Source organism: Arachis stenosperma, chromosome 2 (genome assembly GCF_014773155.1).
Source record: "Arachis stenosperma cultivar V10309 chromosome 2, arast.V10309.gnm1.PFL2, whole genome shotgun sequence".
Classification (NCBI taxonomy): Eukaryota; Viridiplantae; Streptophyta; class Magnoliopsida; order Fabales; family Fabaceae; genus Arachis; species Arachis stenosperma.
This window is the reverse complement of record NC_080378.1, coordinates 103,769,219-103,880,550: the sequence shown is the minus strand read 5'-3', so window position 1 is coordinate 103,880,550 and position 111,332 is coordinate 103,769,219. Positions and strand designations below refer to the sequence as shown.

General features: G+C 34.5%; 6 protein-coding genes, 1 long non-coding RNA gene and 1 other non-coding gene across 9 annotated transcripts; 5 read left to right on the top strand and 3 right to left on the bottom strand.

Moving 5' to 3' along the window:
- Window positions 1–27,212: 27,212 nt before the first annotated feature.
- On the bottom strand, window positions 27,213–27,955 carry LOC130963347 (uncharacterized). Its single transcript, XM_057889473.1, has 2 exons — window positions 27,638–27,955; window positions 27,213–27,524 (listed from the first exon to the last, which is right to left on the bottom strand). The coding sequence occupies exons 1-2, from the start codon at window positions 27,953–27,955 to the stop codon at window positions 27,213–27,215; spliced, it is 630 nt and encodes a 209-aa protein (XP_057745456.1).
- Window positions 27,956–50,008: 22,053 nt separating this feature from the next.
- Window positions 50,009–50,116, bottom strand: LOC130963989 (small nucleolar RNA R71). The gene has a single exon (XR_009080104.1). It is a non-coding gene; the product is annotated as a small nucleolar RNA R71 (small nucleolar RNA).
- Window positions 50,117–57,628: 7,512 nt separating this feature from the next.
- LOC130963346 (eukaryotic translation initiation factor 5-like) lies at window positions 57,629–58,303 on the top strand (the record flags this gene model as incomplete). The annotated part of the gene is made up of 1 exon (XM_057889472.1): window positions 57,629–58,303. A coding segment is annotated over one exon (675 nt), but the record flags the coding sequence as incomplete, so codon positions are not given.
- A 14,090-nt stretch (window positions 58,304–72,393) lies between these two features.
- Window positions 72,394–72,960, bottom strand: LOC130963345 (dirigent protein 22-like). The gene has a single exon (XM_057889471.1). It carries the CDS (start codon window positions 72,958–72,960, stop codon window positions 72,394–72,396), a length of 567 nt encoding a protein of 188 aa, XP_057745454.1.
- A 2,877-nt stretch (window positions 72,961–75,837) lies between these two features.
- On the top strand, window positions 75,838–78,716 carry LOC130962229 (GTP-binding protein At2g22870-like). Of its 2 annotated transcripts, none has more exons than XM_057888383.1 (5): window positions 75,838–75,938; window positions 76,447–77,052; window positions 77,143–77,212; window positions 77,769–77,931; window positions 78,039–78,716. In XM_057888383.1, exons 2-5 carry the CDS (start codon window positions 76,785–76,787, stop codon window positions 78,069–78,071), a joined length of 534 nt encoding a protein of 177 aa, XP_057744366.1. In that variant the 5' UTR covers window positions 75,838–75,938; window positions 76,447–76,784; the 3' UTR covers window positions 78,072–78,716. The 2 variants fall into 2 exon arrangements, with proteins under 2 accessions (XP_057744366.1, XP_057744367.1); XM_057888384.1 differs by lacking the exon at window positions 75,838–75,938 and adding an exon at window positions 76,157–76,289.
- Window positions 78,717–80,215: 1,499 nt separating this feature from the next.
- On the top strand, window positions 80,216–84,076 carry LOC130963344 (uncharacterized). Its single transcript, XM_057889470.1, has 11 exons — window positions 80,216–80,420; window positions 80,827–81,008; window positions 81,147–81,761; window positions 81,845–81,922; window positions 82,035–82,359; window positions 82,450–82,649; window positions 82,894–82,970; window positions 83,070–83,171; window positions 83,311–83,497; window positions 83,593–83,709; window positions 83,965–84,076. Exons 1-10 carry the CDS (start codon window positions 80,216–80,218, stop codon window positions 83,680–83,682), a joined length of 2,061 nt encoding a protein of 686 aa, XP_057745453.1. The 3' UTR covers window positions 83,683–83,709; window positions 83,965–84,076.
- Window positions 84,077–86,071: 1,995 nt separating this feature from the next.
- LOC130960708 (uncharacterized) lies at window positions 86,072–92,845 on the top strand. Its single transcript, XM_057886155.1, has 2 exons — window positions 86,072–86,326; window positions 92,285–92,845. Exons 1-2 carry the CDS (start codon window positions 86,216–86,218, stop codon window positions 92,510–92,512), a joined length of 339 nt encoding a protein of 112 aa, XP_057742138.1. The 5' UTR covers window positions 86,072–86,215; the 3' UTR covers window positions 92,513–92,845.
- A 3,527-nt stretch (window positions 92,846–96,372) lies between these two features.
- Window positions 96,373–98,678, top strand: LOC130962077 (uncharacterized). Its single transcript, XR_009079706.1, has 4 exons — window positions 96,373–96,538; window positions 96,631–96,685; window positions 96,774–96,901; window positions 98,411–98,678. It is a non-coding gene; the product is annotated as an uncharacterized LOC130962077 (long non-coding RNA).
- The last annotated feature ends 12,654 nt before the right edge of the window (window positions 98,679–111,332 follow it).

Here is a 111,332-nt window from a genome sequence, read left to right as displayed (position 1 = left end):
CAAGCCCTAACCGCAATCGTGGCACAACACAGTAGGGTGCTGGAGCTTCTCGCATCTCTAAATGTACCTCCTACTGGTGACAACAAACCGATCATGGACCTGAACCTAAACTTGCATCCTTCTGGAGAAGTGCACATTTACCCAAGCGATGGACCACTTCAGGAAACGGTGAAAGCGGTAGCTAACACCGGGACGCTCCCGAGTGAACCTCCGACATGCCAACAGTGTTCTCCACCAAAACCAGAGGATGTTATACGAGGTATATCGGCCCCACCGCCTAGAAGGATGGTTAGGGTCAATAAGGAAGCAGCCGGGACTCCTCCACCAGCACCACAAGTCAACTTACAGGTTTGTAGTCTTCCAACCGGATTTTATTTTCAGGTTATTGTTGCCTTATTTTTTTAAATAAATTCTTCGTGGTTTTAATATACATATATGCACGTATATATTTTCTTGATATCAGAGAAAGCTGTCCTTTAAAGATGAAGGAGAAACCTCAGACGAACTCATTAGAAACATAAGGTCCACTGGTCCTGGCTCTCCGTGGACATTTTACACGCACAGGAGTGCAAACATTAGGTCGGAGGAGACTCCGAAGGTACATAAAAAACTGGATGAAAACCCTGAATAGCCATTCTATTGTATTTTTGGGGTCAACTTTTTTTTCTTATTGGTCCGGACGACAAATGTTTGGGTTCATTACCTTTTCATGGGCCGGCATACAGGACAACTCGGAATTCATTTTTTTTTGTATGTAGCCCAATATTTGTATGCTAAATTTGGTAAACATAATGTGTCATGGCCCAATACTGTTCATAATTGGGAGGTTTTCTATTTTACCGCGAACTATTTTTCTTTTGTTATGCAAATATGATCACCTTCGAACCGTTAGGTCTTCTTAAGGTTTTAATCGTGTTAGGCCTGGGCCCTAAGAATTTTAAGAAATTTTAATTTCTTCGATTCTAACAACTTCATGGATAAGCAGTGCTTGGACCTATCATTCTGGCCCCCGCCAGGGATGCAGTTCGTTGGCCACGAACTGGCTGTTGCGGCCTACATCTTTGCCAATAGCCTACAACCGAGGTGAGCAGTTACCTTTTCAGGTTCTCTTGTTTAGTAGTGTAGAATTATTTTTTTGGTTGGAAACTATCCTCATCACTGACGGCTGCTCGTTTATTAATTTACAACGACCTGGCAGCGAAATCTTGGTGGAGGATGAACATTGCACTAGGAATCGAGAGGCCCTTTGGACATTACGCCCTGGAGAGGAGGTTGTCGACGACGTAAGTGCGTTGATTTTTTGTTTTCATCGCAGCGTTGCTATATTCCTTCTCAATATATCCTTCAATTGTTTGCGCTTAAATTTTCCAACAACTAGGTTATCAACCTTGTCGTGACAATGGTTTCGTCGAATAAGGCTGACAAACAAAGGTGGTGGCTTCCTACCACGTTTGCGGTGAGTTTGTTACCCGGTTAAGTTTTGTTTGGGCGAAAGGTTGACTCATCTCCATTGGATATTAAACTGCTTCATGATGTTGTTGTTGCAAATGATGTTTTTCGCAGTAAATAGCCATGAGCCCAGCCCACCACTACAAGTCAACCCTGGATTACATCGTTGCTAAGTACATGGGTTTTGCCGACAATATACTGAAGGTGAGCCTTCTCACACCATAAACATTTACTTACCGTTTAAACGGTCATCATATTTACAATCTCAGTTGCTAGTGTCCGTGTTGGTGTAGATTTATGTTCCTCTCCACATGGGACGCCACTGGTATTTGATGATTGTTGACATGTTGGATCAAAATTTGATTTATCTGGATTCATTAAAGTCCAGTGACGAGCGACAGGCTCGAATAGACCAAATGCTTGAAGTTGTGCGTTCCTCTCACCAATGATTGTCGTCAAATCATGCAATGGTTTTGTTGAAATGTTTAATATTTTTAAATCTTCTTTGCTTCTACGTCTTGTACATATCTTACAATGACCTGATTGGCAGAACAACAACAAACTAAACTTGTTCCCCAGGGCTGCATAATTTTTAAGATTCATCCCGTACATGGTGCTAACAATATGAATCTCACTTATCATGGTAGGCTCATTTACTTGATGTATTGTTATCTGACATGTTGGCATACGAGTGTAAGACGACTGTCCCAAAGTGTATATCAAAATTTAGGATCCATGAGCCACACATTTCTCAACAGGCTACGGACTCGTATGTTATGAACTCTTTGAACCATTCCTTTCTGTCGTGATCACTATTTTGATTATAAAGTACCTTTTTGTGTATGCAGCATGGACTGCGGAGTTTGGGTTGTAGAGTGGATGATCCAATACGATTTGTGGGCATCGTATGACTTTCAGGTAAGATAATTAAATGGTTTAGGGAATGGTGTAACTCATGTACATGATTTATGTTGCAGTTCATATGCTTGTGATGAATATATATCTGTTACCATTGTGCCTTGTCGTTTCAGGAGGTCAACGACTCCACTAGAATGACCATCGCTGTTGATCTAGTTATGGGTAACCACAACCCTATCTCCGAAGAAGTTCAACAAAAGTCCGTAAAATTATGGGACAGGAATATGATTTGTTCTTACAAGAAAGGAGCCGGACCAAGAAAGAGGACCCGTAGCCCTTTGGGGCCACTAAGTCCCTAAGTTTCATGTGACTCGAACAAGAGTATTTTTTTGGGTTGTTGAACGCTCAATTAAATGCTTTAATGTATCTCTGTCAGGAGAATTGCCCTGCGTTCATGACTTCATCCGTGGTCCCTTTTTTTCCTCAATATGAATGAAGCACAATATGGGCACGCCTAACATTCGGGTTCCTTTACTTGTTGGGTGAACATTTTTTGGGGTTAAATACATCAACCGAGATATGATTTGGTATAGATTTTTTGTGTCCATAGTTGACAGGGATGAATTTTTTGATTCAGAATTAGTGGTCTCTATTGTATTCAGAAAACAATATTATTGTATGGCAAGTTATGAATGTTCCTCAGTATATATAAATTGTAAATGAAATTTTATCCCATATCTCATTCAATACACTTGTCCATGCCAAATACACGACTCGACGTGATTGTACCAAGGACCGCATGAATGAGTAGTTTTAATTTTGTTTATACTAAAAATCCTGAGACACGGAAAACATGACCCCATGCTATATATAATCTGTGGTTTCATGGACTCATTTGCAAACCACTAATAAAGCCCGTTACGAGAAGTGGCTAAACAACAATATCTACCATTAGTGCTTCATAAACCTTGAACCAGTTTAATTCATCACCGCTTGCCCCAAAAGGCGAATACAACACGCATGTTTAAAAACACGAGTCTAATTTATGATCATGCTCTATTGAAAGATGATAAGGATAGCATACTGAATGGAAGTGGTGCTGTGACTATGTGAAAGACTTTTAATTATTTTAATCCTAAATATTACTAGTCCTAGTATTGGTTTTATTAATGTCATGTTAGTCTTCAATGGTTGCGCAGAAGATAATTGTAGCTTACGACCACGAATACAAGTTTAATAAGCACACGTCATCTAATAAATGTACTCCAATAGCAAATACCTGGCAGCAATAATGTTCCTTATAAAAGATAAAAATTTTCATCCAATTTTCCTTAATCGGTGGCACAATTGACACTTCATTGGTACTGATTTAGGCAGTCTGTTTACCCATCCAATAGTATACTAAAGCAAACGCAGAAACTAACACTTTAGAAAACAAAGAGCATAAAGCACAACTATTATATCAAGAAACTGAATTCTCTAATAAACACCATCATGGACTACTAATTATGCAGGGAACCTCGAACCCAGTTGATGAGCGGATAATTTGTACCTTTTTTGGCATTGTTTTTAGTATGTTTTTAGTATCTTTTAGTTAGTTTTTAGTATATTTTTAGTAGTTTTTAGTTAAAATTCACTTTTCTGGACTTTACTATGAGTTTGTGTGTTTTTCTGTGATTTCAGGTATTTTCTGGCTGAAATTGAGGGATCTGAGCAAAAATCTGATTCAGAGACTGAAAAGGACTGCAGATGCTGTTGGATTCTAACCTCCCTGCACTCGAAGTGGATTTTCTGGAGCTACAGAAGCCCAATTGGCGCTATCTCAACGGCATTGGAAAGTAGACATCCTGGGCTTTCCAGCAATGTATAATAATCCATACTTTGCCCGAGATTTGATGGCCTAAACCGGCGTGGCAAATCACCCTCAGAAATTCCAGCGTTTAACGCTGGAACTGGCATAAAACTTGGAGTTAAACGCCCAAACTGGCATGAAAGCTGGCGTTTAACTCCAGAAAAGGTCTCTACACGAAAATGCTTCATTGCTCAGCCCAAGCACACATCAAGTGGGCCCTGAAGTGGATTTTTCTGTCATTTACTCAATTCTGTAAAACCTTAGGTTACTAGTCTACTATTAATAGGATCTTTTGACATTGTAACTGTACCTCATGACACTTTACACGTTTCTTTGTGTACCTTCCACGGCATGAGTCTCTAAACCCCATGGTTGGGGGTGAGGAGCTCTGCTATGTCTTGATGGATTAATGCAATTACTACTGTTTCTTATTCAATCATGCTTGCTTTCATTCCAAGATATCACTTGCTCTTAACCCGGATGAATGTGATGATCCGTGACACTCATCATGTTCTCAACTATGAACATGTGCCTGACAACCACCTCCGTTCTATTTTAGATTAAGTAGATATCTCTTGGATTCTTTAACCGGAATCTTCGTGGTATAAGCTAGAACTGATGGCGGCATTCAAGAGAATCCGGAAGGTCTAAACCTTGTCTGTGGTATTCTGAGTAGGATTCAATGATTGAATGACTGTGACGTGCTTCAAACTCCTAGCAGGCGGGGCGTTAATGACAGACGCAAAAGAATCAATGGATTCTATTCCGGCCTGACCGAGAACCGACAGATGATTAGCCATGCTGTGACAGAGCATAGGAACATTTTCACTGAGAGGATGGGAGGTAGCCACTGACAACGGTGAAACCCTACATACAGCTTGCCATGGAAGGAGCCTTGCGTGTTTGAGAAAGAAGACAGTAGGAAAGCAGAGATTCAGAAGATGGAGCATCTCCAAAACCTCAACCTATTCTCCATTACTGCATAACAAGTACTTATTTCATGTTCTTTTGCTTTTCACAATCAATCCTGATAATTTCTGATATCCTGACTAAGATTTACAAGATAACCATAGCTTGCTTCAAGCCGACAATCTCCGTGGGATCGACCCTTGCTCACGCAAGGTATTACTTGGACGACCCAGTGCACTTGCTGGTTAGTTGTGCGGGATTGCAAAAGTGTGATTGCAATTTCGTGCACCAAGTTTTTGGCGCCGTTGCCGGGGATTGTTCGAGTTTGGACAACTGACGGCTTATCTTGTTGCTTAGATTAGGACTGTTTTATTTTTGTTGGTTTAGAGTCTTTTAGTTGAGTCTAGTTTCATATTTTAAGTTTGGTGTCAATTGCATGCTTTTGTTTTTCTTCTAATTTTCGAATTTGCATGTCTTTAGTCCCTTTTTGATCCGTAAAAATTCTAAGTTTGGTGTCCTCTTTGTGTTTTTCCTTTAAAATTTTCGAAAAATTGTGTTTGATTTTCTAAAAATTTTAAGTTTGGTGTCATTTTGTTGTTTTTCCCTTTCCTCATTTCAAAAATCAAATCTCTTTCATAAAAAATTTTTCAATCATATCTTTCTAATTGCTAATCTCAAAATCTTTTTAATTAACTAATTGATTCAGTTTTCAATTTGCTTTGATCTTATTTTCTTTTAATTTTCGAATCTTTATTTTATTTTCCTTTTGTTTTATTTTATTTTATTTTTTTTCGGCTAATTCAAAAAAAAAAAAAAACAAAATTTATCTATTTGCAATCATTATCATTTCCCTTTTGTCCATTATGGACCTAAGAGGGATTGATCAGTCCAAAAGGACTCTGGGGTCATATGCTAATCCCATTACAGCTGCATATGGGAGTAGCATCTGTACACCTCCCATCAAAGCAAGCAGCTTTGAGCTAAACCCTCAACTCATTATCATAGTGCAGCAAAATTGCCGGTATTCCGGTCTTCCACAGGAAGAACCTACTGAGTTTCTGGCACAGTTCTTACAAATTGCTGACACAGTACATGATAAAGAGGTGGATCAGGATGTCTACAGACTATTACTGTTTCCATTTGCTGTAAAAGATCAAGCTAAAAGGTGATTGAATAACCAACCTACAGCAAGCATAAAGACATGGAAACAGTTATCAGACAAATTTCTGAGTCATTTTTACCCTCCAAAGAGGATGACACAGCTAAGGCTGGACATCCAAGGTTTTAAACAAGAGGATAATGAATCCCTTTACAATGCCTGGGAGAGGTATAGAGGTATGCTTAGAAAATGCCCCTCTGAAATATTTTCAGAGTGGGTACAATTAGACATCTTCTACTATGGGCTTACAGAAAAAGCTCAGATGTCTTTAGACCACTCAGCTAGTGGATCTATACACATGAGGAAGACAATTGAAGAAGCTCAAGAGCTTATAGACACTGTTGCTAGAAACCAATACTTATATTCTAGCAATGAGTTCTCTCCAAAAGAGGAAGTCATGGCACTAGCCACTGATCCTAATCCTCAAGAACAGATGATTGAGCTTAATCAACAATTGCTCCTGATGACAGAACAGTTAGCAGAATTTAAAGAGATGCTCCATGAAACTAAAGTTGCTAACAAGAACATAGAACTGCAGTTGAATCAAGCAAAACAGCAAATATCTAAACAGATAACAGAGGAATGTCAAGCAGTTCAACTGAGGAGTGGGAAGATACTGGATAACACTGCTCAAAAGAGCAAGAGGCCAAATAAGGAACAATTGACAGAGGATAACCAACCCACTGTTCAAAATCCCTCTGAGGACAGTAAGAGCCCAGAGAGGAAAGTTATTGGCGTTCAAACGCCAGAAAGGGAAGGAAAGCTGGCGTTAAACGCCCATTCCTTGCCCAGTTCTGGCGTTCAAACGCCAGAAAAGGGGGAAAAGTTGGCGTTAAACGCCCATTTTCCACCCAATCCTAGCGTTCAAACGCCAAGGGAGGATCAGACACCTGAGAGTGCTGATGATAATCCCTCCAACAAGGCTTCTTCAACCACTTCTGTAAGGAATAAACCTGCAGCATCAAAGGTTGAAGAATATCAAGCCAAGATGCCTTATCCTCAGAAACTCCGCAAGGCGGAACAGGATAAGCAATTTGCCCGCTTTGCAGACTATCTAAGGACTCTTGAAATAAAGATTCCGTTTGCAGAGGCACTTGAGCAAATACCTTCTTATGCTAAATTCATGAAAGAGATCTTAAGTCATAAGAAGGATTGGAGAGAAACTGAAAAAGTGTTTCTCACTGAAGAATGCAGTGCAGTCATTCTGAAAAGCTTACCAGAAAAGCTTCAAGATCCTGGAAGCTTTATGATACCATGCACATTAGAAGGCGCTTGCACCAAGACAGCCCTATGTGACCTTGGAGCAAGCATCAATCTAATACCTGCATCCACTATCAGAAAGCTTGGGTTGGCTGGAGAAGTCAAACCAACCAGGATATGCCTCCAACTTGCTGATGGCTCCATTAAACACCCATCAGGCATAATAGAGGATATGATTGTCAAGGTTGGGCCATTTGCCTTTCCAACTGACTTTGTGGTGCTGGAAATGGAGGAGCACAAGAGTGCAACTCTCATTCTAGGAAGACCTTTCCTAGCAACTGGACGAACTCTCATTGATGTACAAAAAGGGGAAGTAACCCTGAGAGTCAATGAGGATGAGTTCAAGTTGAATGCTGTAAAAGCTATGCAGCATCCAGACACACCAAATGACTGCATGGGCGCTGACATTATTGACTCTCTGGTAGAAGAGATCAATATGACTGAAAGCCTAGAGTCAGAGCTTGAAGACATCTTCAAAGATGCTCATCCTGATCAAGAAGAACCAGAGGAGACAAAGGAATTTTCGAAAATTCCTCAGGAGGAGGATAAACCTCCCAAACCTGAACTCAAACTTCTACCTCCATCCCTGAAATATGCATTTCTGGGAGAGGGTGACACTTTTCCAGTGATTATAAGCTCTGCTTTGAATCCACAGGAAGAGGAAGCACTGATTCAAGTGCTAAGGACACACAAGATAGCTCTTGGGTGGTCTATAAGTGATCTTAAGGGTATCAGCCCAGCTAGATGCATGCACAAGATCCTGTTAGAGGATAATGCCAAACCAGTGGTCCAACCACAGAGGAGGCTAAATCCAGCCATGAAGGAGGTGGTGCAGAAAGAGGTCACTAAATTACTGGAGGCTGGGATCATTTATCCTATTTCTGATAGCCCCTGGGTGAGCCCTGTCCAAGTTGTCCCCAAAAAGGGAGGCATGACAGTGGTTCATAATGAAAAAAATGAACTGGTTCCTACAAGAACAGTCACAGGGTGGCGCATGTGTATTGACTACAGAAGGCTCAATACAGCCACCAGAAAGGATCATTTTCCTTTACCATTCATAGACCAAATGCTAGAGAGACTAGCTGGTCATGATTATTACTGCTTTTTGGATGGCTATTCAGGCTACAACCAAATTGCAGTAGATCCTCAGGACCAAGAGAAAACAGCATTTACATGCCCTTCTGGCGTGTTTGCCTACAGAAGGATGCCTTTTGGTCTGTGCAATGCACCTGCAACCTTTCAGAGGTGCATGCTCTCTATCTTCTCAGATATGGTAGAGAAATTTCTGGAAGTCTTCATGGATGACTTCTCAGTATATGGAGACTCATTCAACTCCTGCCTTAACCACCTATCACTTGTCCTGAAAAGGTGCCAAGAGACTAACCTGGTTTTAAACTGGGAGAAATGTCACTTCATGGTGACTGAAGGAATTGTCCTTGGACACAAAATTTCAAGCAGGGGAATAGAGGTGGATAAGGCAAAGGTAGAGGTAATTGAAAAATTACCACCACCTGCCAATGTTAAGGCAATCAGAAGCTTTCTGGGGCATGCAGGATTCTATAGAAGGTTTATAAAGGATTTTTCGAAAATTGCAAAACCTTTGAGTAACCTGCTAGCTGCTGACACACCATTTGTGTTTGACACACAGTGTCTGCAGGCATTTGAGACCCTGAAAGCTAAGCTGGTCACAGCACCAGTCATCTCTGCACCAGATTGGACATTGCCATTTGAATTAATGTGTGATGCCAGTGACCATGCCATTGGTGCAGTGTTGGGACAGAGGCATAACAAGCTTCTGCACGTCATTTATTATGCCAGCCGTGTTCTAAATGACGCACAGAAGAACTACACAACCACAGAAAAAGAATTACTTGCAGTGGTCTATGCCATTGACAAGTTTAGATCCTATCTAGTGGGATCCAAAGTGGTTGTGTACACTGACCATGCTGCTCTTAAATACTTACTCACAAAGCAGGATTCAAAACCCAGGCTTATCAGATGGGTGTTGCTTCTGCAAGAGTTTGATATAGAAATAAGAGACAGAAAAGGGACAGAGAACCAAGTAGCTGATCATCTGTCCCGAATAGAACCAGTAGCTGGGGCGTCCCTCCCTTCTACTGAGATCTCTGAGACTTTCCCAGATGAGCAACTCTTTGCCATTCAGGAAGCTCCATGGTTTGCAGATATTGTAAATTATAAAGCTGTGAGGTTCATACCCAAGGAGTACAGCAGTGTGCAAAGAAAGAAATTAATTTCAGATGCCAAGTACTACCTCTGGGATGAACCATATCTCTTTAAGAGATGTGCTGATGGAGTGATCCGCAGATGTGTACCCAGAGAAGAAGCACAAAGGATCCTATGGCATTGCCATGGATCACAGTATGGAGGACATTTTGGAAGTGAGCGAACAGCCACTAAAGTCCTCCAGTGTGGCTTCTACTGGCCTACTCTCTATAAAGATTCCCGAGAGTTTGTGCGTAACTGTGACAGTTGCCAAAGAGCTGGTAACTTGCCTCACGGATATGCCATGCCTCAACAAGGGATATTAGAGATAGAATTGTTTGATGTATGGGGAATTGACTTCATGGGTCCATTCCCACCATCATACTCAAACACTTACATTCTGGTGGCAGTGGACTATGTATCTAAGTGGGTAGAAGCAATTGCTACACCCACTAATGATACCAAGACCGTGCTAAAATTCCTCCAGAAACACATCTTCAGTAGGTTTGGTGTTCCCAGAGTACTAATCAGTGACGGGGGCACTCATTTCTGCAATAGACAGCTATACTCTGCTATGGTTAGATATGGAATTAGCCATAAAGTGGCAACTCCGTATCATCCACAGACAAATGGGCAAGCTGAAGTCTCTAACAGAGAGCTAAAAAGAATCCTAGAACGGACTGTGATAGCCCGAAGAAAGGATTGGGCAAAGAGTTTGGATGATGCTCTGTGGGCATACAGAACAGCATTCAAGACTCCTATAGGAACCTCTCCGTACCAACTAGTATATGGGAAGGCCTGTCATTTGCCCGTGGAACTGGAACATAAAGCCTACTGGGCAACCAGATTCCTAAACATGGATGCTCAGCTAGCTGGTGAAAAAAGATTGCTCCAGTTAAATGAGCTAGAGGAGTTCAGACTCAATGCCTTTGAAAATGCAAAAATTTATAAGGAAAAGGCAAAGAAGTGGCATGACAAGAAGTTGTCAACCAGAGTCTTTGAGCCAGGACAAAAAGTTCTGCTCTTCAACTCTAGGCTCAAATTGTTTCCAGGAAAACTCAAATCCCGGTGGAGGGGTCCGTATGTGATTACAGGAGTGTCACCATATGGATATGTTGAGCTTCAGGATAGTGATTCTGACAAAAAGTTCATTGTTAATGGACAGAGAATCAAGCATTATCTTGAAAGTAATTTTGAGCAGGAATGCTCAAAACTGAGGCTTGAGTAAGTCTCAGCAAAGGTCCAGCTAAAGACAGTAAAGAAGCGCTTGCTGGGAGGCAACCCAGTCATTAGGAGGTTGTATGATTTGTTCTTACAGAGGCAAGTATCAAAAATGAAGGAATTCACAGAGTTACAGAAAGATTCAGCTCAAAAAGCAGAGAAAAAGAGCTTGCTGGCGCAAAAACGCCAGTAAGGGGCATTTTGGGCGTTAAACGCCAGAATGGGTACCATTCTGGGCGTTTAACGCTAGGAATGGTGCCATTTTGGGCGTTAAACGCCAGAATGGGCAGCATTCTGGGCGTTTAACGCCAGGTGTGCAGGATCCTGGGCGTTTAGAAAAATGCCCAGTGACAAAGGAATTCTGGCGTTTAACGCCAGCCAGGGCACCTGGCTGGGCGTTAAACGCCCAAAAGGGGCAACAAATGGGCGTTAAACGCCAGAATGGGTGCCATTCTGGGCGTTTAACGCCAGAAAGGTGGGGGGACCACAATTTTGTTTTCAAATCAATTTTTTTTCAAACTTTCCTTTTCTTACCCATACTCTTCTACATAAATACACTTCAACCTTTCATCATTCACTTTCAAATTTTCAAAATCCAAAACCATTCTTCAAATCTATCTCAAATCAATTCCAAATCTCATTCAAAAACTCACTTTTTTTTCAAATTCTCTCCATATCTTCTCAAATCTCTTCTTATTTTTTCGAAATCTCCTTCCCCCTTATAAGAACATGTTCGGCCTCACCATTCCCCCACACCATTCGAATTTGCTCTTCTCCTCTCTCTTCTCCTTCCTTTCTTTTGCTTGAGGACAAGCAAACCTCTAAGTTTGGTGTGCTTTTCCGTGATCACTAAGCCAAGATTCTTCAAGATCATGGCTCCTAAGGGAAAACAAACCAATTTAAGAGGAAAGAAAGAGAACAATCCAAAGAATCTTTGGAACCAAGAGAAGTTCTTAACCAAAGAACATGAAGACCATTATCACAAAAATGGGTCTGAGGTCAGTGATCCCGGAAGTAAAATTTGATCTGAAAGAAGATGAATATCCAGGGATCCAAGAGCAAATTCGAAACAGAGGATGGGAAGTTCTAACCAATCCTGAGACAAAGGTTGGAAGGAACATGGTTCAGGATTCTACTCAAATCTGTGGCTAACAGATAGCAGAGAATGACTGGAACCGCTTACCATACCTACAGAACCATGGTCAGAGGGAAAGTTATGTACTTCCATCTGGACAAAATAAGAGAAATCTTCAAGTTGCCTCAACTGCAAGATGATCCTGACTCCTTTAATAGGAGAATGGTGAGAGCAGACAAAGGGTTGGATCAAGTTCTAGAGGACATATGCCTCCCTGGAACTAAGTGGATAACCAATTCTAAGGGTGTCCCAAACCAACTCAAGAGGGAGACCTCAAACCAATTGCAAGAGGTTGGCTAGACTTTATTGGGCATTCCATATTGCCCACTAGCAACCGTTCTGAGGTCACTATCAAGAGAGCAGTGATGATTCATTGCATTATGCTTGGAAAAGAAGTGGAGGTGCATCATGTGATTGCTTGTGAGATCTACACAATTGCAAATAAGAATTCCACTGAAGCCAAACTGGCTTACCCAAGCTTGATCTCCTTGCTCTGTAAAGAGGCTGGGGTAAAGATGGGAGTAGATGAATTCATACCCATTGAACACCCAATCACCAAGAAGTCAATGGAAGGACAAGTGCAAGACAACTTTATCAAAAGGAGGGCGCAGGAGTTCCTCCCTGAATTCCCTGAAATTGGCTACTGGGCTGGCCTAGAAGCATCTATCAACAAGTTGCAAGAGACTATGGAGCAACTTAAGGAAGAACAGCAGAATCAGAACTGCATGCTCTGCAAATTACTGAAGGAACAAGAGAAGCAGGGGCGTGAACTCCAAGAGTGGAAACGCCAAAAGCTCTCCTCTCAAGCTGAGGGAGCATCCACTTCTCAAAATCAAGGTTGTTGAGTCCTAACTCTGTGAAAACCTCTATCATTAGGAGCCTAGTTTAAATTTTTTGTTTTCTATTTTTTTTCTTTTTAGTTTCATTTTATATCTATTTTTGAGTCTTGTTCTTAATTCATAATTAATAAAATTTAAAGATTATGCCTTAAAGTTATGAATGTCCTATGAATCCATCACCTCTCTTAAATGAAAAATGCTTTAATCACAAAAGAACAAGAAGTACAGGATTTCGAATTTATCTCTGAAACTAGTTGAATTAGTTTGATGTGGTGACAATACTTTTTGTTTTCTGAATGAATGCTTGAACAGTGCATATGTCTTTTGAATTTGTTGTTTTGAGAATGTTAAAATTGTTGGCTCTTGAAAGAATGAGGAGAAAGAGAACTGTTATTGAGGATCTGAAAAATCATCAAATTGATTCTTGAAGCAAGAAAAAGCAGTGAAAAAAAATTTTCAAAAAAAAAAAAAGAAAAAGAAAGGAATAAAAGTTGTGAACCAAGGCAAAAAGAGTGTGCTTAAGAACCCTGGACACCTCTAATTGGGAACTCTAGCAAAGCTGAGTCACAATCTAAAAAGGTTCACCCAATTATGTGTCTGTGGCATGTATGTATCCGGTGGTAATACTGGAAGACAGAGTGCTTTGGGCCACAGCCAAGACTCATACACTAGCTATGTTCAAGAATCATTATACTTAACTAGGAGAATCAATAACACTATCTGAGTTCTGAGTTCTCATAGATGCCAATCATTCTTAACTTCAAAGGATAGAGTGAGATGCCAAAACTGTTCGGAGGCAAAAAGCTACTAGTCCCGCTCATCTAATTGGAACTATGTTTCTTTGCTATTTTGGAGTCTATAGTATATTCTCTTCTTTTTATTCTATTTTGATTTTCAGTTGCTTGGGGACAAGCAACAATTTAAGTTTGGTGTTGTGATGAGCGGATAATTTGTACCTTTTTTGGCATTGTTTTTAGTATGTTTTTAGTATCTTTTAGTTAGTTTTTAGTATATTTTTAGTAGTTTTTAGTTAAAATTCACTTTTCTGGACTTTACTATGAGTTTGTGTATTTTTCTGTGATTTCAGGTATTTTCTGGCTGAAATTGAGGGATCTGAGCAAAAATCTGATTCAGAGACTGAAAAGGACTGCAGATGCTGTTGGATTCTGACCTCCCTGCACTCGAAGTGGATTTTCTGGAGCTACAAAAGCCCAATTGGCGCGCTCTCAACGGCATTGGAAGTAGACATCCTGGGCTTTCCAGCAATGTATAATAGTCCATACTTTGCTCGAGATTTGATGGCCCAAACCGGCGTGGCAAATCACCCTCAGAAATTCCAGCGTTTAACGCTGGAACTGGCATAAAACTTGGAGTTAAACGCCCAAACTGGCATGAAAGCTGGCGTTTAACTCCAGAAAAGGTCTCTACACGAAAATGCTTCATTGCTCAGCCCAAGCACACACCAAGTGGGCCCTGAAGTGGATTTTTCTGTCATTTACTCAATTCTGTAAAACCTTAGGTTACTAGTCTACTATTAATAGGATCTTTTGACATTGTAACTGTACCTCATGACACTTTACACGTTTCTTTGTGTACCTTCCACGGCATGAGTCTCTAAACCCCATGGTTGGGGGTGAGGAGCTCTGCTGTGTCTTGATGGATTAATGCAATTACTACTGTTTCTTATTCAATCATGCTTGCTTTCATTCCAAGATATCACTTGCTCTTAACCCGGATGAATGTGATGATCCGTGACACTCATCATGTTCTCAACTATGAACGTGTGCCTGACAACCACTTCCGTTCTATTTTAGATTAAGTAGATATCTCTTGGATTCTTTAACCGGAATCTTCGTGGTATAAGCTAGAACTGATGGCGGCATTCAAGAGAATCCGGAAGGTCTAAACCTTGTCTGTGATATTCTGAGTAGGATTCAATGATTGAATGACTGTGACGTGCTTCAAACTCCTAGCAGGCGGGGCGTTAGTGACAGACGCAAAAGAATCAATGGATTCTATTCCGGCCTGACCGAGAACCGACAGATGATTAGCCATGCTGTGACAGAGCATAGGAACATTTTCACTGAGAGGATGGGAGGTAGCCACTGACAACGGTGAAACCCTACATACAGCTTGCCATGGAAGGAGCCTTGCGTGTTTGAGAAAGAAGACAGTAGGAAAGCAGAGATTCAGAAGATGGAGCATCTCCAAAACCTCAACCTATTCTCCATTACTGCATAACAAGTACTTATTTCATGTTCTTTTGCTTTTCACAATCAATCCTGATAATTTCTGATATCCTGACTAAGATTTACAAGATAACCATAGCTTGCTTCAAGCCGACAATCTCCGTGGGATCGACCCTTGCTCACGCAAGGTATTACTTGGACGACCCAGTGCACTTGCTGGTTAGTTGTGCGGGATTGCAAAAGTGTGATTGCAATTTCGTGCACCAAGTTTTTGGCGCCGTTGCCGGGGATTGTTCGAGTTTGGACAACTGACGGCTTATCTTGTTGCTTAGATTAGGACTGTTTTATTTTTGTTGGTTTAGAGTCTTTTAGTTGAGTCTAGTTTCATATTTTAAGTTTGGTGTCAATTGCATGCTTTTGTTTTTCTTCTAATTTTTGAATTTGCATGTCTTTAGTCCCTTTTTGATCCGTAAAAATTCTAAGTTTGGTGTCCTCTTTGTGTTTTTCCTTTAAAATTTTCGAAAAATTGTGTTTGATTTTCTAAAAATTTTAAGTTTGGTGTCATTTTGTTGTTTTTCCCTTTCCTCATTTCAAAAATCAAATCTCTTTCATAAAAAAAATTTTTCAATCATATCTTTCTAATTGCTAATCTCAAAATCTTTTTAATTAACTAATTGATTCAGTTTTCAATTTGCTTTGATCTTATTTTCTTTTAATTTTCGAATCTTTATTTTATTTTCCTTTTGTTTTATTTTATTTTATTTTTTTTCGGCTAATTCAAAAAAAAAAAACAAAATTTATCTATTTGCAATCATTATCATTTCCCTTTTGTCCATTATGGACCTAAGAGGGATTGATCAGTCCAAAAGGACTCTGGGGTCATATGCTAACCCCATTACAGCTGCATATGGGAGTAGCATCTGTACACCTCCCATCAAAGCAAGCAGCTTTGAGCTAAACCCTCAACTCATTATCATAGTGCAGCAAAATTGCCAGTATTCCGGTCTTCCACAGGAAGAACCTACTGAGTTTCTGGCACAGTTCTTACAAATTGCTGACACAGTACATGATAAAGAGGTGGATCAGGATGTCTACAGACTATTACTGTTTCCATTTGCTGTAAAAGATCAAGCTAAAAGGTGGTTGAATAACCAACCTACAGCAAGCATAAAGACATGGAAACAGTTATCAGACAAATTCCTGAGTCATTTTTACCCTCCAAAGAGGATGACACAGCTAAGGCTGGACATCCAAGGTTTTAAACAAGAGGATAATGAATCCCTTTACAATGCCTGGGAGAGGTATAGAGGTATGCTTAGAAAATGCCCCTCTGAAATGTTTTCAGAGTGGGTACAATTAGACATCTTCTACTATGGGCTTACAGAAAAAGCTCAGATGTCTTTAGACCACTCAGCTGGTGGATCTATACACATGAGGAAGACAATTGAAGAAGCTCAAGAGCTTATAGACACTGTTGCTAGAAACCAATACTTATATTCTAGCAATGAGTTCTCTCCAAAAGAGGAAGTCATGGCACTAGCCACTGATCCTAATCCTCAAGAACAGATGATTGAGCTTAATCAACAATTGCTCCTGATGACAGAACAGTTAGCAGAATTTAAAGAGATGCTCCATGAAACTAAAGTTGCTAACAAGAACATAGAACTGCAGTTGAATCAAGCAAAATAGCAAATATCTAAACAGATAACAGAGGAATGTCAAGCAGTTCAACTGAGGAGTGGGAAGATACTGGATAACACTGCTCAAAAGAGCAAGAGGCCAAATAAGGAACAATTGACAGAGGATAACCAACCCACTGTTCAAAATCCCTCTGAGGACAGTAAGAGCCCAGAGAGGAAAGTTATTGGCGTTCAAACGCCAGAAAGGGAAGGAAAGCTGGCATTAAACGCCTATTCCTTACCCAGTTCTGGCGTTCAAACGCCAGAAAAGGGGGAAAAGTTGGCGTTAAACGCCCATTTTCCACCCAATCCTAGCGTTCAAACGCCAAGGGAGGATCAGACACCTGAGAGTGCTGATGATAATCCCTCCAACAAGGCTTCTTCAACCACTTCTGTAAGGAATAAACCTGCAGCATCAAAGGTTGAAGAATATCAAGCCAAGATGCCTTATCCTCAGAAACTCCGCAAGGCGGAACAGGATAAGCAATTTGCCCGCTTTGCAGACTATCTAAGGACTCTTGAAATAAAGATTCCGTTTGCAGAGGCACTTGAGCAAATACCTTCTTATGCTAAATTCATGAAAGAGATCTTAAGTCATAAGAAGGATTGGAGAGAAACTGAAAAAGTGTTTCTCACTGAAGAATGCAGTGCAGTCATTCTGAAAAGCTTACCAGAAAAGCTTCAAGATCCTGGAAGCTTTATGATACCATGCACATTAGAAGGCGCTTGCACCAAGACAGCCCTATGTGACCTTGGAGCAAGCATCAATCTAATACCTGCATCCACTATCAGAAAGCTTGGGTTGGCTGGAGAAGTCAAACCAACCAGGATATGCCTCCAACTTGCTGATGGCTCCATTAAACACCCATCAGGCATAATAGAGGATATGATTGTCAAGGTTGGGCCATTTGCCTTTCCAACTGACTTTGTGGTGCTGGAAATGGAGGAGCACAAGAGTGCAACTCTCATTCTAGGAAGACCTTTCCTAGCAACTGGACGAACTCTCATTGATGTACAAAAAGGGGAAGTAACCCTGAGAGTCAATGAGGATGAGTTCAAGTTGAATGCTGTAAAAGCTATGCAGCATCCAGACACACCAAATGACTGCATGGGCGCTGACATTATTGACTCTCTGGTAGAAGAGATCAATATGACTGAAAGCCTAGAGTCAGAGCTTGAAGACATCTTCAAAGATGCTCATCCTGATCAAGAAGAACCAGAGGAGACAAAGAAATTTTCGAAAATTCCTCAGGAGGAGGATAAACCTCCCAAACCTGAACTCAAACTTCTACCACCATCCCTGAAATATGCATTTCTGGGAGAGGGTGACACTTTTCCAGTGATTATAAGCTCTGCTTTGAATCCACAGGAAGAGGAAGCACTGATTCAAGTGCTAAGGACACACAAGACAGCTCTTGGGTGGTCCATAAGTGATCTTAAGGGTATCAGCCCAGCTAGATGCATGCACAAGATCCTGTTGGAGGATAATGCCAAACCAGTGGTCCAACCACAGAGGAGGCTAAATCCAGCCATGAAGGAGGTGGTGCAGAAAGAGGTCACTAAATTACTGGAGGCTGGGATCATTTATCCTATTTCTGATAGCCCCTGGGTGAGCCCTGTCCAAGTTGTCCCCAAAAAGGGAGGCATGACAGTGGTTCATAATGAAAAAAATGAACTGGTTCCTACAAGAACAGTCACAGGGTGGCGCATGTGTATTGACTACAGAAGGCTCAATACAGCCACCAGAAAGGATCATTTTCCTTTACCATTCATAGACCAAATGCTAGAGAGACTAGCTGGTCATGATTATTACTGCTTTTTGGATGGCTATTCAGGCTACAACCAAATTGCAGTAGATCCTCAGGACCAAGAGAAAACAGCATTTACATGCCCTTCTGGCGTGTTTGCCTACAGAAGGATGCCTTTTGGTCTGTGCAATGCACCTGCAACCTTTCAGAGGTGCATGCTCTCTATCTTCTCAGATATGGTAGAAAAATTTCTGGAAGTCTTCATGGATGACTTCTCAGTATATGGAGACTCATTCAACTCCTGCCTTAACCACCTATCACTTGTCCTGAAAAGGTGCCAAGAGACTAACCTGGTTTTAAACTGGGAGAAATGTCACTTCATGGTGACTGAAGGAATTGTCCTTGGACACAAATTTCAAGCAGGGGAATAGAGGTGGATAAGGCAAAGGTAGAGGTAATTGAAAAATTACCACCACCTGCCAATGTTAAGGCAATCAGAAGCTTTCTGGGGCATGCAGGATTCTATAGAAGGTTTATAAAGGATTTTTCGAAAATTGCAAAACCTTTGAGTAACCTGCTAGCTGCTGACACACCATCTGTCTGCAGGCATTTGAGACCCTGAAAGCTAAGCTGGTCACAGCACCAGTCATCTCTGCACCAGATTGGACATTGCCATTCGAATTAATGTGTGATGCCAGTGACCATGCCATTGGTGCAGTGTTGGGACAGAGGCATAACAAGCTTCTGCACGTCATTTATTATGCCAGCCGTGTTCTAAATGACGCACAGAAGAACTACACAACCACAGAAAAAGAATTACTTGCAGTGGTCTATGCCATTGACAAGTTTAGATCCTATCTAGTGGGATCCAAAGTGGTTGTGTACACTGACCATGCTGCTCTTAAATACTTACTCACAAAGCAGGATTCAAAACCCAGGCTTATCAGATGGGTGTTGCTTCTGCAAGAGTTTGATATAGAAATAAGAGACAGAAAAGGGACAGAGAACCAAGTAGCTGATCATCTGTCCCGAATAGAACCAGTAGCTGGGGCGTCCCTCCCTTCTACTGAGATCTCTGAGACTTTCCCAGATGAGCAACTCTTTGCCATTCAGGAAGCTCCATGGTTTGCAGATATTGCAAATTATAAAGCTGTGAGGTTCATACCCAAGGAGTACAGCAGTGTGCAAAGAAAGAAATTAATTTCAGATGCCAAGTACTACCTCTGGGATGAACCATATCTCTTTAAGAGATGTGCTGATGGAGTGATCCGCAGATGTGTACCCAGAGAAGAAGCACAAAGGATCCTATGGCATTGCCATGGATCACAGTATGGAGGACATTTTGGAAGTGAGCGAACAGCCACTAAAGTCCTCCAGTGTGGCTTCTACTGGCCTACTCTCTATAAAGATTCCCGAGAGTTTGTGCGTAACTGTGACAGTTGCCAAAGAGCTGGTAACTTGCCTCACGGATATGCCATGCCTCAACAAGGGATATTAGAGATAGAATTGTTTGATGTATGGGGAATTGACTTCATGGGTCCATTCCCACCATCATACTCAAACACTTACATTCTGGTGGCAGTGGACTATGTATCTAAGTGGGTAAGCAATTGCTACACCCACTAATGATACCAAGACCGTGCTAAATTCCTCCAGAAACACATCTTCAGCAGGTTTGGTGTTCCCAGAGTACTAATCAGTGACGGGGGCACTCATTTCTGCAATAGACAGCTATACTCTGCTATGGTTAGATATGGAATTAGCCATAAAGTGGTAACTCCGTATCATCCACAGACAAATGGGCAAGCTGAAGTCTCTAACAGAGAGCTAAAAAGAATCCTAGAACGGACTGTGATAGCCCGAAGAAAGGATTGGGCAAAGAGCTTGGATGATGCTCTGTGGGCATACAGAACAGCATTCAAGACTCCTATAGGAACCTCTCCGTACCAACTAGTATATGGGAAGGCCTGTCATTTGCCCGTGGAACTGGAACATAAAGCCTACTGGGCAACCAGATTCCTAAACATGGATGCTCAGCTAGCTGGTGAAAAAAGATTGCTCCAGTTAAATGAGCTAGAGGAGTTCAGACTCAATGCCTTTGAAAATGCAAAAATTTATAAGGAAAAGGCAAAGAAGTGGCATGACAAGAAGTTGTCAACCAGAGTCTTTGAGCCAGGACAAAAGTTCTGCTCTTCAACTCTAGGCTCAAATTGTTTCCAGGAAAACTCAAATCCCGGTGGGGGTCCGTATGTGATTACAGGAGTGTCACCATATGATATGTTGAGCTTCAGGATAGTGATTCTGACAAAAAGTTCATTGTTAATGGACAGAGAATCAAGCATTATCTTGAAAGTAATTTTGAGCAGGAATGCTCAAAACTGAGGCTTGAGTAAGTCTCAGCAAAGGTCCAGCTAAAGACAGTAAAGAAGCGCTTGCTGGGAGGCAACCCAGTCATTAGGAGGTTGTATGATTTGTTCTTACAGAGGCAAGTATCAAAAATGAAGGAATTCACAGAGTTACAGAAAGATTCAGCTCAAAAAGCAGAGAAAAAGAGCTTGCTGGCGCAAAAACGCCAGTAAGGGGCATTTTGGGCGTTAAACGCCAGAATGGGTACCATTCTGGGCGTTTAACGCCAGGAATGGTGCCATTTTGGGCGTTAAACGCCAGAATGGGCAGCATTCTGGGCGTTTAACGCCAGGTGTGCAGGATCCTGGGCGTTTAGAAAAACGCCCAGTGACAAAGGAATTCTGGCGTTTAACGCCAGCCAGGGCACCTGGCTGGGCGTTAAACGCCCAAAAGGGGCAACAAATGGGCGTTAAACGCCAGAATGGGTGCCATTCTGGGCGTTTAACGCCAGAAAGGTGGGGGGACCACAATTTTGTTTTCAAATCAATTTTTTTTCAAACTTTCCTTTTCTTACCCATACTCTTCTACATAAATACACTTCAACCTTTCATCATTCACTTTCAAATTTTCAAAATCCAAAACCATTCTTCAAATCTATCTCAAATCAATTCCAAATCTCATTCAAAAACTCACTTTTTTTTTCAAATTCTCTCCATATCTTCTCAAATCTCTTCTTATTTTTTCGAAATCTCCTTCCCCCCTTATAAGAACATGTTCGGCCTCACCATTCCCCCACACCATTCGAATTTGCTCTTCTCCTCTCTCTTCTCCTTCCTTTCTTTTGCTTGAGGACAAGCAAACCTCTAAGTTTGGTGTGCTTTTCCGTGATCACTAAGCCAAGATTCTTCAAGATCATGGCTCCTAAGGGAAAACAAACCAATTTAAGAGGAAAGAAAGAGAACAATCCAAAGAATCTTTGGAACCAAGAGAAGTTCTTAACCAAAGAACATGAAGACCATTATCACAAAACAATGGGTCTGAGGTCAGTGATCCCGGAAGTAAAATTTGATCTGAAAGAAGATGAATATCCAGGGATCCAAGAGCAAATTCGAAACAGAGGATGGGAAGTTCTAACCAATCCTGAGACAAAGGTTGGAAGGAACATGGTTCAGGAATTCTACTCAAATCTGTGGCTAACAGATAAGCAGAGAATGACTGGAACCGCTTACCATACCTACAGAACCATGGTCAGAGGGAAAGTTATGTACTTCCATCTGGACAAAATAAGAGAAATCTTCAAGTTGCCTCAACTGCAAGATGATCCTGACTCCTTTAATAGGAGAATGGTGAGAGCAGACAAAGGGTTGGATCAAGTTCTAGAGGACATATGCCTCCCTGGAACTAAGTGGATAACCAATTCTAAGGGTGTCCCAAACCAACTCAAGAGGGGAGACCTCAAACCAATTGCAAGAGGTTGGCTAGACTTTATTGGGCATTCCATATTGCCCACTAGCAACCGTTCTGAGGTCACTATCAAGAGAGCAGTGATGATTCATTGCATTATGCTTGGAAAAGAAGTGGAGGTGCATCATGTGATTGCTTGTGAGATCTACACAATTGCAAATAAGAATTCCACTGAAGCCAAACTGGCTTACCCAAGCTTGATCTCCTTGCTCTGTAAAGAGGCTGGGGTAAAGATGGGAGTAGATGAATTCATACCCATTGAACACCCAATCACCAAGAAGTCAATGGAAGGACAAGTGCAAGACAACTCTATCAAAAGGAGGGCGCAGGAGTTCCTCCCTGAATTCCCTGAAATTGGCTACTGGGCTGGCCTAGAAGCATCTATCAACAAGTTGCAAGAGACTATGGAGCAACTTAAGGAAGAACAGCAGAATCAGAACTGCATGCTCTGCAAATTACTGAAGGAACAAGAGAAGCAGGGGCGTGAACTCCAAGAGTGGAAACGCCAAAAGCTCTCCTCTCAAGCTGAGGGAGCATCCACTTCTCAAAATCAAGGTTGTTGAGTCCTAACTCTGTGAAAACCTCTATCATTAGGAGCCTAGTTTAAATTTTTTGTTTTCTATTTTTTTTTCTTTTTAGTTTCATTTTATATCTATTTTTGAGTCTTGTTCTTAATTCATAATTAATAAAATTTAAAGATTATGCCTTAAAGTTATGAATGTCCTATGAATCCATCACCTCTTAAATGAAAAATGCTTTAATCACAAAAGAACAAGAAGTACAGGATTTCGAATTTATCTCTGAAACTAGTTGAATTAGTTTGATGTGGTGACAATACTTTTTGTTTTCTGAATGAATGCTTGAACAGTGCATATGTCTTTTGAATTTTTTGTTTTGAGAATGTTAAAATTGTTGGCTCTTGAAAGAATGAGGAGAAAGAGAACTGTTATTGAGGATCTGAAAAATCATCAAATTGATTCTTGAAGCAAGAAAAAACAGTGAAAAAAAAAATTTCGAAAAAAAAAATAAAAAGAAAAAGAAAGGAATAAAAGTTGTGAACCAAGGCAAAAAGAGTGTGCTTAAGAACCTTGGACACCTCTAATTGGGGACTCTAGCAAAGCTGAGTCACAATCTAAAAAGGTTCACCCAATTATGTGTCTGTGGCATGTATGTATCCGGTGGTAATACTGGAAGACATAGTGCTTTGGGCCACAGCCAAGACTCATACACTAGCTATGTTCAAGAATCATTATACTTAACTAGGAGAATCAATAACACTATCTGAGTTCTGAGTTCTCATAGATGCCAATCATTCTGAACTTCAAAGGATTGAGTGAGATGCCAAAACTGTTCGGAGGCAAAAAGCTACTAGTCCCGCTCATCTAATTGGAACTATGTTTCTTTGATATTTTGGAGTCTATAGTATATTCTCTTCTTTTTATTCTATTTTGATTTTCAGTTGCTTGGGGACAAGCAACAATTTAAGTTTGGTGTTGTGATGAGCGGATAATTTGTACCTTTTTTGGCATTATTTTTAGTATATTTTTAGTATCTTTTAGTTAGTTTTTAGTATATTTTTAGTAGTTTTTAGTTAAAATTCACTTTTCTGGACTTTACTATGAGTTTGTGTGTTTTTCTGTGATTTCAGGTATTTTCTGGCTAAAATTGAGGGATCTGAGCAAAAATCTGATTTAGAGACTGAAAAGGACTGCAGATGCTATTGGATTCTGACCTCCCTGCACTCGAAGTGGATTTTCTGGAGCTACAAAAGCCCAATTGGCGCGCTCTCAATGGCATTGGAAAGTAGACATCCTGGGCTTTCCAGCAATGTATAATAGTCCATACTTTGCCCGAGATTTGATGGCCCAAACTGGCGTGGCAAATCACCCTCAGAAATTCTAGCGTTTAACGCTGGAACTGGCATAAAACTTGGAGTTAAACGCCCAAACTGGCATGAAAGCTGGCGTTTAACTCCAGAAAAGGTCTCTACACGAAAATGCTTCTTTGCTCAGCCCAAGCACACACCAAGTGGGCCCTGAAGTGGATTTTTCTGTCATTTACTCAATTCTGTAAAACCTTAGGTTACTAGTCTACTATTAATAGGATCTTTTGACATTGTAACTGTACCTCATGACACTTTACACGTTTCTTTGTGTACCTTCCACGGCATGAGTCTCTAAACCCCATGGTTGGGGGTGAGGAGCTCTGCTGTGTCTTGATGGATTAATGCAATTACTACTGTTTCTTATTCAATCATGCTTGCTTTCATTCCAAGATATCACTTGCTCTTAACCCGGATGAATGTGATGATCCGTGACACTCATCATGTTCTCAACTATGAACGTGTGCCTGACAACCACCTCCGTTCTATTTAGATTAAGTAGATATCTCTTGGATTCTTTAACCGGAATCTTCGTGGTATAAGCTAGAACTGATGGCGGCATTCAAGAGAATCCGGAAGGTCTAAACCTTGTCTGTGGTATTCTGAGTAGGATTCAATGATTGAATGACTGTGACGTGCTTCAAACTCCTAGCAGGTGGGGCGTTAGTGACAGACGCAAAAGAATCAATGGATTCTATTCCGGCCTGACCGAGAACCGACAGATGATTAGCCATGCTGTGACAGAGCATAGGAACATTTTCACTGAGAGGATGGGAGGTAGCCACTGACAACGGTGAAACCCTACATACAGCTTGCCATGGAAGGAGCCTTGCGTGTTTGAGAAAGAAGACAGTAGGAAAGTAGAGATTCAGAAGATGCAGCATCTCCAAAACCTCAACCTATTCTCCATTACTGCATAACAAGTACTTATTTCATGTTCTTTTGCTTTTCACAATCAATCCTGATAATTTCGGATATCCTGACTAAGATTTACAAAATAACCATAGCTTGCTTCAAGCCGACAATCTCCGTGGGATCGACCCTTGCTCATGCAAGGTATTACTTGGACGACCCAGTGCACTTGCTGGTTAGTTGTGCGGGATTGCAAAAGTGTGATTGCAATTTCGTGCACCACCAGTCTTGAACAGATATCAGTTATTTGAGTCAGCAGCTGCACAGTGTAAAGTAAATATAATCACCACATTTAGTTTGAGAATTTCTTAGTACGTGTCACCAGAAAATGAGTGCAAAAGTCAGATATTTAACTATGACAAGCTTACCAATACCACGTACCTGTTTTAGTAAATCATCGGTGTTACTTATCACGTTCCTCTCGCATTCCATAGTCTCACTACGTCCACTTGCAGCAGGAATTTCATCTTGTAATCAAATCTTCGAACCTGATGACTCTAAGCAAACCTGCGTAGCCAAATTGTTGGGTCTAAGATCACCCGTTTTGCCCTGTTCTAATCGGACCTGCACGCCAAACAGAGGAATGAAGCCATCAAAAGGAAATAAAAACACAGAATCTTTGAAACACATAAAAGTAGTTGCTACAATGAGAAAAGATATGCGGTGTGCTTACCCCTTCCGTTGGCGATGACCCCTCCGACCCTAAATTTGTTGCCTCAAAATCTTTGTTGTCTTTAGCTTTTGATACAAAGGCACCCTTGGCATTGCAATGTCGTTTTGTGTGCCCCAGTTTGCGGCAACGGGTGCAGCGCCTTGTCCGTCCGCCTTGCCTCCTCACACGAGGGGCACCCTTGGTCTTCACCACAGCAGGGTCATGCATTTCAACCGTGTCATGTGCTTTGTTCTGACGGACATTTTCATGGCCTCTATCCAGTTCCTGACACAGCGTGTGGAGACCATTAAGCGCCTGTGTGAAAGAGGATGGGCTCCTAGGTCCGACATATAGCATCCACTGTGCAGCTGCATGAAGTGCACCATGGCGCAACAAGAAACACCTTTCACTACCAACTTCCGCTATCTCGGCATATTTATCCAACGACTTTGCATCCTTGCGCCACCTCTTCAGAACCAGCCTTTCAGGATTTCGAGTCAAATGCTCATGCTTCATTACAAAAAACATGTGACGACAAGGAATTCCCTTTTGGCTCCAAAAATTGCATCGACACTCCATTTTCCTTGAAACCCTATCGTACAACACAATCACCTCTCTACCTAGGTCGCCGTATTCCTCCAATGTGTACACCATTGTAGTTGAACATCTAATCTTGGCTACAAAATTAACTGCACTGACACCCACTATTTCCTTCTTCGCATCAACAAATATCTCCCGCGTGTATGCATCTGCAGTATACTTTTCAAGAGGATCCAAACAAGTTGTCATAACCGGCATCCCATGGAGTGATCTAACTTGTGCAAGCAATTCGTTATTGCGGTACTCTCGCACAACCAACTCCAAATTTTGAACCATATCAAGGAGACTGTGCCTAGACTTAAGGAAATTCTTCACATACGCGTTAATGCCTTCGCACCGGGATATTGTCTGAAAGCCTGCACAGAACTTGTCTTGTAGATAGCATTAGCCCACATCATCCTTTTCTGAAAAGTTTCTTTGGCCCAAAAACTATTTTGCAACCCATACTCTTCAACTGTATCATCCCACTCAGTCTCAAATTCATCTATTTCCATCTCCGAGTACAGCCACCGGGTGAAACATTGCCGCATTCCCTCTTCCTTCACATTAGCGGTTACGTTCGTCTCCATATGCCAAGCACACAATCGATGCGTTGCCTCCGGAAAAATAGACTTGACTGCAGCTTTCATTGAATCACAGCCATCCGTGACGACAACTGACGGCTTCTTGTTACACATGACTTCCAACAAATTTTCCAGCAACCACTTATAAGACCCAACGCTTTCATCTAACACCAACCCAAACCCAAATATTGTCGTCTGCTTGTGATTATTCACACCAGAAAATATCACCAGCGGCCTTTGATATTTATTTTTCTTGTAGGTCGAATCAAAGGCTAGAACATCCCCAAGTATTGGTAATCAACTCTACTGCCACCATCCGCCCAAAACATATTGGCCAGCATATTATCCTTAGTAAGATTATACCTAGCCATCGACATCGGATCTGCCCCCGCTTTTCCCTCCAAGTATATAACAGCCGCATTGGCGTCCCCATCAATAATCTTTGCACGCTTAGCCTTGTTAATATAATTGTAAGCATCCTTCTTAGTGAAGCCCATTAGAGAATAGCCACCAGCCTGTCCAGCCATATACCCCAGAATCTTGGACGTCAGAACACCATGAGCTTGCATACCAGATATTTGTGCCTTGGAAGAACAACTTATTTCTCTAAAATTCGTCATCATATGAACCATATATGCCGGAGTTAAATCATGGTTATGATCCAATACTATTTTCTCACCCTCCATATACCACTGACCATATCAAGGTTGACTAACAGCTTCACCTCACAATTTGTGTGCATTTTCGGTCTATGACCTCTTTGCCTATCTAGCCTATCATAGTGATGACGTTGTCGCAGGCCGGCTCTATTACAAAAAAATCTACGACGAATAACTTTTCCCGAGTCACCCTCTCGAATACCAAAACCAAAACATTTGCCGAACCTCCTGTAAAATTCATATGCTGCTTCATCGCTTCGGAAAGCCTTATTCATTATCTCTTCCTTACTCAACTGCAACACATATCCATAGTCACCGGCTTCTTCATCCAACATTTCATATCCAGTCTCAGCCATTAAAATTTTCAGTGAATTTGGGAGTTCAATAAATTCAACAACCAATACCCTGGAAAAAAATTTGCATCAAAATAAATAATAAAATTAACTGCTCAGTAACACACTAACAAAATATCTCCTCACCACTATGACTGATTCATTCCAAAAATAAAAAACTTGAGTAGCAGAACATAATATTTCCACAATAACATCACACTATACTCACTAATCCCGACCTTTGCGGTACTTACCAACCACAATACAAGATATCCCTTCATCTCTACGGATCAACCCCACTTATCCTAAATATCACTTCATTTTTAGACATGAAGAAAGCACGCTACACTTACTCATCAACTTAGGCTAAAGAATTTTACAATCAATCATGCAGCAACAACAACAAGCTCTATTTATTTCTAAAAATCATTCTCAACCATCATTACGTCAGAAAAATATCTTACATCACAAATTATACCTAGCCTTACCAACAAATCCCCAATAACACTTTTAACATAAAGAAAAATTGGTATCAATTTCATTTGCTTATTTTTCATCACATCCTCTATTGTGAGCAAAAAACCTACGACGCTAATTTTAACTTGTCTACCGCTAGAAACTCAAACACACCCTTGCAACAACGTACAACCAAGAATAATCTTCAATGTTCAAAATTAAAGTGTTCTGTTGAAAAAACTTACCGGCTTAAATGGTATGGACACAAATCAATCCCGCTCCCGTTCCTTTCCCTTCGTACCCTTAAATTTTTCCGGCCTTTTACCGTATACTGTCGTCAACCTTCCCCCTCCTAACACCGATACAGCGTCTGGATTACCCTAGTTCTTTCAACACTTGCTTCACATAGTTATTATTATTATTATTATTATTATTATTATTATTAATAGATTGGGACTAAGTCCAGACAGGGATAACGCAACACCCGAATCTATTCTTGTTGAATGAATAACCCAGCTTTAGAAAAATTTTATTGGGCTTGAAATAAAAAAGCCCAAACATTTAATCACAGTAATTAACATAAAATATTACTTATTTCATTAATCAGTTTCACATACGAAAACCTGCTGTTTCTGCTTTTGCTCAGAATTGCTGTTTCCTAGGGAACAACTCTCCACACGTCAACCAATCTTCTATTCCACATTACTTCAACATGAAAAGAAATTTTTTCTTTCATCACGGTAGCACCCCCTTTTCTTAAACCAAAGGGTTCATGCTACTTTAAGACAGTGATATACTCCCCACACTTCTGCCCTGAAGGTTGTGTAGTTGCCTAAGTTGTTCATAAACCCCGCGATCCATCAACCTTGTTCATTACGTATGATTCCTCCACATTCTGCTTCACCTGAATTGCCTATTGTCGCGCCATCTATGACGATCTTGACCCATTCATTTGGAGGTGGGGTCCAACATAGATTCACTTCCTTCCTTTTGCTGCTTGAAGGCTTTAGCAAGTTTTCTTTGTTGAAAGTTTTATTTATAGATTCTTCAAATTCTTTCATCACGTCAATAGCATTGTTCAGTTTTCTGAAAGGAGGAAAAAAAATTTCTTTGCATCTCCATTTTCATATGCACCAACATGCAATCATGAATTGAAAGATCCATGATTCTTTGGTGTTGGATCCAATACTATCTATAAGGTTCCATCAGATCCAAGCTTAGCTTTGAATGGAGCTTTAAAAGAGGAGAGAATGTAAATTTAATTTAATTTTAATTTAATTCTTACTGGCATGGAATCTAGCTTAACTTTGGTGTTGTATCATTCTTAAATTTTATTTTAATTTATGTTATGTTATAATTATAGTTATATAAATTTTAAAATTTAATTTTGATTGTTAAATTTTAATAATTAATGGAGATAAATAAAAATAGAATAAATACCAACAAAAATAAATAAGCGTATAATTTTTTACTACTTTATGAATAAATTGAGATAAATTCTATATAAATTATTGTAAAATAGGATGAGATGGGATATGACAAAAATCTGTTTTTATTCTCCCTTTGTCAACCTCTATGTGCATAAAATTAAAATTGAATACTATTATAATAAGTTAAGATTGAAATTTTTATTTTTATATATTGAATTATGAGTGGTGAAGTCTTTAAAGATGATCTAAACTAAGTGTTAAACATTACTATAGATGTTTACAAAACGTCAGTGATGTTTTCTCTTTATATAATTAAAATCATATTTTTTTACAAAATGTCAATGATGCTTTCTCATTTTATAACTAAAATAATATTTTTTTTACAAAACGTCAATTTTATAATTAAAAAATATATTTTTTTACAAAATATTAATCACGTTTTGTCTTTTTATATTTAAAAAAATATTTTTTTATAAAATATCAATAACGTTTTATATTATTATCATAACAATATAAAATATCAAAATAAACAAATATTATTATATTTTACATTAAAATTATCTATATCTAAAAATTTTAGTCTTAAGATTGACGTACTAACAACAAACACTACGCTAACAATAAGGGTCGCACCACGATACAGAGCTAATATACAAATATGTTTTTTGGTATACTAATTTTGAGACACGTGTTTCTGCTATCTTTTTATAACAATTAAAGTTGTTAACCCATAATTTGTTAAAAGATTGGCTTGGCTTGACTGGCCAGTTATATAAGGATTTTATATTTTGAATTATCTATCATTGTATTACTTTTTTGAGCTGTTAAATTCAGGATCTAAATATTGAATAAAATACTTATTTTTCTTAAATTATAAAATCTTAAATAGTCATGGTCATACCATATATTATCTGAAATAATAATAATAATAATAAACCATTTTTATGTGATTTTATATTAATTATGATATTATATATTTAACACTTCTTATAAGTGTAAGTTGTTTTCAGTTAAAATTCAATTAATTCTATTTATAAGAATTATTCATATACTCAATTACAGCTAATAAGTAATAATAAATGATTATTATTTTTAGGCTAGATTGTCACTTTTAGAGTTGCTTACCTTGAGTATATAATTTAGATATACAATATTAAAAGAGTTTATATATATATATATATATATATATATATATATATATATATATGTCGATCACAGTTAAAAGAAAAAATTATTTATTTTCTTAGGGTTAAATTGGCTTCTTATACAGCGTGATGCTATTTAATAAATCCATTTCTATTTACCTTTAACAAAAGTAATTTGTTTTATAGTTAAAAAAATTTGTACATTGAACTATTTTTTTGAATTGAAAATGTATCAAAAATTAAATCTATAGATATGTAATTTAGGGATAAATTTTTATGTTTTAAAATTTATAATTTATAGGTTTAGGATAAAATTTAAAGTTTGATTTTTTATTTTTATTATACAAATTAAGGTTTTAGTAATAGAAAAAGTTTTTACTATGAAAAAAAAATAAACAATGTATATAAAAGATAGATTTATATGAGGACAAGAGCAAATTGCGACGTTGGAAGGGTGAGGGCGATGTGTGTGCGCAAGGCGCAGCAAGGGCGAGTGCGAGATTCGGCAAGGGCGAGGTTTCCTTTTCTCCTTCTCTTTGAGTCTCTGTTTCTTTCTCTTTCTGAAGGTGTGGGTGAGAGGCTCTCTCTCTCTCTCTCTCTCTCTCTCTCTCTCTCTCTCTCTCTCTCTCTCTCTCTCTCTCTCTCTCTCTCTCTCTCTCTCTCTCTCTCTCTCTCTCTCTCCTGAAAGAGATGTAAGTGAGAAGAAGAAGAATAGAGTTGCAATGAAGATCTAACGGTATATTTGCCCGAATGACGATTTTAATACCAAACAAAACGTTAGAGACGATTTTAAATTAAAAAAAATAAGGTTAAGGATAATTTTGATTTTATTCCTAAATTTTAGGGACTAAAACAGTACTTATTTTCATGTTAAACTTAAAGTAAGAGCTTGAAATTTTTTTATACAAAATTACTAGTAAAAATACTTAAAAAATTAATTCACATTTAAAAAAATATTAGTAGTTGATAATATAGATATATAAAGTTTTAATTTTTAAAATAGAAGTTAATAAAGATACAACGATGCTATATGCACCATACAAAAACGAGTTATTTGCATAAAATAATATTAAAGTATAAAATAGGAACAAGTATTGTTTTGGTCCCTAAGGTTTAGGGTCAAAATTAAATTCATCCTCAACATTATTTTGGATTTAAAATCATCCTCAACATTATTTTTGGTATTAAAATCGTCAATTTTAATAAAATTTTTATTTAATTATTAAATTACTCCTAATAAAAAATATAAATTTTAAAAAAAAAGAAAGAACGCCCGCGCAAAGGGGGGTGGCGGGGAGAAAGAGGGAAAAGGAAGAGAGGAAAGGGGGGGAAGGGAAGATAAGGGAGTGTTCATCACAACCCCTTCTTCTCATTGATTTCTTCATAAGAGAGAGAAAGAGAAGCAGAGACTTAAAGAGAAGGAAGCCTCGCCGTGCTTGGCTGTCGCGATCGCGACTCACTATTACCCTCGCAGCGTCGTGATTATCCGTCTCTCTTGCAGCACCGCGATTCACCGTCTCCCTTGCAGCGCTGTGACTCCCCTTCGCCATCACAGTGACTCCCCCTCGCAGCAACGTGCCTGACCCTCGCCCTCCTCGTGTTCCTCGTCATCGTCAGGGAGGTGATGGTGTGCATGGTGGTGGTGGTGGTGGTGTTGCTGCTACTGACCTCGCCGCCACTTCACGTCTTCGCCGCTGTACCTCGCCAATTTTGCTTTTGCTTTTGCTTTTGATTCGGCTTCTACTTCTGCTTTTGACTTTGGCTTCTACTTCTGATTTTGTTTCTGCTTCTGCTTCTGTTATTTTTCTGATTTCCTTTTTATTGTATGTTGATTTTATTGTTGAATTTGATGTTGTTGTTTTTGAATTTGAATAATGTGTTATTGTTGGTGTTGAATATTGTGTTCTTGAATCTAATTATTAGTATTTGGTGGGAGTAAGGAAGATTGTGGTGGTGGTAAAAAGGTGGTGGTGGTTGTAGGGTCCCACATCGGTTGGGGAGGAGAACAAAGCATGCCTTATAAGGGTGTCGATACCTCTCCTTAGCATGACGCGTTTTGACGAGGTGTGGGGGGTTTCGGCTATCATCCCTATCGTCAAAGACAAAACCGTGATGTCTTGTATGCCAAAGCGGACAATATTGTGCTAGCAGGTGGTCTGGACTGTTACAGTGATGGAGGTTATTTTTGTCTGTAAAATGTCAAAAGGACGATTTTAATATAAAAAATAACGTTAGAGACGATTTTAAATCCAAAATAATGTTGGGGACGAATTTTATTTTGACCCTAAACTTTAGGGATTAAAATAGTATTTATCCCTATAAAATACATATTAAAAATGAAACAGCACAAATATTCACATAAATATATAATGGCTAATTTTATATATATATATATATATAATATTTTTAGTAAAAATAATCTTTGATATTATATAAATAACTATGAACCTTAAAATTTTTATAAATTTACAACGTATATTTTTATGTGATTAAATTTTTATTATTTCATAAAATATTTTTTTACTTATATTCATAATTATGTATTTAAAATTATTTTAAAATATTTATTAATTGTTACTATTATTTATTTGAGTTTCTATAATGTACGGATTTTATTCTAATTTTTTATAATGTCAAAGATATAAATAATGTAATCTTTATAAATCGAAAATTAAATTAATACAATTTATAAATTTTAAGAATCATTTTAAGATGTAATTTGTTGTTGTTATTAATAGTGATGTTAATTATTGTTCACCAAATCTATGTATTCCATTTCAAATATACTCGTGCATTTTCATTGTTTATTTTGTTTTCTACTTGGTTTGATTGTTACTTATTTTTCACATTTTCTTCCAATTAGTTTTAACGCCGTATTCTTTAATATTAATGAGAACATTGTTTATATTTTGTTTATATCAAAGAGCCCTTTGTCAAGCCCATTAAGCCTCACCCAATCTTTTATATAGTTGCAACTGCATTACATTACAAGCCACCCTTCACCCCTAAAACAGCCTCGGCTCAAAAAAATAGTGCCATGTGTCATTTATCCATTAAAGAAACGAGAATCTCTTTATCTCTGTACCAAAATAAACTCTGTACGCTATAATTTCCCAAATAATCATAACACATAACATAGACTAACAATAAACACATGGGTACAAAGTTGGTTACGTTAAATTATTAAAGAGGGACAAACGCCATTTAAAAAGAAAAAGAATAAAAGCATAACCATCTGACTATCACAATTCACAGGGAATCGAATAATCCTAAGAGCATATAATTTCAAAAATATTTAGAAAAAATAAAAATCTATCTAAATCAGATTAAAATTATCTTATTTTATATTTATTAATTGTTTTTAAAATAAATACATAATATTAAATATAATAAATATATTATTTTAAATATTAAATACATAAAATTATAAATATCAAATTATTAAATAATATAACTTTAAATTATTATTTCTTTAATATTACTGTATAATTTTCAAAGGCACCTATAAGTTTTCTATCAAACCTATCAGTAAAACGCTTCGGACAATTTTCTTTCTAATAAACTTGATAAAAATATTTTTATTTTTAATAATGATAAAATATTCTCAAATAAAATATTATTAAAAAAAGAAAAATAATCAAAATTTATATTATTTTTTTATGAAATGGCAAAAAAATATGAAATTTAACGAATTGTTTATGCATTTAACTAAAATTTTGTAATAATATTTGGATAACTATATTTTGAAAATTCAATCTTTAGACTTTTTTAATTTTTTAAAAATATTCTTGACTAATAAAAAAAATTATTTAGTAATAAATCACCAAATTTTAAAAATAAAAAATATAATTTTTTTAATTAAAAAATTAGATCTTTTATATATATATATATATATATTGTTTTTGAAAATATATATTTAAGGTTAGATATTTTTGTTATATTTTAAAATATTTTAAAGATATATTTGTCATTAATAAAAGTGAGATATATTTTTATTAATATTTTAAAAAATCGGTGACAATTTTGATATTGTACTCTTCTAAAATATTTTTATAATAAGGATGAATACATGGAGAAAATACATACATCAAATAGAAATATATAGACTCCCTCGGTCCATAATTGTTTAAAAAAATATGTTCAAATCATATTTAATTTCTCGTTCACACATGAAATTATTAAAAAGAGGGAAAACTAATAAGAAAATATGTGCAAAATTAAATGTTTATAGAACTTCACACATTAATGTCAAAAATGTAAATGACTATATGTTTACAGATTTGTTGGAAATTGCGTTTCCAAAAATAATAATTTTAGCTAGATACAAATAAAATCATGATAATAAAGGATGTGTGAAATTGCAAAATTAAATAAATTAAAATGCAAAAAACTTTTATTTTTTGGTGTTTGCTATGGTATGATGATAAATTTATATGTATCGATATATTTAAAATATGGACAAATAATAACAAGTCACGTGGAATTTATTTTCCACATCAGCATTTAATTTTTTCTTTTTTAAAGTATATATTATATCACCACTGTTATTAATACACCCCTTTAATTAAATAAAAATAAAAATATATTTTTTATTTAATTTTATAAAAAGTCTTAAACATCCTTTCTTTATTTGATTAGACAAAATACTCTTTTAAATTAATCAAATTTTAAAATTCAATTAATCCTAATTTTATAGTTTCAAATAATTTAAACAACAAAATAAAAACATATTAAAAAAATAAAAAATCAAAATTGTTCTTCATCTGGGTTCAGAAACCCCTTCGTTGAATCACACCTTTTCCAATATCTTCATCTTCTTCTCTCCTCTTCTTATTGTCTCTCTCTGTCTCTCTCTTGCTGGAGCTCGATCTCTCTCATCTGTCTCACTGTGCGTCGCACTCAAGATCTCTCCCTCTCTCCTCTCTTGTCTCGCAATCGAGGTCATTGTCGCGTCATAGAGCATCGCCATCTTGTGCGTTCCAGAGAGCATCGCCTTCCTCCTGGTTCCAGAGAGCTCGCCTCCCCCCTGGTTCCGTCTTTCTCGCTGTCTTCTTTGCCGTCTTCCTCATTCTTCATCACTGTCATCAGCCTCTCTCTTCCGGTAATTCCCTTCTATGATTTCTGTGATTTGAATTATTATAGCATTGGTGTAATTTTTGTAATTAGGGTAATTTGGTTTGATTTATGTGATTTGATATTAGTTGTTGTTAATTTTGACAAATTGTTGAATTCTTATTTTATCTGCATATGTTTCTGAAACTGTGAATGTAATTTTTTTATTAGAAAACTTAATTTAGATGGCAATAGTTTCATTTTTCAAATGTTGCATAGTGTCTTAATGCACATCTAATTTCACAAATCCTAAGTGATGCACTGCAAGATGCCACTTAGCTATTTTCAATCATGAACAAAATCTCTGAAAAAAAATTTCTAACAATTTTGGTACTAATAGAATCCACCTGAACAGGACAAAAACAGACCAATTCAAAAAATAAATCTCTTTAAAAATTCAATTTTAGTGAGCATTACGATAGACCAACACATGAAATAAAACAGTAAAAAACCCTCTGAGAAGTTTCGTGGAGTATTTGAGATAAAAATAACACACCGAAGATTAAGGTCTCAACTCTAGGCAAACTTCTAAAGCGCAATATGTAGCTAAGTTTATCCTTTTTCTCTTGTGAGTCAGTAGAAAAATTCTGCTTAGCAAATGCAGCCAAATAGTGAAAATTCTTGCAAGGGTGTTTTAATAGTAATCTAGTTTAAATAGCTTTTGTAATTCCAATTGTTTAATAAGAGTAATTAACTGTTGGAATCTCTGTACAAGATCTTGGTTAGCAGCTTGAATCCCAAATGAACTACAACAGCAGATAGATACATCAATCTATGGATCAGAAACTACAGTAATTCATAACATTAAGATGGAATTGAGACTTACAAATTATAATATGGAAGATTACATTTACCTGAAAGAACTATTCTAGAGTGTTGTCAGCTTCACAAGGCAAGACTCCTTTTAGTAGCTTCCATATTAGTTAAAAGATCTTTAATGTCTGCCTCCATTCTCCTTTCCATGTTGAAATACTCCAGATTTGCCCGTTCTAATGCTTGAAGTTCTTCGAGTTTCTGCCTACGCATTTCCTCTGTCTCACCCAGTTACAGCTTCGCAATTCGCTGAGTATACTCTTCATCAATTTTCTCACTCTTTTCAAGGGCAATACGTTTCAACCCTTTAGCTTCTCTTCTTGCATCATTAGCACGTGACTGAAACATTTTAGCCTCTGCTTGTTTGATTTTAACTACACTCTCCAATTCATCAAAATAGAAGTCTTTTGGGACAATACTCATTTGCAGCTCAGGCGCCAGAGTCCTTTTATCATTTTGATCAAAGCTGGTAAGGATGTTTGCTGGCCTTTCTAACACAGGTTTCTTCTTCGAATAAGTAGATTTCAGCCAAGAAGCTTCCTGGCTTGGCCCAGCTACCCCTTTGATTTCATTACTTCGTTCCTTCCCACATAAGTTTGTAGCTATTGCTAATTTGGAAGAATCCCCATCTGAAATATGGACAACATGTAGGGTAAAAAGATGCAAATACAATTTAGCTTGAAAGCACTAGGAATTTAAACATGAAAAAATAAAATCAAACTTAGGAAATAGCACAATCTGAGATCTGAAATAGTATGCTTTAATAGGCAATTAGGCATAATACAAATACGAAAAACTGCAGTATTAGATTTCCTGCCTTCGACTTAAATTCATGAATGGAGTTCAAATTACATAAAATACAGATCTAAGTGTATAACAGAATGACACACTGCAGCAAAACAAATTATCATACTCAAATTCATGACATTCTCAAGTTTTCATAATTCACTCAAATTTGGTTTGATTTATGTGATTTGATATTAGTTGTTAATTTTGACAAATTGTTGAATTCTTATTTTATCTACATATGTTTTTGAAACTGTGAATGCAATTTTTTTAATAGAAAACTTAATTTAGATCACAATAGTTTCATTTTTCAGATGCTGCATAGTGTCTTAATGCACATCTAATTTCATTAGAAACAAATCCTTGATTAGCTTTTGATGACAGAAAAACAATTGTGTTGGTAGACCCTCTGATTATATATATCTTCTAGACTTCTAGTTGAATACTACCAAGTCACATGGTGCACTCTTATGGACAAAAAAAATGAACAAATGAAACTTGCTTTCTAAACCGACATGGAACGCATAGCCTACCTCTCTGATGAGATCGCTTAGTGCAGAAACCCCAAGGCAACCTACAGCAGTGTATACCATATATTGTTTTTTCTCTTTCAAACGGCAACACACATTTATCACAAATCTGAAAAACACACAATTCATTACAAATTCAATCATGTGGACAAGATGGTAGCCAAAACTTGTTAATAGAGATACAAATAAATCAAGCTTATCTACACATTAATTCAATTAAGTTTCAGGGACTGTATTGAGGTTGGGATTAAAATGGAGCAGTGACCAATGCTTCATTCTATAACTAAATGAAAATGAAGAGATGAATTTAAAAGCCTTAAATACATCATAAAACAATCCGAATTCTACTGGGTCATAAAGTTAAAATGAGTCCATGAAGATAATGTTAAATTTCACATTGGAGAAAATGATAAACCTGTTTATATCAATTGCCTTGTTGGACCTTGAAGCTTTCTTATTTCTCTTATTCCTTTTCTTTTGACCTCTAAGCCTGTGGTCCTTATTATGAGAGTCTTCATTTGCTTCATTGGTACCTCCAGCTTCACTTTGTCCCAAAGAATTTCTGGAATCTGGTTCCACCAACTCTCCTTCTTCAACATCAACCATTTCAACATCATCACCATCATCATAATCATTGTTAATGATATCTAGAATGTTCTCTGCACCTTCCATATCAAACAGATAACCTGCACACAGGGTAACCAAACTGTTATTTATTTGAACATATCAACAAATAGATGGAGCGCAGAACATTCAGATCAGTGATAACAACATAGGAACAGTAATAGCATTATGATAAGTGAAATAAACAACGAACTAAAATGCGAAATCCATGAAGTTACGGAGATGAAATAACTGAGCAGAGTAAAAAATGGAATGATGAGCTCTATTCACCTTTGCTTTGCAAAGCGCCACTGTTGAGGAACGGAACAGAATAGAAGAGTATTGCCGTAATGGCGTAGGTGCAAGAGTGGGCTAAATATATAATTGTGCTTAAATCATTTAACTTGGGTTGGTCTTCTCAGTTCTTATATCAACTCCTGCTTATTAATTAGTTGTATATATGTATGTAACTTGTAACCCCAACTTTACTCAACTACTTTCACGGATCCTTCATCACATTCTATATAATCTTTATAAATAATGAACAAAAATTTCACTTATTATTGTCTCATATAGATTTATCTAATATCTAACATTATTGTTATCCTTACCTTATCAAATAGAACACTTTTCCTCTGGGTAAGTTACCAGAGAAGCATGTGACTAAAATTGTGATCTTAGAACAGGGTAGTTGAAATAAAATAGGTGCATTGAGTGAATTTTATCATTAAAAAAAGTGCAAAAAGAATAAAAAAAAAATTTGTAGTGGATCATACTCAATTTTCCTTCTTTATGCTCCTAGATAATAAGTCATTTCATATTTATTTGAATCTGTTGTATTCTTGTTTTCAAAAAAAAGACCATAGAAAGTTATTAAGTCAGAGAACTTTTTTTCGTAACTCTTGGTTGTCATATAAATAACATTCTTATGCACTAATAGCTCTTAGGTTTCATAGAATTTGATTGACCAATAATTTTAATCATAAAAAATTGAGTTCATTTTGCCTATTCCATTCTCCTAGAATTTATTTAGTACCTAACATGTTAAAATTTTAAGTTCAGTCATGGAGAATGATGGCAAAGAGTCATATAAGAATGGTGATCAATCGGAGGATTTAAGTGTTGAGTATAAGTGCAATTTTGATGAAAGTGATGATATGGTGGATGTAACTGTAGATGAAGCAAAGGCAGATATAATTAATGTTGATGGTTTTGAAAAGTTGATAACTGATTTGACCATCGAAGACATATAGGGACTGGTGTTTGATACAAAATCTCAAGTTTGTGAATTTTATGCCAAATATGCCCAGTGCTAGGATTTGTGTCCCGAAAAGACTTGAAGATGGTGGATGCTAATGGCAACATTAATGCAAGACAATTGGTTTGCAATAAAGCAGGAGAAAGGCATTAGAAGCACCTTAAAAGGGACAATCGACAAAGGGAGCATAAGGCAATTACTCGTGTCAACTGCAAGGCGAGGATTCGTTTCATTCGTCACTATAGAACGGGTAAGTGGAAAGTTAGTGTCTTTGAGAGTGAACACAATCATCCATTGTGTCCACCTAAGTACAGACATCTTATTGCCGCGAATCGTGGGCTTAATGAGGCCGATAAAACACAAGCAGACAGCATGCGAGCATGTGGTGTTAAAACTTGCCACATAATGGGTTACATTGTTTCCCAAAAAGGTGGATACGATAAAGTGGGTTTTACCAGCAAAGACTTACATAACCACATTAGTAAGACTATGCGTGGCAAAGTGAAAGACGGTGATGCATTTGCTACGTTGGCCTATCTATTATCCAAGGCAGACAGTCACTCGTTATTTCTAGGAAAGTTCACCTTAAAGGATGATAGGTTGGATAATTTGGTGTGGGCTGATGGAGCAAGCGTTGTTGATTACGAATGTTTTGGCGATGTACTCGCTTTTGACACCACTTACAAGAAAAATGTCTACAACAAGCCCTTAGTTATATTTTCAGGGACCAACCACCATGGCCAAACAACTATCTTTGGATGCGCCCTGCTCTCAGATGAAAGGTCCAAAACTTTCAAGTGGGCACTGAAGGAATTTTTGGAAATCATGTCAGGAAAACTACCCGGAGGCGTTGTGACAGATGGAGACTGTGCTATGAGAGAGGCTATCTTAGAAGTATTTCCTAGTATACCACACTGCCTTTGTTCATGGCATCTCCATCATAATGCGGTACAGAATATAAAAAACAAGCATTTTTGGGACGATTTTAATGTATTATTATATGGACAGTTTACCGTACAAATATTTGAAGAGAGATAGAGCGAGATCATATCCAAATACGGACTTGCCGAGAATGAATGGGTCCAGGGCATTTATAATGACAAAATGAAGTAGGCTACCGCATATTTAAGGGAGCACTTCTTTGGCCGCATAAGAACTACATCACATAAATTCAGTCTCCTTGAATTCATGCATAAATTCAGTGAAGTACTAAGACATTACCGAAACAACCATCTTACTGCTGACTTTGAAACCTTTTATAAGTTTCCTATTTTGACTACGTCCTTGGAAAGTTTTGAGAAACAAGCTGTTGAACTTTATACTAGAAATATTTTTAAACTTGTGAAAGATGAGATAGAAGCAGCAGGTGCCTTAAATGTGACTGAATGCCCAAACAGTGGAGACATTGTTGAGTACAACACGAGTGAGTATTTTACTCAGCAATGCCAATTTAAAGTATCTTACAATAAAGACAAGGACTTGTTTGCGTGTGAGTGCAGGCTATTTGAGACTCGTGGATTACCGTGCTCCCACATCTTTTGGGTCTTAAAGCATCGGAAAGCAAAATGCATCCCTACATCTCTTATCCTAAAAAGATGGACAAGAGAAGCAAAGAGTGATTTTATATGCTCAATTGGCGAGCAAGACTCCGCTGATGATATAGTGCACACACTTAGATGCGGTGCAATGGCATCAATTTATTGGAAGCTTTGTGATATTTCTTCAAAAAATTCAGCCGACTATAGGAAAATCTCAAGTGAGTTACTTAAGCTAATTTCGAAGGTGCAAAATAAAAAGTGATGCACAAGCAAGGCTTTCCCCTATGTCAACGCTAATAGGTGATCCAGATGTTGTTAAGTCAAAAGGTGCTCCAAGAAAGGTTCCGAAAGGCCAAAAGAGGCGAAGATGTTCACATTCTAAGTCAAGAAAGCATTTCATCAGGACATGTCCATTACTAGTCAACGAGGACTCTCCTGCTGAATACTCAAATACAGAAGATAAACTAACGGTATTAATATAATGCCCTTTTTAATTAGTTACTTTATGCTTACCTATTATTTCAGTATCTTTTGTAGAACTATTAAATAATGCAATATTGAGTAATTTTTTATTTGTTTAGCAAGTTGAAGAATGTGATGCTAGCAAGCAGACTCGTTCTCATGACACAAGATCAGTAGAAAATTCACCCTTGCACAATAATAATAATTTTAAAGTAAGCACTTGTCTATATTATACCATGTATAAAATTTATCATCATTTCAATTTAAATTTGCAATAGATTATTCACTTAGTGCTTATGTTATTTCCTTTTTTTTCTGTAACAAAAAATTTAAGGCTAGTGAAAGCAAGAAGTTTGTATCTAAATTGACAGCAACACCGAAGATTAGAGCAGTTGGCAGAAAAGGTCGACAGAAGTTAACATTTCGCATATCTAATCATTTATATTAGTGTGTTCAAGAGGGAAAATTAATAAATTATATTGACTTCAGATTGTTTTAATCTAATAGCATAAGTGAAATTGAGAAATTAAGGGAGAGTGAGAGCAAGACTTTCAAAAGTATTACTTGACTCTAGTTTGTCTTGTTGTTTTTTTTTTAATTTTGTATCGCAATTGTTTGAAAATTCTAATTTATGTTCAGACTGAAGAGATCACTGTAACTCAAGAAACATTAAAAGAAAAGACCAACACACCAGGAATAGTAGTGTCGGAAGTTACAGGTGCACCCACAACCAAAATACCAGGATTGTCGCGATATCCCATGCATCATTATCCAGTGGTCCATCCTTATCGACGTTATGGTGGAGTCCTCCCCATTCCATTTCATCTTGTTCAAAATGGCACGGCGTACTTCAACCTTTATCCTTCGACTACCGGAATTACATCATATCGTCAGTGTTCCCATGTCTCGCCTTATTCTAATGGACCCAGTGATACGAATACATGGGTTGGACTTTTGCATGATGTCATCAACAGCAAAAAGCCATAGACTTATAATCTATATATTATAATTTAAATTTTCTCCATTTATGGTTGGTACTTTGTATTCATTCGTTTCTATCAATATATTATTATTATTATTATTATTATTATTATTATTATTATTATTATTATTATTATTATTATTATTATAAAGAAATATTTTATTGTTATAAATGTGACACATTCTTGTACTCATTTCAATATTTCACCATCGCTTTTATTCTCTAATTTTCTGTGACGAAAACAGAATAGAGGGTTCTATTCTGAAACAACAAACAGTTGAAATGGGTTCCTCTGAGGAAACGAGTACCTCTGGGAATATGGATTCCTTTGATGATGCAGCAGTAATCGAAGAATGACCTCTTCTTCAGGTTCCTCTCTCTGTCTTTCTCTCAAACTTCATATATTTTTGCCTTGTCTATGATGTTAGTTGCTACTTTGGCTTTTTTGCAGTTTCTTGGTCTTATTGTTTTAAGGCATACACTTCAAGTTATACTGATACTTAGTGAAACATAAGAGTATTCATTAACAATGTTTATGGTAAGAGGATACATTTATAGATAATTATTAAAAAATAGTGTCCATCTTTTTTAAATGCCTACACAATAATCTAGAGGATTTAAGAAAAATGATTCAATTTGATTGTAGCTATTACTGTTGGGAATCCTTGGGATATTGATTTCGAACGATTATCAAAGCTAACTACTATGGCCCAAGGACTTCAATACCAGGTTACAACATTTGTTCTTAACCACTAGTGAATTAGATGGTGTAGTGAGAATTAGTTACTAATAAAATTGTAAGAATTAGCTGGAATCCAATTAATGATTGTTTCTATGTACAAATTCATCATTCCCCTATTTCATCACGTGAAGAGTGCAAATCATACTGGTGATTCCATGTTACATGGTCAATTTTGGATGAAGAAATTGCTTTGATGTTGAAATATTTGATGAAAATCAGAGTGGAGATGAGGACACTGTGATCACTTTGTAAAATGGGCATCATCAATGCCTAAATTATAGAGAAAATTAACGTTGTATGCTTAACTTGTATGCAAAAATAAACCAAATGTATGTTGTACACATGGAAAAGATCATAAGCATTATTGAATATATAATCAGAAACATATAATCAATAAACCAACAAAATTTATGTAATCTATAGGCACATATAATCAGAAACATACCTTATAGTGAATATATAACTAAAACCATAGTACTTAGAACACAATATCATGCATAATCCAAACATATACATGAACTCTAACAACACTTCAACCACACAAGGGACCAAAACAAGACCCTTTATTCAAAATAAAAGGACACAACAGTAAAGAAAATCAACAAACTGAAGACAATAACAGTAAGTAAACGTGATATCATAATCTTTAATATTCTGAGCTGAGCACAAACTTTTCTCATTCTTCCTCCGATTCTGATTCAGCATTCCAAAGCCAATCAATGAATGGTTGAGCATTCTTCCTTATCTGAGAGTCCTTCTTATTGAAGAGCCAAAAGGCCTTCCCACCCTCGAAGCTGGATCGTAAGATCGTATAATTAGTAGTTATTGATATGAAATTTATGCAATTATATAATATTTTAATATAGCTTCCTCGATATTTAGGAATGACGCGGGTGTGTGGGTTACAAGTTGGATGATACCTTGTTTTGAAGATGATCATTTTAACATAAAGGTAATATTATGCACTAATCTTTTTCTTCGTTCTTTCTTTCATATTTAGGTAGTTAGCCGAATGTGTAATTATTCAAATTTTATTAGGTAGATGATGGGGTTCGCATGAAGATTGCAGTCTCACTCGTGTCAAAGAATCATAATATGATCAACTATAAGGTCAAAAGAAATGCCATTGAAAATCTTAATAAGCTGTATGATAATCACTATCATGATGATTATGAATTCCCACAAGATTATATTTACAACATAGGATATTTTTTATTATTTTTGTTTTTATTATTTTCTTGTGGGCATATGAACTGTCTAGTGACATACGACATTATATTTTGTTTACGTTTGTGTTGATATTTGTTTGCCGGATTATTTAATATCTGCATTTGACTAGAGATATAAGTATTATTATTTTTAAGGGTGGGTTTTCTTGACCATTATTATTACTTCTATGTTTTATGATTTTTCCACTAGTGGTGCTTATTATTATGCCATTTTGACATTATGATTGATTTGATCATAATTAGATAGATTCAGAATCAATACATATTAGCTAATATTAGTATCTTTGATATATGAATTGAGCTCTATTGGGATTTGAAGTGAAGATTTTTCCTTTTACTTTTGTTTTATCTTATTTATTTATTAGCTCTAAGGGATATTTTTTTGCATTTTGATCATTCCCTCTTGATGTGGGAGTTCTAGTACAAGTGGGGTTTTCCCTTTTTCTGGGATTTTGAAGTGGAAGTAGGAGTTCGAGTGATTTGAATTATACCCGAGAGAAGGGGCTGGTTGATGCAGCTTTTGTTTAAATAATTAAAAGTTCATTTATGTTCAGTTTTCAATATGCTGCCTGATCAGGGAAAAAAAGGTAAAGTTACTCAGCTCATATGTATATTTAGATTCACATGTATGTATCTTAATATGTTTTGTATTTTTTGGGGAGGAATCTAGTGGATGTTGAGGGGTAGGGAATGATATGTGTGGTGACTTGCCGAGGTATCTATTGCCTATGTATGAATTTATACTCTTTTGGTGATTGAAATTTAGTTCTTTTATACAATCTAGTATTCTATTTTTTCTGTCTTAGTTATGTGCTGGTGATGAGCGGATAATTTGTATACTTTTTGGCATTGTTTTTAGTATGTTTTTGATATGATATAGTTAGTTTTTAGTATATTTTTATTAGTTTTTAATTAAAATTCACTTTTCTGGACTTTACTATGAGTTTGTGTGTTTTTCTGTGATTTCAGGTATTTTCTGGCTGAAATTGAGGGACCTGAGCAAAAATCTGATTCTGAGACCAAAAAGGACTGCAGATGCTGTTGGATTCTGACCTCTCTGCATTCGAAGTGGATTTTCTGGAGCTACAGAAACCCAATTGGCGCGCTCTCAACGGCGTTGGAAAGTAGACATCCTGGGCTTTCCAGCAATATATAATAGTCCATACTTTGCCCAAGATTTGATGGCCCAAACCGGCGTTCAAAGTCACCTCAAGAAATCCCAGCGTTAAACGCTGGAACTGGCACCCAAATGGGAGTTAAACGCCCAAACTGGCACCAAAGCTGGCGTTTAACTCCAAGAAGAGTCTCTACACGAAATTGCTTCATTGCTCAGCCCAAGCACACACCAAGTGGGCCCGGAAGAGGATTTTTATGTCATTTACTCATTTCTGTACACCCGAGGCTACTAGTTTCTTATAAGTAGGACCTTTTACTATTGTATAGAAATCTTTTTGATCACTTTTAGATCTCTAGATCATCTTTGGACATTTTAGTTCTTAGATCATTGGGAGGCTGGCCATTCGGCCATGCCTAGACCTTGTTCTTATGTATTTTCAACGGTGGAGTTTCTACACACCATAGATTAAGGGTGTGGAGTTCTGCTGTACCTCGAGTATTAATGCAATTACTATTGTTCTTCCATTCAATTCCGCTTGTTCTTTTACCAAGATATCACTTGTTCTTCAACATGATGAAGGTGATGATTGACGCCCATCACCATTCTCACCCATGAACAAGGTGACTGACAACCATTCTTGTTCTACAAGCATCTGAGGCTTAGTGAATATCTCTTGGATTCCTGATTGCACGATGCATGGTTGATCGCCTGACAACCGAGTGCTCGCCTGACAAACGAGCCAGCCATTCCGTGAGATTAGAGTCTTCGTGGTATAGGCAAGAACTGATGGCAGCATTCAAGAGAATCTGGAAGGTCTAACCTTGTCTGTGGTATTCTGAGTAGGATTCAATGACTGAATGACTGTGACGTGCTTCAAACCTGTAACCTACTGGGCGTTCGTGACAGACGCAAAAGAGTTATTCTATTCCGGTAGGGGAGGGAACCAAACCGGTGATTGGCAGTACTGTGACAGAGTGCGTGCATTAGCTTTCACTGCGCGGATGGGAGGTAGCTGCTGACAACAGTGAAACCCTATACGAGCTTGCCATGGAAAGGAGTAAGAAGGATTGGATGAAGGCAGTAGGAAAGCAGAGAGACGGAAGGGAAGGCATCTTCATACACTTGTCTGAAGCTCATACACCAATGAATTACATAAGTATCACTATCCTTATCTTATGTTATTTTCGTTCATCATCATATACAATTGAGTTTGCCTGACTAAGATTTACAAGATGACCATAGCTTGCTTCAATACTAACAATCTCCGTGGGATCGACCCTTACTCACGTAAGGTTTATTACTTGGACGACCCAGTGCACTTGCTGGTTAGTTGTGCGAAGTTGTAATGCCATGGTATTATGCGCACCAAGTTTTTGGAGCCATTACCAGGGATTATGAGAGTTGTGAAAAAGTATAGTTCACAATTTCGCGCACCAAGTTTTTGGCGCCGTTGCCGGGGATTGTTCTAGTTTTGAGCAAGCCTTTGGTAACATCAGTGCCAAGATCCGGCAACAACATCAAATTTTTGGTGTTATTGCCCGGGATTGTTCAGGCTGGACAACTGACGGTTCATCTTGTTGCTTAGATTAGGTATTTTTTTTCGAAATTCTTGAAGATGAATTCTAGAGTTTCATGATGATTTGTTGAAATCTGGCTGGCTGAGAAGCCATGTCTAATCTGATTGGACCGAGGTTTCAACTTATCACCACAAGAGCTTGTTGATTTCGTGTCAATCTTGCTTTTGGAGCAGTGATTTGCTAAGGCTTGGCTGACCTTTGGTCATGTCTAGTGTTTTGGACCGAAGCTTTCTTTGAGAGCTTGGCTGGCTGTGAAGCCATGTCTAATTCCTGGACCGGAGTCTTAGACTAGCATTGCACTGATTCCTGGAATTCTCATTAAGAATTTTGATACCTTTTTCCACTTAATTTTCGAAAAACACAAAAAAATTTACAAAATCATAAAAATCCAAAAATGTTTCTTGCTTGAGTCTAGTGTCTCATCTTAAGTTTGGTGTCAATTGCATGTTTTTGTTATATTTTTCGAATCCATGCATATATTTCTTGTTTTGATCTTTAAATTCTATTGACTTGAGTATTTTGTGTGTCTCATATGCATTTTCAGTTCATTAGTGTCAGTAGTATACAAACTGCTAAGTTTGGTGTCTTGCATGCATTGTTATTTGATTCTTGTTGCATTTTAATTATTAAAAATCCAAAAATATTTTTAATTTGTGTCTTTTCAAGTCAATGATACAAAGAATTGAAGATTCAGAACATACTGCAGAGGAATTACACAGAAAAAGCTGAGCATTCAAAAATGCCCAGTGAAGAAGGCAGACTGGCGTTTAAACGCCAGCCAGGGCACCTGGTTGGGCGTTTAACGCCCAAAGAGGTAGCATTTTGGGCGTTAAACGCCAGAATGTATACCATTCTGGGCGTTTAACGCCAGGATGGTGCTAGGGGGAAGATTTTGTTTTCAAATCAATTTTCTTAGTTTTTCAAAATCAAATCTTTTTCAAATCAAATCTTTTCAATCAAATGTTTTCAAAATCAATTTCTTTCCTTTTTAAAAGATACTTACTAACAATTAATGATTTGATTGAACATCTCAAAAAATTGTTGCCTTTTCTGTTGAGGAAGGTTTTATGTTTGAATCATATCTTTTCTTGTTAGGCAAGTCATTAATTTTTAAAATCATATCTTTTCAAAGTGTTTTCAAATCATATCTTTTCAATCAAATGTTTTCAAAATCAATTTCTTTCCTTTTTCAAAGATACTTACTAACAATTAATGATTTGATTGAACATTTTTTGCCTTTTCTATTAAGAACGGTTTTATGTTTGAATCATATCTTTTCTTGTTAGGCAAGTCATTAATTTTTTTTAAATCATATCTTTTCAAATTGTTTTCAAATCATATCTTTTAAAATCGTTTTCAAATCATATCTTCTCAATCACATCTGTTTAAAACCATAACTTTTCAATCAAATCTTTTTAACCTCATCTTTTTCAAAAATAGTTTTCAATCAAATCTTTTTGACTTCTAATTCCAAAATCTTTTTCAAAAATCACTTGATTTCTTTTTCACTTTCAATTTTCGAAAATTATCAACATCTTTTTAATTGAATTTTCGAAAATTCTCTTCCCTCCTTCTCACATCCTTCTATTTATGGAGTACTACTCCTTCTAAATGCACAATTCGAACCTTATCCAATTAAAGTTCGAATTCTTCTTCTCCTTCTTCTTACTATTTCTCTTTTCCTCTGACACTTCAAGGAATCTCTATACTGTGACATAGAGGATTCCACATTTTCTTTTTCTCTCCTCTTTCATATGAGCAGGAGCAGAGACAAAGGCATTCTTGTTGAAGCTGACCCTGAACCCGAGAGAACCTTGAAGAGAAAGCTAAGAGAAGCCAAGGCACAACTCTCTTTAGAGGACCTGACCGAATTCTTCAAGGAAGAAGAACACATGGCAGCCGAAAACAACAACAATGCCAACAATGCAAGGAAGGTGCTGGGTGACTTTACTGCACCTACTCCAGATTTCTATGGGAGAAGCATCTCTATCCCTGCCATTGGAGCAAACAACTTTGAGCTTAAGCCTCAATTAGTTTCTCTAATGCAACAGAATTGCAAGTTCCATGGACTTCCAATGGAAGATCCTCATCAGTTCTTAGCTGAATTCTTGCAAATCTGTGACACAGTCAAGACTAATGGGGTTAACCCTGAGGTCTACAGACTGATGCTATTCCCTTTTGCTGTAAGAGACAGAGCTAGAATATGGTTGGATTCTCAACCTAAAGAAAGCCTGGACTCTTGGGAAAAGCTAGTCAATGCCTTCTTGGCAAAGTTCTTTCCACCACAAAGATGGAGTAAGCTTAGAGTGGAAGTCCAAACCTTCAAACAGAAGGATGGAGAATCCCTCTATGAAGCTTGGGAAAGATACAAACAATTAATCAGAAGATGTCCCTCAGACATGCTTTCTGAATGGAGCATCATAGGTATTTTCTATGATGGTCTCTCTGAACTATCCAATATGTCTCTGGATAGCTCTGCTGGAGGATCTCTTCATCTGAAGAAGACGCCTGCAGAAGCTCAAGAATTGATTGAAATGGTTGCAAATAACCAATTCATGTACACTTCTGAAAGAAATCCTGTGAACAATGGGACTAGTCAGAAGAAAGGAGTTCTTGAGATTGACACTCTGAATGCCATATTGGCTCAGAATAAAATATTGACTCAACAAGTCAATTTGATTTCTCAAAGTCTGTCTGGAATGCAAAATGCACCAAGCAGTACTAAGGATGCTTCATCTGAGGAAGAAGCTTATGATCCTGAGAACCCTTCCATGGAAGAGGTGAATTACCTAGGAGAACCCTATGGAAACACCTACAATTCTTCATGGAGAAATCACCCAAATCTCTCATGGAAGAATCAAGAGAGACCTCAACAAGGTTTCAATAATAATAATGGTGGAAGAAACAGGTTTAGCAATGGCAAACCTTTTCCATCATCTTCTCAGCAACAGACAGAGAGTTCTAAGCAGAATACTTCTGACTTAGCAACAATGGTCTCTGATCTAATAAAGACCACTCAAAGTTTCATGAATGAAACAAGGTCCTCCATCAGAAATTTGGAATGACAAGTGAGTCAGCTGAGCAAGAAAGTTACTGAACTCCCTCCTAGCACTCTCCCAAGTAATACAGAAGAAAATCCAAAAGGAGAGTGCAAAGCCATTAACATGGCCGAATTCTGGGAGGAAAGAGAGGAGGAGGACGCCACTGAGGAAGACCTCAGTGGGCGTGCACTAACCTCCAATGAGTTCCTCGATGAGGAACCTTGGGAATCTGAGGGTCAAAATGAGACCATAGAGATTCCATTGGACTTACTTCTGCCATTCATGAGCTCTGATGAGTATTCTTCCTCTGAAGAGGATGAGTATGTCACTGAAGAGCAAGTTGCTAAATACCTTGGAGCAATCATGAAACTGAATGACAAGTTATTTGGAAATGAGACTTGGGAGGATGAACCACCTTTGCTCACCAAAGAACTGGATGACTTGTCTAGACAGAAACTGCCTCAAAAGAGGCAGGATCCTGGGAAGTTTTCTATACCTTGTACCATAGGCACCATGACCTTCAAGAAGGCCTTGTGTGACTTAGGGTCAAGTATAAACCTCATGCCCCTCTCTGTAATGGAGAAATTAGGGATTTTTGAGGTGCAAGCTGCAAGAATCTCATTAGAGATGGCAGACAATTCAAGAAAACAAGCTCATGGACTTGTAGAGAATGTTCTGGTTAAAGTTGACGACCATTACATCCCTACTGATTTCATAGTCCTAGAGACTGGGAAGTGCATGGATGAATCCATCATCCTTAGCAGACCCTTCCTAGCCACAGCAAAGGCTGTGATTGATGTTGACAGAGGAGAGTTAATCATACAAGTGAATGAAGAATCCTTGGTGTTTAAGGCCCAAGGATATCCCTCTGTCATCATGGAGAGGAAGCATGAAGAGCTTCTCTCAAAACAGAGCCAAGCAGAGCCCCCACAGTCAAACTCTAAGTTTGGTGTTGGGAGGCCACAACCAAACTCTAAGTTTGGTGTTGAACCCCCACATTCAAACTCTAAGTTTGGTGTTGGGAGGTTTCAACACGGTTCTGAGCATTTCTGAGGCTCCATGAGAGTCCTCTGTCAAGCTAATGACATTAAAGAAGCGCTTGTTGGGAGGCAACCCAATGTTTTATAATTAATTATTTTCTTTTGTTATTTTATCTTTTTTGTAGGTTGATGATCATAAGAAGTCACAAAAACAATGAAAAAAGCAAAAACAGAATGAAAAACAGGAAGAAAAACAGCACACCCTGGAGGAAGAAGCTGCTGGCGTTTAAACGCCAGTAAGCCTAGCAGTTGGGCGTTTAACGCCCAGTCTGGCACCATTCTGGGCGTTTAACGCCAGAAAGGGGCACCAGACTGGCGTTAAACGCCAGTAAAGGGCAACAACCTGGCGTTAAACGCCAGGAATGGGCACCAGCCCGGCGTTTAACGCCAGAAATAGCTCAAAACGTGATTTTGAGCAACATTTGGTGCAGGGATGACTTTTCCTTGACACTACAGGATCTGTGGACCCCACAGGACCCTACCATCACTCTCTCTCTTCTTCCCCCATTCACCAATCACTTCAACACCTCTTCCCCAAAAACCCCTCACCTATCAAATCCCATCTTTCTCTCAACCACTCACATCCATCCCTCATAAAACCCCACCAACCTCACCCTTCAAATTCAAACCACTTTACCTCCCAAACCCACCCATAATGGCCGAACCTTTACCCCCCTCTCTCCTATAAATACCCTTCTCCAACCCTTCATTTTCACACAACCTAAACACCCTTTCTTACCCTCTTTGGCCGAATACACCACCATCTCCCTCTTCCTCATTTCTTCTTCTTCTACTCCCTTCTTTCTTCTTTTGCTCGAGGACGAGCAAACATTTTAAGTTTGGTGTGGTAAAAGCGTTGCTTTTTCATAACCATTTATGGCATCCAAGGCCGGAGAACCCTCTAAAAAGAGGAAAGGGAAGGCAAAAGCTTCCACCTCCGAGTCATGGGAGATGGATAGATTCCTCTCAAGGGTGCATCAAGTCCACTTCTATGAAGTTGTGGCCTTGAAGAAGGTGATCCCCGAGGTCCCCTTTTCACTCAAAAAGGGTGAATATCCGGAGATCCGCCATGAGATCCGAAGAAGAGGTTGGGAAGTACTCACCAACCCCATTCAACAAGTCGGAATCTTGATGGTTCAAGAGTTCTATGCCAATGCATGGATCACCAAGAACCATGACCAAAGTGTGAACCCGAATCCAAAGAATTATCTCACTATGGTTCGGGAGAAATACTTGGATTTTAGTCCGGAGAGTGTGAGGGTGGCGTTCAACTTGCCTCTGATGCAAGGAGATGAGCACCCTTACACTAGAAGGGTCAACTTTGATCAAAGGTTGGACCAAGTCCTCACAACCATATGTGAAGAGGGCGCACAATGGAGGCAAGATTCAAGAGGAAAGCCGGTTCAATTGAGAAGGCATGACCTCAAGCCCGTGGCTAGAGGATGGTTAGAGTTCATACAACGCTCAATCATTCCCACTAGCAACCGGTCCGAAGTTACCATAGACCGGGCTATCATGATCCATAGCATCATGATTGGAGAAGAAGTGGAAGTTCATGAGGTTATAGCCCAAGAACTCTACAAGGTGGCGGACAAGACCTCCACTTTGGCAAGGCTAGCCTTTCCTCATCTCATTTGTCACCTCTGTTATTCAGTTGGAGTTGACATAGAGGGAGACATCCCCATTGATGAGGACAAGCCCATCACCAAGAAAAGGATGGAGTACACAAGAGACCCCTCTCACCAAGAGATCCCTGAGATGCCTCAAGGGATGCACTTTCCTCCACAAAATTATTGGGAGCAACTAAACACCTCCCTAGGAGAATTGAGTTCCAACATGGGACAACTGAGGGTGGAGCATCAAGAACACTCCATCATCCTTCATGAAATTAGAGAAGATCAAAGAATCATGAGGGAGGAGCAACAAAGACAAGGAAGAGACATTGAGGAGCTCAAGCACTCCATAGGATCTTCAAGAGCAAGAAAGAGCCGCCATCACTAAGGTGGACCCGTTCTTTGATTTCCTTGTTATTTGTTCTTCTGTTTTTCGATTTTTTATGCTTATGGTTATCCATGTTTGTGTCTTGTGATCATTAGTGTCTTAGTGTCTATGCCTTAAAGTTATAAATGTCCTATGAATCCATCACCTTTCTTCAATAAAAACGTGCCTAAGTAATAAAAGAAAGAATTGCATGAATTTTGAATTTTATAATAGTTTAATTATTTTGATGTGGTGGCAACACTTTTGTTCTCTGAATGTATGCTTAAACAGTGCATATGTCTTTTGAATTTGTGGTTCATGAATATTGGCTCTTGAAAGAATGATGAAAAAGGAGACATGTTACTGAGGATCTGAAAAATCAATAAAATGATTCTTGAAGCAAGAAAAAGCATTTCAAAAAAAAAAAAACCGAGAAAAAAAAAAAGAAAGAAAGAAAAAAAGAAAGAAAAAGAAAGAATAAAGTTGTGATCCAAGGCAAATAAGAGTGTGCTTAAGAACCCTGGACACCTCTAATTGGGGACTTTAGCAAAGCTGAGTCACAATCTAAAAAGGTTCACCCAATTATGTGTCTGTGGCATGTATGTATCCGGTGGTAATACTGGAAGACAGAGTGCTTTGGGCCACGGCCAAGACTCAAGAAAAAGCTATGTTCAAGAATCATCATACTTTACTAGGAGAATCATTAACACTATCTGGATTCTGAGTTCCTAAAGAAGCCAATCATTCTGAATTACAAGGGATAGAGTGAGATGCCAAAACTATTCAGAGGCAAAAAGATAAAAGCCCCGCTCATCTAATTAATACTGATCTTCACAGATGTTTTTGGAATTCATTGCATATTCTCTTCTTTTTATCCTATTTGATTTTCAGTTGCTTGAGGACAAGCAACAATTTAAGTTTGGTGTTGTGATGAGCGGATAATTTGTATACTTTTTGGCATTGTTTTTAGTATGTTTTTGATATGATATAGTTAGTTTTTAGTATATTTTTATTAGTTTTTAATTAAAATTCACTTTTCTGGACTTTACTATGAGTTTGTGTGTTTTTCTGTGATTTCAGGTATTTTCTGGCTGAAATTGAGGGACCTGAGCAAAAATCTGATTCTGAGACCAAAAAGGACTGCAGATGCTGTTGGATTCTGACCTCCCTGCATTCGAAGTGGATTTTCTGGAGCTACAGAAACCCAATTGGCGCGCTCTCAACGGCGTTGGAAAGTAGACATCCTGGGCTTTCCAGCAATATATAATAGTCCATACTTTGCCCAAGATTTGATGGCCTAAACCGGCGTTCAAAGTCACCTCAAGAAATCCCAGCGTTAAACGCTGGAACTGGCACCCAAATGGGAGTTAAACGCCCAAACTGGCACCAAAGCTGGCGTTTAACTCCAAGAAGAGTCTCTACACGAAATTGCTTCATTGCTCAGCCCAAGCACACACCAAGTGGGCCCGAAAGAGGATTTTTATGTCATTTACTCATTTCTGTACACCCAAGGCTACTAGTTTCTTATAAGTAGGACCTTTTACTATTGTATAGAAATCTTTTTGATCACTTTTAGATCTCTAGATCATCTTTGGACATTTTAGTTCTTAGATCATTGGGAGGCTGGCCATTCGGCCATGCCTAGACCTTGTTCTTATGTATTTTCAACGGTGGAGTTTCTACACACCATAGATTAAGGGTGTGGAGCTCTGCTGTACCTCGAGTATTAATGCAATTACTATTGTTCTTCCATTCAATTCCGCTTGTTCTTTTACCAAGATATCACTTGTTCTTCAACATGATGAAGGTGATGATTGACGCCCATCACCATTCTCACCCATGAACAAGGTGACTGACAACCATTCTTGTTCTACAAGCATCTGAGGCTTAGTGAATATCTCTTGGATTCCTGATTGCACGATGCATGGTTGATCGCCTGACAACCGAGTGCTCGCCTGACAAACGAGCCAGCCATTCCGTGAGATTAGAGTCTTCGTGGTATAGGCAAGAACTGATGGCAGCATTCAAGAGAATCCGGAAGGTCTAACCTTGTCTGTGGTATTCTGAGTAGGATTCAATGACTGAATGACTGTGACGTGCTTCAAACCTGTAACCTACTGGGCGTTCGTGACAGACGCAAAAGAGTTATTCTATTCCGGTAGGGGAGGGAACCAAACCGGTGATTGGCAGTACTGTGACAGAGTGCGTGCATTAGCTTTCACTGCGCGGATGGGAGGTAGCTGCTGACAACAGTGAAACCCTATACGAGCTTGCCATGGAAAGGAGTAAGAAGGATTGGATGAAGGCAGTAGGAAAGCAGAGAGACGGAAGGGAAGGCATCTTCATACACTTGTCTGAAGCTCATACACCAATGAATTACATAAGTATCACTATCCTTATCTTTATGTTATTTTCGTTCATCATCATATACAATTGAGTTTGCCTGACTAAGATTTACAAGATGACCATAGCTTGCTTCAATACTAACAATCTCCGTGGGATCGACCCTTACTCACGTAAGGTTTATTACTTGGACGACCCAGTGCACTTGCTGGTTAGTTGTGCGAAGTTGTGTAATGCCATGGTATTATGCGCACCAAGTTTTTGGAGCCATTACCAGGGATTATGAGAGTTGTGAAAAAGTATAGTTCACAATTTCGCGCACCAGCTGGATATGGGGCTTGTGTGTTTGTTTAATAAATAATAATTCCTCTTGCAAATGTTTATGCTTCCTTGCCATATGCTAGATACTTTAGTTGGATTATAATCTACTTGTGTATCTTTCACTGATCTATTATGTTTCACTCAGTAAATCACTATTGCCTGAAACCATTTGCTTTGGCCATTTTGCTATTTTCTCTCCCAAAAAAAAATGAAGCAGCATGAAAGAGGTCAATTGTCAGTATGAGGATAACGTCTCCTCATAGACCAAAATCAACTGAAAAAGATATTGATTGAAAATATCCTTTTATATTTTCCATTCCCTCCCTCTTTTTAAGTTAGTTTAGAAAAGTACATTCATATTTTAGGATTTGCAGGCTTAGCTGTAACATCGTTTACTTCAATTAACTGTATTGACCTGATAATGTCTTCTAATTTCTACATGTTTTGGTATTTTATTTGTATACAGGCTTTGGACTCCCATAGATGGTGAATTTGATGACTACATCATTAATCCAAAACCTAGTGGCTATTAGGTTAGGCTTTCTTGTTCATACTATTATAAAATTTAAATGATCATCTTGTATGTTAAGCATAATAATAGTGCTAATGATTGTATAATTTAAATTGCAGTTCTTGCACACTGCAGTACAAGGTCCTGATAACTCAACCCTTGAAGTACAAATAAGAACACAGGTGCCAAATGATTTTAAATGGGCTAATTCTTTATACTTTATTTCTTGACATTTTATATTATTGTGTTTACTAGAGGATGCATGAGTATGCTGAACATGGAAATGCTGCACATTGGCTGTATAAGGAAACTGGAAATCCTTTGTCATCAATAGACAGCATGGATGAACCTGAAACAGAAGAATCCTATTTCTCCAAGGATATAGAAGATGGGAATTCTTCGGATATTTTGTTAAAGTAAATATAGGTCATTGAAGCCTGGACATCCAGTCCTCAAGGTAGAAGGAAGTCACTTACTTGCTGCTGTAATCATGAGGTACATAACACTACGCTGTGTTAAAATGCTGACAATACTATTTGTGACTCAAATTTTCACCACCTTTTCAGTGTTGAAAAGGATGAAAGAGAATTGTTAGTTGCTGTCAGCTTTGGGCTTGCAGCTTCTGAAGCAGTAGCTGACAGAAGATCTTCTTTCCAGATTAAGCGATGGGAAGCTTATGCACAACAAATTGATGAGAAAGAGGAGGCCCGTGATGAAGATGATGATGGTGATGATGATGTTCATTGGCAAACGGATACATCTATTGATGCTGCTCGTCAATGTATCCAAGAACAGTTAAGTGTTGTGACTGTTGATATGGTCATGCTCTCGACAAATGAACCAGAGAAGAAGAAGAAGACAGAAAGCAAGGGTTCTGAGAATGGTGACACTGTGAACTATGCAACTGTGGTCTGGGAAGTGAAAGCATATTTGAAAAAAGGTGTTGCAGCGAAGGAATTGCAGTCACATATTGCTGAATTTCCTATATCTGCTCAGGAGAAGATGAATGCACTTCTTGAAGGATTATTTGATGGCATTGAAAAAGCGTTTGGAAAAGAAGCTACCAAGAGGAAGAATCACCTTGCTGCTACAGTTGCTGGAGATGACGAGGGATCGCAGCTGTTATTGCTCAATGGTGTTGAGGAGTTCTGTTACAAGAAAGGTAGTAATGCATTGAATGAGGTTGCACTTATTCTGAAAGCCCTCTATGATGTTGAATTGGTGGAGGAAGAGCACGTCGTGCATTGGTATTCAAAGGGACTGAAGGGTGATAAGAAGGACTCTCAGATATGGAAGAATGCTCAACCATTCATTGATTGGCTTCGGAATGCTGAATCAGAATCGGAGGAAGAATGAGAAAAGTTTGTGCTCAGTTCAGAATATTGAAGATTATGATATCACGTTTACTTACTGTTGTTGTCCTCAGTTTGTTGATTTTCTTTACTGTTGTGTTCTTTTATTTTGAATAAAGGGTCTTGTTTTGGCCCTTTGTGTGGTTGAAGTGTTGCTAGAGTTCATATATGTGTCTGGATTATGCATGATGTTATGTTCTAAGTACTATGATTTTAGTTATATATTCACTATAAGGTATGTTTCTGATTATATGTGCCCGTAGATTACATGAATTTTGTTGGTAAGGAGGATGGTGATGTTGTGGCGACAAAGGGAGAGGCGTTTGGCCACTTCAACCATTGAAACTATGTGGCCTATGCTCGGAGCTGCATACAACACTATTCTTTCTTCCATCTTTCTCTTTCTTTCTTTCTTTCTCTCTCTCACACACACTCACTCCTCAACTATCTTAAAAAGAAAACAAAAACACATAGATTCAAATACAAGACTTCTTACATAATATATATATATATATATATATATATATATATATATATATATATATAACATACAATTCCTATCCTTCTTACAAAATTGTAATAACAAAGACGAGGGAAGAAAATAATCTAATTAATTCAACAACATATAAACCAAACGCAGTATAACTCCTCTTAATGCTTCTTCTTCTGGTTCCTGAAAAGGTAAAGCTGTAGGGGGGTAAGAACCTAACCACACGGTCTCACCACGGAGTTTCAAAGTTTTCATAAGAAGATATTTAATAAAAAAAACTGTTTTCAAGCTTAGTGATTATCATTACCTTATGAATCTTTTAAAAACCAAAAGTAAGCGTTCAAAACCTTTTCAAAGAAACAATGTTTAATCTATCAGAAATCTGAAACCTTTCCTTTCTTAAAAGAAAATCTCAATCAGAAACCAACCACGCAATCAACAACACAATCATTAATTCGGCACCAAAGTTCATTCTCAAATGTAGCACGTCAGGACAAACACAGGCAAGACAGACAAGGAAAGCACAAGTAGGTAGCAGTTATAGCAAATAGCTCAAGTAGCAGTTAAGAACAATTTAGCAATTAGGCAAACCCAAACAAGTTCAAACCCAAACAAAGCATACAAATGCATATGATGCATGCCTGTCCTATGGCTGATGAGGCTCATCTGTCAGTTATCCAGCCAACCCGACAAGTCTGAATTGTCCTTAGACTGTCCCCCGTCGCACATCCCCATGAGTATATGTATAGATTTTACATTCATACATCATTCAAATCACTCACTGGGGGCTATCCATATCCAGAAATTTATACGTGCCCGGTCACCCTTACGATGTAGGGTTAACAGAGTATCGAGATCCAACCTAGAACACGTGGTGGCAAGCCCCGGTTCTTTACCCAAGAAACTCGTATCTTAGATAAACGTGCGGAAGCCACATATGTTTATTCATAATCATTCATCCATCATCATTTCCGCATTTCATTAACAATTCATATCAAACCAATCATTATTCAAGCCATAAGTCACCTTTTATTTCTCAAATCTCTTCAAACTCACAATTCAACTTTCCTGAAAATCAATTTCTTTTCAAATCTTAGTCGCTTAATATAATATTTTACAAAAGTTCCAAGAGATTTTCAATCATCACCTGAAAACAGAACTTTCTTTGAGAAGACACAAGACTTTAGGGAAGAATAACATGCCTCACTTCTTAAACTCTTTAGAAATCCTCAGAATCATAATTACTCAAATTGAAATCATTTAAAATGGAGACTTAAAACCAAAACTAAGGCATGTAGGCCAAAAGTTCCGAACCAGTTTCAAAACCAACATTATTTAAGTCCAAAAACCCAATTTCTTATCATTCTTAAACCGGAAACTTTCCCAAAGGCTCGGATTTGTTTAGTTAAAATTTAAAGAATACTTCAAAAGCAATGCGAAATTAAGTAATCAAAGTTCAATTTTCTTTAAAATCTGCTAAAAATCCTCCAAGGGTACTTCTTTGACCAAACCGCAAAACATAGGTCCCATCATGTTTAAATCAAACTTAAAACATAAGCTTTCCTTAAAAGATTAAACTTGAATCACCTATTTCTTAATAAATCAAGAACCAAACAATAGAACCTCTCGAATCCAATCTTTTTCTAAATCATGTTTGAAAACAAAATCTTGAATTTCATAAAATTTCGGCAGCACCTCCCTTAAAACTTGGACTTTGCCACCCATTTCGGGTCCCAACCAAACCAGTATACAATCCCTTCCACAGGTTCAAAACCAAATCAGTTTAAAATCAAACTAATTTCAAAAATTCATATCCTTCTTATAATTCAAGAGATCAAATCCAAACTCAATCCATTTTCAATGAACCAACTCGTTTTCCAAAATTTTAATGAAATATTTCAGCAACCAACCATATAACCAAATCAAACAACAATCCAATCCTACCACAAATACATTCATCACAAAATAGCGCAGCAATACATAAGACTTATACAATCATCAAAAGTACATTTATCACATTAATATCCATTTATAACAACTCCAAATCATAAAATTAAGTTCTTTGAAAAGACCCCTACCTCGATTGCGATTTAACCACCTGACATAAACTCTTTCTCCCATTGCCCACAACACCACAGCCTCAACCACAGTTTCTTACTGCTCCCACAACAACAGTCGCAGCTTTAAATATGATATGAAATGACCAAAACTCACCCCTAACGCAATAACACCACAAATTCCTCAATAACGTAAAACAGAAAAATGGCTAAACTAGTTTTTGGAGTAAAACAACTTACTGAAATCGAGAATAAGGGGGGAAACGAAACCGCAACGGCTCCGACGAGCTCCAGCAGCGACCAGAACTCCGGTGACAGCAGCTGTGACAACATGCAACGACAATAAAGCTCTCGGAATCTCAAAAGAACGTAAACCAAACTCAAAACCCTTATCGGTGGTGGGTTTCAGTGGCGGCAGTGACGTTCTCCGACAGCAAAGGCGTGGTCAGAAGCTTCGGCAGTGGCGGATCTGGCGACAGTTCAAACGAAGACGACCCCGATGACACGAACGGCGACTGGGCGCGATGGTTGGACCTCGGCTCAGCCTCAGATCCCTCTCTCTCCTTCACGCGTCTCTCTCTCTCCAGCTTCTCCCATGGATGACGGTAGCGTGGTGAGGACGACGGCGACAGCACGGCGAGGACGCGGTGGTGACAAAGGCGCGGCGGCTCTAAGCCCGTGACCCCCTCACTCGCGATCCATCTCTCTTCGTGGTTCTGCTCATGATGGCACGACGCAAACGATGCGATGGTGGCGGCGATTGGAGCATGAACGGCGGCGACAGGGTCTGACGGCAGCAATGCGAGCAGCAGTGAGCTGCTCCTTCCCCGGTGCTCTTCCTCCCTCCTGATCTCCCTTCCCTGTTTCCCTCTACATTTCTTCATTCCTTTCTTTCTTTCTTTCTTTCTTTCTTTTCCTTGTGTTTCTGCATGTGTATGTGTCTAGGATAGTGGGGTCTATGGCTGCTGCTTGAATTAGGGGAATTAGGGTTCAATTTTGTTAGAGTAGGGTTTGTTTTGGTAAAATTAGATATAAGGGTATTTTTGGTAATTCTAATAAAAATTAGGGGTTATAGAGAATTAATTTAAAATCTAATTTAATCCTTAAAACTAGCTAAAAATATTATTTATCGTATCAAATTTCCATTTAGCTTTTACTCAAATACTCTAATTGAAAATATAATAGAATATAATTAATTTTCTTTATTAACAAAACCTAAAGTATTTATTTAGAAAAATAGTATCATATAAAAATTTTATTATTTTACAACTACTAATTTTATAATTTAAATACATGAAATAATTTAATAATTATAAAATTATATAAAATCTTAATTTAAATAACCCAATCTCAATATTTTTGGATTTCTAAAACTTTAAATTGTAAATAGAAAAATAATCCATAATTTTAGAGTTTTGATGAAGACCTCAATTTATTTCAAATTCTAATTAATCAAAACTACCATTAATTATCTTCAATAAAATAATTTAAGAAATTAAAACTATAAATAAATAAATATATAATTTGAAATTAGTTCATAATAACTTTTAAAAAGTTCTGAGTCTTACATTCCACCCATCTTATAAAAATTTTCGTCCTCGAAAATAAAGAAATACATAAGGTAATACAAAAAAAATCGGTACTCTACTTTCTAAATGCTTTTTAGATGAGTAAGAAAGTTTAGCATATATATATATATAGAAGTTCAAGTACTGAATAACTATAAAATTTAAATATAAATGTAGGGTATAGTGTAAGGCAGAAGATACAAAAAGGCTTGATGCAAGAGGTTATATAGTTTCAAGATTCTGCAAAAACTCAGAGAAATACAATAGGGTGCAAGCTTTTTAAGATAGACATTCGCAAAAATAAAGCGGTAGTTAAAGTGGCCAAAGGTTACAAGGCATGCTGGTCTTAAAACGACAGGTATAACATTCGTACACATATGGTGTACCCACTTTAAAATTTCGACTTTCCAACTCCATCCACCGCTTTACAACCCCATAACTGGTCATAAGCCTAATACCCGCAAACTTTCACAAGGAACAAAACTCTTGCACACTTACCGCTTCACTTTCCATATACATAAACCACTTCTTACAGAACCATTGCATCGCGTTATTATACTTAAAGGTCACACGCGACATTAAAATAATCCTCGAGTTTAATTATAAGGGTACTAAACCTTAGAAAAAGGACAAGCGACAAAGACAATATCCGCAATAATTTGAAAGAATTATTGAGGTCACAAGAAATCAAGGATGTACAAGGAATGAAGAGGGTCAGAAAGAGAAATCAATTTAGCAACCTCAGAAACGACCCCCGAATTAGAGAAGACCGATAGGAACAAAAGGAAAAGCAGTGTAGTAATTTGAAACAAAGTCAAGCTGAGTTAAAGAAGTATAAAATCATAGAAGAAGATTAACTAGAATCAGTGATGACATTCACAAGGTTTAAAAAATTATGATTAAGAACACCTTCTAATACATTTGAATATAAAGAATGAAAAACTTAAGCAAGATCACCTTGTGTTCTAAAAGAAAGGATATGTAACTCGCATTTCGCAGAAGGATGACAAAAACATATATTAAATATGCAATATGGTCAAATGAAAATTTAATTGCATTTCGTCCACACAGTTCCCAAATAGAAGACAGAATAGGTGAGGTTTGAAAAATGAAAATCAATTGTGTTGAGGCTAAAATAATGTCTCACCTCTCTCGAAAAACATGTTAGTACTAAATCAAATAAAGTTGTTCAATGGAATCGCGACAAAGTCGGAAGGAGTCAAATTTTGTTGAAAAAGGAAGGTCTAGGGTAAAGTTTTAAACTACACAAACTTTTAAAGTTCAAATTCAAACTCCATTTAGAAAAGAAATTCCGAGGTAAATTTGCTTATAGATCAATAAAGAAAATAAGTGGTGTGTTGCAAACAAACAGATTTCCGATAAATAGGAAGCTTTTCAAAACTTCTTTTAAAATAGCGCATGCCAACTTTAAAACAACTTGTCAAATTTAAAGAATAACTATAGATGCAATTAAGCGAGAAAAATTGATTTAAAATTTGTTAAGAAGGGATTTCAAAACTTGTTTTAAAAAAATTTACATCAAAGCTTCAAGAATACACTTGAAATCGCCATCACCTAGGGACATTCAAGAATATTAAGGTGTACTGAAAAAGAAATTAAGTTATATGAGAAAGAATCTTAAATCAAGGGAGTTCAAACAAGATCCACGAGTCATGAGACACCAAACAAGCTTTCAATCGATCCAAAAGAATACAAAACTTGTAAGAAAAGACAACTCAATCAATAGTGAATTTTCGAGAAAGAACCTATGACTAAACAAAGACAATTAAGGGAACAAATGGTGCACTTGATGGAAACGAATTTAAGTTGACTCGAATAAGTATGAGATTCAAAAGAAAAGGAAAACTAAAACTAATGGTGACGTTCATGAAGGTAAGAGAGTAATTAAAAACAGAATCAAATATGACATTTACAAAAAATAAAAAGCTTAAGGGAATTGGTCCGTTCATAAGAAAAAGACATGAGTCCGACATTTTCAAAAGAACAACAATTGCATAGACAAGGTGTTATACTAAACAAAATTCAAATTAAAAATAAATTAGATAAAGTTTATTAAACGAAAATCGATTGGAAAGAGACAAAAATCTTTCTTTGAAAAATATCTAAATATATAATCAAATAATGATATTTGTAAAAACTATAATATAGTTGTTAGAAAATCAAGTTGTATTTTTAAAATAAGTAAATTTTTATAAACCAGCAAAGGAATTAGCGAGGTATTGGGAGTAATTAGTTTTTAAACAATTTTCAAAATTTTATATAGAGAAAGTAATATCGAATCAAAAACGATTTTATAAAGATTTCAAGAATAATGGTTGTAAATATAGTCAAGTAAGAGAAAGATTAGCTTTTGAAATTTCTTTTAAAAGCATCCAAAACTTCTTTTCAAAAGGTTTAAATTAAAAATTCCGTATGTAATCTTAAAATTATACCCTAATAAGGATATTCGGAATGCACTAGAAAGGAAGGTCAACTTGCTTGCAAGAAAGAAACTCAATTCAAAGGAAATCAAGCAGGATTCACAAAATTGGAAATAACGAACAAATTTTTAGGTGATTCAATGAATTACAGAACTTACAAAGAGGTACAACTCAATCGATAATTATTTCTTAAAGATTTTCAAAATGATTTTTAATGCATCAAACAATTCAAAAATACATCAAGGAACACATGAGTCAAGATAAAGGATTTTGAACAAATGAGGTAGTTATTTCGAGGAATTTCAAACAGACATATATAGTTAAGATAAGAAAGAATGCATTCGAACAAGAGGGCAGGATTGGAAGGTGATCCGATTACTCTCCAAGAAAAGAATCACAAACAAGAACCTCAAGGCATAACAAGATGGAACAAGTCACATGACATCCGCAGAGTTCGACACCTAACCAAGTAACTTCGAGAAATAGTTGCTAACGTTTCCAAAAATCCGCGACTCGCGCTATCTATGACTCGCATATCGTCTATGATAACCCATTAGTGCTTTCATATACATAATTCACTAGTGTTAAGCCGGCCAAACTTAATACCAGGAATTATGCAATGCAAGACTAATGACATTAATCAATAGACTGTCATGTGCATAAAGTTCTAATTCTCGCTACCCGAACAAGACCTACTACATGACAGACGCTTAGAGTATGCAATTGAAGCATAGTCGGTCTATTCCTCAGGCTCTACAGGAAAGACCGCTCTGATACCATAATGTAACACCCTCACTACCAGAAATTCACGCTTCTGGCTGCGCAACTCTGATAGCAAGAAGTATTACGACTACTTTATATACTTAATATTAAAAAAGGAGCCTGTGACTCAACACTGTATCGCTGATTTCTTTGAAAACCGGAAATAAAAACTTTATCTTAAAAAAAAAACAAACACATAGATTCAAATACAAGACTTCTTACATAATATCTTATAATAATATATATATATATAAAACATAAGATTCCTATCCCTCTTACAAAATTGTAATAACAAAGACGAGAGAAGAAAATAATCTAATTAATTCAACAACATATAAACCAAACGCAGTATAACTCATCTTAATGCTTCTTCTTCCGATTCCTGAAAAGGTAAAGCTGTAGGGGGTGAGAACCTAACCACACGGTCTCACCACGGAGTTTCAAAGTTGTCATAAGAAGATATTTAATAAAAAAACTGTTTTCAAGCTCAGTGATTATCATTGCCTTATGAATCTTTTAAAACCCAAAAGTAAACGTTCAAAACCTTTTCAAAGAAACAATGTTTAATCTGTCAGAAATCCGAAACATTTCCTTTCTTAAAAGAAAATCTCAATCAGAAACAACCATGCAATCAACAACACAATTATTAATTCGACACCAAAGTTCATTCTCAAATGTAGCACGTTAGGACAAACACAGGCAAGACAGACAAGGAAAGCACAAGTAGGTAGTAGTTATAGCAAATAGCTCAAGTAGCTGTTAAGAACAGTTTAGCAATTAGGCGAACCCAAACAAAGCATACAAATGCATATGATGCATGCCTGTCCTATGGCTGATGAGGCTCATCTGTCAGTTATCCAGCCAACCCGACAAGTTTGAATTGTCCTTATACTGTCCCCCGTCGCACATCCCCATGAGTCTATGCATAGATTTTACATTCATGCATCATTCAAATCACTCACTGGGGGCTATCCATACCCGGGAATTTATACGTGCCCGGTCACCCTTATGACGTAGGGTTAACAGAGTATCGAGATCCAACCTGGAACACGTGGTGGCAAGCCACGGTTCTTTACCCAGAGAACTCGTATCTCAGATAAACGTGCGGAAGCCACATATGTTTATTCATAATCATTCATCCATCATAATTTCCGCATTTCGTTAACAATTCATATCAAACCAATCATTATTCAAGCCATAAGTCACCTTTTATTTCTCAAATTTCTTCAAACTCATAATTCAACTTTCCTTAAAATCGATTCCTTTTCAAATCTTAGTCGCTTAATATAACATTTTACAAAACTTCCAAGAGACTTTCAATCATCACCTGAAAACGGAACTTTCTTTGAGAAGACACAAGACTTTATGGAAGAATAACCTGCCTCACTTCTTAAACTCTTTAGAAATCCTCAGAATCATAATTACTCAAATTAAAATCATTTAAAATAGAGACTTAAAACCAAAACTAAGGCATGTAGGCCAAAAGTTCCGAACCAGTTTCAAAACCAACATTATTTAAGTCCAAAAACCAATTTCTTATCATTCTTAAACCGGAAACTTTCCCAAAAGCTCGGATTTGTTTAGTTAAAATTTAAAGAATACTTCAAAAGCAATGCGAAATTAAGTAATCAAAGTTCAATTTTCTTTAAAATCTGCTAAAAATCCTCCAAGGGTACTTCTTTGACCAAACCGCAAAACATAGGTCCCATCATGTTTAAATCAAACTTAAAACATAAGCTTTCCTTAAAAGATTAAACTTTAATCACCTGTTTCTTAATAAATCAAAAACCAAACAATAGAACCTCTCGAATCCAATTCTTTTCTAAATCATGTTTGAAAACAAAATCTTGAATTTCATAAAATTTTGGCAGCACCTCCCCTAAAACTTAGACTTTGCCACCCGTTTCGGGTCCCAACCAAACCAGTATACAATCCCTTTCACGGGTTCAAAACCAAATCAGTTTAAAATCAGACTAATTTCAAAAATTTATATCCTTCTTATAATTCAAGAGATCAAATCCAAACTCAATCCATTTTCAATGAACCAACTCGTTTTCCAAAATTGTAATGAAATATTTCAGCAACCAACCATATAACCAAATCAAACAACAATCCAATCCAACCACAAATACATTCATCACAAAACAGCCCAGCAATACATAAGGCTTATACAATCACCAAAAGTACATTTATCACATTAATATCCATCTATAACAACTCCAAATCATAAAATTAAGTTCTTTGAAAAGACCCCTACCTCCATTGCGATTTAACCACGCAACATAAACTCTTTCTCCTATTGCCCGCAACACCACAGCCTCAACCACAGTTCCTTACTGCTCCCACAACAACAACCGCAGCTTTAAATGTGATATGAAATGACCAAAACTCACCCCTAACGCAATAACGCCACAAATTCCTCAATAACGTAAAACAAAAAAGCGTCTAAACTAGTTTTCGGAGTAAAACAACTTACTGAAATCGAGAATAGGTGGGGGAAATGAAACCGCAACGGCTCCAAAAAAAATGTTGATATATATGTTGATTTGTTGAGTGAATTACTTAATATATTAATTAATTAAAAAAATAATATAATTTAATAAATTATGTGTGTAATTTGTATTAAAAAATTATTATAAAATAAATAGTGTTTTGTAACTAAAGAAAAAAAATGTTACAAAATCAAGTTACATTTGGTAACAAAATTTTATGATAGGAAAAAATAGATTGTCACCAAAAATACCTTGAAGATCAAAATTTGTTACCACTTTTATAACGACTTTTGGTTTTTTGTATCAGAAAAATTTGTTACAAAATATCACTTTGAATTGTTACAGTTCCGTTTTTTGTTACAAAAATTTTTTGTAACCGGATATACTGCAACAGTCCCTTTTTTTGTTTCAAAATTTCGATTTTTTATAACAATTTTTTTGTTACAAATATTACTTTTTCTTGTAGTGATATGCTGTTATTGTGAATTGTTGTACTTGTATTATTATAATTATTAATTGAAATTTAGCCTTAATCTCACATAAGACATTCTAGTAAGATATAAATATTTTAAAAATATTATTCGTACACTAAAATTAATTCTAATGTATTTGTGTATAAATATATGTGTGATTTAATAATTTATTTTTAATATATATTTATATTTTAACATATATTTTATATTTGTGGTTGACTTTGATAACTAATTTTAATGTATAAATAACATAATCATAAATATTTATACATTTGAGTGTCATCTATATAAACAAAAGAAAATTCAAGTGGCACTCTTGGGCTGACTATAGCAAAGCAAACTAGAGGCAGAAATATTATAGGTATACAATTATAATTATAATGATAATGAAGAATAATGTTATTATCTTATAATATAATATATCATAAAATAATTATTTACCAAAAAAATATCATAAAATAATTAGCTATGCCAAATAAGTTTAAAACAAACATAAAATTTTTGCTGCAAATTTGTTAGGCATTAACCTTACTTCATTCCAATCACATAAGCTATTCGGAGATAGATGAACAATTGATCAAAATGCATCTTTTTCCAAGTGCTTGAAGTCGTTGTGATTTTATTCTCTTTTTTATTGGATGAATCTAAGAATATTTTTGCTAAAATATTCTCAATACTAAAAGTGTCATTTTTTTTTAAGTTTAAACATTGCAAAACCTAAACATAAAAAATATATCATTCTTATTAGAACAGAATCAACTTGATATAAAATTTGTAAGAACTTTATCAGTGTGAAAGGTTTATTTTTCTATCACTTCCATATCCATTAATTTTTACAAACTAAAAATTCAGATTTTGTATTTACAAAGAAGTTAATATACCTTATGAATTAATAACGAAAAAGCTAATATACCATATAGACGACGTGAGGCAGGGCGGCGATAGTCCGACGGCACAGGACTGAGCGGTGAAGGCGGGACAAGGCGAGGCACGGGTGATAACAGGATGATGCGAAGCAGGGGAACACGCAACGGAAATAGGTTGGAGAAATAACCAGTGAACAAGGAGAAAGAGAAGATGACAGAGAGACAGAGACACACACACAGCAAGGAGAAAGAGAAGATGACAGAGAGACAGAGACAGAGACAGAAAGAGAAATATACATAAGAGTGTTAGGGGGCTAATAAATTTTGTGATTTGTAATCATCAATTAGTCATTATCGATATTTGTAATGGTATGAGATTTCATCTAATAGTATATAATTATTCTCTTTTTTTTACTAGTTAAATACTGACCAAATTTTAATAAAAATATTAGTCCCTAGACTTTCTCAATATATATATATATATATATATATATATATATATATATATATATATATATATATATATATATATATATATATTTTCGGAAGCATTTCAAGTGCACCGAGAGTACCGGTGTACCAGTTGTTTTAACCGTTGATCTGAATTATAAAAAATATATATAATATATATTAATTAAAATCAACGGTTAAAACAACTGGTGCACCGGTGCTCCCTGGTGCACTTGAAATGTTTCCTATATTTTCATTGACTAGTATTTTAAAGACTATGTTTGTCGTTTTCTTTTCTTCTCTTGTTTTTTTTTATTTTATTTTCTTTAAGTCTTTGTCTGTCCACCATATATTATTAAAACAAAAAGACTAATTCTACCTTTCTTGTCGTAATTTTTTTTTTCTTCTTCTGTAGAACCTGAATTGAAACTCTTTTAACATTTCCTTTTCGATTAACAATAAAACAGGTAGAATAATGTTAAGAAAAAAAAATTAACTAGTCTTGCGGAGGAAATATTTTTTCATAGATGAGAGAATCATCAATTAATATTAGTAAGTCTTAATCATACAACCATCAAAGACCAAATTAAAAACATTGGTGTAGTACAGTAGTAGTGTAGTAAACTTTAAAATAAAATAATAACTAAAATTACGACAGTGTGCAATTATTGCTTCATAGTATTTTTATTGCAATAATGCGATACACGATATACTAAATCATGAACAAACAAATTAATTAAATATTACAACAATCTTTCCCCCTCTTAAGTCTTTAATCCATGACCAATCATGAGTATACAATGGGATCTAACATGCATTCTGAGGCGGTTTTATAATTACTTTCCGCTTTTATTGTACAAATTTAAAAATAGGAAATTTTTTATAAAATTTAATTTTAATGTAGGTTAATAGTTATTTAATTAAATTTATATGTTTGGATCATTTAAAAAATTTTAAAAAATTTATTTTTTATGATGTAATAATACAACTATATATATATATATATTTTCTATGAAAATTAAATATTTTGTATTTATTTAAATAAAATATTACAATCTTATTAATGTCTACTACGTACATTGATATCATAACAACAGTTAAAACTTTCACATATGGAATTTTCTTTTACAATCATATCAAATATACGTAAAAATTAACCACTAAATTAATTATTAATATAAAATATATTTTAAAAATAAATTAAACCATAATTTACACATAACTAATACATAATAACAAGATATTTCATATTTTTTTAACATATAATATTTTTTTATTAAAAATACTAACGAGTTAGTAAAATTTATTATTTTTAGTCATTATTTAATCATTAATTTAATTTTTTTAGTCTAATAATCCAACAACATACTTTATCATATACTTTAGAAAAAACATAGGAAAACAATATTTATACTAAACAACAGGTTAAAAAAATGTTTAATTAATTTTAAAAATAAGATTTTTAATAATCATAATATCAGAACTTAACCTAATTCTATTTTCACTCCCACTCATTCTACAAACCCTAATCTCTTTCAGCGCCATTCGTCGCGCCTCCACCCTATTCTTCTTCTTCTTTGCATCGGTGTCGTCTCTTTCTAGCTTCCTCGTGTCGCCATCCTCCACCGCACCACGTCCAACGTCGCCTCTTCCTCCCTCGTGTTGCCATCCTCCATCACGCCGCGCCCCCGCCCTCGAGTCACCCTACTCAAAGAAACATCCATCTAAAAATAAAGTAACATCCATCTAAAAACAAAGAAACATCCAATCCATTATTAAAGAAACATCGAAAAACATAAAAAGAAACATCCATTATCACTATGGGTCGAGCAGACGAGCAGCTGCGTTGATTGTTCAAATGGCGCAACGCAGGGAGGGTTCGAAACGATTGCCGGTGTTGCTTCTAAGGAGCACAAACGTGACCAAATGCAGGGAAAAAGAGGACCAACTTCTTTATTCAGAACATGCGGCGGTGATGATTGCAGGGAGCACGGTCGAGGCGTGATAGAGGTGAGAAGAAGGCGCACAGCGACAGCATCGCTTGTAGAGAGAACAGGAACGACACGACGCATGGGAGAAGAAAGTGCAGCAACAACATCAAGAGCAGGAGCAGTGCAACACGGGGGAGAAGAAGGTGCAGTGGCAGCGTCGATTGCAAGGAGCACAGAAACGAAGCGACGTATGGGAGAAGAAGGTGCAACGGCTGCGAATGCATTGCTTCTTCAGACAGTGACAGCAACAGCGAAGTGCATTGATGACGGCACGACCAAGAAAAGGGAATAAAGCGACTACGTTAAAAAAGAGAGAAAGATGGAGTCGTAGAAGGTGAAAGGCTAGAGTTGTGGGAGTATAAATGGGGTGAGATGTTTTTTTATTTTAATGATCTTCTAACATTTCACTTTTTTATTTTCTTAACCTTTTGCATTGCAACACAACGGCACCAATAGCAATACCAACTGTCATAAGTGCAACCAAAATCTAATCCTTGGTTAGCATCAATGATGATAAACATAAACATCGTACTGAACCGCAGTATCAAGAGTCTTAGGATCCGAAGATATAGTCCTCAATTCAGCATACCCTTTAGCAAACCTAAAATGCCCGCTGCCACCAACAACATCCAACTCCCTAACTACCTTACTGAAGATCGGATTCCTTCCCATGGCGGTTATGGAGCTTCCATGGTACCTTCCCTCGTAGAACACAATATTCTGAATCATCAGAAGATCGATCTCGGTTTCCGATGCCGAGACATAGACACCCTGAGCTCTTCCAACAACCTTGGAGCTCACATTCGGTCCTATGGTCAAAGCTATGTCTATGGCTCTAATTGAACCAAATTTTGCGGTGTTGTTGTATTTTGGAACTGGTGAAACTATTTCGATTGATGTTGCTTTTGGTTCTGAAAATTTCTCTTGCCAATAGAATCTGAAGTGGGATAAGGTTTGTTCTTTGTGTAGGTTAAGTGATCTGGGTTCTATGGAGTTGTCAAGAAAGGTGGCTGAAGAAGTGAAGATGATAAGGAATAAGAAGAGGGTGATGAGGTTCTTTTGGGCGATCATGGTTTCTTATTTGTTCTTGGATTTTATTTTTGGGAAAATTCTATGGTGCTGAAACTCAATTTCATCTTCACCTAATGAAGAAACGTGTCTTTTCTTTTATGATTACGCGTGTCCCATGGGAGTGACAGTCTCATTACAATTTTCACAGTTGATTCCAGTACAAGCAGAATCGGGACGACGAGACCAACAAATTATAGCATTTGTCCCCTAAATTATTTAGTTGTAAATTTAAAACTACCCATAAATACATGTTAACAATTTATTTAAAGAAATATATTTTACATTATTTTAATTTTTTTTGTAGACCTGGTTTTAGATTTTAACGGGGCTTTCGCACGATTTAAAAGTGGGTGTGCACAATAAACTTGTTAGTCAATTTCTTAGTGTTTATTATTTGATGTTGAATTTAATTTTTCTTTTATAATATTTAAAATTTATTCATTTTTATATTTTAAATTAAATATTAATTATTTCAACTTTTTTATTAATTAAATATTAAATTTTAAAATTCTATAACAAACACCATAAGAAAAAAAAAATTATTTTTCATGTTTTGTTATTATTAATAAATTATGAACAATCTTGAACTCTACAGATCACAATACACTGAAGATCACTATTAGAAGCACCACTTATTAGGTATCCAAGTGTGAGTATCCATTAATATTAAGAGAGATGTATATTGTAGTTAGGTTATCGTTGTGTAATTGTTCTTATAATTAATATTTTGGCCTTTTATTTTTTAGTCGATATTTTTGTTTTATCATTTTTCAAAAGACAATGATGTAATTTAATTTAATTATCGAATTTATAGTAAAAATAGTTTCTTTTAAAAGAACACATATAAATAATTTTCATCTTTAAAATTATAAATAATTAGTCTAATTAGTTATTATACAAATCAATCTTATTTATCTTGTTAACATTAAATCTATAATATTCTCTAACAAATATCGAACCGATTTGATTCTAAACTTAACTAATTATCTCGAATTTATTTTATAAATGGATAAACATATTATTCCCAAAATCTATTTTTATAATTTGAATTAGAAAACTTTGATTATTTCATATAAAAAATATATTTTTTTTTGGTAACCAATGTAAATTTTATTTAAGAGTAAGAGAAATAATCAATATGAACATAAAGTCACACAAAAAAAATCAACAACATGGACATAATCACATAAGTATACTAATGAGCCACTCAAATTTTTTTTTTGTTTTTTTTTTTGTGTGTTATATAAAAGTAAAAGATCTAACTTCTGCAAAACACAATTAATAAAAATGATAGTAAGATCACCTAAAAAAATGATAATGATATATCAAACCATGATGCATGTGTAAGTATATATATATTTTTCTATAACAAGATATATCCTTCGTTATATTTAGTTAACTTTTAATTTAAATTTTTTAAAGAAGGCAACATTTTTGTTTATTTAGGTTAAGTATTATGAGTTTATGACATGATGGGGAAATTTATTGGCCATAAATTTTTTTCTTTGGATTTTTTCTTTTATTATTGGCCATAAACTTTTTTTTCCCTTATTAGTAATAGAGGTTCATTATTTATTTATTTATTTATTATTACTCAAACACAAGCTAAACCGATTAACAATTTTATTGTACATAATCTACTCCTAAATTGCATGAAAGTTTTATCAGAATCCAAAGTCAGTCTACAAAGAGGTAAATTAAAATAATATAAAGCATTATAAAATATATTTCTTTTAATGAATCATTAATGTGTTTATGGCTAATTTTAAGTTTAGGACTAAGTACGTCGAGAACAAATACTGTTATTTGTGGGTTCCGATTATACTTGTATTGGAATCAACTGTAATAATTTTATTGGGACAGTTATTTTTATAGGACACGCGTAACACAAGGAGAATGACACCTTATTTCAGTAGGTGAGGATAGATTTTAATTCCAGCACCATAGAACTTCCCTTATTTTTGAGTTATATTTCTACTTTGTTCCTTCTATTATTTATATACTACTTAAGCGTCAAGTGGAAGGAGAAATATTCACAACTATATATCACTTCATACGAAAATAACTATATCTGAATTTTTACCAAAAATTAAATACATACATAGTAATACAACTTTATCCAACTTTTTGCCTCTAATTAAATTGGTTTGAATAAATCTACTATTAATGCAATAAATTCACAATTACGAATAGTATTTTGGGAAATTGAATATTCATAAAAATATTTATTTAGTAATAAAATTCATACATAATTAAATAATTTTTGCTTGACATATTTCAAATCTTATTATGTATTATTTATTTATTTTATTTGTTTTTATAAAACTAGTCATTTTAAATTTTGAATACAAGATACGTGTCGTCAAATTAATATAAATAAACACTCAATGAAGAATATCATTAGAAAAAAAATTAGAATTTGTCAGAGAATCAATTAAAAATGAAACAAACTCAAGTGAATTAGTTAAAAAATAAGTTCGCTATAAGAAAAATAATAAACAACTTTCTACTATCCTAAAATTTTTCAAAAATTTATAATATAACATTAATATCTAATTAACAAAAAATAAATAATGTTACATGACTAATAAATATTATAATTTTTTTCTGACTATAAATAATTTACACATATATTTATTAATATTTTATATACAAAAAATATATAATTACAAAGAGTTTCTCATAAAAAAATTATAATAAAAATAACCTGCAAAATATATATAAACAAAAATATTTAATAAATCGATTGAACTACCAACGGTTTGACCGGGGACCGGCTCAGCCGTTTTGCAATTAAGAAAGCTGTTGCTACCTTCCCCCTTCTCCGCCAGCGTCGCTTCCGCCGCCGTCGCTACTCTGTTGAGTCCGTTCAACTCCTGCGCCGCCGTCATTCTCCATTTCTCTTCCTGCATGGCTACTCCCCTTCGTTGCCGCCAGCGTCTCTGCTCGCCTCTCCGGCCGCTTCTCCTTCGTCCCTGGTAAGACTCACTGCTCTCTCATTTGCTTCGTGAATTTGATTTTATCCTAATTAATAATAAGTTTCTGATAATGTATTTTTTTATATTTTAAAATTCTATTTTGCTTCATGAATTTCAGAATTTGATTTTGATTTTGTGATGTTGTTACTTTTTGGCTGTTGTTGTTTGTTAATAATTAATACATGCCGTTCTGATTGCTTTGGATGTTTGACTTGTTGGTTGTTCTGTTTGTTAATCATGTTAGCTATTATTGTATTTTCATTTTTCACCATATCTCCCTTTCTGCCATGCTGTGTTCATGTCATTCCTCCCTCGCAGTCCAAGAAACTCCCATGAACATGTACTGATGTAGTGCGTGGTTTATCATTAATTAGAGATTTTTTATTTTGATGTGTTGAACTTGAATGTGAAACTTTAGGGATGAAATAGACAAATTATTATGTGAGCATGTGATTTTTTTAATTTTATTGTTATTGAATCACTGAATTTATATATTTAAATAAACCAGTTTGATTTCACTGCCGAATCTGTTCTCACAAGTCACAACCTTGTGATTGACACATGGCTTCATGGCAAACGAAAACCCTCCAGGGCTCGAGGCACCGATAGATCATAATCCAGTTGCATCAAGGAGACTGAAGAAGGATAACAATGGCGCTATGAACTCAATTCTTCACTCTCACTCTCCAAATCCCATTTCATTCATCATCATCATCTTTCTCTGTCACCATTCCCGGCAAAACCAGCACCCATTCACTCCTCTCTTTGTGGCGCCCTCTTTCCTATTCAACAACCTCCTCCTCTGCAGCTGCCATCCCCCCTTCACCTCCACCTGCACTCCTCCGAATGGTGCTGTTCGTTCCACCGGGAGTGGAGCCCCATGAAGTCAACGAGTCAATGGTGCTTCCGGGATCCAACATTATAATCGGACCCTATGCAGGCGATGCTCGCATTAAGGGTGTGGAGTTCGTAAAGAGCAGTGGCAGGGCCAAGGACTGCCCCAAAGATGACCGACCTGAATTCGCCATATTAGGTCGCTCCAATGTTGGCAAGTCTTCTCTTATTAATGCCCTTGTTCACAAGAAAGAAATTGCCCTCACCTCTAAGAAACCAGGTCTTATTAATGCCCTTGTTCACAAGTCGTCGTCTTCTTCTTCTTCTTATATGTGATGTGTAGATTTAATTTGGTTTGTTGCACTTATAGGGAAGACTCAGCTTATCAATCACTTCTTGGTCAACAAAAGCTGGTACCTTGTGGATTTGCCTGGTTATGGGTCAGTCACTCACTCACAGCATTACTCAATGTGTTCTAGTTTCTCTTTATGCTCCTTTATTGTGTATGTGTCTGCAATTTCAATTATTATGAAATCAAATGTGTTTATATAATATAGTACCATTTCTAAGGTGTACTTGCTAATTATAGTTGTTTCTGTTATTCGTTTTCACTGAGGGGCAAATTAACGAATTCAACACGGCAACATTATTAACTACATGTTATTAGTGTAAATTTTGCAAAGCTGATTCATTTTCCTTATTTGCTCCATAAAGGTATCATTTGTGGGGGGAGGAGGATATTCATTTATTCTAAAACAGTGGAGCTAAGCTAGGTATCCTCCTTGCCTGACATGGTTAATAATAATTAAAGTTTCTCTAAATACTTTCGGTAGTTATGTTGCTCAACGGGCTTGCCATGTTTTCCTCAATCCATGTCCTTTTTTCCCCGTTGAGGTTCCTTTTAGGGTTGAAGGGGATTGAGCACTGTTGATTGGTGATATTGCTATTAATTAGTTTGATGGAAAAGTTTTCCTCATGTGTTTGAGTATTATGCAGCTTTGCTAAAGCACCCGAAGCTGCTAAAATGGACTGGTGCTCGTTCACCAAGGGGTACTTTTTGAATAGAGATACCCTGGTGGCTGTCTTGCTTCTCATTGATGCAAGTGTTCCACCTCAAAAGATCGACCTGGACTGTGCGAATTGGGTCGGACGCAATAATGTATGATGCTTTTTTCATATTGAGCCCCGAAATTAATGCTGTTATATGTTGAGATTCTGAAACCTAAGTCCAAATATCATTAATGGTTAAAGCTCCATGGATTTCAGATACCAATGTTTTCACAAAATGTGACAAAATGAAGGTGGCAAAGGGAAAAAGGCCTGATGAGAACACAAGGGATTTTCAAGAAATAATCAGGCAAAACTACAAGATACATCCCCCTTGGATCATGACTAGCAGTGTATCTGGAATGGGCAGGGATGAGCTTCTCTTGCACATGTCACAGCTGAGAAACTACTGGGATCAGTAGAAGGAATTCTCAAATAGTCAAATCCAAATACACGTAACGCTCTACAAGAACATGCATGAGCAAGTTGAAATCACAGGAAAAGTTGCAACTTCATAGATGAATCGCGTGGAAAAGCTATGGGGTTCAATTATATTACCCATGGTATTTCAGCTGGATCTTTCTTCAGGATCTTTGTTCTCCTTGAGCTGCAGCCTTATGTTGACCTTATATTACATGGGATCCAGGTTGAGTTGTTGCATGGTACTGGATGAGTGGATCTTTATACGATGATTTGTTAATTGTAGTCCTACACTCCTGCTATATGTTTATAGGACTAGAAAATTGCAGGGAAATGCCATTTCTTTGGCTTTTATGTTACACTCTGCAACTTTTGCAATAGCGAAAGAATGTAGATGTTTTGATGTATTTTTTGAGTCAGAGATAAACAAAGCTATTGGAACTCAGCAGCAGCAATAGCAACTGCCACTGCAATCATAAACTAAAACCTTGGTCAGCATCAATAATGAAAAACGTAAATATCGTATTGAAGAGAAGTATCAAAAGGGTATTTTAAGAAAAAGCTTTTAATTTTGACTAGAGGACTAAAATAGAATAAATATAAATAAAACTTTTATGATAAAAATAGAACATTTTAAGTACTAGGAACGAAATTAGAACTTAAGTCAAATGTTAAAGGCTAAAATAGTATTTTACCCAACATTGTTTTACGTGAATAGTGTGTCAAAATAAATCCTATTTATATCGTTCAAATGCATGTCAAACTTGAAAAAAAAAAAATTTGTCAAACGATAAGCATCTAATTGACTTAGGTGGCTTGATAATCATTCTTAAACAAAATTAGTTCCAAGAACATTTTAGATTAGACTAATCTAATTTGAGATAGATTAATGAGACCATCGAATTTCAGATTTTTTCTTTGGTGGTAAGTGCAAATTGCAAAATAAAACAAAAACTACGTGTGCTGAGCACAGTCAACGAATTATTTTACCAATAGTTTGTGTTGGTAAGTGGTAACATAAGATATCAATGCTATTCACAAAAATAATGCCAAATCCATGCTAAGCATAAACAATATATGAACCGTCCATATATTTTTTATTTTGATTTTTATAAAAGTTATCATTAACATTAAAAAGTCAATATGTTTTCTATTTTCTTTTTTTCCTATCAAAATGCATGTTTTTGAATATTTCTTATAGTAATCATAAATAAAATGTGATGAATGTGAAAAGAAGGTTCTCCGTAGCCTTCCCTTTCGTAATTGAGTTTTATTTTATATTTTGTAAATTGAGTTTTAAAACATAAAATACTTTAAAAATTAAAAAAAATAATTTTTTTAAGTAATCTAAATCAAACTAGCCAAACTTACTACCATTAAAAGTATATTTCTAAAGATAGGTAAAATTTACCATAACACCACTCACACAAAAGATATTCACCAGGGGTGTTTTATTTATTTTTACATTTCACCATTTCCTATATAAACCGTTCCTCATATTTGTTGCTTCGTGATATTTACAAAAATCTGTGTCTCTACTTCACAAGTATCTCTCTCATTATGTTAGTTTAATTCTCTTTCTTACTGATCATATAGAAACTTATAAAATTCGTAACATTTTTTATTTAATATGATCACTTTCATGATTACTTGTAATTTGTAAATACGGTGATAGGAATGGATGATAATGATACTGATAATGTGACTTTCTTGATTACTTAACAAAATCTTAGCTGCAATGTCAATATAGTTCTGTAAGATGATTAATGACTTAATGTGATTTATTAGTCTTATGTTTCAATCTTTTGGTCCAGTGAATAGTGATATTTGTGAAGGTTCTCTCTTTTATTCAAAAAAATAAAAAATAAAAAACAAAGCTTTATAATTGATAATTGATAACTTACACTTATATAATGCACTGAAGGTGTTTGAACTTTTGCTCATTTGAATGATACATATCTTTTGTGCACTTGATTATGCCATTCATTATTGTTAGTGAAAAAAATCTTTTCTCCTCCTCTACCAGGATTGGTGCAGGTAGGAAAACACAACCTGTTGGTCCACCATATTCAGAGATCAGTTTTCCATTCTGTCGAAATCTAAGGAAGAATCAACTTGGTGGTGTCATATTTGGTTGCAAGAACAGTACATTGAAAGAATGCTTATCTAAACAACTCTTTGGTTAGTCTTTTTTGCAACCGTTTGATTTTTATTATATTCTTTGTAATAGATACTAATAGCAATTGAGATGTGATATTTATACTCACTCTTGTATACTAAGTCATGTGTCGACTTGGTATGTGTGTAAACAATGAGTGTACAAAACAATTCTATAGCGATTAGTGTGAGCAATACTATTCTACATTTGAAAATTGACATCATGTTGTTGTGTTCATACAAGTCTTCATCCAGCACTAGTAACTTTAACTTAAATTCTATTAGTGCTTGAAACTAGTATGATCAATATCATAAAATTGTTTTTACCAAGGATATTGACAAATCTCAAAGAATTATAGTGACTTCTCCTGAATTTAAATGTGAGTTGCTTATGTTATCTTCTGCTTATCGGAATTTTTATTTGTTGCAGGCTTACCAGCTCTGCATTATTTCTATGTGAAGAACATTGAACCTGGGTTGCCACTGTTTTTGTTCAACTATAGTGATAGGAAGATTCATGGTATTTTTGAGGCAGCTAGCAAAGGACAAATGTATATTGATCACCATGCTTGGTCTGTGGATTGTTCAGAGATAACACAATATCCTGCACAGGTAGACTTGCTATCTAATTAACTGCTAAAAACTTGTTAATATGGATTAGGATAATGCTTATATGACTAAAGATGATAGTGATCATGATTTGTCAAAAAGGCCTTTAGATTAAGTACTTTCTTGTTTGATAATTTTAAGGTGAAAGTTCGCGTCCGACTTCAGTGCCAGCCATTGTCTGAAGATAGATTTGGACAAATAATCAAAGAAAACTACTTCAGTCGCAACCATTTCTGGTTTGAGCTAGACCATATACAAGCAAACAAGCTGAACTCTCTACTAGTGTTTTCAGCATTTGCACCTGCTACTCCTTCGCCGCAGAGTATGAAGTGGAGGGCAGTACCTCAACCTCTTCCATCACATGAAACTCCTCCAAAGAAAGGTGAATCATTCGAAATGCCTGAATCGGAGGCAGAGCATTTTACTGATTCGAGTGGAACAAACTCCATCGAGATAACTTCTTCCTTAGATGGAGATGATCAATTGGATACTCACATAGCTGTGAATGAGGTAAAAGAGGATGAAAAAGACCTTGTACACATGAAGCTAAAGGAATTGTCTCTTGGCCGCGAAATTCAAGACCTCTCTTCGCCGGACAATCCAAATGCAGCTCCCAATAACAACCCAAATGTCAATGAGGATGAGAATAATAATCAGTTCTCTGTCAAAAAGAGTGATCAAGAGGTTCCACCTGAAGTAGAGAAGAATGAAGAGAGTTTAAGCCCTCCGTTTGAGTATCAACAGTCGATAGAGCAGGTGGTTTAGATTGATGAAAGGAAATATCTTTACTGGTATAAACTACTTTTGTTTGCATGTAACTAACTTTAGTACTCTTGTAGATGAAGCAAGAGTTTGAAGAGCTGGCAACTTTCAAGAAAATGCAAACTCAGAAGAGTAGTTACCTTGAACGGAAGCTGGTACTCTTCCATATTATAGATACTGCCATATAATCAATATCTCGAAGTAGTCTTAGTCTATGTAATTGCACTCAGTTCCATTTTCATACTATTTATTTATGTATCTTTTCAGATTGAGGCGACATTGGAAATTCAGCATTTAAAAGATCGTTGTATAATGCTAGAATCTGCATGTAATCTTCCTCTAGCACCTGTTGAGAAGATAGCCATTGAATCATCTGAGGAGATGCACTTAGACAATAGAGAGTCATTGTTTCTAATAGGAGGTTTCGATGGAGAATCATGGTTATCAGCTATGGATTTGTATTGGCCTTCCCAGAATGTGGTCAAGTCTCTTAAGCCTATGAGCATAGTTCGCTCATATTCTTCGGTAGTAAAGTTAAATGGTGAAATTTATGTTTTCGGTGGTGGAGATGGTAATGTCTGGTATGACACAGGTGCGAGAACTTTTCCTAGTTTTCTAAATTGTGATTTTATACGGGGATGAATTGTTTTTCTAATCATTTTTATCTTCTATGCATATGTAGTTGAATCATACAGTCCATTCCACAACGAGTGGACTTCACGCCCTTCTTTGAATCAGAAGAAAGGATGCTTGGCTGGAGCTGCCTTGAGTGACAAGATATTTTCAGTTGGTGGTGGCGATGGAGATAGCTGTTTTTCAGACGTTGAGATGCTTGATTTGGAAGTTGGACGGTGGATTTCGACACGTTCAATGCTGAATAAGGTAAAGTTCATTGGCTTATTGGTGCATATAAGATCCAGATGTGAAAGATTATTTTGGGAAAACCAAATGATAGGTATCTCAAGGCTTGTATTAGCATAAGATATGACAGTTTAGGCATCTTTTCAGGGATTATAGTTTATCATTATCCATATCATTATGTCATCTTATACTCCATATCCATGAATTAATATGTAATTATGTATCACCCAATTAAATGGTCATTTGTAATCTGTTGTATTTCCAGAGATTTGCAGTTGCTGCTGCAGAACTCAATGGTGCATTATATGTTACTGGTGGATATAATGGAGTTGATTATTTGAAGTAAGATTTTGGGTTCATTTCTGCTTCTTTTATCATATCAATAATAGATATTATATTTTCTTAATGTATTAGTAGAGTGACCCTTCTCAATAATTTTAGGTCTGCTGAAAGATTTGATCCTAGGGAACATTCATGGACCAAAATACCAGACATGAATACAAGGCGAGGCTGCCACTCCATGGTTGTGTTGAATGGGAAATTGTGAGTTCAACTTTTTTATTACCTTCAGTTTTGATTTTGCTGATCTGTTTAAGACTTGCACTAGTTTCTTTTCTAGTAACAACCGATGTGACTGATTTTTCTCTGTTATGATTTATGAACTTATCCATTCACCTTGTAGGCATGCACTTGGTGGCTTTGATGGAAGCACAATGGTGTCGAGCGTTGAAGTGTTTGATCCTCGTCGCGAAGCATGGATAACCGGGGAACAAATGAATCAACCTAGGGGATATTTTGCTGCTGCTGTTGTTAAAGAAACTATACATGTAATTGGGGGAGTCAAGGTTGGAGAGAACATCGTAGAAAGGGTAAATTTGTTTACTAACGCTACTCTTAATTGTAATTCATTGGTACCTGTTCTATGCTGTGCTAATTGAATGTGTCTATGTATAATCATGGGCAGGTTGAGAATTATAAGGAGGATAAAGGATGGCAAGAAACTTGCACAAAAATGGTTGGAAAAAGGTGTTTCTGTTCGGCTATTGCCCTTTAGGCAGCACAACAAAAGGTTATACAAGAGGTAACTTTCTAATGATATCATGTAAAAGTTCTTCATAAGCATTTTTATCTGATCAAAAATGAATATTTATTTATCCTTAACTCTAGATTGTCACCTATATAAAAATGTATAAGCATTTATTTATTGTTTCTTCTGCAATACATAAAATATTCAAGCATTGAAAATTGGATTTTTGCAATGCAGCAAAATACTAATGTAAATTTGGTTACTCAATCAACTAGGCCTGACTTAGTTAATGTTATTTGTATCTTGCAGTTTTCTAAGTCAACACGGGTGAATTATGCTTTTTGGTGATAGCTATGCATAGCCTAATTAATTAAGCCCATATTAGCATCTTACTGAGCTAATTCTCTAAGTAATAAGCACTACTATATTAAACAAAGTATAAAGTCTATCAAATAACTATATATTTTATAATTGAGTTAGTTTGAGGATTAAATAATTAAAACTTGATGAATTCTCGTAATACTCTAGAAAAATAAATAATATTATTAAATAATTGTTGAAAATTCTAGAACTTACAACAATTCAAAGGACATGAATAATTTGTAATCTAACTATACCAGTTAATAAAATTATGCTCCACTTTAATTTAAGTAATGTATCTTAAGCCAATTATGGCAGCCTAATGGTTTATAGACTTTTATGATTATTTAGACTTTGTTTAATTGGAGAGTGTTAGAGATATAACTATTAATGTTATATTTTTTTATTAGTTTAAATTTTGGGATGAATAGTTTTATGACAAAGAGAAATAAAAAAAATTTAAAAAATAATATTTTTTTATAATTTTTTTCTCTCTTATTTTTTCTTTATTTCTTTTCAACTAAATAAAGAAATAAAGAAAGTTTATAATTTAAATTTTGATTCACTTGTATAGTTATATTATATCCTGAGTAATATTTCAAATTAGTTTTGAAAACATTTTTATTTGAACAATTTAATTCTCAATAAATTTTAATCATCAAATCAGTTTTTAGTTTTTTTATTTTGTTAGATATATCAATTTTCATTACTTCAAATTTTAGTAAAAAGTTAAATAAATCATTCCTTATTGTTATCTAATGAAAAACATAATTTAAGATTTAAAATTTTAATTTAGTGTTTAAAATTTAAAATCTAGAATTTGAGGTTATAATTTAAGGTGATCGACGGTGGTAACTAATAGTTAGTGGCTAGTTGCCACAATGGTGGATAAAATTGTGGTGTTGTGTTGGAAAGAAAAAGAAGAAAGCAGAAAAGATAAAAGAGTAATTTTTAAAAAAAAAAATTGAGTAATTAAATTTTTTTTATTATCTAATTTTGGTTGTTTTTTGTTTGCTTCCTATATGGATTGATTTAAGTTCAACCAAAAAATATTAACAAGAGCTTTTAGTGCAATTTTTAACAAAATTTTATAATTTAAGTATTTTTAATATTACAATATATAAAATTATAAAAAAACGTTATATATAATTATATAATATATACATTAAAAATCTAACACCAATTCAATTATCATATATTTATATCGATAATACTAGAGAGAGAAAAAATCAAAATTGATCTTATTTAATATTTATTAATTGTTAACAATTAATAAATGATAAATAAAATAAATTTGGTCTGTTTTTAGCTAATTTTTTGTTATCAAACATTTTTATATTTGTATATAAATAAATATATTGTTTAACTCATTTTTAATATGTATTTTTTATTTTAATACAAAAAATATTAAAAGATTAGCAAAATTTATTATTTTTTACCAGCAATTAATCATCAATGTTTAAAAATATAGGATAAAAATATGTTGCTAAATTACTATACTAAAGAAATTGAGTTAATGACTAAAAGTAATAGCAAAAAATAATAAATTATGATAATCTTTGAAAATTTTTCTTTTAATATATATTCTATATATATGGATCATAACTGATTTTTTAGGTATATATAATATAGTTGACAAAATTATTTTGTATTATATATAGTAAAAATAAAAATTGAAACTTAAACAAAAATAAAATCTCTTCTGGATTCTCCTCTTATAACAACGGCAGCATTGAATGGCTCCAAATCACCATTGTCTTAAATCTCATGTGATTCAATTGGAAAATGATAAATAAAAGGTTACTTCCTATCACAATTGACTAAATTAATGAATGGTAGACTAGACAAAGTCAATAAAATAAACTTCCTATATGATCATGTAAATAAATAAAAATATATTTAATGCCCATAAAGTACTTGGAAAAGTATATTCATTGCCAATAACAGAATAATTTTATATATGGCATGATGAATTACCAAGAACTTAAATATATATATATATATATATTAGTTTAGTTTGAAAAAAAAATAAAAGTGGTCCAATATTATTTAATAGTTTCTTCCATTTCATATATATATATAAGAATAAGAATACAAGATAGGGTAGCAATAGCATTAAATTAGAACTTGCACTATCCTGGTTATTGGTTTATAACTTTCAAAAAAGGGTTCACAAAGAAAAGAAGGAAAAAGGAAGAAGATGCCTTGCCTTTACATCTCCACCAATGTTAACTTAGATGGAATTAACTTGGATCCAATCTTTTCTGAAGCAACATCTGCTATTTCCACAATCATAGGAAAACCTGAAAAGGTATGATATATACTCTCTTTCTTTGTCTCTGATCAGTGTTTTTTTTGTTCTTTTACAACCAAAGTTTCTGAATTTTTGGGAATAAAATTCTGGGGTTGACACAAATAATGATTATTTTTTATAATATAATTTTGTTGTTCATCTGTTTGCTGATTGATGGTTATAGACTTAGTTTCTGATTGCTCTTTTTGGTGAGTGCTCTCTTATGTAATTGCTATCAACTACTGTTTAGCTTTATCCTCTGCTATGTTTCATTATCATTCTTAGTAAATAAAATTGGACCACAATTTTTTTTTCTCCTTATTATCATTTTCAGAAGTAGAAGCTTTTGATTGCTCTGAAAATTTGCAATTATCTCTCTTTTCCCATTTTCTGATTCAGTTTTGTAGTTTAGGGTATAGTTCACAGTGAGTAACTCTTGGTAGTTACAGATTCTCATTAGATTTGGTGCAACAAAAAATATATATTTTTATATATTTGTATTAGTTTATTTTTCACTAAATAAAATAAATGTTTTATTTTGGAATTTGGAGTGATCAGTGATGTGAATGAATGTGTACTAAATCAACCCTCTGACAGATAAACCTTAGCTTTAACTAATGAAAGGAAGACTTTTTGACAAAAGAAGACAGGTTAGAAGCTTTTCCTGTAGGGAAGTGGGAAATATTTTAGTGCCTTTTATGAGATTGTTAAATGTTAATTAAAAGCAAAGGAAATCAGATCACAGGAACAATTATATATATAGAAAGTTCAAAAAATATATTGGTATGCTGGTGTTTATAATTAAAATATACGGTTAAAAATCATTAAAACACTAATATATCAGTACACTTAAATTTTTTTTATATATATATAGTAGGAGTATGTAAAAATTTAGATATTAAATTAATTTTTTTTATAAAATAAATGTTAAAATAATATATATTTTTTATTAATATAAATATAAAAAATATTTTAATTTTTTAAATACGCACTGTACAAAAATATTGCTAAAGTAAGCCGGACCCATTTACACTCATTAATTTAAATATGGAAGCAAAGAACGTGTTAGACTCGCGTATGGGTTGGAGGGGTGCTTTACCTCGTTGTGGGATTAGAGGAAGCAGAACTCGGACCCTGCGAGTTGTGAATTACCCAGAACAAGAAAAACGGAGGGTCCGAATTCTACGTTTTAGATTTCAATTTCCATCACCTGCAAATCGGACCATGCGATTTGTGAAGCAAAATTTCATTATCAAAGAACTCGCATGGTCCGAGTTGTGTACTCTGAGTTTTTTTAATTTTTTTTAACACAAATCGGAGGGTCCGATTTGTGTACTCTGAATTTTTTCAACTTTTAAACACAAATCGGAGGGTCCGATTTGTGTACTCCCACAATTTTAAAAAACACCAACAATTACCATATTAAAGTATATCACTCATCTTATTTCCATATCAAAATTTTTTAGCCTTTACACTAATTTACATAAAATCTTTGCCAAACAAATTTTGTCATCATTTCAGATGCAGTACCCATAAGATGGAGTCAGTCAAAGCCATTTTTAATATGTTATCTGTGAAATCGGAGGACGTTATTTCTGCTCCATTGCCCTGAAATAGAGTTCTATTTCTCCTTTATCACCTGCAAAATGAGATTCTATTTCATATCAATTTTATTTTTAAAGGACTAAATTGATTATGTTTTTGTTTATTATTTAAATAAAGGTTTAATTATTCTGTTGGTCTCTATAGTTTTGCGAAATTTTTAATTAGGTTCCTATACTTTTTTTATTTTTAATTGAATTCTTACACTAATTTTTTTTTAATTGAATTCCTAATTTTTTTTTATTTGAGTTTTTACACCAATTTTTATTTTAATTAGATTCCTATCTAATTAAGTCGATTATTATTAAGAGGGATCTAATTGAAAAAAAAAATTAATGCAGGGACCCAACTAAAAAAAAAATATAAAAACCTAATTAAAAATTACAAAACTATAGAGACCAATAGAGTAATTAAACCTTAAATAAAAAACGTATGTACATTAACTTGTTATTTTCACAGGAAATGAATAAAAGTTGTTCTTAACATTGTTATTTAGTTTTCTCAAAATAACAATTTTATATATCAATAAAATATATTATTTTTAATTAATATTTGACTAATTCTAAATTTTAAATACTAAATTATAAAATTTAAATCATAAATTTTAATAATATAGAAATAAAGTATTAATCTAAAATATTAACTAATATTAATAAAAAGTAACCATACTTAGTTATACAAAAAATAGTTATACTTATAGTTATATATATAAATATATATTAAAATATAAAATATAAATTAAAAATAAGTTACAACATATTTTTAGTCTGGTAATTTCTTTATTCTAGTATTTTAGCGGGTTAAGTATGATTTTAGTCTTTAACATAGAGGTCGAAAATTTATTTCGTTTTTGACTTTTTTCGCTATAAAATGGTCACAAAAGTTTCAATTTATTTTAAAATAGTTCTTTTTATCAAATTTTTAATTTTTATTCCAAAAATACCCCTAACAAAAAAAACAACAACATTGAATAAGGGGAAAGGGGAAAAGGGGGAAGGGATTCGGGGGGAGGGTGAAAGGAGAAGGATCTCGCCGCTCCAATCCGTTGCCGCTTCTCGTCGTCATTCGGTGGCTGGATCTCGTCACTGCTCCTTTGGGCTCGGCGGAGGTGTTCGATGGCGGTGGATTCTGGTTCGAGACAAGAACAGGAGAAGGCTTCGGTGGTGAGCCGAGGGAGGAGAAGAGGTTGCGCTGTGACGGTGGCGCTAGGGTAACGCGAAGAGAGAAGAATAAAAGGGTTGCGGTGCTTTGATGGCGGACGGCGCTATGATGGCTGTGATAGCGGTTTCGGGTGGCTCGCTGGCTTCTACTTCTGCTTCTATTTTTCTTCTGCTTCTGCTTTCATTCTACTTTTGCTTCTATTATGTTGTTGATTTTTTATTATTGTTGTTTCTGGTTGCTTCTGCTTCTGATTGATTATATTGTTTCATTGTTGTTGTCGTTCTGCTCCTGTTTCTATTTCTGCTTGATTCCATTGTTGATTCATTAGTGATTTATTGTTGTAGTTGTTGTTATCCTGCTTCTGCTTCTGTTTGATTACATTGTTGATTTATTATTGTTGTTACTTCTGGTTCTATTTCTGTTTGTGCTTTTGTTGGTGTTTCTGTTTGTACTTTTGTTAGTGCTTCTGTTGGTACTTGTGCTTGATTTTAGAAAAAAAGAAGAATAGACATTTTGGTCTGAAAAACAATTTTAAAACAAATTGAAATTTTTAAGACTGTTTTATAGCAAAAAAAAGTCAAAAACAAGATAAATTGTTTGTCTCTATGTTAGAAACTAAAATCATACTTAACTTTATTTTTAGTTATTAATGTATTTTTTAATGTAACGTTCCAACAACATAATTTTTAATTTACACTTTTAACCATTGCATCAAGCCTACATGTGTTTGTTCACTGATGTGTTTGTCACACACTTCGACGAATGAGAGTTCACCAATGTGTCTAGATTAGAGATATGGAGAAATGGCATCTTTCTATTCCACAGATAACATCAAAAATTACTCTAATACGTCTGATTTCATTTCATAGGCACTGCGTCTAAAATGATAGTAAAATTTAAGTTTGATTATTCTGTTGGTTTCTATAATTTTATAAAATTTTTAATTAGGTTTTTATATATTTTTTTTAATTGAGTTTTTGCAATAATTTTTTTATCAATTAAGTTTCTCTTAACGGTAATTAGTTTAATTATATACAGATCCAACTAAAAAAATTGGTGTAAGGATTCAAAAAAAATATAGAGATCCAATTAAAAATAAAATTTGGTGCAAGGACTCAATTAAAAAAAAAAAGTATAAGAACTTAATTAAAAATTTCGTGAAATTATAAAGACCAACAGAATAATTAAACCTAAAATCGATTTGCAAGGGATTCATGTGAATTAATCATGCGTATTTTTGACAATACTTTTACTCGATGCATATTTGGAGAATTAAAATATTTTTTATATTTATATTAATAAAAAAGCTAATAAGATATAACAAACCAATTGATATGATACTTTAGAATAAAACTGGGAGAAAAGCCAAAAAGGTTATGAATTGGGGAAAGAATAATTCAATACAAGATAATAAGTATCATGAATAACATATACTATAGGCAGGACGTGAGATATTATATATTAATTATTTAATAAGACGTAAACCTTGCTTATATTTGATATCAAATTTTGAATTGAGTATAAGTTATTAAAAGAATAAGTATAGGAAATTAAATTTTAATTAATTAATATTAATTAATTTTTTAATTATAAAGTTAATTTTATTTACATTTTTTGGAGACTCATAATATTAAAATTTAAGATTAGAATTTAAGGATAAGTTTTAAAATTTAAAATAAAAAATATTTTTAAAAATTAATTAATATTGATTGAAAAAGTTAACACTACTTAAATTCTTAAAACAATGTAGTTTAACATTTTAGGATAAAACTATTAAATTGGTTCTTATGTTTAGACGTAATCTTATTTTGATCCTTAAAGTTTAAAATGTTTTATTTGAATTCAAAAAAGTTTTATTTAGTTTCAATGTAGTTCCACTATGAGATCAAAGTCAAATAATTAACGGAATGTCCTATATGATAGCAATACAAGATCAAAGTCGATAATCTAAAAAACAAGTACAAGTTCTAGAAGTACAAAATTAACTGTGAATGCATTAATACATTTATTTATGATCTTTCTTATAATTTAAATAAAATATTTTCTATAGAACTAAGAAAAATGATAAATAAATTCACACTTGATTTTGTGCCTTTGGACTTTATACTTGTTCTCCAAATTATCAACTTTGTTCTTGTACTGCTATCATGTAGAAGATTCCGTTAACTACATAACTTTGATCTCACAGTAAGATTACATTGAAACTAAATAAAATTTTTTTAAATTCAAATAAAATACTTTAAACCTTAAAAACCAAAATATGATTATGCTCAAAACGTAGGGCTCATTTAATATTTTATCCTACATTTTATCTATTATTATTGAATATAATATATAACTAACGTAAATAAATAAAAAATAAAATGTGAATTGACGTAGCATCAAATCATGAACTGTACATAATTCACACGTGAAGATGGAATTAGTGGAAGAAGTGGATGCACTTGCGTGAATAACATAACAGGACAGTAATGGAGTGTGCTTGAACAGTAGCACCTTATCTTTATATTGAAAATTAATAATAGCCATTAACCAATGTTTGCTTGGCACCTAACACACCCTACCATTATTTGTTTGAAATTCATACAGAGATGTGAACATACACTGAAATTAAACAGTATCAAAGTCAATTTGCAATTGCTTTCAGACTAGAAAAGAAAATTACTCTTCAATTTTGTGATTCTTGTTGTCTGCCCATATTATCTTGCATAGTTGAGCTGAAATGAAAATTGTACAGTTTGTAACGGTTTTAAATGAAATAAATAAATAAATAAAATAAGGAGTAATTTAATCACTATATTTTAAAAAGTGTATAAAATGCTTCCTGAATTTTAGAAAGTATGGAAATTAATTGTTAATAAAATAAAATAACATAGCAATTTTATTTTTTTTGTCAAAATCGATTTTGACCAGATGAGGGGTGAGATTCCTTTCTTGTAATAGCTGCAGTACAACAAAAATAATTTTTAATAACAAAAAATTTTAGTGGTAATAATATAATATTTACTGTATATTTTATTTAGTATATATTTTTGTGACGGTTATATATTTGTTATTATTATTATATGTTATAATAATAATTATATACTTGTTATAGCTATTAAAAAGATTCTATCGACAATTGTATGGTGTATATTGTGACTAATTTACTCATCATGACTAAAAATTTATATGGTGTATATTGTGATTAATTTGTAACTTATTATTGTGTAGTTTGTGATGGTAATATTGAAGGGGTCAGTGCCAATAACATTTGAGGGAAACAAAGAACCAGCTGCATATGCTGAAATTGTTTCAATGGGAGGCATAAACAAAGAAGTGAAGAAGAAGCTTATTGCTACCATTGGCACCATTTTGCAATCAAAGTTATCCATACCAAGAACAAGGTTTTTCCTCAAAGTCTTTGACACAACAGCATTTCGGAGTAACTCCAAAATGTGATTATGTTGTCTTAATTAATATTATTAATAATAACACTTTTATTATATGTTATTTCCAAATTATTCTCATTAAATTTTTTTTATCATCAATAACAAAAATAGAGACTAATTTGGAAAAATCACATAATAATATAATAGAAGTGGTAATATATATTAAATTTGAGATTGGCAACATCACTCTTCTTGTTATCATTATTATCCTAACAAGCTAGTAAGCCCCAAGATTGTTTATCCCTGATCTTTCATTGTTATTATTAATCAATTTTAAGTTTTAATGGGTGTACTACTACATGGTTTTTGCTTAGAGAAATAAAGTTTATCAGAGTTTCATTCAGTTATTTATGCAAGGTAACTATTTTAGAGTTATTATTAGGTTCTCTGAAAATAAATCGGTACTAATATTTTAATTCATTCATTGTCTTTTATATCAACATTAAAAGTAAATTAAAAATATTAATAAAAATATAAAATGATAACTAATTTCAAACTAACAAAATAAATAATACAGGATAAGAATATTTATTTGCTCTCAGATCATTCAAGAAATTTTCGCTATTTTAGCTACAAAAGATGCTAATTAATTGGAAAGATGAATATAATAAAGTGTTAAACTAGTTCATAATATCCAACTACTATTATGGCTTTCATTAAAATATTTGATATATTTAAAATTTAGCTCTCATTATTTAACAAGAGCATTTGGTTTAAAAAAAATATAAATAAAAATAATTGTGAGTGATATCATTATTTAACAACATGATGCTTATTGTCCATTTTCCGGGGCCTAGGGATCAAATAATAATCCGAGCAGTCACTCTCTTAAAATAAACATATAAAACAGAAATATTGGAAATGTCTTCTTCAATGTTTGTAATATAGATGGTGATGGCCTCCCTAGACAATGATGAAAGAATTAGAAAAATGTCACTTCTTCCAACCAAGCTAATCTAGGAGAGAAAGATCAACTATAATTTTTTATTTTTCTTTTAGAAGTAGAAGACCACTTATAATATATATGTTTCTGGATCTTCCGTTTAAGAAACATTTAAATCATGGTTTGAACACAATGCATAATAATAAAGTCTTTATTAATATAATGGTTAATTTCGTCACTAAACTTGCACGCGAGTCTTAATTTAATCCTTGAAGTTTTAATTATCTTTATTTAGTTCTCAAATTTTGCGAACATGACTCATATCCTGAAATAATTTTTGACACATCATCGTTAATGGAATGCTGTAGACAGCCGAATATCATATTAGACTCTGTAAAACAACATCGTTCTAATTTTGACACTCAAATAATTAAAAAACAACGCACAAATAATGTTTATTGAAACTTTTCCTTTTAAAACAAGTGATATGATATAGTTTTTGAACTAATTGAATGCTAAAATAAAAATGGCTTCATTTTATGGATTTTAATGTAGTATCTAATTCTATATTATTACTTTATTAATGTTTGTGTGTAATATAAATAACGTTTATAAAATTTAAAGACTAAATAAAAATAATTAAAACTAGAAAGATTAAATTAAAATTTATGACAAATTTAAGACTAAATTAAATATTAACACGTCTTTCTTAATCCTTGCTGGAAAAAGTAACGAACTCGCATGAATTCAAAGTGATTCCTTGAAATGGGTGAATGATTTTTTGGTGCTTCATCTTTTGGCACTAACGTTGATACGCAAATAAATTAATGGTTGATGCATGAAAGAAATATGAATCTAAGGGTTCTTAGTTAGTAACAGTTATTTTTTATAATTTGACCCAATAGTGTTTGTTATTTATTTTATTTATAACATATTGACCATAATCTATCTACTTAATATATTAAAATTGGGTTTTTCTCTAACTAATGAAATGAGGTGTCAATTTTTCGTGATTTCGATCCGTTTTTTCTCCAAAATAAATACACTATTCTCTATTCTAAATTATTTTATAAAAAATATCTTTATTATAATTAATATTTACTGAATAATACATAATTATACTAATTTAGGAACATATCTTCATTAAATTATATCAAATCAAAATATTTAATGTATTATTAAATTATTTATCAATTATCAATTGAAAATACTTTTAATCATATTAATAATAATAATAATAATAATAATAATAATAATAATAATAATAATAATAATAATATATGATAATGATATGATAATTACACCGGTCGTGGTAATTATGATAAAAATATTTGATTCTAATCATAAAATGATCAAATCTTATAATATTAATAACGCACATTAATTTAAAATATTTTTAGTTATTTAAATTATATTAATTTTAAAAATATTGATATAATTCTAATTTTTATTTATTATCCAATAATAATAATAATAATAATAATAATAATAATAATAATAATAATAATAATAATAATAACAACAACTTGAAAAACCCGTATATAAACTATTTCAATTACCTGTGTATTATTATTAAAATTCTATTTACTTAATATACTAAAACTGAGTTTTTTCCCCAACTAATGAAGGTGAGGTGTCTCCTCGTGAGTTTTTTTCCTCCAAAATAAATGTACTATTTTCTCTTCTAAATTTATTTTATAAAAATATCTTTATTATAATTATATTATAATTAGCATTCAATAAAAAATACATAATTAAAAGTGGTAAAATAAAAATGAAAAGAATAAAATTTTGTATTTTTATATTAGGAATAGAATTTGATATTTTTCCTAATAAAATTATTATTATTATTATATAATAATAATAATAATAATAATAATAATAATAATAATAATAAATGGTTTACCATTAAGGTAACAACTTGCCACTAATAAAATCATTGGAAAATGAAAGAATTAGAATAATATCAATATAATTAAAATGATTAAAAATATTTTTGATTGATAATTAGTTTAATAATACTTTTTGAAGTGTAATACAAATTAATCTTAATGACTATAGCATTTTAATTAGCATTTAATTCAAAGCCACATCCGTAACTCTTTTTTCATAAAAAGAATTGTGATTCAAACAAGGAAATAGTCTGAATTTGCATGAATTCTAAATGTTCGAACTTATGATATTGTTTCAGTTGGTTATCGTTACGAAAATGACTCTAATTTATACATGTCTAAGAACTATAATAGATTAAATATTATTTAAATAATTTATTTCTAATATTGGTATTTGATTAAATTAGTTTTAGAGAAATTTAAATTGTTGACTCAATTTATATATTACGACTATTCTTTTTGAATATATTATTTTTATATTTTTAATATAAAATTTGTTTTCTGATTTTTAAGTTTATTTTCTTTCTTAGATATATGTATCACATTTTCATTTTTGATTTCATATTTCAAATTAGTAAGTTAATTATTTTAAAAAATATATTTAAAAAAATATTAAAACATCACTATTTAAAAAAAGGAAAGATACGTGGAAGAAAGAAAAACAAAAAATTAAAACATCACTATTAAAAAAAACCTGTTAATATGCGTATGAATGGGGTCGGAATTGAGAAATATATATGGATATAAAAAATAAAAAATTATTGCACGATTGTAGAATAAAAAATAATCATATATATAAAACGAAATAATTATAACAAAAAATAATTAATATATGTTGTAAACCCCGGTTAAATTAGTAGATAATTAGTCAATAAATTAATTTTTTAATAAGGAAGATTAGAAATGTGAATATTATATTAAATTAGGATAGAGCTCATCGAAACGAGAATTTTGACACCAATTTTAAAAAAATCGGTCCAAGATTAGACCGAACAGACCGAACCAGTTGAACCGGATCCAAACCGGGCCCGTGGGCCCAAACCCGCCCAAAAGGACATTTAATGAAACCCAAACATTTCCTCTTTCTCTCCATATACACGTTCCAGCGAGCAAAGGGAATGGGAGAACGAGAAAACGTTCCAACCCTTTACGGTAAATTCAAATTACCGTAACTTTCCGATCCGAGCTCCAATCGCCGCACCGTTTGCGGTCACGCGTTCACCGCGTCGAGCTCTACGTTTCTACCGGAATAATTTTACTGGTAACTTGTTTAATCAGTTCCAGCCTTCTTTTTCCCCCAATTTTCGAGTTTTTAATGGAAATATTGAATTTCTTTGATTTCTAATGTTTTAGGATCTAATTAGCTTGAGAGAAACGTTCACTCTTGCTTATGTGAAGCTTGGGTAAGGTGAGGATACGATAATTCTATTTTATTTTCTTTGAATTTGAGCTTTGAGTATTAAATTGGATATATATGTGTTATGAATGTGTATTAGGTTGTGAATAAATAATTGGAGCTTGAAATTGTGAATATTGAAACTTGGAGGAAGCTGATTAGTTGAATTTTGAAGGGGTGCCTTGGTTTTAAATAACTAGCTTTGGTCATTACGTGGAAATCGGGAAGGTATGGTTTAGGTTTCTTGCATTTAATATATAATGTTCTGTGAAAATTTAGGCTAGATGACCATAGGATAAGTTGGAATGCAGGTGTATGTTTAATGTTTAGTAATTTGTCGATGACTATATATATTTGGTTGAAGTTTATTGGATAATTAGTTATTAATTTTGGATGGTGAATGTTGTTATGTAATTTGGAGAGAATTATGGTTGAATGTTACTGTTAATGAACATGGTTGGTTTAGTGCTTGTTGATTAATTAATGATTTGGTGAATTATTGATTTGAGGTATAACTATTGTTGAGGTTGTTGCGATAATGAGGTATTTTGTGTTAAAAGCCTAGGATTTGTGAATTATGATTCTTAGTTGAATTTTGGTTGTTGGACTTGAATATTGTATGAGTTTAATTGTTGATCTGAGGTAGATTTATTGTGGTGATTGTTATGATGATAAGGAAGGGTATGTTGAATTGAAAAGAATGCAGGTTTGGACCTGAAAAGGGTGGCAAAGTCTGAGTTTTAGAGGAGATGCTGCCGAAATTTTATAAAAAATTAGAGATTTTGTTTATATGATTATCTAAAAAGATTTAGATTCAAAGGTTATAAGGTTTGATTTAGAGTTATTAAGAAAATGAGTATGTTTTCAGTTTGAAGTTTGATTCTTAGAAAAGAATGAATTATGTTTTGAATTGGAACTATTGATGGACGGAATGAGAGGTGTGATAATGAAGGATAAGGATTGATTATGTTTAATGTATGATGATGAATGAGATGCAATTGAGAATGATGTGGATGTTGATGAATTATAATTGAATTGTTTATATGGCTTATGAATTTGAATGATCTGAGATACGAGATTCCCTGGATAAAGTGCCGTGGCTTGCCACCACGTGTACCAGGTAGGAAACTCGATACTCTGTTGACCCTACGACGTAAGTGTGACCGGGCACTATATAAATTCCCGGGAATGTTACCCCCATTGAGCAATATTGATTATTTGAGAAAAATCTATGCATAGACTCTTGGGGATGCACGTCGGGGGACAGTCTAAGGACAATTCAGACTTGTCGGGTTGGCTGGATAACCGACAGATGAGCCTTATCAGCCATAGGACAGGCATGCATCATATGCATACTATTTGAACTACTTGCTTGTGCATTAACTGGGTGTGCCTAAATGTATCTGCCATGCTAAATGTATATTTGTTACCTGCAGTACTTGTAACCTTCCTGTGCTTGCTTTATCTGTTTGTTTGTCTGTGAAATCCTGATGGAGATGGAGGTTTGGAGGAATGGCAATATGAGATTTAGGTTTAAGATTAAGTTAAATCAGGTTTACATATTCTTAGAAAACCACCTTTTATGGCTTCTATTTAATACTTTAAGCTCTATAATCTGAGTGTCGGCGTTCTAGGATTGCCTCTGGCATTCCCAGGACCTTATATATTATGTGTGTGGCACCTTTACCATACTGAGAACCTCCGGTTCTCATTCCATACTATGTTGTTGTTTTTCAGATGCAAGTCGAGAGGCATCTCGTTAGGCGTCTGGACTCTTGAAGCGAAGTGGTTACTGGGTTTTTTTGTTATGCTATGATGTATATATATGTACTTAGTTTTCTCTCCATATAACTTATTCTTTTTTATCCTCCTAGAGGTGTATGGAGAGGCAGGATTTTGTTTATGTACATTTGGATTTTGGATATGTATATATATGTATATATGTGTGTATATTCTCCGGCCAGTCTTGACTTCGCAGGCTGAGTCAGGAGCTCGTTATTTTGTATCTTTGACTCTCTGTTCCTGTTTTGGGTTACTTTACACTTGACAGCTGTAGCTTTCTTAGCACGCAAGTTAACTTATTTCTCGAGCATTGCGCTTTTATATTCGCAATTTTTATTTCCTCTATTCTTCAAGGCTCCTAGCATATTATAATTTTTCTGCTATTATGTGTACTCATTTTATTTTAGAGGTCGTAATATCACATCACCTCTGTTTTACGACTTAAGCGTAAAACTTAGTGTGGTAGGGTGTTACATATGTAATTTAAATATTTTTAATAACCGGTAACATAAAATTTAACAAAATATTATTCATACATTTTTTATTTATATATATGTATATAATTATTTATGTATATGTATATATTTATCAAGAAAATCTACCGTAATATATATATATATATATATATATATATATATATATATAAATGAAAAAATTATTATAATTTTTAGAAATTACACATGAATTTTTTTTCTCTCAAATAAATTTATTCTAATTATATTACAATTAGCTCATGAATAATGCATGATTATATTAATTTAAGAAAATATTTTCATTATAATTATATCAAATCAATATTTAATGCGTTATTATACTACTTATCAATCATCGATATTTTTAAGCATTCTAATTATATTAATTGATATAGTTCTAATTCTCATTCAAGTGCAATAATTTTATTAGGATATAGTTGATGCACACATTAATAGTAACACATTTAATTTGATATCAATTAATGGATAATAATAATAATAAGGTCTACATGGTACATGCATTATATTTTAGAAAGGTAAAATATATTTTAAAAAAATTAGGGTATCAATAATCAATTGTGATTATCAATATCAATAATTAATTCTTATAATTATTTTTTGTACTACTAAAAGTTACATATATTTTTTTTTAGAATAAAAAAAGTTGTGATTCATAACATTTTCGTAAAGTTATATCATATGGACACAAGATTATTAATTAGATAACAAATTGAATTTTAATTAATATGTTTTATTTTCTGCTCATATTTTTTCATTAATTATTTTACTTTTTATATTTACAGTAAATATTGAATGTAAAAAAGAAAAAAATAATATTAAATGTTATATATTTTATTTATTTAGAGTCATAATTAAATTTGATATAATTATAACAAGTATCTAGAATTAATAATAACATGATAGTATAATTTTAAGTTGTATAATATAATAAAAAAATGTAGCAATTTATGTTTGCTTCCTATATAACGATAATATTATATATATTTATATATTTCCTCTTTTAGCTCTTTCTTAAAAATATTGGCATATAATTAATGTTGATAAGATATATATTGAGTAAGTATCTCTATTGAATTAATCAGAAAGGTTAATAAAATATAATAGCATAAATTTTACCTAATTGTAGCAAGTATCTCCATTAAAAATATTTGCTAATTATTACCGTGTATAATTAGTGTGTGTATATATATATAAGGATTAATAGTGAATTGTTATAATTATTTATCATCTAAAAAATTCGTATCTCAAACATAAAACTTCTTCTGTTTATTATTTTTCATACCTAAGGGATACTAACTACGATTCTATCAACAGTATTACCTATGGTAGATTATGTAATGAAAAAGTTTGAAAAATAAAGGCAAGAAGTATAAGGTTATAGAAAGTCTCATCCAAATTTGACAAGAACAAGACGACTTACATAGAAATGGTTCTCATGGATGATAAGGTAAGTTTATTATTTTCCATGATTATTTCAAGTGATGCTAGGTCCATTTTATAAATATTTTTTGTTCATATTTTAAGTTTATTTGATAAGTAAACCCTTGCACGAATCAAAGACAGTGCGATTTTATAGATTTATAAGTGTGTGCTAATAGCATTTATATTTAATGAGGCCTGCTACACATACAAGTCTTTTTGGCTTATAAGTCTTACAAGTTGGTACAAGCCCAACAAATAACACGCATTACACTCTCACATTCAAGAGTAAATAAACGCACGTTATTCAACCACTTCCTATTTCCAAAGCGCGCTACTCACCATGCATTATAAACGACTCTTCTTCTTCTTCCTCCATGAAAACGAGTTTCTTGCCAAATTTGAAGATAATGAAACTTCAGAAATACACCCAAACGATTACAGAAATACACTCAAATGATTACAGAAATACATCCAAAGGATTACAGAAATACACCCAAGCGGTTACAGGAATTCACCCAAAGGATTATAGAAATACACCCAAAGGATTACAGAAATACACCCAAAGGATTACAAAAACTACACCCAAAGGATTTAAAAAATACACCCAAAATTCGTTGAAGTACACCTTATGCATAATTTAGAACTCTTTCTCTTTCTCCTCCTCGTCTTCTGCTGCTTCTTCTTCTTCAAAAACGATTTCAGAGCTTGATGTCAAAAAATAATGGAAATCGAGAATAACGAAGAAAGAAAATAGAGAGAAAAGCACGTAAACGAAGAAGGAGAAAGAGAAGGCAAAAAAAATAAAAGAAGAAGCAGTGAAAACGTGCAGTAACGGTTGAAGAAGGAGAAAGAGAAGACAAGAAACGAAAGAAAAGAAGAAAAAGAGGAAGAGGAAGAAGAACGTGCAGCAAGAAGAAGAAGAAGGTGCAGTGAAACGTGCAGTAATGGTTGAAGAAGAAGAAAGAGAATGCAAGAAACGAAAAAAAAAAGAAGAAAAAAAAGAGGAAGAGGAAGAAGAACGTGCGCAAGAAGAAAAAGAAGGTGCACTTGTAAAGACTTGTATAAAAAAATGCTTATATGTGGAGAATTTCTCATATTTAATTTGTTTTATAGTGTGATAATAGCCAATATATTTGTTGGTGAATTTAACTATTACTATATTATTTATGATCACATTTAGTATATATGTCTATTTTATTGAAAAAAAAGTAAATTATTAAAACCGATTAATAACTATTTTAAAATTAATCTAATTAACATTAGATTAAATAAAATAAATAATACATAATATATCACTTTTTTATTAATCAAATTATTATAATTTAAATTAATTTAAAAGAATAATTTAAAATTTTAATTTTAATATTATTACGTGCATAGTACGCATAATTACACTTGTTATGATATAAAATTAACTTCAATCTACATTTTCTTTCTTTCCTTTCTGGAATGTAATGGGCTTTTTTTTTTCTGACGCAAACCTGATTATGGTTCTTCCATTAAAAAAATTACTAATAGTTATATCAATTTCTTGTGAAGTAGAAGTAGCTTTATTGATTATGGTTCCCGTTTATATTTTTGTGTCTTGGAGGTTGGTAGTTTAACTAAAATTGTTCTTATTCGTGTACTGAATAGATATATGCCTCTTTGAAAGTAAAATATGTATAATTTTACATATTATTTGGTGCTGGAAGAATATATATTTATTATGAAGCGAAAAGTCAAAAGAAATATTTAATCTCAACATAATAGAATTTACGTAAGCTTGTTAAAGAAAAATATGGATAAAAATTAATTTGACATCATAATTAGAGTCAATGTGTTATAAAAGATTAACTAACAAAATTTAAAAGGTCAAATTATAAAAAAATAATTGGTGTTAACTAAAAACAGTTGGATTTATAGTTTCTTCATTTAACCATTAATTTATTTGTCTACTAATATTAGTACCAAACTATGAGACACCAAGAAATCATTCACCCTTGAAATGACATTTTTTTCCTGTGATAGGTTGTTTAATGCTTTCATGTTTCTTTTTTTGGACGGTAACTTGTTTAATGAGCAATACCTTCTTTATTATCTTATGTTTTCTTTTTGTCACTAAAACTTTTTTTTTTTGACAATGTCCATATGGAAATCTCACGTAGCTTGGCCCGCTTTGAGTTCATGGCCTTCTTAAGATTTTTAATATGTCGTAATTAGGAGTGTTATTGGTTTGGTATGATTTGGTTTTAGATCAAAAACCAACTAAACTGATCTAATCGATTCTCTTTCAACATCAACCAATCAATTGGTCATTTTTACACCAATCAAACCGAACTAAAAGCAATTTGGTTCAATCGATTTTTTTTATTTTAAAATCCTAATTAGTCAGGTCATTAATCATAATAAAATAAAGTTTAAAATAATTAATAAACTTAAAAAAATAAAAATACATTAGATTTAACAAACATGAAACACTATCTTAAATTCAAACTACAAACTAATAATTAACAAACACACTTTAAAACTAAATAATAACAAAATCAGTTATCATGATTAATCTAAATCCACACCAAATTTATCATCATCTTCTTCGATTGATACAATTCCTACAAAATAAAATAAAAAAATCAATATAAATTATAAAATATAAAGCAATGCGCATAATTTATAAAAGAAACTTCAATTTTTTTTCATACCTAATTCAAAATTTTCAAACTCCTCAATAAGTTCCTCAAAATTAGTTGTCATTGAAGAAGTACGAAGCCAATTAAACCAACAACAAATTTAACTCAACAAATTAGAACAAGTAAAGTATAGAATCAGCAACAACAATAAATTAGACCAACAACAACAAATTAGGACAAGTGAAGTACAAAATCACCAACAACAGCAACAAATTTAACTCAACAAATTAAACCAGCAACAACAATAAATTAGGACTAACGAAGTACATAATTAGCAACAAATTAGACTAACAACAACAACAAACTAGGACAAGTAAAGTTCAGAACCAACAACAATAACAAATTTCATTCTAAAAATTAGTGAATATACTAGCCTCCAAAAAAGACATTGTTGATGATGGTTTCAGTGGCTAAGAGAATGTGAGGTTGAATCTTAGCTCCTTTTTTCTTGATTACACTTTCTGGTCTTTGAGGAGACTTTTTTATTTTTGTCTCGTTCCTAGCCACGAGACTTTTATTTTTGTCTTGTCACTTGGCACAAGATATTTTTGGTTTTGTCTCCTGTGTAGTAGAGTAGAAACAGAAATGGAGTAGAAGAGAGAGAGAATTACACCCAGATATATCCTTGTTCAGCTGCTAAGTGTAGTGCAGCCTACATCCAATCTCTATCACAACAATGATGGAATTTCACTATAATCATTCTGATTACAAACTGTAAAGTGCTAACCCAACTTACAAGGGGATTCCCACAGAATCATGAAACATAACATAGATGAACAAAGGAACTCTAAGGACATCTATGACTTTTTCTTTTAATTTTGCACTCTTTGCCTTTTTCCGCTCTATGGCTTTTTCATACAAATCTCACTGTTTGTCTTTTTTCATGAGACTCAAGACATGACAAAATTAAACAAAAAAATACTAAACATAATACATTGAAGGAGAAAAAAATCTGTAAGTTTAGGTAGCTATGAGAATCCTGTGCCTTGCACTCTCACTGCTTACTTCTAACTCCTTGAATCAAACCGTGACTGTTCACCCCTTTTATAGAGAGGAGAAGCCTTCACAGTTGAAACAAAAACCAAGCTTAACTTCTTTTCCTTCACACATAACCGGTTCGGCCAAAGAGAGAGAGGAGGTAACTCATGCAAAACCCAACATGCAAATACCTCTAGTTCTTCCTTGGTCATCAGTCTTCACCAATCCGAGCTCTCCATCCTTGGCTTGCTCTCCAAGATGGATTTTTGGCCCTTGATGCTTCATGATGATGATGACTTCATCTACTCCAATCTCTGCCTCTTCCATCACTTCGCCACTCTAGCTACTTCCTGTGGTGGTTGAACAGAATCAGAGACAACCCATGCCTCCAAGGATCTCCTCCTTGCTGGCCGAATCTCCTTCTTTCTTTTTGGGTATGAGGAGCTCGAGATTACCTCACCAAATCTTACCATTTTTTGTGAAAATCTCAACCACAATATACTTTTATTTTGTTATGTTTTCTTGCCATCATCATGATGGTCTTGAGACGTGCTTTTCCTTTCTTTTGGTAGCTCATTTTTGCTTCCATGGTTTCTTGGGTATTGACCGAAAGAAAGAAAGAAATGAGAGAGAAGATGGAGTCTGAAAGAAAAGCAATTAAATGAAATAGAATAAATTAATTGTAATGAGTTGCTTTTCCTCTATACTGAGTAGTGTGCATCTTCAATGCAATCAATCATGTCAATCACACTTTCTCTCTCATAGTTTCCATGCATGTATTCATTTTATTTTAATGATATTTGAGTTCCACCACATGCTAGAAATGGGTTCCGTTGGAAGCAATGAAGCTTTGTTTTCTTTGCTTCATGGTTTCGAACCAAACATGCTTGTCTTCAAGCAATTTTAATTTTGCGCTTGTAACAACAATATTCATCCTGACCCATGTAACATGGTAATCAATTCAGCCATATAAAGTAGGAAACATTCAACAAGGCTAAATATAGATTTTGATTTGGGCTTGCAGCATTTTTTATTTTTTCGGCCCAAATCAATTCAGCTATAATCACACCAAATTAACACTAAGGCTGAAAGTTGGTCCAATATATATAACCTGCATTGCAAAATTAATTTAATCAACACATGAAAATTAGAATTAAAATAATAATCTTGCAATTAGTCATATTAATAATGTTTGATCATCATTAATTTAAACTTTAGTTTTCCAAACTCATCAGTTGAGTTGCAAGAGAGGGCTTGATAATGGTGTGGGGTTCTTGACGACAGAGAGGACTGCTTGGTGACGGCGAAGGCTTCTTGGAGACGGGGAGGTGCTTGGTGACGGCATGGGCTTCTTGACGACAGAGAAGTGCTTGGTGACAGAGAAGATTGTCATGGTTGGGACTTGCGAGATGGCGCGACGAGGAACACGCCACCGTTGCAGAATGCGTGAGAAGGATGGAGAAAAGAGAGCTGTGTATGGAGGAGGGGGAAGGGAGGTGCTACGGATGGAGGGAAGGAGGCTCTATGGAAAAGAATGGAGGGAGGGAGGTAGGGAGATTCTGAGTTTCAGATAGGGAGGGAGGCGTCGCATCTTGCGTGAATGAGTCACTCACTTAAGATTGGGGATTTTGATGTTAAATTAAAGGGTAAAATTATAAAAAAAAAAGTATGGGTAAACAATGAAAATATTAAATAATGTGAACAATAGATATATTGGATGTTTAATTCACTAGATGTGTGGATGGTTTTTCTAATATTAAGATTTAAGTGAGTAATTTGGAGTGTAGTGTGTTTTAGTTGAATTTGGCCAATTTTAGAGCCCGTTATTCATATTGTTCGAGAAAATCATTGGTTACCTAGCATAAACCAATTGTAAAATCATTGGCACTACATGTTATTCCTGGGTTCAATTCGGCTTTCATTAAGCTCATCGAAAACCGAACCGATCAATTTTATCGAAAAATGGTTTTTTCGATTCTTAGATTGGTTGTTATAAATTTTGGTTTGATTTTACGATAATTTTTTGTTCAGTTTTATGGTAAGTTTCAATACAACTAAATTTCTATAGTGATATTTGAGATTCACGATTTTTACTATTTTAGTTCCTCAAATTCAAAATTTACTATATTGGTCCGCAAGATTCAACTCTAGGCACCAATTGGTCTCTCAACCCTTTCAAATGCTAAGTCAGAGAATAGAGTGTTGGGTTGGCTCTGACTTGCCATGTTGGACACATGGCTAAACGATGTTATTTTATTTTGGTGGTTAAATAAAGTAAAAACAAGGTCATTTTGAAAAATGAAAGAACATAAATCCGTTTGTATATCATATAAACTTTTTTCCGTCTTCTCATTTTTGTTTTGTTTAAGCGCCAAAATGAAACGATATTGTTTAGCCCTGTGTCCAGTGTGGCAAGTTAGAGTATGCTCAACATTCTGCTCACCGACTCAGCGTTAGAAAGGATCCAAAAATCAATATAATGCCTGAAGCTAGATCTCGAAGATCATATAGTAAATTTTGAATTTAATGGACTAAAATAATGAAAGTTGTGAATCTTAGTAAAAAATTTTGTCATCGCAATACCACAATTTAAAAAGAAAAATAATGGTCACAATACTAATTGCCATAATTTCCTATAATTTGCGCACAATCACATGTTATTATCTTTCTTTTTTATTAACAAAATAACTACCCCTATGACGAAGCACTTGAATGAATAAACTTCTTATTCATTAATTTCTCCAGTTAAATCTTAAGCTCTGTTAGTTCCCACAATGACATTCTGTATAGTGCGGCTGATACTGGCCTCGCTTTGAGTATTAAGTATGTTGCAAACTTTAGACTCAATTAAACTAGTGATTGAATTGGTCCTCGAAGAAATAACAATCATTTTGTTCACTTTCTTATTAATGGTTATCCGGTGCAATTGGTGAAATTGATTCTTATAAATTTAGTAACAATATATATGAAAATATGAGCCAATTAAGATCTCAACATTGTCTCTTGTCACACATAATAAATCATAAAGTTGTCGCACTATTCAATATTAAGTCCAAACGCAACTTCATTTACATAACATAAAAAGGATCAAGTTATAGTTATAGTAAGGATTAAGGAGGTCAAATACAAAAATAGACATACAAAATTTGTCATAATAAACTTACTTGAATACATATTATTGAAACATAGTAAAATATTTGAATGGATCAAGCTCCTCTAAAAAAAAAGGTTATTAAAGTAAGAAAGTGAAAGTTTAATTACCTTTAAATCAAAGTAATAATGTTCATATAAGAGAGAAATTGCAAATTCATGATTAACTCATTAATTTATAACTTTACAATTTTTTTATTTTAAAAGATTTTTTTCTATTGAATACATATTTAAATTATGGTCATAATTATCTCTGTAAATTAGTGTTCATTAATGATATTAGAGTAAAAAATAAAATAAAAATATTACATACACATAAAAAATTATTTACAAAATCAATCATCATGTATTAGTTTAGATGTTTAAAGAAGGAAAAAAAAAGAAAAAGAAAAAGAGCCAGGAATAGAAAAAGAAACAACACACTAAGCTAAGTCACGATGTAGCAATTCTAAGTTTCTAACACTACTTTAGGCAAAGATACACGCTAGATGAATTTAGTAACATCATAGACAATCACTTTTGCTAAGCGGTCAGCAATGCTATTGACCTGTCTTTAACTACCAACTCAAATTTGAAGGAAAAAATAACATGCAAATAACGATGTCCTCTCTCCTCCTCTCCTAGGGTTTGAAGGAGTGTAGCTTAAGATCCTGTTCCATCAAACACAATTAACAAATCAAACACAAACACCATATTAGATACACAAAACACAACCCAAGACCAAGAGGATGAAGAATTTCTAGTAGTGTTCAGCAATGAAAACGTGAGGAAAGGCTTACAAGGGTGCAAAAATATCTTAATAAAAAGATTACTAACCGAAAAAAAAAACATCAACAGCGCATGGATACAATCTGCAATGCAGAATATTTAAAAGAAACCAGAAAAACTGAGAATAGTAGAATTGAAGCCCAAAATCTACCAAATTTTTTCCCAGAAAGAGACAGACTTAGATAGAGTGCTGAAGGGGAGTCCATGGTATTTTAGAAACTCATGGTTTCTTTTGTAGAAATAGAATAGAAGCGAGGATCCAGTAGAGAAAGGACTAGCCAAAGCTGACATCAAAGTGCAAATATAGAACTTACTTGAACACTGTAAGACTGCAAGATTAGGGTGGAAGATAGCCTCTGTTTTGGGTGTTGTTAAAGAGTGTGATGTTTTTCAAAACACAAGAGAACAAGTGCGTTTTATAAAAGCCACAGTAACTCTTAACACCAACAAACCCATCCTAAAAAGGGCAAATATTGGTAGTAAGGAAGATGGGTTAATCTGGACAGATTTTAAATATGAAAAACTACCTAACTTCTGTTACTACTACGGGCTGATAGGGCATGAGAAAAATAACTGCCAACAAGCAATAGAGGACAGAGAAAAGGGGGAGAACACATCTAAAGAGTTAGGACCATGGTTGAAAGCCAATTTGATGGGAAGCATAGTGAAAGTAGTGAAAAATCAACAAAATGGAGACTCGGAGAAAAGGAAGAAAAAAAACACAATATCCCAACAAAGACTTATTGCAAGAATGCTAGAAAAATTGGAGAAATTAACAATGACAGATATACCAGAGTTATCTAACAGTAAGGAGAAGGAGGCAGAACAATTACAATACAATCCAGAACAGAGAGCAAGGATAGAACAAGAAGGAATAGAAGAAATTCCTTTAACACTAGTGAAGCAAAATAGCAACATACTGTTGATGATGGCCACTGAATTCCTACCAAAAAAGCAAAACAAAAAGAGAGCACAAAGAACATAGAAGATGAAGCAAGAAGAAAAGAAACAAAGAAGAAAAAGATGAGGGAGAAAGAGAGGGAATTGATTCCAACAGTCTTGAAAGAGGTTACCAGCACAAAAATAGTAAAAGAGACAATAAAACAAGAAAACAAAATGTGGAATAGGCAAGCAAGACAAATAGCAGCAACAAAAAAATGGGAAAAAGTATGCAGATTTTGGAGAACAAAAGAGGAAGGCACTAGAGTCTGAGGAGATGGAGATTGAAAGTACTGAGGTGAAGATGATAAAGATTAACGGAGAATCCATAATTCTAATGGCAGAGGCTACTTGGCAGCCCTGCCAAAGGCCATGAAGATGATTAGTTAGAACTGTCGTAGGCTTGGAAACCCATGGTCAGTTTGAGCTTTGACAAAGCTCATTAAACAAAAAGGACTCAACCTTGTCTTCCTCGTGGAGACAAGGAGAAAAGAAATAGAAATGATGAGAATGATGTATAAAAGAGGGACGGCTAATATAGTGGCGATAGATTATGAGGGTGATGGTAGACAAAGAGCTGGGGGCCTAGCAATTTTTTGGGGTAGCACCGTCAAGGTAGAAATCAGATCTTTATCTACCACTCATATAGATATGGAGGTGCAAGTGTTGGAAAATAAGCAAAGGTAGAAAGCAACGGGGTTTTACGGGAAGTCGGAGAATGAAGATAAATACATTAGCTGGGATCCCTTAAATCCGCTTGGGAGAGACTCTAATTTGGCATGGATAGTGTTCGAAAATTTCAATCAAATCATGGGACAAGAGGAGAAGCAAGGGGAAACCCGGTTACTTATTCGCAGGTTCAGGGATTCAGAGATGCTGTCCAAATGAATGAACTGCTTGATCTTGGCTTTATGGGCCACTCATTTACATGGACAAATGGCCAATTAGGGAAAGATAATATCTAAGAAAGGTTAGATATGGTCTTGGCAACTATGGAATGGAAACAAACTTTTCCAAAAATAATTGTTCAACACCTCAACAGATACAAATCAGACCATAGCCCTATTTTAATTGATATGATGGGTGAGAAAAGTCGAAGAAAGAAGATTCCTCATAGGTTTAGATTTGAAAAATGTTGGTTAAGCAATGAAGAGTGTGAAAAAATCGTAGAAGAAGCGTGGAAAGGAAAACAAGGATCCATACAAGAAAGAATAGCTTGTTGCGGGAAGGAGCTAGATAAATGGAGGAATAGGCTCTTTGGAGACATACCAAAGAAGATAAGAAAGCTACAAAACAAACTCCAACACCTAAACACCATAAAACAAGAAGAAGGAGCCATCTTGCAAATCAAAGAGCTGAAAGCGGATTTGGACGAAGCACTTAAAGAGGAAGAAACTTGGTGGGCTCAAAGATCCCGAACCAATTGGCTTAGGTATGGAGACCAAAACTCTAGATTCTTTCACCAAAAAGCTTCACAAAGAAAGAGTAGGAATTAGGTGAAAGCCATCAAAGATGACCCCAGAGTAACACATGAGAAAGAGGAGAAAATTGAAGAGGTGATGGTGGAGTATTTTGATAACATTTTCAGGTCAGAGGGTGTGGAAGAATCAAGACAAGCGGCTGATGTAGTAAAGAATAGGATTGACGCAGAGAAAAGAGAATTCCTAGATCAGCCTTTCACTGTTAAAGAAGTAACCCAATTCCTCAAACAGATGCATCCAACCAAAGCACCAGGATCCGATGGTATGCCGACACTCTTTTACCAAAAAATGTGGAGAATTGTGGGTTATGATATTACTGATTATATGCTTAATATTCTAAATCATGAAGCTGATCTCTCCCCTATTAATTCGACTTATATTTATATGATTCCGAAAATCTAGAATCCTAGATATGATAAAGACTTTAGGCCCATCTCTTTATTTAATGTTATTTTCCAAAATTATTACAAATAGACTTAAACAAATCTTTTTGGATATTGTTGAAAATTTTTAAAGTGCCTTTGTGCAGGATAGGTTAATCACTGACAATAGATTGGTGGCATTCAAAATTTTTCATTATATGAAGAAGAAAGTGACAGGCCAAAAAAGGTACATTGGACTCAAATTAGACATGGCCAAGGCATATGATAGAATAAATTGGTGTTTCTTGAAAGAGGTCATGATATCAATGGGTTTCTCACAAAGATGGATAAATTTAATTCAAAGATGTGTCTCGACGGTGACTTTCTCAATTCTGGTTAATGAAATCCGAAGTAAATCGATTCTACCAATACGGGATTTGAGGCAGAGAGATTCACTATCTCCCTACCTATTTGTTTTGTGTGCGGAAGTACTCTCAAGACTCCTAATCAAGGCCTAAAACAGCGAGATTATCAGATGTATTAGAGTTTTTCGACAACTTTTCCAGACAACCCACCTATTTTTTGCAGATGATAGTATCTTGTTCTCCAGAGCA

Bases quoted from the DNA above. Each gene is read 5' to 3' on its own strand.
- LOC130963347 (XM_057889473.1), bottom strand. From the start codon at position 27,955: ATGGCTGAGACTGGATATGAAATGTTGGATGAAGAAGCCGGTGACTAT. The intron at 27,525-27,637 runs GTCAGTGGTATA...TGTTCTTCCAAG, and splicing joins TGTTAGTCAACCTTGATATG to GCACAAATATCTGGTATGCA.
- LOC130963345 (XM_057889471.1), bottom strand. From the start codon at position 72,960: ATGATCGCCCAAAAGAACCTCATCACCCTCTTCTTATTCCTTATCATC.
- LOC130962229 (XM_057888383.1), top strand. From the start codon at position 76,785: ATGGTGCTGTTCGTTCCACCGGGAGTGGAGCCCCATGAAGTCAACGAG. The intron at 77,053-77,142 runs GTCTTATTAATG...TTGCACTTATAG, and splicing joins CCTCACCTCTAAGAAACCAG to GGAAGACTCAGCTTATCAAT. The intron at 77,932-78,038 runs GTATGATGCTTT...CATGGATTTCAG, and splicing joins ATTGGGTCGGACGCAATAAT to ATACCAATGTTTTCACAAAA.
- LOC130963344 (XM_057889470.1), top strand. From the start codon at position 80,216: ATGCCATTCATTATTGTTAGTGAAAAAAATCTTTTCTCCTCCTCTACC. The intron at 80,421-80,826 runs GTTAGTCTTTTT...TATTTGTTGCAG, and splicing joins CTTATCTAAACAACTCTTTG to GCTTACCAGCTCTGCATTAT. The intron at 82,360-82,449 runs GTGCGAGAACTT...ATGCATATGTAG, and splicing joins TAATGTCTGGTATGACACAG to TTGAATCATACAGTCCATTC.
- LOC130960708 (XM_057886155.1), top strand. From the start codon at position 86,216: ATGCCTTGCCTTTACATCTCCACCAATGTTAACTTAGATGGAATTAAC. The intron at 86,327-92,284 runs GTATGATATATA...ATTATTGTGTAG, and splicing joins TCATAGGAAAACCTGAAAAG to TTTGTGATGGTAATATTGAA.